This window comes from Falco cherrug, chromosome 8, assembly GCF_023634085.1.
Source record: "Falco cherrug isolate bFalChe1 chromosome 8, bFalChe1.pri, whole genome shotgun sequence".
NCBI lineage: Eukaryota > Metazoa > Chordata > Aves > Falconiformes > Falconidae > Falco > Falco cherrug.
In genome coordinates this window covers 30582047-30703942 of record NC_073704.1, presented here as the reverse complement: position 1 = coordinate 30703942, position 121896 = coordinate 30582047, and the positions used below count along the sequence as shown (strand labels likewise).

At 45.0% G+C, this 121896-nt stretch overlaps 1 protein-coding gene across 6 annotated transcripts; it reads right to left on the bottom strand.

Moving 5' to 3' along the window:
* Nucleotides 1–2323: 2323 nt before the first annotated feature.
* Nucleotides 2324–79630, bottom strand: SLC15A2 (solute carrier family 15 member 2). Of its 6 annotated transcripts, XM_027804671.2 has the most exons (24): nt 74803–75036; nt 66294–66340; nt 65162–65404; nt 62716–62803; nt 61956–62097; nt 60034–60126; nt 58841–58940; nt 53682–53772; nt 51442–51519; nt 48716–48798; nt 47385–47471; nt 46961–47050; nt 46565–46609; nt 44350–44382; nt 43194–43282; nt 41102–41183; nt 39028–39153; nt 38119–38283; nt 35441–35487; nt 33640–33750; nt 32423–32519; nt 29819–29965; nt 28712–28816; nt 2325–27863 (listed from the first exon to the last, which is right to left on the bottom strand). In XM_027804671.2, exons 3-24 carry the CDS (start codon nt 65207–65209, stop codon nt 27687–27689), a joined length of 2124 nt encoding a protein of 707 aa, XP_027660472.1. In that variant the 5' UTR covers nt 65210–65404; nt 66294–66340; nt 74803–75036; the 3' UTR covers nt 2325–27686. The 6 variants fall into 6 exon arrangements, with proteins under 6 accessions (XP_027660476.1, XP_027660472.1, XP_027660464.1 ...); XM_027804663.2 differs by lacking the exons at nt 65162–65404; nt 74803–75036 and adding an exon at nt 79576–79630; XM_027804679.2 differs by lacking the exon at nt 65162–65404.
* Nucleotides 79631–121896: the final 42266 nt, after the last annotated feature.

The following is a 121896-nucleotide window of genomic DNA, read 5'->3' as shown; positions in this document are numbered from 1 at the left end:
GGTAGTGGAAGGACACAGCCCAGCCAGCAGGCTCATCGGCTCAAAAGTAATTTTTTCTTGCACGGAGAATTTGTAGCAGACAATGCGAGCATTTTTAATGCCAGCCTCCCTCTGCCAGCAGCCAAATTCACCAAGAAAAGCAGGGGCGAGCCCAGGTATTCACAATGATCCTAATGGCACCGGGTGGGAGCTGTTCCCAGCCCTCCCAACCAAACCCCAACACTTGGCCAAACAGGGACCATGCCTCAAAGTGATCGTCAGGGCAGATATTTTGTGGGCATAACGCAGTTTCTTCCACTTAATTCAATCACTGCATAATTAGATTACCTTCTCTGGCACCTATTTATTTGTATCAAAGGCACACGCTTTCCACCTTTTATTTTTATCCTTCCAGGCAGCTGACATTAGACAATGCAATCAATGGTGACAGAAAGTTTCTGGTCCAATTAATAAGAGATTAAAGTTCTGGGGGGAAGGAGAGGCAGAAAAGCAAGGATGGAGGAGGACTTGTGAGAATTCAGGATGATTAGGGCTAATTGCCCTGTTTTACTGCCAGTTGCAGTTTCCAAGGCAGAACTATTGTGCTGTGAAGATCTAGAGATGTCCATCAGGTGCTTGCAGTGATGGTGATGTGGGCCACCTACACAGGTAGCCCAGTTGCCCATGGCACTCATTGTCGTCCCACTGCTGCACATAGAGCCCTGCCAGCATGCATGGGGCAGGGCAAGCAAAGGGACAGGGACACTGGCCGGACAAATCCAGCCATGGCAGTGGGGTGGAGGAAGAAGCTTGGTTTGCTGTAGAAGCACCATATGGAGACAGGTGCTAGCATTAGTGACCCTTGGTGCATTGCCATGGCACCACGTGGGCTGACAAACACCAAACCCAGCTGCGGTTTCTACCAGCACATTTCCCCATGGGGAAAACCAGAAAGTACCTGTCTATCTGCAGCATCCTTCCTCCTCCTCTCCCTCCGACGTGGCTGGCTCGCTCCCTGAAGCATGGCGGTTTGGATCCCTCATAAACCACAGCACTGGCTGCACCTCATCCTCTCATGGGCGTGTTGGCTCTTAATTCGAATGACATCTCATGGCAAAAGGGTCCACTTGAATATTTCCTTTAGCTGTGTCAACAACACTGTCACAGTGTAACCACCTGGCTTCCCTCTGGTGCCCGTCTGGCAGCTGTGGATGGATGTGGCCACGTTTGTGCTCCTCTACCTTTCCCACCCTCTCTGTTGGCCCCATTCCGTCACCCCACTTTGCTCAGTATCTCAATGAAGACCAAGGCAGTGAAATCTCATCTTGACAGACGTTAGTAGGAGGATTGCCCCCATGCAGTTTATGTTTTTATTAAGCAACAAGACACGTCTATTGCTCCAGCTTACATGGGTCACCATCATCCTGGAGCTGCACAGATCAGGAGCACCGGGGTCACTGGGCTGCCTCGAATGCCTGTTTTGCTAGTGGACATGTGCAACACACACACACATTAGCCTGTTTTTCAAGGCAGCTGGTTTGCGTTTGGGAGCTCCCAGTCCTCAGGAAAGCAAACTGAGAAGAGATTGGCTCCTTCCCCCCAAAAAAGCACAGTTGATGTATAAAATATTCCCGGAGTTGCTGTGAGTTTGCCTTGCTCTTGCACAGCTTAAATATTGTATGAAGCTCATGGCAGCAGGGATAAAGGCTCCCATTATTACTGGTTTTGCCTGTTTCTCATTCAGTTTTGCCATCTGCATGGCATCTGTGGCCAGGTGAGATCCTGCCAGCTGGGGGTTAACGTCCCCGGTACCCTTGGGGCTGGCTGGGAGCCCCTGCTCCTGCTCATCCCTAGGGGTTGCTGGTGCTGGGGACCGGGAAGGAGCTGTGGGGGAGCCAGCCTGGTCCACCAGCCACTCTGCATCACCTACACTGGCTGCGGCAGCACTGGGAAATAAAGCCACTGCGCCAAAGCATGTTGTGGGACAGCAAATCTGATGGGCTCCTCTGGCAGAGCCTGAATCAGCATGGAAAGCATTGCTTTGGTACAGGATATTTGTGCTTAGCAAAACCTTTCACTGGGAGAGAGCTGGCCTCCATCGTGGCCCCATCAGGAGTGATTCCAAAGGCTTTTTCACCAGCCAGTTGCCCCAGTGCTGTTTCCCCACCTCTGTCATGCCAGGGGTGCTCAGGGGGCACAAGAGGGATCTATAAGGGCATTTATGTCCATCCACAGGGGGGCTGGCCTGCATGGAGATGGGTCAGGCACAGAGGCAGGCGATGGTAAGGGGAACAGCGAGGGAACAAGCAGAGTTCCCACACCCAGGTACTTGTGTGCACTTGGATATCTGCAGAGAGATGTCCGCAATACCAAAAGTGATGGTGGTAAGGAAAGAGCCTTTTCCAACAGAAATATATGTTTATTTGTTTCTGGGACCTAAAATGTTACCCATGCCTCATGCTCTGTGGCAGCCATAGGAGTGGACCCGCCAAAGTCATCTTTGTGGAGAACAGAAGTGGAGAACAGAAGTTTGGAAATAACGGGAAGCTTTTATCCAGAGCAAAACCTTTGTCATAAAACTTCAGAAAACGAATTTCTTTTACAATGGGTCCCCTGGGGCCTAAAAAATAAGTATCTAAGGATTCATGTAGTAGTAAAAGTCGATAAAAATCTTTGAAGCAAATGGGCTATTGAGGAATTACGTGTGGAAATGAATGGATGGATTCTTCTGCAAATCTTTTCATAGAGGTACCCTGACATAATGAAGACACAGTAGGTGCATTAGTAAAAGTCCCCTTTTTAATAACTGCTATACCTTATGGTTTTCCTAAAGCAACGGTTTACCAGACGGAAAATCCACTTAAAGATTTTTATCTAGAAAGGAGGCTGCAGTCATTCAGCAGGAAAGAGCCAGCTTCATTCTCCATCCCCTCCCTGGAGTGAGGGATGCTTTACCTGCCTGCGTAAATACTCAAGAGCAGGAAAAGCCTTCTGTTCCCCTGGCAAGAGGTGGTCAAAGGACAACTTGGGGTCCATAGCCAATTTTATGGTAGCAAAGTGCAATGAAAAAGCCTGACAATGAAATACAGTGGTTCCTGGCCAGGGCAATGCCAGACACATCCCCCACGGGGAACCTGACGGCAGCCCACTCCATGGAGGTGCCTGCGGCTCCCCCGGGACCCCCAGCCCCGGAGTGATGGCTGCACACACCCCCTTCGCTTGCACCGCGTCCAAACCCGCCACGTAAATAAGGCCACAGCAAGCGGCGCTTGTTCCGCAGTTTGTAACGTTGTTTACCAGCCATCGCAGGGAGTTTTTCGTGCACCCCCTGAAGAACATGAGCCAAGTTTGTTTTACATAAGTGCCGAGCTTTGCTGCAGAAACGTTGCTCCCTGCTTTAATTATTTTCGATTTTCATTTTTCCAAGGAAATGTTGGGCCTCTAAACCCCCTGCTGCTGACTCCAGAGATCTCGAAACGATTTTGGCTGAGCAAGCATTTCTCTTGCAAATCTAAATATTTATGCTACAGCTGTGTAAACAGCCAAAACTCGAAGGGGGGTTATTTTTAGTCTTCTTGAATTGCAGCAAGGGATTAAGATGGACATGTCATGTAAACTCTGACATCTTCTTTTGCTGTTTATTGCATGTCATTGCTGATGGGCGCAGCACCCTCAGCCTCCTTTCTAAAGGTGTTTCGCTCTGATTATTTATACAGTGAATCCAGATGGATAGGAATTAGACAGTCCTTACTTTATGTTGCATCGTCTACCCAGACGCCAAATGTACATCTGCTTGAATGCAGCGGTTTAAAATCATACAACATTAAAAAGGAAAAAAAAAACCACACCAAAAAAACAACGAACCAAACAAAACCAGCCAGTTGTTAAAACATGATATTCAGGTCAGGAGGGAGAAAAGTTATTCTTTAGTGTAGCTCCAAAGAATACGTCACCAATCTTGGCATGACCCTCCACAGACTCTTCTCACAAAGAAATGATTTACCCAACACTGAACAAGCAGCAGTCGCCCCTACAAGAGCTGACATAGAGGTTATGTTATCCATACCTTGCTGCTCAAAAGCTGGGTGGAAGCATGTACATGCCTGATAAGGTACTGAAGAGATTGCAGACCTCCTCCCTGATTCTGGCCAGGGTCTGCCTGCACAGTAAATAAGGGTTTTAAATGCACACATGTGTGGCATCTCTGAGGCACTCCCACCTTTAGCCAGCAGCCTGCAGACATCACTGATGCTGGAGGAAGCATGAGGAGATGGGAATTGCAGGGGATGAGCAGCCCGAGTTAAGCACAGTTCAAAACAGATAAAGGAAACAAAAGAATTTTTTTTTCTCTGGTCGTAGTGAGAAAAACTGCAGCTTATTTTCAGGACTGTCACACCAGCTGGGACAGCCTACAGCCTCGGGCTTGCCTTCGGCGGGGGTGGAGGGGTGGTTAACTCTATTTGGGGCTTCATCTGAGCAGCGAAAATGGCTGGTCTCCTTCTCATGGGGGACAAGTGAGACATCCCCAAACCAGCCTTGGCCCTGTTGGGGAGCTGGGGCAGGGAATGTCACCAGGGGTGCAGCTAGGACCGACCCTCAGCACTACATCCCAGACGCCCCCCACCCCCGCTGCCCCGTGCCTCCTGGGGCGAGCACTCAGCACCTCAGCCCCTGCCTGGTGATAGCTGACTTGAGCAGCTCAGCGGGCAGGGGGATGATGCAAATGCCCAGCGATGGGTTTTCCCTAAATAAACACTTCACTCTTGAGTGGCAGCGCTGCTGCTGGCGCCTTGCCTGGGCAACAAATTGATTCCCCTAATTAATAGCCCCATTGGCTGGTGGCATGAGCAGGAGGGATGTGACCTAGGAGCCCCAGGCTTGCTGAGGCAGCCCCTGGGATTTACCCTGCAGGAGCTGCCCCAGGAGCGTCCCTGCCTGGCCAGGCACGCAGCACCTCAGCATGGTCCTGGCACAAGCACTGGCATCATCCCTTGGCATGCACCAGGAGCTTCGGCTGGGCAGGGAGGGGGGGAGGGGGTGCATCACAATGAAACAGGGGGACAGCTCCCCTGAAAAAATCTTCACTAGAAGAAAAGCAGCTGTTTGGGGAACATAGCATCTTAAGGGCAGGAGTCAAGAAGATGGGGCCAGGCTCTTTTCAGTGGTACCCAGCCACAGGACAAGGGGCAACAGGTACAAACTGAAACACAAGAAGTTCCATCTGAATATGAGGAAGAACTTTGCTTCAAGGGTGACAGAGCACTGGAACAGCTGCCTGGAAAAGTTGTAGAGACTCCTTCTCTGGAGACATTCAAAACCTGCCTGGACACAACTGTGCAACCTGCTCTAAGAGAACCTGCTTTAGCAGGGGTTGGACTAGATGATCTCCAGGGGCTGCTTCCAACCCCGACCGTTCTGTGATTCACCCAAGCAGAAAAACATGAAGACTGAACCCCCAGCTGGGCACCGGGCTCAGACATGAGTCCTCAAAAGTGGTTTCTGCTCAGGTTTCAGTGTTTCAGGGCCTCAGTCACCTTGAACAGGGGCAGTTCATGGGGATACTCCAGCACCAGCCCCATGGACGTGCTTAGGCCTTTAGAAAAATGTGATTAAAACCAGACACATACTCCCAGTACTGTGCAGGAATGTAGCTCAAATTTCAAGCTAGGGAGGCCTTGTACCGTCAGGGGTTTGTCTGACATGGATAATATTAGGCAAACAATTTCTAATAGGGTAATATTCCCAGAAAGACAGGATTTACATTTTCAGGTGCAGGAGAAAAGCTGGCAATCGGGGGCTCAATTTTCTCCTGGTTTTTACTGCGGAGGTTGTCGTGGTTTGCAAAGTGCTGCCGGGGGAAGAAGGACTGAAACCAGCTCCTTATGCTCTGCCACTTAATTAATTTTAAGCACTTTACAGTAGAACACGAGTTCACCCAACTTCTACAAACAAGAGGAGAGAACGGTGAAAGTGCCTCGCTCACCCAGCTGTGCTGCACACCCCAGGCGTGCTGCAGCCATAGACAGCAGCTTTTCCACCTGAATATTAAACAAGGAGTGGAAGGTAATTCAAGCCCCCTAAAATTAAGGGTCTAAATCCATTTACATTTACAAACTCTGTAATTAAATAATAAACCAAAATACTACAGCTTGCACTCTAAATGCGAATTCAAGAGTGTATATCTAAAATTATATTACAGCCCCTTATTTGTTTAGCCTGCTGCAGTCCCTGCTTGCAGGCAGGGAAAAATTGCTTGGAGAGGAAGGAATGAAATTCCTGAGTCCCAGAGCCACAGCAGGTCCCGTCTGCTTCAGTCTGGGCGGGCTCAGCCAGGCTTCTCCGCTCGCAGCTGCCGAGGTGCCTGTGGCAGCACGAGCTTCTTCCCTCCCCGTGGGCCGATGGGCCAGTACCCGACCCCATCCCACGCCTGACCTGTCCCTGCCGAATCCCCGTGCCAGAGTCCATCCCACCGCCTGGCCTGTCTCAGGGGGGCTGCTCGGAGATGCTCCCTCGGCCCCATCACACGAGCTCTCGTGTGCCACAACACGGCACAGACACGGGTGCTCGTCCCTCCTCAGCGCCTGCACCAGCCGCGGCTCCTCGATGTGGGACCGTGCCGGGGCTGAAGGCAGCTCCGCCGGTCCCAGTGGCCTCTGCCCTCCCTGCTCTGAGCACAGAGGTGGTGGCACAGGCGCCGCTCATCTGCTCTCTTATTTGCAGTCTTAGCGAAGAGATGAAGAGAAAGGGAAGAGGAATAAAAGCAGTGAGTAATGCACAGCTTCTGCGCTTTACATCTCCCATGGCGACAAAACCAAATTGTAGGCTGCGTTCAGTGCAGCCGTGTCTGGGGAGAGAGAGGGGCTGGGGGGATTGTTCTGCTGTGGGGGATTTTTTTATGGACTATTTAATTCCTCTGGGGTGTCCCCTGCCTGCTCAGCTCAAACCACAGCCCCGTGCTGGCACCACCAAGGGTCCCGCCAGTCACTCAGTCAGGGCTTGTGGCAGGGCCAGCATGCAAATGGCTGCAGGAACCTTCTCAGTTCAGAGTCTCTCTTGCCCATCATCTCAACATCAGTTCCTGCCTTAGGAATATTTAAAGGCCTCCTGTACATGCGCATGGCCTGCTGCAGCAAAGTTTCCCCCCAGCATAGCAGGGAAGAGACACCAGTTCATCCCAGTGACATCCTGGGACCAGCGGCATGGCTGCATCTGACCAGGGGTCCGGCAGCAGCTGTCACCCACCCTGTCCTCTCCTCTCCATCCCCAAGGGAAAGGCAACACACCCAAGACCCTTATCTCCCTGTGCCAGGGTCACCTCATTCTGCTGCGCTGCTGAAGCAGCACCAGCAGCCTCTGCTGTTCAGAGCTTCTCCTTCGCTTCTCTGCGTGTTTTAAGCTCCGCGAGGCAGAGTGCCGAGCGCCTTTAGAACCACGTACATCAATTATCTCTGCAGGGTTTTCATCCCGTGCAAGGGCGCAATACGCAAGGCAAATAGGACAAATAAAGTGTTTGATATTTAATGATCCCACACTGGATGGGGAAGATGCGCTTTTGAACAGGAGCCGCTTTCTCAAGCCGGTGCAATGCAGAAGGACCCCTGACTTTCATGACTAATTGAGCCTTAATGACTTTCCTTTATCATCTGAAATGAAAACAAAGGATTTAAGGGATGTTTCATTGCAGCGCTGTGTGTCTTTCTATTCATTTATTATTCCCCACATTAAAAGCCATGCTTTGACTTGTCCTTCTGAACCCGCTTCTCCCTGGTGTTGCTGCTGCTTTTGTAGTTCTGTCTCTTTGCCTTTGATGGCCCAAAAACAGCTGCCGTGGCTCACACAGCCTCTGCCAGGAGTGAGGGCGCTCAGACTGCACACACACCCCCTCCCCCAACCACACCATCTTCCAAAAACTCACAGATACGGGCACTTCAAACCGAGTGAATTCCCAGAGTGACATGGGCAGGCTCCGTGCTGGGAGAGAGGCACAGGCATGTAGCTGGCCCCAAGGCACGGGGGGCTGAGCTCACCCCCAGCTTTTGTGGGGACAATGGAAATGCCAGAAAGGACCAGGGCAGAGCAGAACTTGAAGCAATGATGCTTCATTCCCTGCAGCCAGCGGGCAATGGCTTGGGATGAGCTGCTTACTCACCTTGGCTCCCTGCAAGCAAAACCCACTGCCCCCTCCCCGGCACACTCGCACACCAGCTGCAGGGTGCATATTTAACAGGGAGATGAAAGGGAAGACTTGTTTTTGCCAGAAAAACACCCAGGATGTGCATCGCACGCACCTGTCCCTGCACTGAGCCCTGTGTTCAAGCAGAGGCAGGGATGTGAGGGAAAGGTGGGATGGGAGTGGAACTGAAGGTGATCTTGCAGCCAAATTGTTCTGCAAATGGCAATGGCTCAAATCATTGCACAGATCTTTCTGGCCATTTGCTGTAATTAGGGCTGGGCTCCCAGGTACCACCACAGTCCCAAGACACATTTCCAAATTGCTGCTCTTCTGCAGAGCTGCCTCCAGAGCTGTCCTTGAGGCATCAGCGCTGGTGTTAATTGGAATCAACAGGAAAACTGGCCTTTGGAAGGCAAAATGCAGATGCCAGGTCTGTGGGAGCCGGTGGGAGCCATGCTCTGCCAGGGCCCCGATGTCCCCTTGCGCAGCAACAGCAGGTGCTGGCACCCACAAGAGCAGGGGCCGGCCCAGCCCCGCCACCTTCATCCCAGCAGCCAGACACAGCTTGGACACCACCGTGGAAACCCCATGGGCATCAGTGCCGCTAAGCGCACGCGGCACACTGTGACTCTGGGGAAGGCTGAGGACGGATTTTGTCCTTCCAGCTGCTGCCTCTCCAACTCTGGCATTGACACAAGTGCTGGGGTGTTGGCGGGATCTCAACGGGGGTAAAAGCAGCGCTGGAGCGCAGCCACAGGGTGCCGAAACATGGAGGCTGGGTGTTGCAAGGAGCGTGGCCGCCCCCCACCTCCCTCGCCCCTGAGTGATGCCCCAGCTATAGCACAGTGTTGCATGCTCCTGTCATTTTTCTAAGTATTCCTCATCTCCTTCAATGCCATTAATCACTCTATTTCAATTAATGGACCTGAACCATTGAACAGACCTGTCCTGCACTAATATGTTATTAATTGGGTCAGGTTGGATGGCAGCAATATTGAGTGCCATGTGGCTCTGAGCTTTCGTCTTCTGGTCCAGGCTTATTTCATTTATCTAATCACCTCCCCAATGCCACAGGGGCCCCCTCCACTTTTTCCCTCTCCGCCTGCCTTCAAGGTACTCTGCTACAATTTCTGCATTGTCTGGTATCAACTACACACTGAACAGAGTCATATCTAATTTACAGTACTCTCCCAAGAAAAATTAATTATTGTTTACATTGCTATCCTACAATCCCTATTTTAAAGTAATTCATGGCAGGGACAGTGCTATTAATTTTATTAAGCCATTATTAGTGGGCAGATATTATTCTGCTCCATTGATCCTAAGTTGATGCAATTACCACTTCCGAAGCTAGCCCTGTATGTCTGAAAATTTCAATTCTGTTCGCAACCTGAAGCTGTACGTTAAAAATGTGCCAAGCCAGATGCTGGTGGTGGAAATCGTGGAAAGCTGATTCAAAACAAACATGGAACTGCCCACATTTCATGATTTAAATCCTTTTAAAGCAGAGGTACTGATATCAGCCTGGGCCCCAGCCATTGCTGAATGCCCCATGCCAAAGGGAGAGGCATCCTCAGATATGCTCTTCAAGCCTCCCGGGTCTTATAGTTCATAGAAAACTCATCATCGTGGATTACCAGTTAACTGAAACATCCTCTGATGTGAATGGGAAATTTTACAGATGAAACTAAGCTTAGCTCTTATCTGCACAGAAAATAAGCCAAAAGCCAGGACAGGCCCGTGTCCAGCTGAGTGTGCATTTCGCTCTGTTTGCAGAGGATGAACTTCACCCAGAGGCCTCAGATCTCCTTTTCCCCTTCTCTATGTAAAAAAATAATAGCAGAGCAGTGTCAGGAAATTAAGTGAGACAAAATGGTGCAAATCACATGGGTCCCAAACATCTCCAGGAAATCCAACAGCACGAAGTAACATCAGAGGTGTGATGGGTCCTGCAGGGCAGGAGACTACAGGAACCCACACTGGTGACTTCCACCCTGTTGAGAAGCCATGTGCGTGCCCAGTGTGGCTCACAAGGCACGAACCCTATTTTTAGAAGAAATTAAAACCTGCAGTTTAAATTAAAAATAAGGGCTCACCTTTAAGCAGCTTGGAAAAGCATTAGCTCAACCACATCCTTTTGATCATGGATGGGAATGCACTTTGTGTGTATTTGCGAGCCAGTAAAAACCTGCCACTCGAGGGATGGGTTAAAAGAAAGACAGTCCCCAACGCAGGATCTTGCCCTCTAAATGAAAGGTGGTGGATGGAGAGATAGATGGATGGATGGATGGATGGATGAATGGATGGAGATAGTGGAGAAGAGTGAACCAAGGAGAAGATAGGAGCCATCCCAACAGACTGCAGCGCCAGCAGCCTCAGCGATGTTCAGCTGATGATAGACAAAGGATTTGAAGGAAAACCATGACGTCTACTGAGAGCCTCAGCAATGCAAGTGGGAGGGAATTGAGCCTCTAAGAGCCTGGCTAACTGGGACCAGTAGCCCTTGGAGTACATACTACTGGAGATGGACCTCCTTTCTGCTAGTGCTTTGGCCTGGACTTATTTGGGAGTGACAGATGCATTTGTTAGAGGCATACATTTTGACCTAAGGCAAGTAAGTGCTCTGTCAAATGTACATTAAAATACCATGAAGCAATGTATGAACCCACCTTCAGCAAAAATTAGGCCAAATAAGATTTTTAAACCATTTGTATGAGAACGCTTGCGGTAGCTCATAGCAGCATAAGGTAGCTAATGTAAATCACCTGGATTTGAAAAGTGAGGCCAAGTTACACCAGCTGAGATGCTGGCCTCAGAGTCCCCACAGAACACAAAAAGGTGTCATAAAACTGCTCTTTCCTGGTGACTGGTTAGTGCTCTGGAAAGGGCAATTGATTTATAGGACCTCCTGCACTCTGCTAAAATAGTTGTTCAACATTATAAACCAGCAGCCTTGTCTCCCATGCAAAACAAATAAACGAAGAAATAAATTATGTGCTTCTCTCCACAGCTGAGAGACGTTCTACAGCCGGGAAGCTCTGCAGGGCAGCTGCACAGAGCTGCAGCAGGGTCTGTGCTGGGGGCTCAGCAAACTGCCCTACAGCTGTGATGTGGGAGCAGGATCCAGCCACTCGGCTGGGATGCTCCTCGCTGCCCACCCGCTGATCCTGGCTCCCCGCAGGCTTAGCCGATGAGATTCACTGCAGGCAGCAGTGGTGGGAGCATCCCTGAGTCCACCCAGTCCCCCCAGATGGAGTAGAGCTGGGCTCATACCTCCCCTCAGTGGGGTGCCCGGGGGACGGAGGAGCAGGCACAGCGACTTCCCAAACCCAACAGCTCTTACCCTGATCATGAACAAAGTTGTTTGCAGGGTGGTGCTGAAATAGAAGTTCAGATTCACGAGCATTTTTGCTATTAAAAGAGGTGGGCGTTAGCATTTCCCCTCCCTTGTACATTTAAAGCCATTTAAAGTGTGCCAGCATGGGGGTTTTAACCCTTCTGGAGATCGGAGGACTGGGGTTAAAGCTTCCTCTCCCTGTGGGAACTGGGCAGTGAGCAGCAGGAGCAGCATGACCTCTTTGCTGCAGAGGTTTTGAGAGCCCAGAGCACAAACCAAGCCTGCAAACAGGTCCCTCCAGGCAGACCAGAGGCACATTAGCCCAGTGCCTTTCCTGGTGCTTGACACCCTTCACTCAAGGGTATATTATAAGCCAAGCCCTCCCCTGCCTCTCCATCCAGACAGCTCAGTCCCTTGGTGTAAACCGTGATAGAATTTGGCTCATCGGCGTATCAGGATCTGGTTTATTTTATCTGCCCACACAAGCCTGCATGCAGGGACAGATCAGATTAACATGACTGATGAAAAACATCCTCCTCTTTATCCCATCTGACAGCAGCAACCCTTTATCAACAGTCTGAAGACCAAGTTTTCTCAACCATAAGTTTTCTGCCTTGGGGGTTTGGGGTTTTTTTCCAGTAGAAGTCTATTTTTTCTTCAAGAAAAATCAAAACATTTTGATGGAAGATTTTTCAGCCATCCTTATGCATTAGATGTGGTGGCAGACAGGCCTGGTATATCAACATCTGCTCCTTCTCACTGGATTAAATTTAATATCTGGTGTATAAGCACTAACTCTCCCTCGAGCTCTGCTGGAGTCAGCTCAACGAGACATACCTGGCTTGGAGAGAAGAAAATAGCTCCTTTTCTGAGGGTTTCCAAATGCTTTTCCAGAGTGACCCTCTCATCATTTTATCCCCTCTTACAAAGCTAACTTCATAATGCCCTCCAATGAGGCTTTGGGGAGGACAGTGTTATAAATTGCAGCTCAGTGAATCCGCCACTCACTGCTGCTAACATACTGCATTTATCCTCGCTGCCGCAGAGGCTGTGGCAGTGAAAGGAGGAGAGAAGGAGAAAAGTAATTACTTCCCGCTCAGCTTGTCACCAAATCCCTTCATCAGCCCTCTCACGTCTTTCTCAGCTGCACTAGCGACTCGCCATGCCAGGGCTGGATTCAGCGGTGCTGGAGTTAATGGGGCACGAGGATGGGGAAAGGGTTGGGTACCGCGGGCACTGGGAGCCCCCTCGGTGCCCAGCACACCCAGGGCTGTCCTGCTTGCCTGCACCAAGTCCCACCAGCCTGCCTGGCTGCTGCCCGAATGTCATTAGGATCCCTTCATCAAGATGTGGGTTTATTTCAGATGGGAAGTCTTAGCCCAAAATCATCCTCAGTATGGATTGAGAGAGAAGAGGTGTCTTCTCCAGCTGTTTGTGGTTTTTAAATAACCCACAGAGGTTCCAGATGTGAGAGAGCTCAGTGTTGAAGTCTCTCTCAGACAGGATTCAAACTCCACATCCTTATTCAGCAATGTGGATCAGCTGGACATTCAGTTAAAAGCAAAGATACTGAGTCATGAAATGAACCCAAAATGAGACAATTTTTCTGGTTAGTGCTGAGATTCCCAGGAGCAGCAGCATTCTTCCTAAGACCCAAAACTAGGTGGGATATCAGAAGCCCTTACCTGGGGCATGTATTAAATTGAAGACAAATATTTTGACCAGCACATGATGGGCCATTTTACTGTGTTTCTTCAAGTCCTGCAAGGTCAAATAAAAGACGAACAGCAAGGGCCATTTTCTCTGGAGAGCTGGTGGACGTGGGGACCACTGGTGATGCAACAAAGGTATCCTGCTTAACCGACCTGGCACGGCCATTACTGGGGTGTCATGCTCTGAAACCAATGTGCCATGTGATAAATTTGATGCACTTCACACTGAAATTGATGCATCACCTTTGGAATCAAATTTATCACCTCTTCTGTCACACTCCATATACTGAATCAGAGTCACCACCTACTGAATTAAAAACTTCACATGCAGTTCACATCACACCATAAATCAGGCCAAAATGGAATTAAATGCATTGTATGCTAAGAACTCATTCATCACCCCATAAATTAAACATGGGACAAGCCTCTTATGCTGGATGTGCCCAGATATAGCCCTCAGAGTCCACTGGGGAAAACATGACACCACTGAAGTCACTGAGGGCTTGGCCAGTAATTTCAGCTAATTTCCTCAATGCTAGGATCTGATGTGTACCAGGTCCAGCTCCGTCCTGGACCAACCTGCAACTTGGGTACCCAGCAACTTCTGCTGGTAGTGACCCTCCTGTTGAACCATCCCCACTGCCCACTTGCAGGCTTGGGCAGGAGCCTGGAAGAGAGGCAAATCAGACCCTGGCCCTGCTCCTCCGCGTGGCGGAACAGCAAGAGGCTGAGAGGGCTTTGCACCCCTTGCTGGCAGCTAGCACACAGTGTCACACACCCAGCACCTCTCATCTTCAAAGGACCGTGAGCCATGAAGGGCCAGGCTCAAAGTCCCAACATCCTTGTTGCTGGAGGGAAGCATCCTTCTCCGAAGCCCTCAACAGGGCTGCACAGGGCTGGGCTCGGCTGCAGGAGCTACTGGCGCCTGACACCCCTTTTTCAGTCTTTGGATTTCAAGGCAACAGGAGGGAAAAAAAACCCACAACAGAATCAGGGATTCACATGGTGCCAGAGCATTCTGCACAGTTCAGCCCTCAGCACCAGGCATTGTTACTCCTGTGTGACAGATGGGGAACAGGAGCACAGAACAATGGGTACCAGATGCTCAAGGCCAAAGCTTGGGACTGGGGCAAAGACAGACTTCAGAAATTCTTACCCAAACCCAGGATACTATTTTCTCCTTTTTGTTATCTATGTTCATTTTGGCTTTTGTGACAGCACCTCCCTACGCGCTCTTGCAGCACAAGGAGAGCCCCCTGCCCTGCCCCCGCTTTCCAGGGAAAGGTGGGATAAACTTCCAGCTCATTTGAAGCACGATGCAGTCACATACATCCTTGGATCCAATCCACAGTCTTTCCTTTTATTTTCCTATTAATCTGGTCCTCTCAAAATCTGCTCAGGAGCAATTAGAGCCTGTCAGCTAGAAGCTGATGCAACTTCTATTTAATTAGCCCAGCAGCCAATAAAGATCTCATTCATCAATATCTCATGGAAGGTGTGGTTGGTGGGGGTGAGATTTGTCATTTCTTCCCTACATCCAGATGGCTGCAGAGCATCTATCAGTGATCCAATCACACACATGGACTCATGTGCACATCTGAGGAGATCGACCAGCTGGGTGACATCTGTCTGGAAAGCACTTAGTGTGAGACTGCCCCAGATGCTCTTGTAGACAAGTCCCATCGGTAACTCAGTCTCCAGACCATGGCTAACTCGGGCAGCAAGTGACCCTGGTGGGATGAGCAGCTTTGGAGGGCTCTTCCCTCTTCTGACCCATTTTACTGCCCTTCCCATCAATAGGAAACAGCAGAGGTGTGTAAGGAAGACTAAACACCAGCAGGATGAATTGGGGGAGGTCTGAAGAAGTATGGGATTTGCCCCATACCTGCTGCCTTTGCCCTGGGAGGGGGATAAGAACCCCTCTCACTGTGCTGCCACACTGAGAATAAACACATTAAAGATGGCAAAGCAGGAGAGGGGAATTTAATTAGAACCCAGACTGATGGATCTTGGCAAAGTTTTGAGGTGTTCAACATGCCAGAGAAAAATCTTTGGGGTGACACCTTCTTGGCCTGAAAGCTTCTCCTTAAATTGACTGTCAGGGTATCAAATACCTGCATGACCTTCTCCTGCCAGACCATCTAAGCAGGACACATTTGGGTTGAGCCTTTCCTGGAGACTGGGCAGGGTGGCCAGGAGGGTGGGGGGGGGGCACGTAAATCTGTACCCACGAGGTCACTGTGCTGGCTTTGTGTCACAAAAAGGGGGTTTCAGCAGCTCAGATCTGCAGGAGTGGGTCCCTGCAAAAATCACTTGCCAGCACTGTATGCAGCCTCACCATCTCAATTCATTGAACCAAAAAAAATAAATCAGTTATCACAGGACAGTTCATGGATTGCAAACATGAGCGATGGTATCTTCATAATTAACGATTATGAGAAAGTAGTTTAATAGTTTCGTTCCTTGTGGCTGGTTTGATTTGTAATGTATGGCAGTTGGTATAAGCAAAGCAGGTAATTGGAGCCAGTTTACCCTTGGTGTGTCCAGCTGTAGCTGCACTTCACAAACTTTGATGTGTGTTTTTCTCAAAGCCTTAATCCCCAACAGCAGAAGAGGGCTGAAAATGTAACCACATCAAAAGCCATATTCCCAAGCTGGGAGACGCTTGGGGACTGAATGACAGGCAGTTTCCTGCTGCTGCCCTGCACATCTGCAAGTTGCTGTGGTCAAAAAATCCCCCCCCTGGCATTCACAGAGAAAATGCCCATGGTCAGCTCAAGGCCTTGCACCACCCGGCTCCTCAGTAGTTATTAGCAGAAACATCATAGCTGGCATATTACTGTGATGGATGCTGCACCAGTCAACTGGAAAAGTGTTAAGCAAGCCTTAAAAAGAAGTGAGATGAAGGCTTAAATACCAGGCTAAAATGTCCATATAATGGGGATTATTCCAGGATTGAAAACACATGTGCAGACATGCTGAAATACACAGCTGTGCCCCTCTCGCTGCTGGCCACTGCTAGCTCCAAGGGAAGTGATTAATGAGTGCTTACGTTGCCAATGGGGATGGACAATTAGCAGAGGGCACATATAAACTGTATTCAGCATAAGTCTGTGGTTTTACTGCTTATCAGATAAAAAGTAGTGAAGAAACATTCTGTATTAACACATTATTTCAAGCCAAGCTCTGGTACTTGCCTGCTTTTATTCTGTTCCATCAAGTCTTGTTTGATTTGGCTTATTTTTGCTGAAGACCAATGTGATACGCTATGCTTGGAGTTGCCAACTTTAGTCAGTTTTGCTGGTGTGACGTTTGGTGTTTCAGAACACCTGGGGGCTCCTCTTTTAAGGAGAGTCTCAGATACTCTTGCATTAAAACAGATTTGCGGCCAGGTCAGTTGTGGAGAAACTTACGTATGGCATTCCAGCTTCCCAGACCCAAAAGGCAAACAAAAAACCTCCTCAGAATCCAAACAAACAAACAAACCAACCTCCTCAACTGTGTTATCTATTAATCGTCTGTGATTTTCAAACGCTGTTCCTTTGGGAAACCCAGCTCAGATTTTCTGCTAACAAAAGGTGATTTTACTTGAGAACAAATTCACTTCTCTTCTCCAAAGCCTGGCTCACACACTAGTGAATTCCTGTACTGTGCACGCAAAGCCCACGGTCAGAAACCGCAGGGCAAAAATGGCCTGGTGCCCAGCACGTGCCCCGAAGGGGATGCTTCATGCTTTCTTTAAGTCTCTTTTCTGGTGCTGTGTTTTTCCTTAGGAGTTGCCCTTGATGCCCCCGGGGATGCATCAGGCTTTTCCCATGGCATGTAGCATTCTCCTTGCTTCACCTGCAGCCTTCTACACCAGACCCAGCCTTCCTGGGCAGACGCTGGCCCTTCAGCCCTCGCCGTACCCTTTACCCTGTGCTCAGACCTGCAGCAGGCAGAGAGGAAGCTGCTGCAGAGCACAGATGTGTTTTACCGGTCCCAAGACCTGGACTGAATATTTCCCAGTGCTGCCTCCAGTGCTTTACTGAGGAACAAATCCAGCGTGTCCTTCTGGATCTCTCTTTTCTATGGAGGCTCAGGGTGTTCCCCTTGCTGCCCTGCTTGTGCTCAGAGAGGACCTGTCTCTTAAAGCACTTACAGTCCGAACAGACCCAGCAAGCTCAGGGCTAGGAGGGAAAAGCATCTCCTTTTGCCAGCCCTTCATGTTAAGCTTCTATATTTAAAATGTCTACATAAAGTAAGAAATTAATAACCTAAGTACTTTACCAGGCCTAAAGTACTTTACCAGGCAAATCCGATTTCTACTTGAGAGAATTGGAGGGACTAAAGCTAAAAAAATTGCTTCAAGGATGAGATTTAATTCAAAGTCCCAGTGCTAGTTCTCCTACTACACTTGTAGGTTTCATGAATAAATCTGTTTGCTAGCAAACAATCGTCTTAAACAAGATCATCATTAATCCTGAATTCAACTGTCAAAAAGCCTAAGATTGCAAACTAAGAGGAGAACAAGGAAAATCTGGTAATTTGTTTGTTAAGTATTTGCAAACTGTCATATCAATAATGGATAATAAGAAAATTTTGGCCCTCCTGAACTGATGCATAACACAAGGGTTTGCTGTATTGCACCTAAACTATTATCAATAGCACATTTATTATTGTAATAGATGAAAAACAAGCTTCCTGGCTGAAAAACAAGATCAATTTGAGCTCGAGCTATTTGGACATATTCTAAATGTTGTAATTAAAATGCAGCATGAATGTTCCTTAAAAAAAAAAAAAAAAGAGAGAGAGAAGAATAGCTCTACTAGAATTACATATGCCATCTAGCTCTGACTCAGTAATCTGAGAGAAAAAAACCAGGCAAAATTGTATTTGAGTCCAGTCAGACATTTCTCATCTTCAGGGCTTGATGCAGAGCCTAAGCTAACAGAGCTTTTCCTACTGGGTCAGGATCCAGCCCCAGGCTTCAAGATTTGATGCAGGGAGTCAGCCTAGATTGCACTGAGCTCCCTGTGCAGGTCAGGATTTGGTCAGAGTCCAACAAAGAAACCCAGCTGAGCTCTATCTTGCTGCAAAGATAGCTGTAGTTTAGAGTGGGGAAAAAAACCCAAGCAGCTGTAAAAAGAGATAAAGAAGCCACCTGTGTGAAAGGTTTCACTCCTGGAGCAAGTACCCTGGGGACAGAAATGGTCAAGTGGCATGTCCCGTCCTGTCCCCCAGCCCTTGCAGTGTTATCACATACATCAAAACCTGCAGGAGACAAACATGACTTTTGCCTCCCCCAGCAATGAGAGGCTCAGAGAGCTTCCCAGGAGCTGCATGCCACCCTGAAGAATTCAGGTCTTCTTTTGTTCTGATAAAGAAGCGACTAGTGAGTTACAGCAATCTGCCAGGAGCTCTCTAAATAATTGCATTCCCTTATGTCTTTTAATCATAAGCCCTGTAAGGCTCATCATACCACACGCGCAATCCAATTTGGCCCATCAGCTCAGTTTATCGAAGGGACCTAATTTAATACCAATCTTTGATAGAGACAGGAGCGGTCAGTCTGCCCTAATGATTTGCTAAGTTTACTTAGTTTGCAGATCTGTGGTGTGAAGGGCACTTGGACTTCAAATAGAGCATTGATAATGGGAAGACATGATGAGGAAGACAAAACTGGCAAAAGCTTGACAGTCTGAATCAAACTACATCAGAAACCTGGAACAACGGTGGAGACTGAAAAGGCAAAAATAAACCCCGTGATGGGTGTCATCACAAGTAACATCATGAGACTAGTCAAATAAATTGCTGGAGGCAACAGCTCCCTCAGAGTGAATATCACCACTGTGAGAGACCCACCAAGGAGAGGGCCAGAGCAGATGAATCCAAGCCAGGAAACACAGACCCAGAGGAAAGCAGGAGCACGGTGCCAGGGATGCCAGAGCTGCTCTGGCCTGGCAGCACCCTTCCCCACCAGAGTAGGACACAGCAGGCATGAGAGCACACCTTTACATGGAAAAGTGACTGCTCTTCTAACAAGCTGAAAAGGGGCTCAAAACTTTCAGAGTTGAGCAGGTTCGCTCTAGGTGCATCTTTTAAAACCACTGGGATGACTTCTCTGCTCCTTTTTAGCCCAGTAGGTCAGTGGGCCCAGGAGGTGTGGTACAGCAACACCAGCTAAGAAATGCTGAGCAAATGGAAGTGAAAACCCAGAGGAAGGTGTCCAAATCCTTGGCTTCAAGGGATGCTGAACAATGAACAACATTAGGACTAAAGGCACCAAAGATAAGGTTTTTATGGAAAAGCTAAAAGCCCAGCCTTCTCTGGAAAAGCAAAGGTTGATAGGAGAAGACTGGAGCAGCATTCTACTCCATAGCTGTAAGTGATGGATATGAACACAGTAAAAAACCTACAAAAAACGAACTTTACTAGACAAACCCCAGCTGGTTCTGAAGCACTGAATGTCTTTTAATAGTTTTCAGCTCAAACAGAAGAGGGAACTCAGAGCCTGCATTACAGAAGCTTGAGGAGTGCTGCAGGCTGTGAGAAATGAAGCACAAGCCCTTTGGTTTCAGCCAGCATGTACAAAAGGATGGTGCAAAGAAGGGCCAAAGTCATCCTCCGGTAGGGATGTAAAGGACTACGCTGGCACTGTAAGCACAAAGGGATACTTCATGGCACTATCAAAGCTTCTATGGATGGACCATCTGCCTGCAAACAGGCAAGGCCATTTACTTATTTTGTACAGAGTGCAGGCACTCAGGACAACCTTGGGGCAGGGGAAGGAAAGAAAAATAGCGACATCAGTTCCAAAAGCAAAGCCTCAGCCAGCAGACAGCAAAGGGTGAAATGCAAACATTACCCAGGCTGGCTAATCCCCACAAAGGGATTGGCTGGTTAACACCTTGTCAAATCCTTGGTGTCATGAGGGATGTGCTCTTTGGAGAAGTGGGGGACATGAATTTGAGGACAGCTTCCAGGAAGGTGTTTGTGGGTGAGCAGAATAGGAGAGTCCTGACCTCCCCTTTCTCCAGGGCAGTGATGAGATGGGGGGGGCTGTGCAGCTCTCTTGGCCAGCCCCAAAATAAAAAGACAGCTAATGACACTGGCTGTGAATAAGGAGGGAGTGAAAGCAAATTAAATGCACTCTGTGGAAAAGAGGGAACTTTCTCCGCTTTGCTTTGCAGATTTTGGGCTGTATGAAGCGTCAGGAAGCAAAGCTGGCACTGACAGACCATGAACGGCAGACAGGCAGGCTGGCCAGTGCTGGGACCTGGGAGCTGCAGCCCCCAGAGATGGATCCGAGCACCTGCTGGCCTCCTCTGATCTCAGGGCACAGCAGGAGCTGGACTGCACAGCCTTCCGTGTGGGAGCCCCTGTGACTGGCAGCAGCTCGCCTTTTTGAAAGGCAGCAGCTCGCCTTTTTGAAAGGCAGCAGCTCCTAGTTCCTGCTGAATTCCTGCTGGCCTGTTTCACCTGTAACTTGGACAGGAAAAATCCATCTTGGCACAGCACCTTTGGGAGGCTTCTGTCTTTGGCGAGAACAGCATGAAGGCCTACTTGGAAAGTACTTTGATGCACAGGTTAAACAGAGAAAGAGACCTAAAAAAGGCTCCAAGCAGACTTGGGTAAAGTCAGAGCTGAAAGCAACCAAATTCACCTCCATGTGAAGAAACTTCCCTTGTGGGTGGGCGCATAATACAGCAAGGTCTGGGAGATGCCAGTTACCTGAGACCTGATCACTGGGAACAGACAAGCAAAAGGAGCAGAAAGTGCCCCGCCATGGGCAAAGCAGCACCAGCACAGGTCCTTTCGTCAGGAGGAGCAGCTCTGCCCAGGCATGCACCCTGCTGCTCCTTGCCCAGCAGATTCAGAGGCTGAAGCCCAGCAGCACCACAGTAGTAACACAGGTCTCCTTTCAAAACATCCTGGTCAAGCCTGGGAAGGCCACAGAGCCAGCCCCACTGACACCAGCAGTCCCTGCGCTGGCACTGCTGGCAGAGGAGCCAGCCCCATTTCACCGGCTGCTGCATCCACACTGATGGGAGATCTGTGGTTGCAGATACAGCCCACGGACTACACACTACTGCTGCGATGAACACAACCCGAGTGGCTTTCTCCTACTGCTCTACAAGAGAAAGACTCAGAAACTGACTGGTAGAGCAGGGCCCCAGAGCCTCCAGCCCAAGCAGGAGGCTGGAAGGAGCACCCTGACCATAAATAACCTACAAAGGCCAACTAAAGAAGGCTGGGGCCACGGGCAACACAAACAGATCCCCCATGGCCACTAACAGCAATGTTTTGATCCACAAGACCCTGCAGCCTGACGTGGCACAACACAAGGGCTGACTGTGGGCAGCTAACTGGGCACAGGAAAGATTGGAGGGACGCACAAAGCTGCTGGATTACCCCAATGCTTCTGAACTGATTTGCCTACAGAACATGCATCAGGCCATATGAGGCTGTGACAAGGAGACAGTGCCAAAGCAAGCCAGGGCAGATGCCCTGTTACTACCCAGATATTTGGCTCAGTGTGATTTCTGCCCAGACACAGTAGTGCCATGGGTGAGAAACTTTTCTGGCTGCAGGAAAGTGGGCAGCGTTACACCCAGGACAACCTCCAAGAAGACGCACTGTTGCTGGCAGCAGAAGGGCTGCATGAGAGGAGGAATAAGCAAGGTGCTGAGGGCTGGCAAAGTCATCGGGGAGAAGTCTGAGTGACTTCTGGGGAGGGAAGATCAGCATGTGGGGCTGAGGGGGCTGCCTGCTAACTTGGGAGTTTGCAACAAGAGGAAAACCACGCTGCAGCTTGGGGAGGGTATGTGTCTTCCACAAGTCATTTCAGCTTCTTTCCCTTACACACATGGGTAGATTGAAAAGGACAGGCCAAGCAGACTGAACAACATATGCAATGACAAAAAAGAATCTAAAAAGTGATGTTTGCTTGATTTTTGTCTTCAGCTTGGCTGCCAGTTGCCACGCTGCTGGATTCCAACCGCCACTCCTCATCACTCCAACTGAATTGCTACATACTGGTTTAGGTTTTCGCTTTCTGTAAGCATATTAAAATTTTAATTAAGCACTAAACCAGCATTTTAGCCTTTTTTTGAGAGTTTTGCTATTTCATTGATTACAGTTCTCTCAGGTCCTTTTGTTTTGGCCTAAATTTAGACCAATTCTGACTGAGCCCTGCAGGATAACTGCTAAAATTATTCATTAAAAATGAAGAGATCAGAGTTGATCAGCTGACAGAGGGAGCCCGCAGTGTGGCTTCTCTGCATCCTGGGAACCTTCTGATCTACAGGTACTAGAGGCAGGTCAATGTTGATCCACTAGTAAAACACAACATGAGAAGACGCTGCAGCTCCTTGATTCAAAGCTCACTAAGAAACAACTTGTTTCGTTTCTTGTCAACCACCTGACCTGGCAAGGAAGGAGGGACGTTAAACAAAGCAATTATTTTCCTTCATGCAATTTCTGTAATGCAGCATGATCCCTTCTCAAGGCAAAATGTTTAATATCCCTGATTTTTTTCTTTCTGGGAAGCACTTTGCAGGAGACAAATGAGGGCTCCTGCTTTAGAAAGCATGTGGGCAGCTCTGACAAGGAAGCAATGCCACAGCTTAGCCAGCTTCACGGGGGATTTTAGTTTTTTCCTAAATTGCTGGGGAAATCCAAAGGCCCCCCGATATCAACTTGTACATGACAGGTTTATCTCACACGTTAACATGAAAGAGTACCATAAATCCAGCTATCAACATGCAAAACCCTGGCCAGATCTGTCAACATCTGGGACCAGAAACATCTCTTAAATGCTGTTTTAAAATTATATCACAATAACGAATGTAGTGATAATGAAATGCAGAGTCTGGTACCATCCAAAATTCAGCAGCTGTGGTATTTGCCATGGAGCTGAACTCTGAAGTTTAAGCTGCTGGTACTAGAAAGTGTTTCTTGTAGCTAGGCAAAGAAACTCAACACAGAGAGAAGAGGAGATTATTCCTCTATGACCCTGGCTAAAACTGCCCGTTAACCACCCCTAACCATAGCTCCCCCTTCTGTGCTGCTCCCACCCATAACACAGCTTCAGCTGTTTTTTCTGTTGCAAGGTGAAGCAAGGTGGTGGCTGCCATGCATGGTAGGGGCATTGCCAGGAGCAAAGCCACCACCCCCTCCCCTCCAGTCACTGCAGACCCACCAATGCAGATCTGCATGCTAGTTTTTGCAATACTCTGGAGTGACAAACCAGTTTTCAAGCCATCGGTGACTAACTCCCCCAATGGCCCCCCACCCCAGTTAGGAAAGCACTTTTCTGAAAGGTCTGAAGCCATCCACTATTTAATCATCTGAACTTTCCACTTCCCCCGTCTCATTTTTTTCTCCAGTCTGGTGTGGGGAATTCCAGCTGTTCACCGAGGAGTTGCAAAGACCTTGACAAAACAGCCTTTTTTTTCCTCCCTGCCTGTTGGTCTCCACCTCCTTGCAAAATGCCTCAGGCCAGAACCTAGACCAGTGAAAAGTTTTCCTTTCACTTGCTCACATTTCACTTTCACAATAAAACTCACACCCAGATCACTGCTCAGGAGAACCACATCTTCCACCAAGGCAAGCCCTGCCCCAGGCTGCCTTGCCCAGCCCCATCTGGGTCTCCTAAGAAGAACCAGCTCCTGTGCCTGGCCAGGCTCCTGCCTCCCAGCCGGTGCTGACAGCACATACTATCTGCATCCGAGCCAGTCCCATGCAGCCTTCCCAGAGCTCATCTTCTGGAATCCTCCAAAATTCATCTTCTGAAATTGTGGGACTGTGGGGAAAGGGAGAGGGAAGAAAAGAGGGATGCAAGCCCCTTGAGCTGCACAGAGCAGCTTGCTACCTAAAGGCATTTAACTGCCTCAGAAAGAAGAGGTAATTTTAAGGAACCCACAGCCAAGAAGTTGTTTTGCTGAGTTTGAAATCTCAATTTTATGCTTATCTCATGCAAAGCTGGAAATAACACTGGTGACACAACATGTTAAGGGAGGAAAATACATTGAGTAACAGCCAGCGCAACCGACGGGAAATTTGCTGCACAAAAAAAAAATCTTTATCAGAAAGCATCCTTCAGAAAAACAGATAAATACATACTTCCACAGTGAAGCCAAATCCCTGCAATCTCCATGAAGGCTTGTGTAGCAACATACCTACAGATCCCCAGCAGCTCATTACTGTCCCTTAGCTGGAGATGATCATTTCTGCAGGTCAGCCGCCAAAACAGCTGGTGTGAGTTTTTCCTAATCTGTTCCAGGGCAAACGCCACTAACAGCTGAGACTCCCTTCAGTGACAGTCAAAGTTGGACAGGCAGCAGGCTGCTATTTCTCTGTAGAGCTTCATACCACTTTACATATACCATCACTATTTTGGGTTCTTCCTCTGATTCTAAATCAAAGAATCAGAAGGAATAAGGAATATTGTTCTAAAATTGGGTGTTAAGAGTTGTGCAAGACTCCATCTCAGAGTTGACCATATGGAAGAAAAAAACCCCAGAAACCTCAGTACTCCACGGAACCAGGTCCTAAAATCTTTGATCCAGTCTTGAGTCCATTTGAAAACCATGAAAGGGCTCAGAGGATGAAGTTGTGGCTCTAAAACTGGAAAAATGCTATACTGAGTGGGCTATTTTCCTACCTTCTCCAGCTACAGCAGGGGCAGCTCTTCAGCCTGCTCCTGGCTGGTGATCAGCATGCCCAGTGGAAATCCCTCCAAACTGCTGGTGCATTTCAAATAAATGGGGCCAATTAGCAAAGCTTTACAACTGCAGCTGAAACAGTGCGGAAGGATCATACCAGCAACCAAGCAGGCAGATCAGAGGGGGACAAAGTTTCCAATAGGTGACGATGAGCAGGTAGGAAGAAGTAATTGCATCAGCTGGAAATAAAATGTGAACAGAGCATTACACTCCCTTGGGCAAGCAATTCTCCAGAGGGGCTGCAGACACAGCCCCCAGCCTCATGTTAGCACTTTATTTATAGCATTGCCTTCCTGTTCATAACCTTCTCAACTGTGAGTTGCAATTTTTCTCCCCCCAGCATTATGGTGATAGTTTGGAACATGGAGATGTTGGGAAAGGGGCAATTTGGCATCAGAAGTCTAAAAAGCAGATACAGATGACATCCTAAATGTATCTTTTATGAGTTTGGAATGATTCCTTTAAATTAAGCTCAGAGTGTGTGACAGCTTCTGGTAGTGCCGCCAGTAAGGAAATAAAACATAAAAATCAAGAGGTTGTTGAGCATATGTAGTCTTAAAGATCTGGACACCTTGCTTTCCCTCATGCCACTTTGAGCTGCGATGTACCAAGTGCTTCCCAAGGAAAGTGCTCCAATAATTTTCAATTGTGTCTTCACCACATATGCCCTCAAAACCCAACACACTTCCAATTCAAGGCTTATAAAAAATTAAATGCTCCAGTAATTCTAAATTGTGTTTGTTCAGTGCTGCTGGAGCCTGTCCATTCCTTCAGTTGGGGGATTTTTGTTTTGTTTGCGGGGGGAGAAATGCTTTCTATTAGTGCTTCAAATTGGAAGCCGGTCAAACAGCATCATAGCAGAATGATTCAGCAGCCTCTGAGCTGATTCACACTGTATCATAAAACAGGATTAGGAAAACAACAATGCCTGCAGGAGAAAGAACCCACACAAAGAATCATGGCACGAGAACAATACCAGAAAGGAGCAGAGGGAATAATCCTCACTTGGCTTCTGAGGAGCGGGTCAGATGACCTAATAGATGGTTTTCAATGCCCTTCATTCCCCGCTGAGTTGCAGGGTTCAGCTTCCCGGATCCAACCACCATAGTTTAATAAATGGCTCTGCATCGCCTGAACTACATTAAGTGTTTCTGTGTGCACACCCACAGCCTGCTGTCATTTATCTGAGATCACAGTCCCCCTCTGGCACAAGACCCAGATGCTATTTCACAGCAGGCAGGAGCTTATGCAGAACTAGCGGTGGAAGTTCATGAACATTTAGGACAGGAAGCAAAGGAAACAATCTTAGGTTGCGAGTCTTCCAGTTATAAGCCAAAAAGTGGGGTTTTCTTAGTCTTTACTCAAGAAAACACACACAAAGGCGACAGTACATTAAAGTAGCAGTGAAACTAAGTGTATTCCCTAGCACCATCCTGAACATGAATGAAATTAAATACGTATTTCATGTTCTCCTGAATCAGAGCATCAGCGACCACCTATGGCCAATGCCAAGATGGAAGAGGAAAGCATCATTTAAAATCTGTTCTCTGTGAGTCTGAAGATCCTACTGACAACTTTGTTGTAAATTAAGTCATACCTGTTACAACTGTGGCCTTGGAGTGACAGAGGAAGGCAAGGACCCTCTCAGGAGTTTTACTAGATCAGCAAAGTTGAATTACTTCTATGCAGAACATGAAATCACAACTTCATTCAACCAAGGAAAATTAGAAAATTATATCACAATTCCGATAAAATAGCTATATCCCAAGTTTGGTACCGAGACAAAGAAACAGGGAGGAAAAAGAAAAATCTCCTATGCCTTGGCTTCCTCTTGTAGACTGAAAAAATGATAAAGTGCATCCTCGTTTAACTCACTGCAGGATGTCTGCTACAACGTGTCTCCCAGTGGGGAATATCTAAAGCATGAGATAAGAAATCAGCCATATCCTAACTTGCAGTGGCAGATGCTGTAAAAGGAAATGCCCAATAAAGGCTTAATATATAGGAAGATGGCAAATAACTGCTTGGATTTCTGAAATAAGAAAGCATAAACCAATTCTCTAATCACGTCTAATCTAAGAACACCGTCAGTTGCTGAAAACTTCTAGGAAAAAATGGGTATTGGAGAGACGGTAACATGCATATCTTCTTCAGTAGTGTTTTGGGAATATTTTAGCCTGCAGAATTTAATTCCCTGTTATTACTTCTGAGCCTGGAGGTGAAAGTCATAAATCAGGACCATTCATAACATGCAATAACAGGGTGAAATACTCATAAGGAGAGTTACATGGTGAAATCCTTTGGGATTGTGTGTAACACTTCCAGTCCTTGATGATAGCATTAAAAATTCTTCTGTCTCTAACATCTATTCTTCCCTAATTCCTATACTAGATTTTCATTCTTTTCTCCCAACACCTCCAAATTTTGCTGTCATATGACATTCCTTCTACCCTTATTACTCCCTGCTGCCTTAAATATATGTTTAAAACAAGATCATAGGAAAGCATTCCATGCTTAAAAAGATGGGCAGGTTTAAAATTACACTGTATTTACTTATAAGGGCTTTTAAAACCAGAGGAGCTTTCCCAGGGAGTTTTGCTCTGATTTCAGGACCCCCCTGGTTTTTATAGAGGGCTATTTGGTCCCATTTACAATATGGCTACATTTTAAGTAATAAAGACTGCAGTGCTATAAAATAAAATAACATTGTCCCCACCCCTTCTTTTACTCTCCCTTCTACTGAGTTAAAAAAAAAATAATAAAAATCCCATGATGTGTTAGAGCTTTGTTTTCTGAGTAACAAGACTAATCATGTTTCCTCTGCTTGAGGTCTCCCTCTTCTCTTCCTTTTCTTCTAGGTCCTCTGGATCCACACTGACATAGAAATATCCCATGATGGAGAAAATAGCGCACACAGCAAAGAGGAGAACAGTGAATAAGACAAACTCAGCCCACTAGGAAAGAAAAAAGAACAGCAGGTCAGGAGACCCCAGACTCAGTCCAGAAGCTATCTCTGCACTTCCAAGTGCTTTTTAAAGAACTGGGTGAAAATTACTTTCTAGTTTCCAAAAAGTCTGACAAGATAGAAACTTTTTCATCTTGTTTTCTGGTAAACACATGTACACATAATGTAATTATGAATATGCAATATACCTTGAAACAAACTAGTTGGATTGGGCTAGTTTCATTAAAACATTTCTTACAAGTCGGTCCTAACTAGAACATACCTGCCTGGGATTTTTGCCAACAAGATGTCTTTGGGAGAGCAAGAAACAAGCTCCAATTCACACCTTCATGGCATCATCCCAGAAGCCTGATAGTTTGAAATTAAAACAACCTCTCAATGCAAGCCTGACATCTCAGGGATACCACAGGCAGCTGGCTCTGAAGGAGTCCCAAGCTAGACACTTGGGGAGGCTGACTGCCCACTGGGCTAACTGGATGAAGGCGAGCTGCTTTTGGTAAGCAACTGCAACGTCTACAACACGTAGCTGGCACAGTGTCCAGGCTCCAGGCACAAATACAGCCTGCTTGCTTAGAGCTGAGCTCCAGCAACGTTATCACAGCGTAGGTCGCTATTATTTACTGCCTCTGGGAGGCTTAGGGGGCCATTGCTCCAGGGGGCAGCCCTGCTGAGGGCAACGCACAGCCCTGGCTGGGAGGCAGCTCGGTGCAGGCTGCCATCACTCTGCTCCAGGAGCTTGGGGCTGTGCAGAGAAGCTGTTCCTCCAAGACACGGAGAGCCAGAAGCATCAGAAACCTGTTTTAAAGCATTACCTCTATTTTAAGAGCCAATCCATACCTGTGCCATTGGTGCAGCCTGGGCAACAATGAGTACAAGGGTATTCCCAACGGCCACTGTGAGCAGCCAGCCTGCCTGCAGCACCGACTTCATGCTGGCCGGAGACTGAAAAGAGGAGAAGGACCTGATCAGTGGATATCATGCTGTGCCCTTCTGCCCTGTTCACCCTGTGATGTCCTGCCCAGTGTCCAGCCTAGAAGGAAATGGTGGAATTTCCTCTGTGCAGTGGTTAATCTCAACAGCTGCACACAACGAGCTTTCAAAACGTGCCCTCCTGGAGGACACTGAAGAAGGAGGAGATGCTGTTATTGAGCTGGATCCTGATCATCTCCAACCTGTGTCATCTGAAATCATACTATCAGGAAGTCCAGAGAACCACACAACAAGCCCTGCAGCTTGGAGTCTGGTGCCATGTGGCTATACACCTTTGGAAAAGAGACTGGATCTTGGTGTTAAACTTCCTGCTGATGACAAATTTTCCACATCCCATTACAGATCGTCCCACTGTGTTAATCGCCCTCATGAATAAACATCTGCACTTTACTCCAAGAATAAATCTGAGTCACTTCAGCTTTTGGATCTTGTAATGTCTCAGTTCATTCTTATCATAAACCTTGTCCCCAGACAACAATCAAATCATCCTTCACACACTTGTTACCCCTTGCTTCCTTGCTACAGACTCAAGTAGGCTTAGACCCCTTCAATCTCTCAGTTTAATGCGGGTTCCAATCCTTCCTGCCACCCTGTAGTCCCTGAGATATTTGCCTTTTTATCACTGGAAAATATGTACCACAAAGTATTCCACTGGGAGAAAAACCTGATATTACAGTATTCAGAGCTTTCACATTAAAACGAACTTCTATCCAGTTCTGTTCTCAGCTTTACCAGAAAAGGACTTTCCTGAGTATAATCGAGAACAGGTATCCTCAAAGCATGAATTAATTTATCTTGAGGGTACCCAGCAAGTTGTGTTATAATCCCATTTTTAGCTGAAGCACAGATAACATTGTCAGTAAGTATCATGCCAAAGGACATATTAAAGTCAGTGGCAGCTGCATGAATAAATCCTGAAGTCTAATTGTAAGCCCCTTATCTTAAGTGATGTACCTGAGAATAGGAGAAGGCCAGACCTGTAATGGAGAACATCACCTCCCCAGCAGATATTAATAAGTACTGTGGTAACTGCCAAGCCATATGGACGTTGTTGGCTTTGATATCTTCTGACTTCCATATCTTAACAGCACCTCCAGAAACCTAGCATGAAAATAAAGGCACAGTAATTAGCTGCTGAAAGATCAGATCCTTCTTAGCCTGAACAACAACAGTGAATTTACCAAAACAAAGTTTAAGCAAAGGTGGAAGCAAAGCTCTGCCCTGGAAGCAAAACTATGAGACTGACCCCAGCCGTGTCCAAGCCCATTGGGAGTGGGTGAACTCCTACTGCACAGGGCAGAGGTGGCAGGATGGAAGCGTTCCAGCTCATTCATGTTCCACAAGAGTTGCCTGAGTTACTGCCAACCAACAAGTTGCCTTCTGTAGCAGGGCTGGGAAAAGCCTGTGTGGTACTTGTGCAGAGCCTGTGACCTGCTGCTGTCCCCAAGGCCAGAAGAGGACAAGACAATAAATGTTCATTACATCCATGTGGTCACTGCTCCCATTTCATCAGCACTATACAACTCCCCTCCAATAACAGTGACACCCCAATCAAATCCAGTTCAGGAATACCAAGAGTAGCAGAGACTGCCCCTTATCAGATGTATTCAGATAGTTAGGGTAGCTGTGTTCCTAACTCTTTTTGTTTGCTTTCCCAGATGTAATTAACACTGCCTGTGGTGCACAGAGGCTCAGCAGAGACAGAGATTTGACTAGTAGCCAGGAAAACACTAGGCTGAAATTACTTCAGGCAGAACATCCCATGTTTAAGGTGAGTACTTGGAAAAATACAAGGGATGTTTACGAGATGTACTTAATCACCATGCAGGGAGGCAAATCAAAAGACCGTATTTTAGCAGGCTAAAAGGGGTGAGAGGAGAGCTGTGCATTGCTCTTTAGCCCATAAAGAAATGTCACAAGCACCATACTATAACTGCACACTGAGGAAGGCTGGGTAGAAGGCAGTATTCCCCATGATTTAAGTATCACAGTTCAGCCACATTAGCAGACTAATATATTGCATCCTTGGTTCCTCTATATAGCACTCCTGGCAGAGGAGCAGGGCTTAGTACAAATCACTGCAATAATTAAAAATTATCTTGGCCTGGAGCAAATTAACTCTCTACAGAAGGAGGAAACCCCAGACAGAGATATGGAAAAAGAGGGTCAAAAAAATTAAAGGACTAGCACAGTGTCCAGAAGGGCTGAGGCCACAGGGTCACCCCTGAGTATCCATGGCTACAGCAGGGACTTCTGTAGATGGGAACATGAACTGGAATCCTTGCCCACAGTGACATGGGACACACCTACCTCAACTGGCCCTGACTCAGTTGCATTACTAGAGGCTCTGGGGAAATATTCTTTGTGTAATATTCTTCATGCAACTTCTCTACTTGGTTTCTCATCTGGTGAAAGAGGCTTGCAGCCCTGGAGGAAGGGTCTGGCCAACATCTCTTCAAATGTGTATGTGTTTTATGTACACAAATCTCTGCGCTACACAGATGGTAGCATCTGCCTGCTCCCTCCAGGACTGTGCATCCCACACTCCAGCTACTGGAGTTTAAAAAAAATGCAGGTGCTTTGCAGCTATATTTTTTCCCCTACATATTTGGACTCTGAAGAACAGCTCCCATTAATTGCGCAACAGGGAGATGTTACTGCCAGGGAGTAGCTGACAGCACTTAGCTCTGCTCATCACAACACAGTAGTCAAAGTCTCAGAGGGCAGCTTAGCAGTGTGTCCTGTCAGACCTGGTTTGTCTGTGTGCCTGTGCAGTGGAAAGGTTAAAGTGGGAACTAAGCTGATCACATTCATCTCTGTGGCTCCTGCCAGCTGGACCAGGGTTGGAGCAGCATGCCTAAGAGGCTGGCAGGCAGGGAAAGGAATCCACCCCTTCTGCAGTGCTCACGCCCCATCAGGGCTAGGTTGCTCAGAAAACCATGCCTTGACTTTACCCTAGGTTCCAAACGAGCTATACAGACAGTGAGAGGAGGAAAAACAGATGCACAATCTCACTATCCTCCTCCTTCCACACTTTGTCCCTCTTACCCCATGCATATTCCACAAGTCTTGGAAGATTAGCCTTTAGGGCATTTAAGTTGAATGTGTGAGGATACAGCAGACTGTTTCTGCAGAGTTTTTCAGGTGTGAAGTACTGCCAGGTACAATATTTTAAAGACTACAAGCAGAGTCAGCTCTTGACAGACTGTAATAGCTCTTTGCAGTACACTGGGTCAAAATTAACCAAACAAGGATGGCATGAGACCAGCACAACCTACAGATCACATGATTTGCCATGGAGGATTTCCATCAAGGAAAATATCTTACTACTTTAACCCATGAGATCCGCCAAGATCCCAGTGTAAGGTGGAATTAGTACCCACCTACCTTGCTTACATAGGTGCCAAAACTAGCCCTTGTGTAATGGACTGCCTTCAGAAGGCTACTGGCCAGGTCTCACAGGGTGGAGAAAGCAAGTGAGAGTCACCAACATTAAGAACAAAAGCACTGCCAGAGGCTAGAACAGAAGGAGATTGTTACCATCACAGGGACACTTACATTAGTTATCACAATGGTGTACGATGCGCCGAAGTCAAGCAGCCCTAGCTCCAGGGTGAACTCTCCTGTTTCAGTTATGCATTTTCCATTATTATATCTAGATAAAAGGATGAAGTACAGTATTTCCCAGTTAGCCCCAGAGACAATGAGCACAGAGCAGAGCTATCAGACATGCCCCTACAACACAGCAAGGAGGATGTATGGTGTAAAGCTGCAGCGATATTTAGTCAGATGATCGCTACAGTTCTTGCCACCTTTTCCTTCCAGAAACACTCAGGTGCTGGCTGAAGTTCACCTAATGACCTATCCTAGATTATTGCTAACTTTTTAAAATGGTTTCTGCTTCTTTGTAGCACTGATCACCTTGCCGCTCCCACCACCCACCACCCCCCGCCACCCCAGGTTTGTTTTCCTCTCAAACTTTTCTCTATTCCTTCAGGAACTGTGGGCCAGACAGGTTAGCCAGGCTCAAGCAACCTTCAGAAAATCAGAGATATGCATCCACAAGCCACTTTGTTTCTTTTCAATAGAGCAAATTAGCCTTCATATTTATTCCTCTGATTTTGGATGTGAGAGATGGCACAGAGGCTCAAAAGCATTGCCACAATGGCTGCTGCATCCTACTAAATTGCAGCAATAAATATTTTGGATGGAGCTGATGCAGAGAAAAGCCATGAAGCTTGTTTTGAAACATTGCAAATGCCAGAAATACCCTACAAGAGCCAACTCCAATGCTGCCAAACCAAGGCCATATGGAGCCCCTGTCTAACAAGCCCAGCCTGCAAAGCCATGTAACGTTACTTGCTGTTACCAGCCCATGTACCAACACTTTGTAGCGTGGAATATGAATTGGCCTTTCCCTGAGAGCACCCTAATGCTAAGAGCTCGGGCCTGAGAGAATATCCAAATAGAGCAGGCATCAAACGGCAGAGGGGACTTCATGCCCCACCTTACTTTGCTGACAGATGCACAGGAATGGCCAGTCTCTTCCCTCCAGGCCCCCACATAATGTGAAGAAAAGCTTCTGCTCACACGCAAGTGGCCCGGAGCACCTGCTCTGTGCACAGCTATTAATTCTGCTTTTTTACAAACATCTGCCCACACAAGCAAATGCCAAAGCAATAGCAATGAAGGTTTTGCTATTTGCCTGAGAAAAGCCCCACTATATCCAAGGAAAGGCCTCAGCAAGGACCTTCAGCACAGCAAGGGAAACTTACCTGTCCCTCTCTAGCAGCGAGTACTCGGAAGCACTGTAGTTTTTCTGAACAGCAATAAACCATTTGCTGTCAATGGTGAGGTTGACATCTTGGCTCAAACCATTAATGAATCTGCAAAGAAAGCATATTTCATTGAGTTGTCAGACAGGGCAGGAAAAGCATAGTAACAGACACTTCAGAAGTGCACGCTCTCCCAAAGCATTCTGTAACTCCATGAGGTTATGACAGCCTCTCCAGTAAGTTAAAATATTAATCTGATTTGCTGCCCAGTTTTTCAACATAAGATTAGCTTTCCCTGCTGTGTAATTTTACCCTCTTAATCTCTCTCCTGTCAAAAGTGACCCTCACTTGTTGTGGGTTAGGACTTCCAGGCAAGCTCTTCTCGGAGACCTTCAAAGATTAAAGTGAGTCCATAGGAGGGCCATGAAGGTGATCAGAGGGCTGGAGCACACCTCTCTACGTAGAGAGAAAGGACAGAGCCCCAGCCCACTCCACAGAACTATGAAGTTGTGTTCCCTGAATAGCATGGGCACCATACTGGCATACTTTCCACAGACCTTCTACCAGTGGGAAAGAGTTTTCTAGCAAAATAAGATATTTTCATAAACCCCAAATCTTTCATGTGGATGTTCAAGTTTGGGGTTTTTTCTCCTCAGTGTTTATGCACTTTTTTATACACAAAAGACAGTTTCCCTTTGACAACACAAAAATTATTAGCAAAACCAAATACTTTTCATTTGATCTGACTTTCTTTTAAAATATGTTCTTAATAGGGGAGTTAAAACCCTGAAGACAGTCAAGTGCTTAACAGAAGTAACTTTTTAATGGGAAAAGTTTCTTCCTAGTGAAACCTCTTCACAAGTCATTGAAGGGAAAGTTTTGGGATTTTGTCAAAAACATTCATAGGAAAATATAAAACATTCCTGACTGAAGGTATTAAGTCTCCAAGGTGGTATTTAGTCAGTAGAAGTCTTCATAAGCACGCGGATACGAAGAGCTACTGCTCTCCTGCTCTGTCAACACAGGCTTTCAGATAAGGGAGTTGGACATTGTTTTATACTATCCAAAGTTTTTGAGGGTTTTTTGGTTGGTTGGTCAGAGGTGTTTGTTGTTGGTTTTCTTAATTGCAGCTTGTTCAAGACATGCTGGCATCCTCTTTTTTTTTTTTTTTTTTCAAATCTGCTTCTTCTGCATCTCAGCAGCCTTGCATAGGCCTGCTGAAGTGGTAACCGCAGAGGTAACTGTGACCTCAGTGAGGTGGCATCTCAGCACAGACCACAGGATTGTTCATGTACTAACTCAAATTAGGAAAGTAGACTAGCTGCTTAAGCAGAGCCCAATGCTCAATTGAATTGTTTTCAAGGATGTAAAATTGTTGCTGTATCCAATTTAGCAGGCATTCGTGCATAAGGCCAACTGAGATAGAAGAATGTCATGGGTTGGCCAGTTTGCAGAGAACAAATGGCAACAGTTCCTTTCCAGATTGCTTCTTCCCTTACTTTCCCAAAGAGGTGGGACACAGATGAATTTACCATTCTTCAAGGGAGGAGATCTTTTATGTTGCCTTCTCAGCCCAGACTATCCTAGGCAGTAAGCAGCAATAATGCTCGGCTCGGCATGGCAAGTGTGGGAGGTGACATGCTGTCAAGCCTCCGCAGCTGACACCCAAGTCTTGCATGAAAAGTGTGGACTAGATTCCAACCTGAGAACATCTGGGTTTTGTTACGCACAGTTTGCATTAGACAAAAGCAGCTTCCCTCACCCCACCACCTCCAAATCCCGAAAAAAAAGCCATTCCTACCTAACAGCTGCCAAGCCATTTTCTGGCTTTGCTTCCAAGTCTGTAATCTGAAAACAAGAAGAAGAAAAAAAAAAAGTCAAACATATTTGTTGATGCTGCCTTTTAACAAAGTGTAGCAGAAAATGCTAGTGTCTGTGAAGTTGCACATGTTGCAAAGCCCATGGGAATCAACTGGACTCTCACACAAGCTTTACATCAGGCCACAGAGGTGAAGTCCTGGTACAATGAAGCCAATGACAAAATTTCATCTCCATCAAGGGCTTAAGATGAGATCATATCTTTTTTCCCCCCTCATCTCCCACATAACAAAGACTACAGAGTTTCAGCCAGTCACCCTTCTACTGAGGCACACAACACCCTCCAAAAAAGTATTTCTCTTGATCTGAAGATAGCAAGACAGTATTATGCGTGTTAGCCTCTTTCAGTCATTTACAATTAAACAGAGTGCCTTATTCCTACAAAACCTGCAACTGCCTAACTTCCAGACCTTGATTCTTGGCATATTCATAGACTTCACAGAAGCATAAAGCCAAGAGGAACAACTAGGTTACTCTTCTGATAATCATGCATCACTCATTTCCCCTGACCCTCAACGCTTCAGAGATTAAACTGTTGCATGGTGCAGGCAGAGAGCACAAGAGACTAAGATGACCAAGATGAACTGAGCTTGCTTGTGCCCACAGTCTCTGCAGACACATTCCTGAAACAGCCACCTGGTTGGGCACACTGGAGAGTGAGAGTACCTCTCCTGGAAAGCACAACTAGAGCATCAGCTCAATAGTTAACATGATCTGCATTCATTCAAGGATAATCTATTTGGTGCACAATGCTGAAAAAAAGGACAGTAAAGGCAGCCCTGCTCTGAAGACTGTATGTCACACAAAAAGAATACAGAGCAAAGTTCTTGGCTGGTAGAAATCTACAGTTGTGCCATGTCCACTCAAGCTGGCAGGACAATTTCATTTTGCACTGCCTGCAGAGGGAACCTAGGCAAGCCAAAAGAGACTGAATCTACCTTCAGAAACTGGCTTTCTCATAAAATTTTCTAGCCCTTTCTCCACATTTTCTTCCTGATGTTAAGCCCTGAGCTTCTGATATCAAGGATCCAGAATTTCAGTATATCTATTAAATGTCTATTGTACTTCAGTGTGATATGCTGACCCACAGATAAGGTATGCACTAAATAATGAATAGCCACCGTGAGTAATAAATGTCAGAGCAATAAATAATAATCATCATTTTTTTCCATGGGAAACACATGGGGATTAATACTAGTTTGTTGCAGACAGGCCAGCCAAATTATTACTTGTTTTCATCAATGATCCCCAGAGCTCTCAAATTAATTTCCTGCCTACTCAACAGCCCATAAAGGAGAAGAAACCAATTCCAGATTGGATCCTTCCAGGAAAGCGCTCCCACCTGAGTGAGGGGGCCAAACCCAGCAGTGAGGGAGGCTGGCGTGGGCAAGCCCTACAACACAGTAGTGAGCTGGCATTACATTCTTTGTGTTGCAATGCTGAAAAAGTGACTATCATTTACCACGCTATCTTCAGCATCTCCCTTCTCTACAGCTAAGAATGACAGGTCAATAGCATCACACAACAGCATGGCTGTTCCCCAGCACATGGGAGCCTGTGCCAGGATGAATGTTCATTTAAGCACAGGCTAGATAGCTAGGGCAACACAGAGATGTATTGAAGCTCAGAGATTGCTCTGCTCCGGCCCGTCACAAGCTTTCATTTCTTAAGGACTGCATGAAAATCACTCTAAGAGTATTCATTTCTTAAGGTAACAGCACACAGCTATCAGGGTCATAGGGAAACTTAACAATATTGTGTGATACTAAGACCCAGACTCTAAACCACAAAGCAGCAAAAAACCCCAATTTTAGGAAAAAAATTCTTCACAACAGGTATGTGATTTCTACTATACAGTACTGAACGCTTTGTGTGGCAATCCTGCAAGGTAGGATGCTGAGGAACTGCAAAGAAAATGGATATTTTAGCATAAGGACAGATTCTGATGGCATTTACTCACCTGTCTCAATATGCAATAACATCATTTATTCCAAGAGAGCTTCTCAGGATACAGCTACATGTAAAAGATATCGGAATCTGGCCCTATACATCCCATACGCATCTCTCTGATTGTTGCAGCAATACACAGAAGACCAAAGGCAGCCAGCTCTGCTGCAGAGCCTGAAATGAGTGTATTTATTCTATTCAGCAAAACAAATGGGCCTTCTGTGCATCTTCACTAAACACTTGCAATAACTAAACCCAGATCCATTCCTCTGATGCTTTTATTCCATGCCCAGCCCTAGAGCCTCTTTAACATCTTTGCTTTATAGAACCATCTTTGGGGGGAAATCTCTGGCTCTCTGTTTCCTCAGCTTTCTCAAGCTCTGCTGCCTAGCAGGCATGACTTTGCTGTCCCACTGCAGCATTCGCTGGATTAAAGTGTGCCCAGAAACTCTCAGATGCCATAACGCCTCTATTAATCAACCAGCAGAAATGTGTACAGATCCAGTGCCGCCAGCTAAGAAGTCAGGTTTAGAGCATCTGAGAGCAATCAGACAGACATTGCAACTGAGCAAATGAATTAATGAGCCTATTACCCCATTGTATCATCACAGTCATTGAATTAATACTGTATTTACAATTCACTCCCACACTCACCAAGCGGCTTGATAGGCTTCCTTCTGCCTCAAAAACAATTAAGCTGTATACTGATTTTTCCTTCACAGTGTAGTTAAAAGCAAGAGACAATCCTTGATGTTGCAGGGTGAAGCGAAGACTCTGTTGCTCTCCATTCAATATTAATTTTGAGTACTCAGCTGGTTTCTATGGAAAAAACAAACTTTGTTACGCTTTCTTCAGATGAGAAAGTATCTGGCTTTTCCCAGAAAGTGCAACCCTATCTTCTCTTCAAGGGAGCCTGTAAAAAGAGGTCAGAGCTTTCTTCTACAGCTGAAGCCAGAGCGTGGAGTACCTTCCCTTGCTGGATGCAACCCAAAGGTCCGGGAACACCCTCTGCCCACACAGATACCTTTCCCCATAGCCCTGCTCTGCCCCGAAGGGACCACATCTAAAACACAGCAGGCTGCTGGTGGCCAATGGGCTGATGGGCCGAGTCCCAGATTAGCCTGACCTGTAAAATAATCTGGAAGCTGAAACAGGAAACAGCCCAGTGCCCATACCCACTTAACTGCTTTCCCATTTCTTTCTTTCTTTGCAGAATCTGCCATCCAGATCTCAGCAGCAATGCCTGGTCTGAGAATTCAGAGAGGCAAGTTGAATGTCTCTACATGCTTATCTCAGTATAGTTATCCTTTATTCCTAATTATAAGTTTATTTTAGTTAGCCATTTCCTCCTCTCCCATGGAAACGTGTCTCCAAACTTTCCATTTCTGTCCCATCAATGGAGATAATATGCTCCATTTTTAAAGCTATTCCCGTGCATTTCTAAGGCAGTGGGGGTGAACAAGCTTTAGCATCTGTGGGCCTTATTAGAAAATGCCTGAAAAAAGCCCACCCTTTCTTCAACAGGGCGCAAGTCAGGCTTTCTAGCCCTACATATATGCTTACCTGAAAAGCCTCCACAGGCTGCTGAAATAGGTCCCGGTCTTGGATTATCACTTGAACAGGGTTCTTTGCCAAATTCAAGACCCGAATTAAACTTTCTTCTGGGACAAGCCGAGGCATATCGGTTTCCTAATTAAAGCAAAAGGCTTTAAGTGCCATCTATATGCTTTATTAGCACTTTAATATGTCTTCATTTTTAGCCATAATAGTCCTCCTCTCTGTAATGACACTTTTTCATCAAAAGTTGCACTGAGAGAAAACTGAACATAAATCTTACTTAGGGAGGTTTCCTCACAGTAGCTTGATAGCCAACCTATCATTCCTCCCAAAAACTGTTCTTCACACTGCTAAGCGTACAGGCTACACAACTGCTGGGTAGGTAGGAAAATGTCACTGGTTTCGTTATACAGCTCCCTAGTGCCTGGATTTAACAAACTGCCATATCAGAATGGAAAATATTGTGCTTAGTTTTCAAAAGCAGTGACCAGAATAATTATTTCCCACTGCAGCCAGTGACTGGGAGAGAATTAGGCCAGAAGCTAAGCAGTTTTGAAAATCCCAGCCCAGCTCCATGTCTGTAATCAGTGCTTGTGCATCACTTGACACCATGCTATCTAACAGCCAACTGTATAGATCTTATTCCCTGTTTTTCTGAGAAAGGGAAGATGATGCCTCTGGCACAGAGGTATCTCTTTCTGTCAGGAAAGATTTCCTAAAAAGAATACATCAATCAGCGTCAGCCTTGTACTACCTGCAGATCTAAAATGAAGTTTTTTTAATTCTTTTTTTTTATCACTCTATTTTCAAGTAGCTGCCAGAAATACTTCAAAGCTATTAATTTTTTTCTATCTCATCCTATAATGTGGGTATTGCAGGCAGTTTGAACCTAACTCAGTGGGGAGGCACACTGTCAGAGAAGATAGGGCAACACTGATTTCCCTGTACCCATACGCTGCTCTGGACCAACAGGCCTGTTAATGTTATCCAGCAAATTCCATTACTGTGGCTTTTGGTCTGCATGACCCACAGGGGGCCATCCCATCCACCTCTTTCCTAGAGATTTTAGTGGCCTTCAGGGAAAAATTTCACTGCACAGGTAGGGGAGGAACCTCTATCTAACTCACCTTGCCTCTGCCCAGAGGAGTCACCACAGCCAGAGCAGACCTTCAGCGCTCAGCCAGAGCTGCTGGTGATGGCAATGACAGCGTTTCTTTGCTCACGTACAGAGATCATAAAGAAGACCTGAACCCACAAAGTCTCATTTCAGTGAGAGACTTGTCAGTGGATTCACCTGAGGAACTAGCAGATGTTAATTCAGGGCTGTGCGCCAGCCACTCTAACAGAACGTTTTAAGCATACATAGAAGCTTTAAAAATTAATCCTGCAGTAACTTTTGTGAGACAAAGGTCAGCCAAAGTCTGCACAAGGCTGGTCACAGGCCAGAAACATGGTACAAGTCTACAGGGGCTAACATGGAGTTTACAAGAGATTTGCTGCCACCCTGTCTGGGAATGCTTTGCAGTCTCTGATGCCTGTGACTATGGAAGTGACTGCATTCACCTGCCTCACTGGATAAAAAATTTGGCTTGTAAAAAAACACATCCTCACCCTAAAATAGGAAAGTAATTAATTTTTTTAAAGAAAACACCCAAACACACCAAACCCAAAACAAAGCAAACAGCAGATACACGTTCGAAAAATAACCCTCAAACAGTAAAATATAAGCAAGCTACAGCAAGAAACAGGAGAGAGAACAGACTACCTTTTGGGAATTAATCACTAGTGTTAACTAGATGTCTGTCAAGCACTTTGATGATGGAAATCTAGAATATAGACCAATACAGATGACCGGCACAGCAAAACTGCAAAGACTAGAGAGAAAGAGACAGAGAGAAAGAGGGGGGAGAGTGGACAAAGTAAGAATTACCATTAGCAACTGGATCAGTATGCTTAATTTTAAAGAACATATTACAAACTATGATCAAGGAACGAGGTTAAAAGGATTATCTAACAGGCATCAATAAAAACTCCTGAGAGAAAGAAAGTATTTCTGAGGAATCCCTTGTGCTATACTCACATTTATTTTGATTTCTACAACAGCTGCAAGTCCAAACGCCATCCCTGCAAGGATCATACCTGTTGCCATTTTCCTAATAGGTCTATAGGGCAAATGAAAGAGGTGCCATTAAGAAAAAAAAAAAAAAAAAAAAGTAGTTTAAAATACAGAATACCACCCCTGAGAGCCAAGGATGTGCCAAAACCATGTAATAAACTGTCCAACAGGTGGCACTGGGGATGATATGCTGTTTAAATTGCCAATCATTTAACTTAAAACTATTCTATTATTCTGTACAAGGCCAGCACTGAGGCCAATTAAAACTGATATGGCATGAAAAAGCACTCTTTGCTTGCAAGTTTCATGTTATCTTGCTCCTAGCTCTTCTAATGGGAATAGCTCATGGCATTATGTTAACCTGTGATGTTGGAAGGAGCACTAGAAATTATATATCTTCAAGCCTCTTTTGGGAAAGGCAAAAGAAAAGTAGCATGCTTTTTAGCAGCAGGAATAAGGAGCAGAAAAATGTGTCATTTGTGTCATCAGTGTTTCTGACCATCTGTGGCATCATTCTGGGTTATTTCTCATGCCAATACATTTACATTTGTAGAGAATAAAGAGCTTGCTTCTGAGCTAGGAGCAAAACTAGTGCAACTCTACCAGAGTTACATGAATGAGATAATCTAATATAAAGCAGAATAAAATAGATCCAGAACAGCAGGTCCAAACTGAGTACTAAGCTGTTGAGATTTGACCTGGTTCTAGATTCAGTGGTTTTCACTTTGTAATGGTCTGGATTCACTTTCCAGATTGACTGGGCTGTGGGAAATCCAGGTTAGGAACCCAAAGCCGAGTCTCGGTTGCATGCCCTGGGATAAAAAAAAAAAAATATTTACTGCTTGTATCTCGTAATAAAAAATGGGTTTGATCTTTAATGTTAAATTGACATTTCGCAGCACAAACTTTTGCAGCCACACAGGCTAACACCCTGCAAGCTACAGTGTTTCCAGAGCCACTTCTACAGCTAAACTGGCCTGCTAGCATCCCACTTCCAGGGGACAGAAACAGCACGGCACTCAGTCCTGATGGGTGCAAGTGTTTGAGCTGAGAGGTAAAATAGTCTGCGAATGGATCATAAGGCAGGAAGTTTTCTGTCGAGTCCAGGCTCAGTCCAGGGCAAGGGCTCAAAATGAGGCAGCATGGAAAAATACAGCTTCTGATGTGTGTCCTCCAAAGGGTACCATCGCAGGGCTGGACAATGTCTTTGCTATGTCTTTAGGTGCAAGTAATTCAGCATGATGGGAAAGGATCGGCAGGTTGAAGGGATAGGCTTCTGAGGCTTCTTCCACCTTCCATCCCTATTTTACATGGTTTTGTCTATACAGCACTTCAGTTTGGATTAGGAACATGCTTTTTAAGCCAATCTCCCACTCATCGCCCCTTCCCATGCTGTTGTGCTGTTGTTCATGCGAGAAGCGGTGCTGGAGCATGGAAACTTCTTTCTTTTCAGCTGAAGCTACACTGGCAGAGGCACTGCATGAATGCACATAACACACTCCCACTGCTAAAGGGCATCAGTCCATAGAGGCAGACTACAGATACTCTGAAGTAAAATCTCCCAAAATGCATGAAGTGAGTCTCAGAACCAACCTGGAGGTCTACTCACATTACACTGTACTTCTTACTAACATAGTCTAGGGATAATATGCTTGGCCCTTACGGGAATTCCCTTATGTACTCACTGGTCCAGATCCTGGTGTGGAATCTTGCTTTCACAACACCACATGGGACTGTGAATTTGGGCCCATAGGGACCTTTCAGGGAGGGAATTATTTAGGGATGATATAGGAGATAAGGTGAAAAACACGTTGATCAAATTTGTAGAAGGACTGTTAATATCTGGGGAATAATTTCAGGGAAAATCTGTACAGAGCAGAATCACTGAATTTTTCCCCTTGGAATTTCCAGGGCCTATGGAAGAGGGTGATGCTGCCTCTTGGGGCTGAAGTAGAGGGTGAATGGAAAATTGCGTTTCTCCTCTTTAAAAGCTCTTCTGCATACTTGCTGCAAAACAAAAAGCACTGAGCTATCTGCATCGTCCCCAAGTACTTACGTGAAATTAAATTTGCACATGTTTATCAGGGGGTAGAGCCCAAGGTCAAAAATTGGGATGAAGACAAGAATAAGAAGTGGATTTAAGAACTGCAATACAAAAGAATGGGAGTTTAGTGACTAGAAAGCAACTTTCAGTAATTAAACTCATAAAGCACTGTCCTCCAGAAATAATTCCATTACAGAAAGGACATGAACAAACACTTAAAAACCTCCTTTTTAAAATATAATCATAGTTTGCACTTTGACAGTTTCTGCTATTTAGTTTTCACAGGCACGAATGCATTTTGTTCATATCCTCCCCTCCAAGAGGTAAGCAAGCATCACTGGCCCAGTTTCCTGAAGAGAGAACCGAAACATGTTTTTAAAGAGTACAAAACCCACTGACAATAGAGGCAGGTGACCTTCAGTGCTGTGGTGGGACCTTACACCAAGTCAGCAATAGCGGAAACATCTCGGGACTTCAGCAAAATCCCAGAGGAACCAGCAATATTCTATGAGACTGGCAATTTCTCACACTTCCACACATCTTTGTAATCCCCCAGGACCTAAATTTCTCCTGGGAGGGGCAGAGCTTGTCTGCCAGCTAGCAGTGGCAGAGCAAGAAAACAGAGAGTGACAGAGAACAAGCAGAGAGAAATGCTGTTTCAGTTTTGAATGAAGATTGCAGGCAACAGAACAGCTTTGATTTTCTCCAGAGCTGTTCAGCGTAAGAATTGTAATCAACTGTGACAACACGGCACCATCTTGGAGCTCTCACATTTTCATCTGCCCTGCAGAAATGAAGGAAGGAAATATATTTCAGGTACAATGCTCATCCCAGCGCAGGGGCATGTCAAAAGGAGACACAGCTTGTATCCTCCACACGCCAGGACCAGTTTAAGAACTGCTATGGTGACATGTCTCCCCACACCTCTGCACTACTCTGCGAGATTCAAACTCCATATTAGGACACCCTCGGGGTCTTCTGAACCCCAACACTAAGCTTGCAAAACAGCTAGTGAGCAATAAGGCAGAGCCCACCCCACAGCAGTCAGCAGGAGAACTGCTATTACTTTCAAAAGGAGGAGACAAAGGCCACTGGTTCCATGAGAAAAATAAAAGTGAGAGAAAAATACATTTCTAAGGGTTATTTCCTACCCTAGAGTATCTTTTACCTGCATTTGGTCAGGCTGAAGGACATATATCCCCTGAAACAAAAAGATATTCCAAGTGATTCATAGACACCATAATATAACAGTGCATACAGCAAATAAGCAGCTGGTCCAGTAGAGGCTTTAGCAGCAAAGGTGTTTTCCTTTGCTTTACGTTGGCTTTAGCAGCTGATATTGTGCTCTTGACACTTGGTATCTAAGGACACAGCATTTGATGAGAATCGTTTTGCAGAAGGAAGCTATGGGCAGTCCTTGATACACAACATTTGGGACACAGCCTATGACAGGTACTGAGACCCATCTCTCAGACTGGCTGAGCCATGAACTGGGTGACTGGGGAGGCATGGGAATGTTAGTGCCCAGGTTGGGATCTGAGCTTAGAGCTTCCTCCCTCCCTGCTTCTGTAATAGGAAAAGCCCAAATCCTACAAGCGAGTGCTTTCAAGATTCAGGACCCTCTGAGCTCTTTCAGCATTTCTCCCCAGCACCCCAAAGGATAACAAAAGACCGTCCATGAGCCAGTGGGCTGCACAAACCTCTTTCCTCCCTCCATCTGCCAAGAGTACCCAATGGGCTTTGGTCAACTCCGACTTCTTCGTTTGAGCCGAGAGTCCTCAAGGCTATAGGAAGTGCCTCACCCCTGCATCACTGTACCCAGCCCCCACAATCAGGGAAGGTCAACAGGGACAGACAGAGGCATCCCAGACCCCAAAAGGGACTGATGAGCTGTCTCCAGGGAGGGGCTAGTGTTTGTCTGAACTCCATGCAATGTTTATCATTTGAAATTTAGATGAAGAGGGGAAAAATTAGGAAATAATGTCTTTCCAAGAAAGAACTGTGGGGGTTTGTCTCCTGCCTGCCAGGCTTGTCCTGAGCTGAATCTACAATAGCTGCCTGTCTCTGTCAGCAGCTGCCTCCCAGAAGAGTAGAAACCTCGGGTCACAGCAAAGGAGTCCTACAATTAAAAATATCAGGCAAATAAGCTTCCTGCTACTTTGTGCATACTATACAAATGTGCCATTAGGAAACAAGCCTGCAAACATTTCATCTCACACTAAATCATTCCCTGTTTAACTCTGTACTTCCTAGCTGAGCCTTTTGTCTGCAGAAGGGAAAAGCATGGACTATTACAAACACGAACTCCAACAAGCCTAATGGTGGGATCACTCCAATGTTGCAGTTAATTCTCACCTTAGTGAACTGGGACAACTCACCAGTGGAGAGCAGATGAGACTGAAACTCAAGCCAAAAATCTATACAAGTTGGTGTGACAAAAAACCCCCTGAATATATCCTTCTCCACCATGGAGAGTTTAACAAGTGACACCTGGTGATTCTTAGATCTGCTAATGGATCACTAAGTGCACATGAGCAAAACAGCACAAAGCAAAGGTTTTAGATACACATCACAAAGACTGCATGAGCTTTCATTGTTTTGTCTTAGGTGGGTAAATATTAATTAAGGTGTAGTCTTCTTCATGCCTCATTTGAATTAATTAAGCATAATGAGTATCACAAGCAGAGAGCCCAATTTTTAACAGAAGTGACACAGAAGGGCTCAGTAAGTAAACTTTAAACTGAAAAACAGGCACTTAGAATTCTAAATTCTGATGCGAGCATCCACAGGTAAGATTTAGATAGCCTGTTAAAACATACACATCTGGAAACCAGCCCTGTATGGTTGCATCTTTGGACAGATAGCTGATCCCCATTTACCTGTCACTGCACCATTTGTCACTCAAATCTTTGAAAAACTTTATGGCTACTGCCAAATTAATCCTCATCATATCTCTACCCTACACACCAGGTTGCTGCTGGTTTTCAGAGGCTTCATTAATGTACCACCAAGTAAGCCAGAGCAGAAATATAGATCTACAATAGCTCTAATTACACCTTAAAAGGGCTGTGCAAACTCCCTGATTTTTCCGTCTTCTGTGGGATAGCAGGCAGGAAACCCTACCTGCTCAAGGTCACAGAGCAACCAGTTGCCAGTAGGTCAGCGCTCCTGACCTTGCAGGCTGCTGATGGCTTCTCAGCACTCACTCCCTGCCAAGATGTGCTGTGATGAATTGAACATGGCTGTGCAGAGCCTCTCGCTTTTAATCGCCGAAAGTACAACTAATCAAGCATATGCTCTTAGTACTACAAGACTCCAGCTAAATAGCAAGAGCAGTGATGTTACTACTAGTCTTACCAACCCTGGTGACATTAAGTACTTACAAAATCAGCATTCATTTTTGTGGCTTGCAAAGTCCACCTGGATCCCTAAGGAGAAAACAGACAGCTGTGAAGCCTTCAAGATGCCCTAGGGGATTAGAAAACATGGAGACAGAGAAGACTATGGTGTTGGAGGTCTTACTTCCGATCTATTCCTTCCCTTCCCTGTAACACCTGCCAGTAGGCAGGGCACATGCTACCTTCTCACCCTCCTGTGGCAGACACCCATCCGGACTGTGAAGGGACGGTCAGCAGTGATGGTGGGTACTGCTTTAGCACGCCCCCGACACCTGGTAGGAGCAGGGCGCTCTGTGTCCCCAGGATGTTTTGGTGATACCTTGGAAGGACAAGGGTGCAAACCCAGGCTGGCAGGCAGACCTGCAATGCACTGTACTGTACCTGCTGATCAAACAGGGCCCAGAACATTGGCAGTGGTATGAAGAGGAAAAGAACACGTGTCACCATTTTAACCTCCCCAATCAGCTGTTTCTATAAAGGGAACAGACAAAAAACGTAAGATGAGGGTGAAAACCCAACAGGTGATTCAAGCCACAAAGCATGAGAGCTCCTATTTCTTTCTGCACGGCAGTTATTCTTCACACTTATTCGTGATAGTGGACATATTTGCATTTCTGCATTTCAGTGCAGCACCTAAACTGTCCATTAAGGGTCAGGAGAGTACAGATGTGGGAAGGGACAGGACAAATGAGAGCCCAGTGCATGTGAGGAGTAGTGTGGCCAGGCCAGTCTTAACTGCCTCCCCTGTCTGTCTGCCCATGTTTCCCCTTCCCCCTCCAAACCCGCCAGGTAGAAAATTGCTTACTGAGTATTTTTCTGACGCCCAGTCCAGCCAGTGATCTCTCTTTGGAATCTGACGGGAGCGGTTTTTCAGCCGGTTTTTAATAGCAAACTAGGGGGAAAAACAGGTAACTCCCTTGTGGCACACCTAGCCTTGTCACGTTCCCAGCTGAAGGCTGCCCTCCCCACCCCCAAATGTAAGCAATGCCAGAAAATTGCAGGGGTTTTGCTGGACACTTCCAAGATCTCAGATTAGATGCTTTATGACCAATTCTCTGCAGGGAAGTTTCTGTGACATTGGTTGATTAAAGGTATGATGTGGGAATGAACAACCTCATGGACTTACCTTTCAGAGACAAATCTAACGCTAGCCCCCCAAAGACAGTTTCACGCTTCATTTAAAACCTGCTACATGATAAAGCTTTAAAGAATTTCTTCATTTCTCTTCCAAAAAGTGCCTGTCAGATTGACCACTGTGCGGGGGAGGAAAAGCTTCATTATCCAAAACAATGTCAAAACCAGAACTCTCACTCCCTTCTTGTTCTGTAGATCTTTCTTTGCATATTCCTGGCATAACCCATGCCTCATTCACTCCTAGACCAACTTTCAAGTTGGTTTCTCACTGGAGGATAAATCAGCAACACTGAATTTATAACTTGTTTGTTTATACTGTGTGCTCCAGCCACTGAACACAGCCACCCAGCAAAAAGAGTGGCAGACCTCACTTAGAAAGCCTATCTTTAAGATCTGGCCTGTTTCCCCAAGGTAAATCTGTCACTAGGATTGACCTAGGTAAAAAGAAAACATCTGCTGTTAGCAACAGCTTCCTGAAAAAGAAACATAATTATCTGCCTAATAGTAAGAGAGTATTTTTTCCACATACTATATTCAGCTCACACACTGTGAAAAATAATTGACAAGGCTATAATGCAACTTCAGCAGGTGTCTCTTGCATTAACATGAACATGCTGAATGTGCATAATATGAATGTGTATTATTACTGTCTGTTAAACTGATAAACCTCAGTGAGATTATTCAGCTGAAAAAAATTGAGTCATATATCTGATACTCTGTGAGTTTCTGAATTTTCCTTTCAGTTCAACCTCCACCAGCATTTGCCACTAGTGGTTCTGTTGGCATCAGCTGAACAGTTCATGGAGCTAAGGAAAAGCAATTGAAATGTTGAAAGAATAAACTAGGGTGTAAACGTGTTTCTTATTCCTTACAGCTCATTAGCAAGATATCCAGAGGCAGCACACAGAAGAACTCCATAGGTCACCTCCCCTTTCCCTTTGTACTTTTCTGACCTGCAGACTCAGAGTCAAGAACGAAAAAGAGAGCATGGCACACACTTACGCAGATGCATTTGCACACTTCCAGTAAGACATTCCCTTGTGGTGGCGTTTTTCTGTACAGTCCACTTCCAGCAATGAACACAACTGAAAAATATTATAATCCAAATGGGAATTTATGTGACTGAGCCTCAGTCCTGCACTAGCTTCTGGGAAGGACCCCCACCCCTCTATTCAACAGAAATCCTCTGCCCTTGGGGCTTACAGGATTGCACTTTTAACAAAATAAATATACAGGACTCCTTTAATGCCTTCAGATGGAAGAAAATGCAACATCCTACAAGGGGCAGTGTGATGAAGTCACCATCATCTTCTCATGATCTGCTCTGGGACAACAGGCACCTCCATATCTGATTCATGCTGGGAATTAAAGCTTTGACATTTCCCTCCATCTAGGCTTTTTGCAGAATAAACTTAAAATACAATCCACATTGAATTGATGCACCTATTGTTGGAAATCAGCCCTGACTTATTGCAACCATGTGAGGATTAATCCAGGTCCAATGTGGTTCTGTGTACTTGCACCTCACACACATTTCAATGGAAACTACCATGAAGGTCACTGCATCACATGCTGCTGTTAACAGATATTACCTCCATTTATGGTTTCCACAAAGGATATACAATTTAAGATATTGTTTTTTCTTGGTTTTCACCCTCAAAGCACAAAGAATATTGAACTGAGGCTTCAAAATCCTGTGAGGGATAGGGCTATCCAATTACATATCATTTATCCTGCTCTTCGAGAGCCTCTGAGCATGTTGCAATTCCAAAGATGTTAGCAGGGAGAAGCACAATAAAAGCTGAGCATGAAATCCACATAACAAACCAACCTCAACTTTTTAAACTAACCCAATTGTCTGGGACAGTCCACAGCCAGTGGAGAAAAGCAGGCACCTCTGTCCTAACACAGGAGGCCTGGCACACAGCAGGGAACTCACCATTTCTCTTTTCTATGAAAACTCTTTGCATCCAGTTTCGACTTGCAGAACTGTCAGAGATCTCTGAAGTCGGTTTAGGTGAGCTGCACTGAAAGACACTTGTCCAAACTCATCCAGAGGGGGTAGTTGCACTACTTAATTTTTAGCATCTCCCTGTGGACCTGCTGGTGCTTCTGAAAGGTGATTCATCAGGTTTGCTGAAATACCTTCTGGCGATGCCATTGACTTCTTTGGGAACTGATGTTTCTGTATTAGGCTTGGCATTTGGAATTAAATAATATCAGTCTTTCCGCCATCTTTCAGAAGCTGAAGCAGCCCAGAAAATCTTGTTCTATATGATTTCCGTTCTGCCTCTAAATCTATCCTTGCATTCCACCATCATGGGGAGAGGGCCAGTCAGGGCTGAAAGGGTATTTTCTCCAGTTCTGCATGCTGCTCACATAGGCAAATATATCACTTCCAAGAGCATTTTAGCATGTTACAAAAGAACACAGAGCTGCTTTGCTAGGCAGGCCATGGAATCTGGCAGCAGGACACTAGCTAAAACACATTTTGATTGATGCCCTCACCGAAACTGCAATATTTACACGTCCATTTTCCCCTGGGCAACTACTACTCTGCTAGAAACATTCATCACACAATGGTGCACAGAGGAGCCTGTGCTGCCTTAAACTGATAGGAAGAGGCCACAGGGGAAAAGAGAAGCTTCTCAGGCCCGTGCCCATGCACTTTCTTGAAAATAATTGCTGTAATGTTAGCTGTGGCCTAATAACATTTCTCCACCATCCTGATTCTTCCCTCTGACGGAAGTTTGAGGGGAGAGAGCAACATTCACATTCTCTGGGGGACAAACTGTTCAAATCACAGATGCTGTGGTGAAATCACACAATTGCCTGTCTCTCAATTAAACTAACAAACTGAATGAGAAGTCACCCCGTGCTGCGTCAAAGCCTCTCAAATGTAGCGTAATAAGGGGACTGCTCCCCTCAGCAGTTTGCAACTGTGAAACTAAAGCTAATGGTGCATCCTCTGTATCGCTACCAAGGAGTAACAGTAAGAATGTGGAAATCGCCGAGTATTTTATAAGGGTTGAAGAAGAAACCTTGACAAGGACATTAATGGGGCTAAGATGCAAGCTTTATGAAGCAGGGTGATTGCAGCTGTCTCCTGACACTTGGACAATAAGGGCTTTTTATTGCAACACAGTAAGTTGTCACTGTAATTGTGGGAATTACTTCAGCCAAGCAAAGTGAGACAGCTCAGAATAAAGTAACATCTCATTCAGCTCCTTCTGTATTTCTGTGGAACATAGATTCTGAAGGAAAAGTCTGAGCCGTTAAAGATGGTCCCAAGCTGCAAAGAGCCTGTGGAAAGTTTAGAGGCAGCATGGTAAGCTTCTCATCTATAAGCTGGGGAACTCTGAGGACTGCTCATATTGCAGTTCAAAGGCCAAGCCTGCTCATAGGCAAAGCTGCAAGCCATCAGGAGAGTCCTTTTGGTGCCTCCCTTCGCTTTATAGAGTAAAGCAATTGTATTGCGAAACATCCACCAGATCACCCTCTTGTCAGTATCGTGATAAAGGACTACAGTAAAACCATGGTCTGCCCACCACTAGCTGAACTCGTGATCTTTCTTGCTGCTCTGAACTGTGGAATTGTTGGAAGACCTGAACCCTCGAGTTTCCCATCGCAGAATCCATCCAGAGCTAGTGAATTCATGCATTTGCTCATCTATCCATGGACTCAAAAAAGGTAACTCCTATTACAAGCAGTACTGTACAAGCACTTACCAAGTGCCAACACCATCAGTGCTGCTGGGACACCAAAAGCCAGTGCATAACAATCTTCTCCAAAACATTTCACATCCCCTGAAAGAGTCATCAGAAATAAAAACACCTCATTACAGTCAGACTTATGTTACCAGGCCTTTGATTTGCTACCCCTAAATCAGTCATTTCCCTGGCTTTAAATCTTCTTTGCTGGTGTCTGACACTGTGAATTGAATCTCCTTGAAACAGTTGTCCTCCCTTGATGAAGACAATTTGGAAGCAGGGTTAGTGTCTGCCAGCAAAAGCAGCTGATAATGGGATATTGATGAGAGCAGTAGAAGGGACAGGGCAGACAAATAGGTAGAAATAAGTAGTAGGAACTGTAATTGGGAGAAACCCCACCACATTTATAATAACCTGAAGCCACTCCGTATTTGCCTAGATCTAAATAACCAGTACTGTGTTTCCACATTATTTGTGCCAGCTGCATGAGTCACTGAGCTAAAAACCTGAATCTGATTTCATAGCGACCTGCAGTGGACAAAGTAGAAGCCAGTAGCCCTACTATCTAAGTGGGAACACAGGATTAGTCTTAAAACTCCATTTCCCTTTCTCACCACCTTCCCAATCTCACTAGAGGCAGCCTGCTCCAAATGTCAGGTCTTGCAATAACCCATCAGGAAGCCAGGCTTGTTACAGCATGGCTTTGATTGATCTGAGCTACAGTTCACTGAAACCCTGCACCTCTTGGACCAGGTCAGTTCTTGCACCACATGAATTTAGAGGTCCAGTTGCAAACAGCTAGCCAGCAGTGGGGTCCGTGTTTGTACACCAGTGGCTACAAATTACTGCAATCTTACATGGAGTAATAACAAAATGGCTAAAATAAGACAACATAGTTATCAGCAAACCAACTCATGAATCCTTCAGTGGTTCCTGTTTGTTTTCCCTGGGCAGTCACTGTCATCTGCATAGCTCTATGCATGCATAGCATTTATTCACTTATTTTCAGCAAATCAGCTGAAATCCAACAAAGCTGACAGCAAGACATTATGGGCACGCTGAACTTTTGACTTGTAAAATGAGTTGCACTTCTCTACCTAAAAGTATATATTCTACATTTTGCCAAATGTCTATGAACTGCATTTCTTGCTCTTCCAAAAAGAGCTTTCATAGTCAGCAAAAATTTTACTCTTTCCCCATTCTCTCCACCACATTTCCATGTTGCAACTAGTTTATTGCTAGGCAATATTGGCACAGGTTTTGATGTTCAAAGGGGACTGGATTTTCATCTGCCCACTGACTACATTGAGCAAAAGCCCCTTCCCAAAAGAATGCTGACCTACAGGTATCAGTGAGGGAAAGAGCAAGAGATACAGCATTTGTCTTTGGCCCTACGCAAGGTGTAAATATGAGACAAGCACAATTGCCTACAGCCTTGTGAAATGAATCGCCTGTTAAAACAACCACTCTGAACAAAGAAAGCTTCCTGGAAGCCACAGGATGAAATGAAAAAAAAAAAAAAAGCTATTATATATGAAGGCTATCTTGTCCCTGTCCCTATCCCTATTGCCTATAGCCTGCTGCTCTGTGTCTGTATTTACAGCGTGTCAATCCTCTTGGCTTCTAGGTGCTGCAATACAATGAAATAAGTGCAGCAAGATTCAGGGACTAAAAAGGGTTGTGAAGCTGGCTAGAATATAAAGTAGGTCTTAAATGGGGCATAGGCCTGTGCTTTGTCTTCAAAGCTAGTTGCTCAGGGCTGCAATTTTGCAAGCAGGCCAACACAGACATGCCTGGGTGCCAGGACAGAGTCTCCTGAAGTCAGCAGCACCCTCTGGGAGAGAGACTCTAGGAGTAGAAAACTGGCCCTGCTAAGTTTTTCAGCCCTGACACCTGCACAGGACAGCAGAGATCAGTTGCCATTCACAGGTCACCTGCAGACAAGACAGGGGACTAATCCTTCACTGGCAATGGGGAAGATTAGACGACCATACAGGTCCTTCAACCTTTCATATTTTAATTCTACAGTTCAGGCTGGCTTTGAAATACAACCTGGAATATAGTTTCTGTGACTTGTCTGCTAGTACTATAAATCTGTTATGCTGCTACAGCAGGATTAACAAGGCGTAAATGCAATACACTGACCACTGTACAGATAATATCATTTCTGCCATTCAGTTGTCACAAGAGCCTAACTATGCACAGCGAAGTAGCCAGAGGGCAGCTAATTTATTGTCTTATTCTAAATCAACACTGACCTCTTAATACAGGAGTTACAAACGTGGAGATCAAACTTCCAGCATTAATGGATAAATAGAAGATGGAAAAAAACTTGCTTCTCTCCGAGGTCTAAAACAAGAGAAGACAATATCAATGTCATGGCTAACGCTCAGCATTGGGCTTGCAAATTGAACACTATCAATTCTCTTGTTAGGAAGGCTGGGTAAATATTGACACTCAGTGCATAAAAAGCTAAGCAAACAAGCTTGCATTCAGGTGATGGTAAATGCTCACACAAACCAGCTCATGTTACTTGAGAAGCGCTTTGGGACTTTTTGGCATTTCAGAGGAAAAGCCACTGTTTTGAGAGTGTTGCAAGACTGGAAGAAAGGGAGAGCATTTACTTATTCAGAATAAGTAGCATGATTCAGATCCTCTGTCACCTAATTCAATCCAATTTGGCAGTTTGACAAACTCATAATTTCTTCCCATACCCGAGCTCCTTCCCCTCTCCCCCATCCTCTCCTGTGTAGAAACAGAAAAAGAAACCTATGTATTTTGAGGAGCTGATAATGACAGCATAGATGAGAGAGTGCCAGCAAATGAGAGGTATCCATCAGACAGGAGATCACCAAGCTAAGGCCGGTCAACCTCAAACTAATAAGGTAAATTAAATATACAGGAACAAATTCAAGAGCCTGATGGAAGGATGGACTCTAAGAGAAAAAGTTCAGAATTTAACTGATGTTTTAACATAATATAGTTCATACATTCGAAGGATTCCTGTTGATCTTCTTCTTGCATAATTCATAATTTGAAACGAATCAAGAACTTGATGCTGAGTTTGGTCTTTTTTGCAGGAGTAATGTGTGAGGGCATTCAACCAAGAGCAGTCTTACCTTGCTTGTGGGGGAGACATACATGCACAGTTGCATGCACATACACTGTGCCAAACCTCCTTCTGTGCCCGGGTGGGCCAGCGGAGTGGAGAAAGAAAAGCAGGCTACCTGACCTACCCAATGCTTATCTGTATCACCAGCTGTAGGACACTTGAGAGTCACCAAGCCCTGTAAAGGTAGTGGGCAAACTGCTTGGGACACGGCTTGGTGCCTAGCAGAGCACCTTGAGCCACATCCCTATGACCTGAGCATCATTTGAATGTGAAGCTTTAAATTAGCTGAGTAGGAGGAAGCTCCACAGGGGCCTGGTTCTGCCCTCTCTCCTTCTAAAATGTCCTGCTCCCTTCTGCTCCCTGAGACAATATTCACAAGCCTAGAAAACAGGAGAAATTGTGAAGAATTGCAGGCAGCTAAAAGGGAACAGCTCTTAAGGAATGAAGCCTGGGATTCAAAAATGTCACAAAACTTCCCATAACTGATGGTGCAGCCAACAGGAAATACTGACACTTCACATGTCAAGAAGCCTCTTATCACAGGGGACTGCTGCAGGGCAGGTGAGCAGGTGGGAGGGCATGGGAGGACTTCTTCATGTCACCTTGTGAAGCAGGTACTGGGAAGGTGAGGGTGAGAGCTTCATCCCTCCCACTGGCACCCACCAAGGAATCCAGGGGTCCCCTCACTTGGATTAAGGGCTTCTTGCCTTGCCCCAGCACAGTTATGAAGACCCCATCAATTTGAACTTTTGGTTCTTCCACAGTTTTATTGCCTAACGTGTCCCAGGCAATCTTAGGCATACATTACTCGCAAATTATTTCTCCAGAGTAAAAAGATTTGCAAGCCTTACAATAATCATCTCTATGGCGTGTTCCTATGGTTAATAGCAAACAGCACTGGGTCTTACTTTCCCTTATACTCCATTTCTGTCCTTACCAGTGTTTTTGATTACTTGGAACATTCTACTGCCAAGCTAGTAAAAGTGTATTTTCTTCTTCATTCTACCCTTGTGATTACTTATTCATTATCACAAGGAAATCTAGAGAAATGAGCAGCCTCAGCAATCTCTCCTGCTCCCAGAGTAGCCCTGTCATAGCTTGTTACGAGTGGTGCTGTAGAGTCCTCACAGTCCTGCCCTCTTCTAGTCAAATTCTCATGCCATGTCTCTAGCCCTTCATATCTGAGCAACTTGGAATTTCTGAGAGCTGAGAAAAACTCAGGAATGCAGCTCTCTTTATGATAAAATCTAGAGCAACAATTACCAAAAAGCTTGTGCTGGTAAGAGAAGAGGATAGTGATGCCTAAAGAATTTGTAGCATCTTATTTCATACATTTTCAGATTTCAGTGATGGGAAAAAATGGTCAGAGAAAAGCAGAAGTACAAAAATAATGACCCAGAAGCTTGCAAATTACACTGATTGGAAAAAAAGAATTCCCTCCCTATTTTCTTAATCTTTGGAGCAGACGTACATTAACAACATGATTTGGATTAGCTAATTTGAGAAAAGGTACCGTACACAATAATCCTGATCTCCTTGGCAACCAGAAAGTAAAGAAACAAAGAGAAAACTATTTAGTACCTTAAGCGCCATATCACGCTGTTTGAAAGCAGCTTTGGTGCTTAATTAATATGCACAGCAGCCTTCATACTCATATAACAGAAATATAATTTTGTTCAGGCGTTTTTAGCTTGGACTCCTAATCTCATAGACAAAGATGCTTGGAAGTCTCCTGCAGATAAATCTACTTTCCCTTTCTGACCTCCTGCTGAATCAGTCTCCACTACTGTTTGTAGTAGCACTGTTCTCAAAGTGGCAGATCAAGACTATTACACTCGTAAAGAACTTCAAAGAAAACCAAACCAGTGGTGTGCATTTACCTCCAAATATAAATTTGTCTTTATGTGGGAATAGCATAGGCAATTTGTTTATTCGTTTTCTATACAGAACTACCCCATGCCTAGTTTCCAGATGGAACAACTAAGCCTGTGCACTTAAGGACTCATCTGAAGTTTATTGGAATCCTGAAAACTAAGGGAGAATCAAATGCTTCATTTCATTGGGAATTTTCAAAACTTATTTCATCCTACCTGGAGTGGAAGACAAAAAATATAAGTCCTCTCAAACACCAGTCTGGAGGGGAGAAATATTCTGGCTAGGCCCAAAACTTTAATTCCTTACAAAATGAAAACTTCTCATTCTGATTTTGAAGACTAAATGCCCTACCACATAGCATAAAATACTTTTTTTTCCTTCTGAAAGGCCAAGTCATTTCACAATGGTAAAATACAAAACTTTCTATTCTGAAAGGAATGACTAGAGCAAAATGTATTGTCCTTATCAAAGGGTTTTTACAGTTTTCTTTCCCTAACTTAGCTTTTCCTGAAGACGACACACAGGCGAATGTTTGAGCCTTAGTGTTTGATAAATTTGTTGGAGAGGCGTAGTCTGAGCACTGAAGAATGGGTACAGGCCCACACAACCACAGGCAATTCAGGTTTGTCTCTGTAACTCAGTTGTGGTGTTTGGTGTCAGGTAAGTTTGGGATAATAGTATGTATGTATGTGCCTGACCGGGGTGCTGAGATTCATTAGCTGAAGTCTATAAAACACTCCGAAGATAAGTGGTACGTATTATCATACTGTAATTAGTTGGTAATTGAAAGATGCTGGATAAACATTATTAATCATTAATATTCACAGAAGCAGCACTTCTGAAAACGCTGCTGCAACACCTGTTAGAATCCTTCTGGGACAACTATCGGGGCTGCAGGCTGGGATGCCCACATGCTACCATGCACGCAGCATATTCCCAGAGCACACATGCTGTACTGCCAGCCTGCTTTCAGTCAGAGTTGTACCAACTGGAGGGGCTGGTGACCACCAGATGATTGCTGCTCCCTCTTCTGCAGCATCCTCTAAAGCACCGAGTCCAACTGACAGCACAGGATGGACATGCCTGCAAAAGGATCTGTTTTGAACAAACGACCATGAAACATCCTGTGTTTTTAAGCTTCATCTCTTCAGCATCACACAGTTCATGTGCAGAAAGCACAAGTTTTCCCAAATTTTTAAAATATAAATTTTAGTCTATATTATTCATTCATTGAATGCGGACTACGTGCTGTGGCATTGCAAAAGACATACAGCGAACTGCCCTGCAGAGCTCCTATCCCTTGTCCACGGCCAAAGGGACCTGTCCAACTCTACCAGTGCCTTTCCTGACAGACCATTAGTCTCATGTCCTTCTTCAATGTCTCCATTGATGGGAATTTCCATCTCCCAAAGGTCCTAATCTTTCCCAGTGCTTTTCTAGATCTACTTTTGAAAATTTTTGCCTACCATTAGTCCTAAATAAGCCCCCTTGAATTTAAGCCTACTCATCACAGAACCTAACACTTATTTTCTTTCTTGTAGCTGTGGCCTTCTACATATTTGAGGACTTACGCCATGCACAGAGGTTGCTGATTTGAATACTGTCATTGAGAAAACCAAAATTTTCATTTGCATGTTAAGTCAACATAAATCTAAGTGCTTTATTTCAGGTCAACTTGAAAATTTAGCATTTTGCCTGAGGATTAGTACCTCCTGACCTGCTTCACTTCTTTAAGCACTACCTTATCCCCAATTGTGCTGCATAATGGGAGTTTGAGATTAGTGCAGGTGAGGGGCTAAGCACTCATGATAGAGAATGAGGTCATGAAGCAACTGGACTACAATTCACAGGAGTCAGAGCACAAACAGCTGGAAAGAAACATTTTCCCAACTGTTCAGAACTTTCCATTCTGGAATATCTAGAAAACATTCTGGGTAGATTTGGTACCAGCACTACTTTCAAAAGACTGGAATTTCCTACAGTTCTTTCTGAACGATATCTAAATCACAAACGATGACTGATCTGAGGGACAATTCCCAAGGAAGCATAGACTGGTGATACAATTTTCTCTTTCATTTATTGTATTTCATTGCAGTGCATTATAATCACCCTTGTTAAGCTGGTTCAGAAATGGCTACAGTTCCATGATACGTGATACAGTTTTCCAACTACTCTGACATCCAATTAACATTTAGATGATTTGATGCAATTATGACCTATCCTTCCCAATATCAGTCCTGTTCTGCTGCCATTTTCCTTTCCTGAAGCATCCAGTTTGTCTCAAGTCTTATGCAAATCATCCTACCTCCATCTTACTACACCTTTTCCTAGCAAACTAGCCCTTATTCTAGTATAACAGGGTTTGATCACATAAACATCCTCATAAAGTAAGAAGACACTGCAGATTTTAGGAAAAAAAACAAATCTTACATGTTCCTCTTCAAACTGGTCCCCACCAAATGCAGAGACACAGGGCTTGATACCTCCCGTTCCAAGGGCGATCAAAAACAGACCAACCATAGACAGGATCCTTCATGCAAGAACAAAAATATCACCATTGCAGAACCTTACCAGTGCTTATGAGAGCATTTTAGTGTCACCCAACCATGATTCTTCTGATATCATTGTCTTTTGCCTTGGGTAGTGATGATAAGCCAGCTAAGTGCAAACAACAAATCAATTAGCCTCATTTCTGCATTCAGTAGCAGTCAATTAACTAAACTGGTTTTGTCAGTTTCTTGCTGTTCTGAGGCCCAACGGACACACTTGAGATCAAAGATCCATGGGATTATTTTTGACTCATATGAGAACAAAAGATTGCAGAGATCAATTGAGAAAAAGAAAAAAGAAAAACAAAACAAAAGAAGTCTTTTCCTGTAGCCTTCCAGCCTGGGTAAGCACAGACAAACTGAATTAGACTCATTCTTGGGTGCTTTCTACTTCCCTGTGCAGCTCAAAATACCATTGTTGGCCCAACAGATTATGTCTGTAGGGAACAGGAGTGTCAGGACTCGCCAGGTCTGCAACAAAAGGAAACTGTTCCAAAAATTAGATGTGCTCCTGCCTGCACGTGCATATTTTTAGATCTGCGACCATATAGGCAAAACAGCTTGGTGATTTCAGAGACGCCAGCTGAGGAACTACTCCGAGAAGCCTATCTGTTCCAAATCTAGAGGGCAAAAAGGGTTGTACTTTACAGAGAGACAGACCCTTCCTCTCTTGCATCAGAAAATATATCTTTGGTTTTGTGTTGCCATGCACACAGGGGAACCTTGCTGAGCTGGGCAGCAATGCTGATGAGGAAATGAGGGAGGAATGAGCCTGGTGCAGGCAGCTGGATGGAGGAGAACAAACTCCAATAGCACAGTACAGTAGAGAGATGCCTACATCAAAGAGTTTAAAGTCTCTGTGGTGGTTTCCAACTCTAGAAATGCAACTAGAGTGCGTTCACTCTCTAGATCTGCCCTTCTGCTCTTACTCAGACATCTCAAACTCTTCCCTGGTAAAAGCAACCTATGCACAGCCCCAAACTGCTGGCCTGATGGAGGTAAAAAAGTACAGTCCTGGGTAAACCAGCTACCATCACAACCTACTACAGCGCTGGAGCTTCAACAGCTACTTACACATGAACCGTCTGGTTGCCTAGGGATGGAATTGCACCCACTGACTTTATCAGATGGCCAACGACATACACAATGGAGAGGTAGATGATCGTCCTGTGAGGAAAGCAAACAGCAATGACTGAAGGTGCTGGGTGATGTACAGTCAAAAAGTAGAAATTGCTTTTACTTCCTGATACGTCAGGTCTACTTGGCAGACACACAAGGAATTGGTTTGTTCATACTACTGGTATAGCAGGCAGCTATAACTTTTGTCAACACTGAGTGCACTAGAAGAAACAAATATGTGAATCAGTTCAAATTAAGGAATGTTAGCCCCTGCTTTCTTTGCAGAGGTTGCTGAGCAAAATAAACTAGAAGTGTTCCAGTCTTGTCAGGCATGGAAAGCTGCAAATAGAGCTCAACCTCCAGATTACTAATAACTGGTATTTTGTAGCATACATCTAAGTTAATCCCTTGACTGGAAGTCATCTATAGGGACTGTTGCCCATGTTCAACCCACCTAACACATCTGCATTAGGAGCGTGGTTTCCCCATTGCAAGTCTGTTTTAGATCCCAAGCGCCTCTGAAGGATTGAGCTCACCTATCTTCCTCCCATGTCTTGGTGAGGGAGAAGAAATCTGACTAGGAGGATCAGGCTCTTGAGTGTATTCTATTCCTTCATCACTTTCAGGATTAAGAGATGTCTACCTATTTATATGCAGACAACACACACAGAGGAAATGGAAGGACTTGTTAGGACAGAGGCACTAGAAGAAGCCTTATAAGCTTTGAGCATGGAAGTGGTCCTCAACACATCCAAACCCTGGTTGCAACAGCTAATTTAGAGCCACATCAGATCATTCCTAAAAGCCCCTCTAATCTGTCATCCTGTCCTTGGTATTAGCCAAGGTCCAGCTACTACAGCAAAAGCCACCTCCCATTAAGTCATAGGGATTACTCCAGGAAAAGTCTCTTGCCTAATGCAAAAAAGTCTGCATAAGGATTTACCTTCTCACAACATCATGCTGTAGGATCGATATCCTCAAACACCAATGACCATTGCTAGGTGATCTTAAATAATGAACTTAATAAATCCACACTGTTATTTTTTTCATTCAAATGACAAGAGAATGACTAAAATTGAGCACAAAGGAAAAAGAGCATTGATATCTCCTTAAGAACCTTCTGCTGGAAAGGCATATGGCAGCTGGTTTTTTCCTGTTAAGCCTCTTCTGCCAGGCATGCTTAGACCCAGAGAGAAGAGTTCAGCTGCACTTCACCACTCTGACAGCCAAGACTCCTCAGACAATGAACAAACAGTGCCGAGCAAATAAAGTCCTATACCTAACTGCTCACCACCACTCTGGGGAAGATGATGGCCCACAACTTATCAGTAGAAAGGAAAACTGCTTAACTTACTCAGGAAGAGTTTACCTGGTTATGTGCTGAAGGAGATTATTTGAGTGAGCCCAGGTTTCTCTGGAATAAAAATGGGTATGCTTACACATTCCCTATGCTGTGAAAGCATAAGTCAGTATAGCATAGTTAGCGACATTTCATCTGAAATGGCAAGATCTAGAGGATGACACCGCTTCCTCACCATCTTTGAATCCTTCTCAGAAGCAGATCTTGGCAAGCTGAGGGTTAACCATCCTACACCTCAGCTTCCTCAAGGTGGGTAGGGATGGACAGTGGAGGAAAAGTGTGCTAATGACATTTAATTTGTTCCAACTTTGTTACCTATTGGCACTCAGGTGAAAAAGGAGCACAGAACGGCATGAGCAAACAGATCAGCTGTTCATCCATTAACAGAGAGGAGCTGACCTTCACAAGTGTGCCTGCTGCACTCTGAACTAGCTCAAAACTGGGAGCACAGACAGCACTGCCTTTGCTCAGGCTGCATGATATAGATATGCTGTCTGATTCCGATATCTTCACTTACTTGTATTTTCCCAGCCATGAGTCTGCCATGATGGCTCCAATGACAGGCGTGAAATAACATAGCGCGGAAAAGGCATGGTACACAGCAGTGGAGAGATTCTCATCCCAGTGGAAGAAGCTTAAGAAATACAGGGTCAGGACAGCTAAAAGGAAACAAGCAAATCACATCAGATAATTAAGTTGTATCTCTGCAGGTAAGCAGGATCAAGGTGGCAAGAAAACCACTGATTTGTCTAGCAGCTATGAGCACTGTTGTGGAAAGATCTGTGCTTTCAGACCTGTTCCTCAATCTCTGACACAGGAAAAGCTAAAATGAGATATACCAGTAGCAGGCATTCTTTGCTCATAAACTTTTATGTTTAGCTAGAAAATATATTTTCTAGCTTATCTTACCATAACATGTAGTTCTGTTTATGCACATTTTCTATTTGCAAATTAGGTGCCTGTATGATTCAATTCCCAAACATGCTGATTGCACACAACTATGAAAAACATCACACAGCGGAAAACCAAGTCTGATACAGAGAATCATATAAAAATTTAGACTGGAATGTAAATTTGGAGCTCTCTAGTCCCAGCTTCTGCTCAGAGCAGGTGTAGCATCAATGTTAGGGTACACTGTTCATACCTGCATCCCAAAATGCCAATTTACTTTAAAAGACAGCTGAAACCACATACAGCACAGAACCCTAGAACCCCTAGACTAGCATACATAGAAACACAAGGATGGGAAAGTCGCTTCCCAGATACAGGTCACATACCTCTCATGCCATAGTAGGAGAAGCGCTCACAGAACTCATTCACCACAATGAAGGCAATGCTTAGGGGGTAGTTGGAGCCACAGAGTTTCTGCAGGACACAAATGAGAACTCTGTGAAAACCGTCACCCCAGCAACACATCCCCACAGTGCATGGGCAGTGGAGAGGAGTCTAGTTCAAAAACTAGGCTCAAAGGACTCAAAGGAGGGAGGGGATTCCACAGCTATTTTGCTTTGGTTAAGGCTCCCAGTGAATTAGCCTGGCTGACATGGGCCCACTAAGGACAGCCATGGAGATCTGTGAGCTGCCAGCATCCCACCATGCTCATAGCTCTAGGAACTCCAGTAAGGGTCGTACTGCTTCTCCGCTGCAATGCAAAAACCCACCGAGATGCAAAAACACCTTCAGATATCTTTTCTCCTAAGCTTCACATAAAGCTACTACCCTGCCCCAAAACTTCTCCCTAGAACCAGACCTTGCCTCGCAACTGGTAGACCCCAGGGAGCTGCTGTCTGCTTCTGTATGAATCTGCTCCCTCCTGTGTGACAACTGCTCTCAGTCTCTGCACCTCACTTGCACTGAACTGTGCCACCGCATTCACTGAAGCAAAGCGTCAGCCCTGTGTCCAGCACACTCTCAGGCATAGCATCCATTTCATATTGCAAGAACAATGACATAGCTATGGATAATTCAATTTGATTAATCAAAACTAAACAAAACAGCAATGGGACTGTCAAACCTCTCTGCATGTAGCCACTCTTTCAATGAATCTGACTTTACTTCAGCTAAAATCAGCTGTTTCCATGTGAAATACAAGGCATTTAAACAAATGAGTCTTGGCATGACCTTGCATGGGCCTCCTTCCTTCTTGCTACCCCGCTGATGCCCAAGCTAAGCAGCTTCCAGCTGCCTTGCAACAGGGAAAGCAGGTTTTCACAGCACTGTCCAGCCTCTGCCAGTTAGTGGGAAAGAGAGGCTGGCCATGCACTGGTGAGGGGTGGAGGGGGAGAGTAATATTACACAGCTGCATTTATATTTATGGTCTTAAACAGCCATGGTATGGGCCAGTGAAGTGAGATGAACTCTTCACAGGCATTTCTGTGCCTCGTGTCAGAAACAATGAATCCCTCTATTTCTTCCCAAAGTCCCAAATGCAAATACAGATACCAAAATAGATGTGTTTAGTCAGGTTTATTTTACCACCAAGTGACCTGAGCTTATTTGGATTTCTGAAGCAATGGCATCAAGTTTAGAGGAGTCTAGCTTAATGATGCTGTCTTGCTCAACATTGTACAAGAGCAACAAAAGAAGTTGGTTTTCCACAGAAAAAAAACCCCAAACCAACGAAACAAAAAAACACCAAACCCCACCAAAAAATGCTTTCCATTATCTAACCCAGCATATGTAAGCACAAATATTTTTGTCTTTTGTATTTTTTTTTCTCTCGCTATTTATGGGCTGCCTTTTTATTAAGAAACCCTTGGCCTCTTTCATTTACTAGAGTAAATCTGTAATTATCCATTTAATTTTGTATTTAGTCTGAAACCATCGTGCTCAGCATATGGCTTGTAAGACAGAGTGGGCTCCCCTGGAAACCACACTGGGGCTTCGTGGTTTCAGACTAGCCTAAAAATGGTGGCATACATAAGCAGTAAATTCACAAACACACAGACATATGCACATACAGCAGGGGTCCTCAAAGTACGGCCCCCCAGGGTCCTCAATCCAGCCACCAGTATTTACAGAACCCCCCCGCCAGGGGTTGGGGGGGGAAACCAAGCAGTCGCAGATTAATTCCTGCCACTTAATCCGCGCGCCGGCCCCCTGGTTAAAAAGTTTGAGGACCCCTGACATACAGAATACTTTTCCCCAACAAGTTTTTCATAATAAAGAAGAGCCGTAAGAGGCAAATTATGTTTCCTGTGGGTGCTTGGAGGCATGTTCTGAACTGGAAGTAAAATTGTATAAAAGGAATAGTTTTATTCCTCTCTTTCACGAATCTCACCATCAGTACTCGTGAGATTTAATAACATTTGATGGAGATGCAGGGGTGACTGTTCAAACCCAGATGGCCAGGTGTCAGGAACCCTGCTGCCTCAACTCACCCCGCCGTACCCGATGCACAAGCCCTGCTGGATTTAGCTGCAGCAGTTTAAGGTATCACATGCCACGCTGGCATCTGCAGTGACAGGAAACCTGGCAGTGTCTCATTTTAACCACTCCTGCTCTGGGATGGGCACTTCCTACAGATGAGCAGGGGAAGGAGAGCAGGAGGCAGTGACTTCCCAGCTAAACCTCCCATAGTGCCTGAGCCAGGACACAGAGTAAGTGCTTACAAACACAGAGCAACTACTTACAAGCAGGGGTACTTCCATCTGGCTTGTATGTCATGAGATGGCATTAGCATACACAGAAACCCTCATGTATTCTCCCTGCTGTATCACTGACCTGCCTGTGGCCTGCCTGGACATCCAAAAGTGGGAAGCTTTCATCCATGCAGAGCACCAGATGCAGTTTGCTCGCTTTCGCCGAGGAGGACCTTGCTCAGCAGAGAGCCCCAGCAAAAGCAAAGAGGCTAAGCTTGGATTCGTGAACACTCAGATAGTCTGCTGTGCTTAGCTACTGCTGTAAGCCTGGGGTTTGCAGGATTATGGAGCTCTTAAAGATACTGTGGAAGTTGATAGTCTGCATCTTTGGAAAAAAGAAAGGTCATTTAAAATGCCAGCTACAGGGGACATTTGTTTTCACCTCTCCTTCTTGCTGTCTAGCAGCAGAATGGGAAAAAGATTAGTATGTCCCAGGAGTTCTGGATATCCAATAGTTAATGTCTGCACAGCACTTAAAATGGCAAGTTAAATAGTTGGCTTACTAATGACATAACTGTGAGCCTTAAGAAGAAGTATTACAATAACTGTCCTGCAAGTCAAAGCAGGTACAATACATGCCCAGCTCCCCCTGAAGTCAGTACAATGGGCAGTGTTTAGGCATCAAGTGCTCAATCAGCATTAACCTGAAAATCTGCACGAACATCAAAGCTGCAAGGCAACAAAAAATTCACCCGAATCTGGCTTTAAATCAGAGGCAAAGGTGTAAACCTGAGGCTCTGGCACTACAGCTAGGGTCTGTAACACCCATCAGCGGCCCATCTTCAATCCCTATCCTTCCTTCTGCTTTGCAGCATCTGGGGACCATTTATTCCCTGGTGGGTTTCATCAAACTAAGCAAATGGACAGGTCAGCTCCCTCCCTCCCACAGACAACATCCTCCTTCACTTCAGAGAAGTAAGTCTTCTTGCACAAGGAAAGTGATGTTCAGGAAAAATGCAGCAATCAAAACCCTTACCCATTTTCCCAAACATTCAGACAGTTCATTTTTTCCCCCTTTAAGCTGCACTTTCTTAACTTAATCAGGTTAGTGGAGGGATTTTTGCCTTGAGTTGTTAATGCTTATTTCAACCCTCTGCAAGAAAGGGTGTTTGTCTCCAGCCAGAGCACAACAGAGGAAAGAACAGAGAGATCTTGCAGTGTTTAGAGCAAGCTGAGCAGAAAGCAAAGAAAAGGAAACCAGCTGTAACACTCACCGGGGATTTTTTCTGAACAGCGAAATCTCCTTTGGGGGGATCATCTCCTGCAGAAACAAAAGTGAACAAAGTTTCCTTGGATTCATTTCTCTGAAAAGCATTCATCTCCCCTCTCGCCTTGTCTCCCACCATGCTATGTGGCTGTGGTGAGTTGACTGGGAAGATTTCCAACCTCAGGCATGAAGTTTGATTCAGTTTGAGTTAACCCTAATTGAGCACATTTGTGCAGCCAGGGCAGAAAACGGAGGGAGATGCTACCAGGGGAGACAACTCCAGAGTTCAAGAAGAGTCAGGGAACACAGCCTAAATCATTCACAGGTTGGGGCTGTCAGCACTTCATGGCACAGACCGCCCTTTTGTTTGGCATGCCCCCAGCTATCATACGTGCACCAGCCCAGCACAGCCCTCTATGCTGAACAGATGTGAGCCGAATAAAAACCCCAGGTCCCAGATACACCTACATCCTGTGGATTTAGAAGCAGAGTGTGCATCTCCCTCCCAATACAGTAATGACAGGTTTATTCTGCAGGGATCTCATTCCACTGAAAAGCCACACATTTATCCCAAGTCATAACTACTAAAATGCTCATCATGCCAAACCCTCAGACAGTGGATGTCACGGATGCCTGCACTTTGTTAAATCATTTCTTTTCTATCCCAGGAGTGAAGCGACCCAGGGTTCGTTCCTGCACCAATTCCCTGGAGTGACCTATGGGACAGTAATCCAGAGGGCACAGCCAGCACCCCATCTCTACTTCCTATTATCCAAAAGGCCACCTTAGGGCTCCTTGTGGCAAACGCATCCTATGCTGTGCTGGGAGCCCCTGGATGCCCCCTGCAGCTGCATGGGCTCAGGTTCTTGCAGGTACCCTGTTGTCCCTCCTTCCATGCTCTTCTCAGGAATAGAGGAGCTCTTCATCAGTATTCTTCCAGTGCCAGCTGCAATTATAGAGCAAAATTCACAACCTTCCCATAAACCATTCTCAGTGGCTGTGGCTCTGCAGCATTCTAAGTGCAGCACAGGGGTTTTTTCTTCCCCTTTCATTTGGCTTCTTTAAAAGGCAAATGTTCAAGGAATTTTGCCAAACATTTCTCCCATATCAGCAAAAGTACAGACCACACCCAGAATCTACAGTTGGTACAAGGAGTCTCCATAAACTCATTGCTAGGTCCATTACTGAGTTGCTGCTACTGCTTGGGTACCACAGGAACCAGGTTGCAGCTGACAAACCAGGAAAGAGGCTTTTGCTCACACCACAGATCCCTAATCTGGCTTCAGCATTGCTAACAAGACCTGGAAAACACTTAGATGAGGGACTCAGACGTGACAGAGTGCCCTAAGGAAGCATAATTACTCTCCACATCCCCTCACATGCTCTGGCATTACTTCCTCTGAAAACCCCCAGGCATCCTGTTTCACTCCTGCTAAATGTGAAGCCCAAACTGCAGATGAGGCCAGGAAGGTCTACCTCTTTCTTATTCCCCTTTTCTTCTACAGCTGTGGCAAAGCAACACTTTGTTACCCCCACACACACTCCGTACTGCCACAGACCAGCTGCTCATCTTCAGCCCTCCCAGTGATTTGCACACTGGCACGACTTTGCTTTTTCCCCTGGGTCACTTCTCAGGTGCCATGAACAGCCTCCAGAGAGCTAGGGTTTGTTAAGCCCATTTCAGGGGCAAGACTTGACTCAAAAGCATACCCAGCAACGGGGTCAGTGCAAAGAACAGGACTTGTGCCCATTGGTCCCGTCTCCTGCACACTGGGTTAGCAGGTACTTTTGTGTCCTACAAGTCTGACCCTGCACTAGAGGTAGCAGGAGTAATTCTGAGCCCTCTGGCCGTATCACTTACTGCCCCAAGTATCTCTACATGACCCCTGGTAGAAATCTGCTGTGTTCTGCCATGCACAGGTGAGCAGAGCAAACACAGCAGCAAAGTTATTAAAGGAGTAATACAAAAAAAAGACCGAAAAGGTTTTGCCATCCCTTGTGCAGGGCTCCCACGCTGCTACAACATGATGCCTTAATATTTTCAGCATCCTGCAGCTAATATTTCCTCTGTGTGTATACAGTCCTGTGTATCACATAAACTAAATGATTTTTTTTAAATACTAACATGAAAAATCGTATCAGTCAGTGGGATTAACATACACTACTTGTCAAATACACTGCAGAGCTGTTTAGGCCATTAGCTGCCAGAAGGTCTTCTCAGAGAGAAAGGGAAAAAAATAATTCAAATGTCTGGTAATAAATGGTAACTCATGGCAAACAGCAAGAAACAAGGTAAGAAGAATAAATTTGCAACCACCTCAGATACAAATTAATTCAGAATAAGACTCGATAGAAGGAGACCTGTGCGGCTGGGCTGAAAATCAGGAAGAAATTGTACCACAAATGGAAATAAGGTGGCATTTCAGAAGACAAGTACAAACAAACAGATCAAGCATGGAGCAACAGAGGCTGCAAAGTTAAGACACAAAATGAATTACAGCTAGCAGGGGGACAGAAAAGGCAATAAGAAAAGGTGTTAGAAATGCTGACAATATTGAAGAAAAAGAAAGGAAAATGAAAGCCTGCTATTTAAACTAGAAAATGAGCAAACAAAAGCTCATCCAAAGAAGCCAGAAAAGTTGTGTCCTTTTTGTTTGTCTTCACTCAAAAACCTAAATTGCCTAAATTGCAACAAGATGCATAACACCATTAAAATGAACCTGTAGGAATATTGGTGAAATGAGACAAAAACTGCTTAAAGAATATTTGGATACCTCACATGTACTCAAATCATTAGAGCCTGATGAAGTTCACCTTCAAATGCTGAATGTGGTATTAAACCACTTCCCTTGTGAAGGGCAGAAGCAGGACAAGCATCAGCACTGCCTTTAAAAAGGCAGGGTAGGATAACCCAGGCATGTTCCTCCATAGCCAGAGAGATACTTGATCGGATAATCCCTTCTAAGCACCAAAAGGAGAATAAAGATTACAAAACAGCCGTTTTGGATTGGAAAAACTGTTCTCAAACCAAACGGGTTTATTCTTTGGTGACAGGGTAAGTGGCATAACAGCTAGAGCAACTGTGGATGTGGTATATTCTAGTGTCTCTAATATCTCTCAAGGAGCAGAGGGTCCAGATGAAATACCCATATAATGGGCAACTGGAAAATCCCTCTCAATGCAGCTATCAATGATTTTCCATCAGATTAGGAGGGCAAAAAACACACATCTTCAGCTTTTCTATGAGCAAAGACAACATAAGCGCAGCCAGCACAGTGCTCATGTTTGTGTCTGAAACCAGGATGAAGAAGCCTGGGGGAGTACAGGGATGGATTCAAAACTGCTAAATGGGACCACTTTGCAGCTCTGGAATGAAAAAGATGAAACTCAGGAAAGCCTACTACCAGATGCTGCCTCTACCCATTGACAGGAAAAGCAGCCAGAGACCAACTACTTTTCATTTTTGTCAAGGATAGGATGAGAAAATATTTTTAGTAAAGAAGATTTGGGGCTGCTTTTGTCCAAATTCCCTTTCTGCAAGGACAGGTGAGCACTGGAACAGAGACAGCATGGCTGGGGCTGCAGGGTTCAGGCAATCCCTAATGTCTGTTATGCAAGAAAGCATTAGGGACCGGCTAAATATCAGGTCCTGTCCCAGATCAGGCAGATGGATGAATTTACGTGAAAATCATGTGCTAAACAACTGGTAAATATGAAAGCAAGGACTGCTTTCTGTAACATTTCCTCTTTTCTGAGTTTTCATTTAGGCAAGTGGACAATCTGCAGGACAATTCATGTTCAAATGTAATATTAGAGCTACCAGATGCCTTGCATAGCCAGAAGTTCCCACAAATACATTTTTCTATGACTTTCAGTTCATAATTTATTTTTTTCTGGTTCCTAAATCCACAGGAAGACAATCTGCATTTTCTCTTTGCATTTACAATCTCAGATTCTCACTGTTTGCTGCTGCAGTCCCGTGCACATTAATCTGTTTATACTCAACTGATCTCTTCATTTTTATCTGTATTCATCCTGTGGTACAATCCCTTCTTGATTTTCAGCTCAGCTACACTGGTCTCCTAATAATGAGTCTTATTTTGTATTCATATACACTGGCCATGCTTTTATAACCCTTTTACCATATCTGTATTTTTCTCTTTCTCTCTAGGACAAGGTTATAAGAAGCTATATGAATGTATGCCAGCAACACTTCGGGCTTAATGACCTGGCCCTAGATGGACAAGATAACCTCTCCAGGTTTCTTCTGGCTTGTTTTCGCCAATTCTTTGATTACAGGAAAAAGCATGGCTTAACTGATTCAGACAGATCAGGACTGGTTAACATCACCTGCAGACTTCTCTCAAACTTCAAATTTAAGAGGATGATGTATCAAATCACTTGAACAACCAGGAAAATAGACCAAAAATCTTCAGACCTGCATCTCTGTTCTATTCACGAGTCTTACAGACTCAAAATTGTAAAGGTATTTAGCTTAATACCATTAACAATAACAAGTACCTAATCTGTATTTAAGAGCCTGTCATCTGGTCACTAGACAGCCTGTAACAGAGAAATTTCTGATCCCTCCTGGTGCCTTTTTGTCTTCAGTTTCTTCTATGGTTAGCAAGAGGAAATCTTTAAAAAATTCTCTCACCAGCTTGGGCTTCCTCTGCAGCCTGCAGCATGCCGTCCCCCTCTGCCATGCCTGCTGCTTCCAGCGCAGTAGATGCCCCCAGCTCTGTTGTGCCTGAAGATGAACCTCGCTGAGCAATCCTGGCTCACTCCCACCCTGTTGTTAATGTTTCACTTCACAATAACAGTCCTTTGGTCACCAATAAAATAGTTAAACTTTCATTTATTTTTGATGTTCAGTAATCTCTGCTCAGCTCCCAAATGTCACAGGGAATCTGCCTTTCTCCTTGAATGCGGACTCTAAGGCTGCATGGCATCTGTCATGGATGTTCATGGTCAATCACTTCATGCTGCAGCTGTGCTATCTTTCAATAGAATTCCTACTTCTGGATGAGAACAGGGACTGGACCTGTGACTAGACAATCTACAGCTGGCCATAAATCCAAACTTTTGTCACTGTACACCAGCTACAGAACTGGCCTTAACTATGCACGCCTTTTAGCAGTTAAGGTTGTGAGAAGGCACAGGTTTCCATCCCCTTTTGGCAGACTGGCTTAGGTTCCTGGTTCTTCACATGTCACGCAGGAATGCAGAGATAACATCGGCATGCTGTTCTCCCAGACCCTTTTTCACCTTAAAGCCACGACCTGCCTGAAGGAGGATCAACATTTTTTTCTACCACACTTCTGCTGTTTATTCCTTTCTGCTTTCCCCCATAACCTCCCCTAAACTGCTGCGACTTCCTTCCAGAGAGGCTTTAAGGCATCTCCTCTGCAGGGGAAAACCCCAGATATTTTCTGTAGACACAGAAATGGCTCACAGTGAAATTCTGTGTGTTCAGCAGTAAGTAGAACAAAATGGGGTCTCCATCATCACATGCCATGGCCCTGAAGCCACCTGCATCCTTCCCCTTTTCATTGCACTGAAATCCCAGTCCCACCTGCTTCATAGCCCCATATCTTTCATCACCTCAACATACAAAATGCAGTTAAGGCTACAAGCAGGTATGCAGTTCAGGCTACAAACAGGTATGCAGTTCCTAATGAACTTTGCTATCAGCTGAACGGGGGAACTGGGCAGGACGACTGGAACAAACACACTGGGGAAACACTGAGAGACATCCAAACTTTACAGTGAAGAGAAACATGCAGCAATAGCTATGTATATGTGCAACAGCAAGCAGCCTAAGCCAATCACAGATCAAATTCCAAAACTAAATGAGGAATAAATTCTTACAGGTGTTGAGTCATTTGATAAAGATGCTGAGTTATTTGACAGAGCAACAAGGAACGCACAGCCTGAAGTGAAAGGAAGAACCGCACAAACAACTCATAAAAAGAAGATGGCAAACTGCAAGTGGCTTGGGAAAGAAGGACTGAAGCATAACTTTAATTATGGCTACAAAAGGGCAGGCTACTCACATAAGATATACCAAAGTGTAGGTAGACAGTAAGGAGGACTTAAATCTAGAATGTATGGCCAGGATCCAGGGAGTGTTGGTCGTATTATAAGAAGTTGTACCATAGATAAGTGCAAAGCTAGCAGTATGAGACTGGGCAAGCACTGTGAAAAACAAGAGAAAAGAAGTATGACCACTACAGGTGAGACAATGCAATACAGAAGAAATGCTGGAGGGAGAACAGTTGTTGGGAAGAATATAAAGCTTTACTTGGTAACGTTTGTGACTTCTGTTTGAAGATTAGGGGGACAAAACACATCAGGAAGGGCTTTTATTTCCAAACAACTTTTTAAGAGGCTGTCATAACATGGGAAAACTATGATCTTTCTTTTCATTGGAGGGAATGTTCAAGCAAAATACAGGGAAAGGTACAGCTGATCAGCTGAGGCAGGAAATGAAGAAAACCCAGCACAAACAAAATACAACCACAGATTTAAATTACTTTCTAGGCTCTCAAGATGGGAGTACCACAAAACCACTGCAAAAAATTGAAAGTTGACTCCAGAATAAGACTTGTGGTCTTTCAGAACAGACCACTGATAAACAGTAAGTGGATACCAAGAAAGGCTATATATTGCATTAAAAAAAAAAAAAAAAAAAAAAAAAGAGTCAGGAATAACTCAACTGTTCACGCTGTCAGTAAGGAGGTGGGCTAAATGAGCTCTTGAATTCCTTTCCCTCTATTTTCTCCTCCAGTTCTAAGCGGTACTTGGTGCTATGAGATAAGGTACTATGCACTGACTCAAAACTGACTGGTAGCACTGGTTTCAGTAAACTCAGGAAATAGAGAAAATGGACACCCAGGTGCCCCAAGTAATCTGGACCCAAGGGTACATGCCAGTCCTTGGGATGTTTCTGTGTTCTTCCCCTCCTGTTTGGCTTTTGTTTCCCTTTTATAGTGATTTAAAGGATTTTAGGAATGCTGCCCACTTCTTAGAGACAGTCCCTAGTTAAAACAATAGCTAGTTTTATGGTTCACATAGGTATGTAAAGTCAGCAACAGAGTACTCTGAGAAAACAAATCAAGAAAAGGAGAGCTAAGATAGGTGTACAAGGAAATATAAACTCAGTTTCCAACACACTAGTCAGTGCTGTTTGACTCACAAGGGTATAAGTAATCAATTCTGAATGTCTTTTTTATGCCCCTAACAAACAAGATGTGCTAGTCCCTCAGACACCCAATGCCAGAGCTGTCTGGTTCAGGTATAACTCAGGCTCTCTGTTCAAAACCTCTGAATAACAGAGAGAGTCTGGTAACAGAAAAATCTGAACATTCACCCAGTCCACTTGCCTGGGGCTGAGGGTGGGTCCCCCTCATCGAGTGAGAAGGTAGGAGGTCACTGCAGCTGGAGGAAAGGTTATAAGGTGTGGCAGAACTTTGGAAAAGTACTTGAGGACCGTTTGGTGTCCAAAGAACTTTTTCTCCCTGGTCACATTGTTAAGCCAAATCTGGGTTCTTCACCCAGTGTGCAAAACCTGGTCAACACACAGAGCCAATATATTTGTTTATTGCATGTCTGCACAGAGTTGGGTGCTAGGTGGTAAATCCACAAAGATAGCGCAGCTCTTAACACACAACACTTTATACACTTTAAAAAATTGTTAGCCATTATGTTTAGTCACACTTAATTCTCATGGGTTCTTATGGGCCTCCTCTCCATTTTAAGGTGCAGTATTCTTTCTTTTCACCACCCTGTTCTGTGGGTAGAGAGCTTTCTTTGCTCAAGGGTGAACCTTTTAGGTATGCAAATTAGGATAGTTCACACACAGTTCCAGTAATTTTCTGTTTGGTCTCATTAACCATTTGGTTCTCCTTGAGCTTATCTTGCTATTTCTTAGCTTGGGCTACTTATGGCATCTATTCCTTCTTCGAAGGCCTTATTAACTACTTGTCAGGCTTAATTAACATCCTCTGGTTTTCAAATTCTTGTTTTCTTTAAAGGAAGTAAATGTATCAATATCAGAAGCAGGATCTTACACAGCACTTTTCAGAAGCAAGTCTCACGGCATTTCACTGAGCATATCAGTATCTCCATTTCAGAGATGAGAAAAGGAAAGAAAAAACATCCTGACAAAGGCAGACTCTGCTGAAACCTCTTGCACACCAGCCCAGTAGTCTATCCATTAAGCTGCCCTGCCCGTAGTATTATCAATGCAAAGAAAAAACAGATACTGATCTTATCCTGCCACAGGCTCCAAGAGCTAGCTCAGCTACTGAAGGTATCACAGCCTGCAGCAGCCTTGGCTCTGGAGGAATGCAGAAAGGCAGAAAGACCGTTGCATCTCAGTTATCCCTCCGGGATACTGCCTTGGGGATTTCCCTTTTTGCACCAACCCCTCAGCTGGCCAGTAGCTCCTTTCCAGTGGCACGTTCCACACCCTCTCCCACCCAGCTCCAGAGTAAAAAGCTGTTTTTACTCACAGATAGCCTTTCCTTCAGCAGAAGGCAGCTAGTAATGAGAAAGCAGGAATCCTGTAACTACTCTATTCCTCACAGCCAGCTCACAGGGATGTCCAGCACGAGGAGGGTCTACTGGGCAGTGAAGGAAGGGACACAGCTACGGGATGCGGCAGCAGGACCTGGGGGTTCAGTTCTGACCATGTTACTTGTCAGACACCTCAAGCATGTATTTCAAGTTTCCTAACCTTAACTCCACTGACCACAAAATGAGAGTCAAGCAGCACTAATCTCCTGTACATCTGGGGCAAATGGTTTCATTCAGTAATCCGGCTACAGGATAGGAGAATCTCAGAGAAGCAATTAATTCCAACATTTCCAGTTTTTTTCATACACCCATAGTACACAGCCAGATTGTTTCATTCTTTGCAAGCTTCTCTGTCAGGACACATAATGCACTGCACAATTTCAAATCTTTGCCATCACAGGGAGGGTATTCTCACCATATCCTAGCACACATCTGATTTTTTGACTACCGTTTAAGTCAGATTGCAATTGTGTAATCAGTATTTCATCAGGGCAAGCTGCCAGAGACAGGGAACATGTAAATCCCCAAATACCTCTGTTCTGATTAAAAAACCTGCAGATCTAATCCAGAGAGAGATCAGCTCTCTGACAGTGACCCCTCCCAGATGCAAGCACAGACAGATATGATACAACCTTCTGCATTCTGGTGACTGTCATTTCCACTGAGATGTTAATCAGATCCTCCTCAACCAGCTCCCTCCACTGCCACACCAAGGGCCAGGCAGATCAGGGGCTCATCCAAGATTCATTAACTCTGGTTCCATGCATTTTAATAACAAGCTCGCAGTGCCATCCATTCTTTTCAGCCTTCCCCCACAGCAATCATGGGGATCAATTTGCTAACAGAGTGAGTGCAAGTAGCTCTGCGCTTCTCACTGGAGCTGGTGAGTCTTGTGGGTTTTCCCTGCATCAGGTCACAGAGGGACTGGCACAAAATTAGAGATCTTTTTGCTTTTTTTTTTTTTTTTAACGTCAATTTCAACATACAGCTTTGGGGTCTCCAGGGGCCCTGACACTTCATAGCACAGTTCATTTAGTCCTGGCCGTTCTATGCCCAGAGCAGTCTGCTCTTTACTGGCACTTGTGGCAAACCCCCTTTGAGTTTGGCTGGGAGAAAGGCTATACTCTGTAGGAGGAAGAATTCATCTGTGCCTCTTCTCCTTATGCTAACTCCCCCCAAAAGGTCTGCTTTTCCTAGGAGCTAAGTGGCATCTGATCCACCTGACATCAGTGGGACCAGGGGTGCCCAGCCCTTCCCAGGTGCCACCCCCCAGCACATAACTTCCTTCTGCCGAACATGCCTTTCTCTCCAAAATAACCTCTCCTGTCTCAGCAGCTTAACTGAAGCACACCTGGCTATGACTGAATACTCAATCAGGCACTTTCTCCAATTATTCTCTTCTGTCCTCAGCCTGTCTCCTTCCTCCAGAGATCTTGCATGGGGATGTGCCCATCACACCACAGCAGTCCTGCATGTCATACCTGCAAACGTTCTGCATGCTTCACTTGTGCAACGAGCAACCCTGAATACAGAAATGTTTTTCCCACGGGCACACAAAAACTACCTCTTGTGCTTTCCAGCTTGTGGCCACCCAGAAGCTACCAAGCAGTGCTGAACGTGCAGAGCAGCAGCATGGCACATGCCCAAGCAGCAGGCAACAGTGTACATTGCTCTTGCTGCACCTGCAGGCCACCACAGCCTTGCTGGCTTCACCAGGAACAGAGCCAGCCCCAAGTGTTTTGAGTGATTGCAGACACAGGCTCAGAGCATGAGCCCTACACAACAGCAGGAGGTTTAATGAAGTCAAATTAAGTCACATTCACTCTTCAGGCTACTACACTCACCTCCAGCCTTTCTGCTTTCCTAATCTATTTCTAAACAGTACCTCATACACTATAAGGACACAAACACACTGCAGATTTCCAGTATCTTCCTGTGGTGAGATATCAGCTATTGATCTGCTCCTCCTTTACACTTATTACTCACCAGCAGCCAGTCTCACCTGTATCTGAGCAAAGCAAAATGCCCAGACCTAGCAGAGGTTTCACTAGTTCCCTGTTTAAGAGAAAATAAGTCTCTTAAACCTATCTTCCTGGAGAGGACATCTGCCTGGCAAACAGGGAAAAGCTCATCAGCTACAATAGCAAGATGGGAGTGGTACATATGGGTTGTGAGGTAGCATAGGCATGTACCAGACACAGCAAGAATTTATAGATAATGAAGATGTGCCCGTTCAGGTCAGTTACTACATTTACTGCAGACTAATCTGTGATGTGTGACAAAGGGAGATGGCATTTCCACCCTGATGAACAGGGTGCTGAGGATATGCTGGTATAGGCTTCCCACCACCTCTTCCATCTCCTGTGCCCACAGCTAGCACATCTTTGCTGTTTGACATCAAGCCTTTAGATGTATCCAAGTGGTCCTGTATAGCCCTTATTAAACAGAAGAGAGCACACTGGTACTCACTGACAGAGAAATACATTAATGCCAACATTTATTAGATATAATAAACCCATGCCAAAAAAATGCAATCACTTTTTGCATGATCTCCAGCTATGCCTAGGCTACATAAGATCTAGCATGCCAGCCGTTTAAGATGCAGAGGGCTACTTGAGAGGTACATATTCAATTGACTTAACCTTTGAGTGCTCAGCAACTTGCAAGATTTGTTTATAGAAATAATCACTTTCAGAAGCAAAGTGTAAACTGCACTTTTTGTCCATCTCCCATTCAGTTTTACCTCTAACAATAAGTCACTAAAGAGACTCAACATGGAATGCCTTAGCATTGTACTCATGTAGAAATATTTCTTTGCTGTATACACTCAGATTAACATTCATTCTCTAAGATAAAGACAGCTAGAAATATTTTGAGGGAATAAAAGTAGTTTTCAGCATTCCTGACACTTCCTATTGTTAACAAACAGACGATCTTATAATGGTAAAGTCAGAGGAATAATTCCTCTCTTATACTAGATCTGATTGACTAGACATGACAGATGGTGGTTTTATTACTTTCCGTCTTTATGCCATTCTGAAAGAGACCTCATTGAATGCAGCCCAGGCTGCGTTTTGAGTCTTAACCTCTCAGATAAGCAAACCCCGTTTCATCAGGTTAATGGATCCTTACTTGATTCAGGAAGGCAATTTTCCTTAAAGTTATTCTAATCAAGTACTCTGAGCCCAAATTGTCCGGGCTGATTGACTGCCAGCAACTGGGAGATCTTTCTACTAAGAACCATATTTATTTTCAAAGAGGGAAAACAAGTTATTATTATTATAAAACCAATTCTATCTTGCATTCAGTGACTTCTCAAATACTAGCTTTTACTGCAGTCACAGAATTAAAGATAAAAGTAAAGTTAATGCAGTCTTCCTCTCAGTAGTTTTATTAAATAACAGGCAGGAAAGGAAAATTAGAGAGAAAGAGATGGCCTGCTGTCTGTCGGCCCCTATGGTATAGCATCTGACCTTAATCAGCACGGACCCCTTCAAACACAGGCTCGCTCCAACCTGTCTTTCTGTATCAGCCTCCAAATTGAGGGCTGCCAGCCCAAGTAACTTTGCCACCAGGCTGGGAAGACGTGACAAAGGAATATCCATCTTCTAAAAGAAAAGCTCTGAAGGAAAACCAGTACCTCAAGGATGATCCCTATAAATCTTGTCTCCTGCATGGCATCCGGCTCCAGTTTGGTGCTACAGCTGCTTGGGAGTGCAGTGACAGCCCATGTGGAGATAGGGATCACAGTGTCCTGCTGCCTTGGCTCTTGGTTGACTCAAGTCACTCCAGCAGAAGTCCTGCCAGCTGTGGGGCTGCCCAGGCTGCTTGAAGAAGTATATGGGAGGTCAGACCTCTACTACTGCCTCCCACCTACTGCAAGACTGGTCCAGCAACTGAGCAGACATAAGAAGGAGGAAAAGGTTGTGCAGAAAACCAGCCACAGACACAAGAACTGGGCCCACAACCCCTGAAGGATCATTCTGTCGGTGCTTTTACTTCTCAATGCACATACTACCTTTTCACACAGTTCACAAGCAGGTGTGTCTGATGCCCCGTCAGACATTCAATACTGGATTTCCACCTCCAGAAAGCCTGACCCCAGGAGCCTCAGCTGGAACTTGCAGGGAAAGCAGAGCAAGCTACTTAACACAAAAAAAAATTCATTTTCTGTCCTAACAGCTCTGCTGAAATTATTGATGCCTCAAATGAAACGATCATTCTCAATGATTTTTATCTAGCAGTCACCAGATTTTTAGGGTTGAGTCAGGCAGAGCATTACACTGTAATATCAAGGCAGGCATCTTTAAAATGGTGGTTATTCTGCAGGAACCATAAAGTTGCTAGAGAATACATTAACTCTTTCATTCCTCAGAAGGACTATAAGGCAAGGAAAGATTGTCAAGCTGTGATGCAAGGGGAACCCAGAAACCTATATTCTCTCCCTCTTTATGATACAAACTGGTCCTTCAATCGTGCTCTGGTTATGCTCATAAACAAAAAAACCCCACTAAGGACCTCAGAATTCCCTGTCTACTGAGAACTCACAGAATTTACATTCAAGAACAGCATAGCAAATACAACCAGGAGGGTAACAGAGCAAAAAGCAGCTAGAAAACAAGTAGCTTTTATGCATGCTACAATCATGCTACAATCATGCTACAACAGCACTGCTGTGCTACACACAAACCTAAGAAACAACTACTAACCTCTATACCACAAGAACAGTATTTCACCCTTGAAGAGCATTCAGCAAATCCAGCCCCCACAGTAACACTACCCAGACTAGTGAGACGCGCTGCCACCCAAGTACAGCTCAGCTGGGTCCACAGATGTACCTCATTAAATTAATTATCCCATATTTACTTGGTGAAGACCCAAACTTCATTAACTCCCACTCTTCCTCATCTCAGATTGAGTTCTTCTTATGCTTGATTCTCTAAATATTTTATCTTCTATTTTTGAAACACCTTTAAGATACAGAGGAGCATGAAAGGTTTTATCCCTGTTTTGGAGCAGTGCTACAACTTTCTGCTTGGTTTACACTGAGGCTGGGATTTGGGTACCCAGGAGGAACCCAGGCACAGGGGAGGGTGTTTCAAAACAAGGTAGGGGAAGCCTCACAAGATTTCCATCATTATATCTCACAAGAACAGTCATTCTTAACACGTTGGAGAACGCATTTTTTGGTAAAAGCTTATGACAGAATTTTATTTTTTAAGACTTCTGACCTCCTCTGGATTAGAGAGGGAGCATGGCCTGTTCCAGGCTTGGATACCAGGTGGGAAAGGTGGGTTTGAATCGGAGGCTCCCAAGCTAACGTAAGAAAGTATGGCTAGGCTCAGGCTCAAGGATTAAAAGTTCCCAGGCTTTCCTCAAATGTCTCTGTTTCAGGTTCTCTCATGTAGCCTGTCACATTTAAAACACGGCACGCTGCAGGAGAGGCAGCCTTTTAAAATAGCGTTCTCCTTGAATATCGTTACAGGGTTGATTGAGGACACCTTTGGGATCAGAGCAAGCACCACTGGAAATTGTTCAGAAAGGGGATCAATAGAGGGGCATAACTTAAAAACCATGTTACTTGCGGCGACAGCCTCCAAGGACAACCCTGAAAATTTCCTCACAGTTAAACAATCCCAGAAGAAGTAGGCATCTGTCCCTGTTAATTACTGCTGGGGAAACAAGGTATCAGAGCAGCAAGAGGAAAAGTTAAGTTTGATTCTTACTAGGTCTCATCTGCTACACCAGGTTGTTGTTTTTTTTTAAATGAGCAGTGTACAGGGAGAGAACTTGTCCCTGGGCCAAATGCAACCCCCCCATAAATTGGGTGAATGGACCATAAGCAAAACTCACCCCCATCCAGTTCCCAGTGTCTGGGAATAGCTGAGTCCAGCTCCTTTGGAGAGAACCACAAAGAGGCTCCACAGCTATCGGATAAGCTGTCCCAGCAGGTTTCTCATTGCCTTTATTGAGTGTTGGGTCAGACCCCATGCACAGAAGTGTCTGTGATCAATGAACCCGTGATTTGCTAGTTCTGCCCAAGGGCTTATTCACAGTTAATCCAAACCAACTTGATTCATGAAACTGGCTGGAAATCTCATCAGAACAGGCTTTGTAGAGAGATTTCTGGCACTTTTGCTTCCAGCACTGGCTGAAAATAGAGCAAAAAGAGACTCCAGCCTCCTCTAAGTCATTTTGTCAGAGCTGAAGATGGGTGATTAATTCACAAATAATAATAGCAGCTTGCTCATTTTCTGCCTTTTGCTTACACACATACCATGAATAGAGATGTTTTTTTCTCAGGTTGCTTTGTTTTTCAGAACTATTTGTCAAGTGGTTTATGCAAACAGTTTCAGGTACTTCAACAGTATTAGTCATCTGCAATGTAAGCAGGCACAATGGGACACATAGGTTACATCATACACCTCAGAGTTTTTCACCTGGATGAGCACACCTCTTAGAAACAGGTTTGCAGTGCAGATTTGTACAACTCTCATTCTGAAGCTCTTTCATTAATATTTTGGGTGATTGCCTCAAAACAGTCCACTCCCACAAACATTCCTCACACAACATCTGTCTGCTCAAACACTCCCAGCCGGGGAACATGGAAAGAACAGGAACACAATCAAAGCACATTACTTACAGAAATATCTGCAACAAGTCTCAAAGAAATGTGTCAGTGGAGTGTCCCCATATGGAGGGATTTCCATGGCAGGAACAGTGAAGTGGTCCAATACAAAAAAACAGCACTATGAACTGTTTAAACTTTAGGATGTGTCTGAGATGAACATAAGGAATACAAGGTTAATTCTTCTTGTACCCACAGCTGCACTTGTACACCACAGTGACATACAGAGAACAAATGGTGAAACAAGCTTTTGGCCTCGCTGTAACGTTGTTCTGTTTGTTGTCCCTGAAGGTTTTCAGTTAATCTTCATCTGTGGGTTTGGCTGGACAAATGCAGTGGTAAACCTCCCCTCTCTGATTTCTGTATGCAAATGTAAAGCTTCTTGAGGATTCATTAACTCTTTAATTCATCGTTCATGTATTTCAAGGGAGTCTTTCATATTTTCTGTACCACTCAGTGCCTTTGTAAGTACAGAGTTATTGGTGGGGTCTCTTTCTGACTTGGCATGTGCTCCAGAGGAGGGCTTTTGTAGAAACAGCTGGTCCTACAGGGAAGATAGACAGCTAAAACAGGAATTGTGTTGGAGCTAGCTTAGCCAAATGTGGTCCCTCTCAGCCCTAGAGCTTCCTCCTCTTTTCACACTCCCTGTTGGGGAATGGAAGGCACCTCAAAGGATTTGGCTATATCAAGCCCAATTACCAAAAGTGATTAGCAATCAGAATTGATGTCATGTGCTTTCAAGAGTTCATATTCAGCTTAATGCCTAAAATTAGATTTAGGCTTTGGTCAATGGCAAGCAGGAGGGAAACTTGCTGTACTGACTACTCAGTTTCTCCAGAAAGCCAGTCCTCCTGTGAGTGCTGAACACTTCTCAGGTACCCCCACTTTCCACACAAGCAAGAATCACTTTGCCATTTAAATACAGCTTCCAGTCAGGTAGGAGCAAGCCAGGCAGGTTGTGCTGTATTCCTAAGGCAAAATAACCTGGGGTTTTTAATTGCTCAAGAGAGAAAAAAGGTGTTTTTCTTCAGCCTTGCCTTCATAATCCACTGTAAGACTAAAATTTGCTGCTCCTGAGAGTTGGTATGCTGCAGAAGAACAGAATCTGATACAGGTGGCCAGCTGGCCATCCACTCAGGCACCCTGTGCCCCGATCCCTACATCCCAAGCATCTCAAAAGCACCAGCAGCTCCCTCTCAGTTCAGGCATGAGGCTCCAGAGAATGTAATTATTTCAGCCCAAATGCTCAGGTTGCTGAACAACCTGTGGCATGTTAGTTGTTAAATAAGGCTGATCGGAGAGCACTGTACTGATCATTTTAGAGGAGATAAACCAGACATTCAAGATGCTTGTGACAGAATAATTCAGAGGACATGATAAGATGCAGTTGGATCCCTTGAGATTAAGGTTCTGATTCTCCTCTCATCTGTTCTGGTGAGAAGCAGGAGGAGCTGCCTTGTCAGTGGAGCTAGACCTGTAGCAAAATGGTTTGATAGGAAGAATCTCCTCCCTGGGTGTTGGCAGGACTACACTGAATTGAGGACATCTAGGTCTCCAGATCTCAGTACCATCTGGCTGCTCAGGGAACCCAGCTCATTTCCACAGTGGGTGTAACACACTGCAGAATGCATGGACCCCCTTGGGGTCCGGGGACTTCCAGGCTCCCTAGCGCAGAGGCAGGAGTCTGAAAGCCCCACAAGAAGTTTGCAGTTCCCGTTGCTGCTCTTGGCAGGGAATCCAATACTTCTGGGGTCTTCTACACACATAGACCTGAATCTGCTTGAGCCATGTGAAGTGCCCTTCAGATCCCAGTAACTAGCTTCAAAGGTACATATGCTGGGTCATGGATATGAAGCCCTCCTCAGAGACAGCAGAGAGAAAAGATGAGGTACATAGAGGCAGGAATTCAGGCACTGATGACTGTGAGACCACTAAGAAGGGGGGAGCTCAATTTGCCATAAAAATCATAGACAGGCATATAAAAAGCTTTATAGAATATTCATTCTGCCTTAGAATTCATGCACAGGAAGAAATCTGTCAAGGCAAACATGCCCCAAGCAAGCACCACCTAGGAAATGCTGAGGCAGTTCTCCTGCCCGCTCCCCTCAGCACATTGCCATGTCAGGTCAGTAAAAACAGGGCTGGACAATACTTCAGTTTATAAAAAGGTCAAGGCTATTTTCAGCCAGCTGCACTTGGTATGTGGAGCAGCCCCAGCTCATCACATCTGTCTGCCCCTAATGCTCCATCCCTATGGTATTTCAGAACAGCTACTTTGACCACACTTAGTAAAACCAAATAAATCTGTATTTTTAAAAAGGGCTGTGTGGGAAACTCACAGTGTGTAAGTCTAGAATAAACGGAAGATTGTAGAAAAATTATGTCTGGTCATTGCCACACAGAAATCGACCTTGGAATGAATCATATGGGGCAACCAAGAAAAAAAGAAAGTATCGTAAATGAGACTAAAGAGAGCAGACCTTGCTGAGACACTGCATTGTGAATGAGGGCGAGAGGGATCTAGCTGCAAGTGTGTACAGTGTGAGGCCAAGGACACTGCCTCTTGACTTGGTTGAAAGCAGCATCGCTGCCAGATGCTCTCACATCTTTCTGTTGTACTCCAGTGCTACCCACAGCCAGGGAGACAAGCAGGAACCAGCTCACCCAGTCTGTCCCCATGCCAGTGAAGAAACAGCAATTCAGTGCAGAAAGTTGACACCTAGGCACAAACACCTTCCTCAAGCCCCTCACGTCACCAGGGTGGAAGATGGATCATTACTAATAAAAACAGAATGATTTGGTTTCAAAATGATCTCAGGGAGTCAACGGCTGCTGGAGCAAACAGCCTATTTCACGAGAATTTAGCAAGGGAATAATTTAATGGAGCTCAGATAAAAGGCAATCACCTGGAACTCAGATTTAGAAGGAATTGCTTTTTTTCTGAATTACTGGTTTGGAGGTTAAATAAGGAGTACTCATTTGACTGCACTTCTCTTGCATGCTTTCCCTGATCAGTGCACTAATGAACTCAACCATATGGGGAAATGCTTTCAGTCCCTCCCCCACCTCCCAAGTAGCAAGCTCTTTATTAAAAACTAATGATTCTCATTTTTAAAATTAGCACTCTGCAAATTTTGGGGCAACTTCAACCCCGGAAAAAATAGGAGCAATCCCCTTTGCACTGATTAGGAGTTCCTCGTTCTCAAAAAATCCCAAGGATCTCTTAAATTGACTGTCTTGATTAAAGATGGGCTTAGCTTTAATTGAGTAATTGGTGTGGTTTGTTACCGTTGGTTATGGCAGACATTTCCTCTGCTGTACCTTGGCCAGACAGAGTTGCTTCCTTTGCACCTCAGTTCAACCCTCCTCAGGCTGAACTGTTCAAACAATTACAGGTATCATATCATCAAAATACATATGAGTATGTATACATCTTGGCATTTTAATATGCCAGCATTAGAGGAGGCATTGTCCTGCCCAGTGGCAGGTAACACACCAGGCTGAAGTTGTGCATGGCATAGGTGGCCGTAGAAGACCAAGAGGAGCCTGTAGGACCAGATCTGCAGATATAAGAGTGTAATTCCACTGATTTCAGTGGGTTGTCACCAACAGTTCTGTGTGCCAGGGACACAGAGCTGGAGCAAAGTCTATTTAAAAACTAATACACGCTGCAAGGAGTGAATAGATTTACTGTGGTGATAAGCTGTTGGTAGCTCATACCCTTGTGCCTCACGTTATGAGTCAAGTAGCTACAAGACCTAGTGTAAGGGGAAACTTAGCTGAAGGTAAAACAAAAGAACATACATTTTCTTAAAGCCCTTTATAGGGATTTGGAATCAACTGCCAGTGAATGAGTAGTTAATGTCTTTGCTTGCAGTTAGGACTGTAAAACATGTGGATGTGCATCTCTGGTGTCTCACTATCAAATAATTTCTAGGTGCTTTATGAGGCTTATTACTGTAATTTTCTGATTCAAACCAAAGACAGAATTACCAGCATTTAAAAATGAGCTTGAATCCAGGAGAAACTAGTTCTGGAGTTAATTTTATGTCCAGTAGTGACCTCTTTGCCACCATTTAGCATTCAAGAGATAAACTGCCCGACTTTGCAGATCCACAAAAGCTCTAATTAAATCAAGCAGATTTACATTATACCAACTGATTATTTTTGTTTAAAGCAGGAAGTAGGGATTCACCTAGACCCATGAATAATGTGGGCTTGCAAGGGAAAGGAGTTGAGAAGATTGTCTTTATATCAGAAATGAGGGAGAGAATAAAGTTTCAAAATTATTCAAATATGTCATTTCAAATATTTAGTTGTTACAGTTTAAAAATCTGTAAACACATAGTAAATACAACTGAAATAGAAAATGTCAAAAACATTTTGACTGACTCAAGCCATGTTTTTCATGTTTTCATTCATTTCAAAATGCAGGCAGTTTGTTCAGCTTTGGGATAGGAAGATTTTCTAAATCTCAGACATTCTGGTGCTGTGGAAATGTGCACCTCTGAGCCTCTAAGACCATTACATTCCCAGATCTTCTAGATCCAGAGACAACTGCATTGCCAGTGCACTCTCCTGCCACTTTTCCACCTTGCTAATGGTACACTAGCATGGACAAAGCACATGCAATGAGGCAGGTTATTGACAACGAGTGACAATGCAGGTCTTCTCTGCCTCAGCTGCCTCTTCAGTAAACATGATTCACTTATCAGTCAGCCAAAGAGGACAAGCTCTGGGGTTGTGTTTGCTGTTAGGAAACACATAGCATAGCTACCTGCCACCTGCATGGGTCAGATCTGCCCCACCTACCCACTCCTTCTAGCCTTCCCTTGCTGGGGCAGACTCTCAGATACCTTAACTATGTGCTGGCTGCCAAAGCAAACTTCTCCATGGAGAGAGCACTCACCACTGAAACTGAAGCTTTTTGGGCATCCAAAAAATTGGCAATATGACAGGTAGCACAACTCTGCTAGACATTGTGGATCCAGGTGGTTTTAAATGGGGAAGGAGCCTGACTCATTCTAGCTCAAAGGCAACCACATCAGGGCAGAGCTATTGCTTACAGTGACTAAATTCTGCTCTGTAGTCATGGCGTTGGAGTACTCAGTCCCTCACTCTTTACAACAGATCCCAGTGGTGCAGAGATTTGTCAGATGCTGGTCAGTGCCATTCATGCAGAACAGATGACTCTGGTCATGCCAATGAAAGCTGTGGCTGCTTTGTAAAGCTGTGGCAGATGCACTGGGTGGTTGCCTGAGACAGTTGGTATTGATGTGCAAGCCAGGGAAGGGTAGTAGGTCTGCCCAAATGGCAGGATGTCCAAACACAGCTTAGACAGCACAGTGAGCAGCTTCTCTTCTCCATTAGACACTGGGCAGATGGCCTGGAGAGGGACAAGTCTGCATCACTTAACACCTTGCTGTAGGACAAGTCACAAAGTGCTTTCTTGGGCAAAAGAGTCATCGAAGGCAACAGGCTTCCTGCCTGCTCACAGGCTAAGGAAAGAGCTTTGGGACCACAGGCTTGGACCGCACAGCTGTATCTGGCCAGTGAAAGCAGGCTATGCATGTAGTACCTTCTGCTCTACTGTATTTTTGGCCTATACCCCACCCTGGCAGGCAGCAAAAATGAAATTAATTTGACATGTGATGAATCAAGGTGAGCCAGAAATGGGAAAGCAAAGGAAAGCCAAAACCAAGACAAAGGATTAGCTTACACAGAGCACCAGAGCCAAGCACCTGCCCCAGAGGATATGATATGAAAGGTCACTGCTAGCACTGGGTTGTTCCTGAAATAAGCATTCTTTGGCTTCAGGGCACACAACAGAAGCTCGCTTCATTGAACCTTCTGCTTCCAGCAAGCAGCTGGAGAGTGGGTGTCCTCCAAGTCACTCCAGAACCATGGTGATGGGCTATCACTATCAGCTGACAGAGGGATTTGCCTCTCTGTTCTTCAATATGTGGAGGGCCATTGAGCCACAGACTCTCCATCCCTGGTCTTTTCTCTTTCTATCAACTGTGGAAGCCCCCACACTCATTCTAGCCCTGATGGGTAAGGTAATCAGCCCTGGATTTCCCCACTGGTATCAAAATACAATTGCACTGCCATTCAGCAGCTCTCCAGCAGCCCAGCTAAAATGAACTACTGATTCCAGTTGGGTTCAAAGGAAAAACCAAACAGATATCAAAGCCAGCCCCATCTGTCTGACTGCAGAAAAGATGACTTAAGAGTCCCTTGAGAAACAGCTTTCCAGGACAAAGCAAGTCAGGCTGCTATACCCATCCTACCATTGCTAAGTTAACTAAATTGACTAAGCAACTCAAGAAGGTGCAGCTTACTCCTTCCAGTGGAAGTAGGTTATTCTTTAAACTTGATCAGGCCTGAGAAACCAGGCCATAGCTCAGCTCATCCCTGTTGGTTGCAAAGGAGGCTTTTTTTACCATTTGCACTGTTAAGAACTTCTTTAATGAGGAATCTTCCAGAATGGCAAACATACAAGGCTTAACATTCAAATTGTCTGGGAGGCCATCACATAGCCATCTCTTGATACACTGCCACAGCCCTTCAGGCAACGAGCAGTCAACCTAAGCTGAATTATTGTCATCTTGCTACTCATAAAAAAAGGAAAGGATCAGAGATAAAAAGGCCAAATATAATGCAATGCATGTCACTGCCTCCAGTTACACTGCACTGAATCTGCCACCACCATTTCTTTCCTTTTGCTTGAAAATTGCAATGATAGCACTTTGCAACCAACTTTCATGAGAGTTTACAAAACAGGAGTCAGAAGGGAGGGTGGTTTGAAAGATTACAGAAAGGAAAACACAGGGCACTGACTCCTGTTTGAAACGGGTCAGCTTCAGGACCTCAGCATTTTCCACAGTGCAGCCATGAACATAAAACATCTGTCCCTAGTCAGGTGAGAGCAACACATTGAGTGTAACATTCAAATTGATTCAGAGCGGTTCTTGTTTTGGAAGAAGATGGCAAGGGACTATCCAGACATTAAAGGGGCAGAAAGGATAATAATTAACACATCTGCCTAGATGTTCAGCTGAACAGATTCTCCTCAGAGCCAACAGGAATTGCCTTCCTGATATAAGTAAAGTGGTGATCCTCAAATCAACCACAAGCATAAACCCATCTAGAGTTTCCAGACAGAGGCATGATGGGTATCCTTTGACTGACCCAGGCTCCTTTGACTGGACCTAGAAAATAAGAAAATCAAAAGCTCCACAGCTCCACCCTTGGAAGTGATTCAAGTGTGAGCTGCCGCCACTTTGCTCATCTGAGAGAGTGCAGCTTGGGAATATAGTCATGTGGAACAAGCTTCCCCATGCCATGAGCACTCATGAAAGTTCAGCCCAGCAATATCTCAGTGATTTCTTTCAACTTTTTAAAGCAACATTGTCAAGAGAATTGGAAAATTGGCTGCCCTATGTTTTTGGATGTCATCAAACCCAGAGCTTTTCAAAGTTGCTCTTCTCTCTGCACAGTGCTTGTCACTGTATCACGGAAAAGTACAAAGCCACTTCTTTGGTCTCCCTCACTACTTGGTTACAGCTGAGGGCAGGCTGGGGTTGAGGGATGAGGACAAGGCACAGCCGAGGAAGCCCAGTTCTGTCACAGGACCAAGTCCTCCAACTTCACGCAAGATGATTCCTCTTTCAGACACCATTCACCCATTGGCTGTGCCTCATACCACAGAAATTTTTCCCCACCATTCTCCCTCTCCCCTCCCAACCTCCCTAACACACATCCATACAGAAAACACCTTGCCACACTTTGAACAGCCCCCCAGTCAAGCTTTTCTTTTTCATCTGCCTGACTGCCAGCCCCAGCGTAGCAGGGCTGCCCATTTGCAGAACTCCACGCTCTAATCCATTGACCTTTTACACATTGTACAGGATTGTCTATTTCTTACCACCATAGCCTATTCGAAGTAATTTTCTAGAAGTTCAGTTCATTCTTCTGCTTGCCTAAGGAAATATAAAAATTTACACCTATTGTAACAGCATGAATAAAAGCTGATTGCAGAAAGTAAAGACAATAATGTGCCCATAATACTAACTAGCTCACTTGCACTGCATTTCTCTTTAAGGGAAGATTTTTCTGATCATCAACAGGGTGCTGATTTAGATTGCTGCTAAAATTACCACTGTAAAAGTAAATCCACTTTTATTGCATTAGTACAGAGAACAGTTATGTACAGTTTAAACTTTATGCCTGTTGCCAGTGGTGATCAATCTCTTAATAATTAAGCCGAATGGATTCTGTGGCAGGAGATAACATATTTAGTGTGCTTGGGATATTTTTTGAAGAGGTTAAAATTTACAAAATAAAAAACAACAAAACCTTTTTAAAATAGAAATCAGCAAAGTTGTAACAGAATCAGGTAGAGAATTTGTGCCATTCTCAGATAAGGCTGTTTGAGAAAGCAAAATGAGGGCAATGCTCTAGGATTTAAAAGATTCACATTAACTTTCCAGTTCTGCACAGACTTCCAGTGTGACTGAAGCTAGTCTTTTGGGTTTGGGGAATGCTTTTTTGCACTGATATTGTGCAATTTGGCCTAATATAGAGAGAAAGAACTACATTCCCCACTAAGAGGCAGTCACATTCAGTGGCAGCCATATGCATTTTGATGACTTTTTACACAGTTCTCTGGTAATTTGATACTTGAAATGCAGGACACAAGTTTTGTTTGGCAGCAACTTCACCCTCCTCACACTCATGCGTTTCTAATCTCAGTTCTGTAATGGGTAACCACTAAAAGCAAAGAAGTAGCTTATGTGTGAATGCACAGAAGGAAGAAGTTTGTGTGCATTCTGCATGTAGTTTGCTGTGTAAACACAAATAAAACAGGAAGGAAACATTTCATGTGAACAAATAAGAGAGTTGCTTGGATCTCCCAGTGTCCAGGTGCCATCACTTTCTGATAAGTGGAGAACATTAGAACTGGAAATATATCTAGAGGCATTCCTCCATTGGTTTCAGCACAGCACCAATCCACCCTTTACGCAGTGTTCACACTGTTTAGCAAGGAGAGCAAGATCCATCTTGGCCTTCGTGAACACTGCGACTTTGGGACTGTTTCCCTTTCATGTAGCTAAGATGCGAGTGGCTGAGCTACAGGCTTTTCAGCCCCACACAACTCACCTCCTCTCCAGGACTATACCATGTGGTCAGCAAGGGGCATGTATTGGCAGCAGGACAACCTGAAAAATACCAGTTGGAATCACTTTTATGAATCATTTACAGAAAACACATTCACAGATGAAAAGCACATTTAGCTGAAGAGCATTTCATCAGCCAGAAGTCACTCGGATGCACTGATAGGGAGAGCTTTGGAGAACACTTAGTACTCAGTTCTTTTCCATACAGCTTTGTTATGAGATTTGCATAGACTGCTTTCCAGTGGGTGATGTAGCTGTTTAGGAGCATCATTTTGACTGACAGATAACCCTGTTAGTGCAGGCTAAGTGGGAAGGCTGCATGCTTGGAATGGGCATTGCAGGGACTGCCCTTAAGGGCCAATTAGATCAGCTCTGAGAGAAACTCATTGGCTAGAACATTTCGAAAAAAGTGAGATCATGTGGCTTTAATGACTAATGAGAGATTTCTAAGATAACTCCCCCACCAAAGTAACAGAACCACCAGCCGACAGACTATATGGAAGAGAAAAAATCCTGTATTTCAGCCTACTTCAGTGCATGAGAGATGGCACACAAGTGGAAAATCAGGTTGTTAAGGTACCAAAGTAGCACCTTGGTTTCCATTCTCAGCTGTGTCTCATCTTTCTGTCATGATCTTGGGCAAATTACTTGACCTCCCATAGCTTCACTGCCTCAGCTTTGACATGGGAAAAATTCTGCTGCCTTGATTACTTGGCTTTTAAACAACTTCAGTGAGCACCTCTTTGTGGGGGGTTGTACAAGTACCTAACATATCCTCTGTGTGGTTGTTTTGAGGGGGAAGCTGCACCCTTTATAAACCTTTGTAAATATCACTAATTAATAATCACTGAAAATTTTCCCCTGTATCTATATAATTCAAGAGGGGTGTTCTCATTCTCAGGCCACAGAAATAAGCAGGACAGACTGAATTCCTCATACCTTCATCAGAGGACTTCAGATGAGATACTGGCTGTCTGGGGGTTAAAGGTTTTCAGCAGCCCTTCGATGGCATTGCCTGTGGAGTCTTCAGCCCAAATAAAAAAGCAAAGACTCTCCAGGTCTTTTGGGACTAAGAGCAAAAGAAATCTTCCTTTGCATTGAGGAAATCTTTAAAAAAGGGACTTCAGACCTCCAGTGATAAAGGAAGTAAAAAGCATCTGCACTGACAGCTCCAGTTAGGAGCAAAGAGGCACAAAGGGCTTTGAAAAACAACCAGCCTTTCATCTTCAATAGCAAGCTCAACAGCTCTGCACCAGCTGCTCTGTAAACAGTATAGCAAGGGAAAGCAAATCATTGGCACCAAATGCATTAAACATGGCAGTGTCTTCAGATGACATATTTTGTAAACTTCCTCCTTACAAGTTATGCCATTTCTTAAATCTAAAGGATTACCTGCTCTATAGCAGCAGAGTCATTCCTCCAGGCAGCTGGGCAGCTTCATTACCCATGTTTCTTGCTGAGTTTCCCATAATGCAGACAGGCAGTTTGGTTAAGAAAGCATCCAACGGGATATCAGGTGACTTGGGTTCATCTCCTCTCTCAGCTTTACATTTTCTGAGGGACCTTCAGCAAACCTTTTCATCTTTGGGACAAGTTTTCACCTGGAAAAGGAAATGAACTATTCTTTTGTCTTAAAGCATTCAGCCCTTTATAAAAATAATTTGCAACCTTTTATTGACTAAGGATAAGAACTTTTTCGGGAGACAAGTAGACACTGCTTTGCAAACTAAAGCCTCCTGAAACTGAGCAACTTTTCTCAGCTCTGGACCACACAGCAATAGCCCAGGAGCACCCAAAAACACGCATAGCACAGGATGAACTTATTCCAAAGTGTAGGTTCATAAACAGCAAATAAGGGAAATTTAGCCTAAACCTGGTGTGGTTAATTTGTCATCTCATGTGAGATACAAAACAGTATAAGCAAATTTTAAAAGAAAGCACTAAGAACTGCCCTATAGTATTTTGGGTGCTGAAACAGTTAAACACGCCCAGCATCTATGTACATGTATGGAGAGGGATTACAGCATCTGAATGTCTTGATTCTTGTGGTCTATTAACACCAAAGTGACATTTTCTCTAATTTCCAATTCTGTTTCTATCATGAAAACTAAGTTAGAAATAAAGAACAAGCACAGTTAAGAACATCCAGTTATCACTTCTAATGCTTGTGGTAAGGCATGACAACACCCCCACCTTTCCATTTTCTCCTCACGCAGAAATCTGTTGGAATTCTAGTCACTTAAAGTTCCTAAACCTCATTTTACTAATAGAAGAATCAGAATGCCAGACATTTCTGGAGTGCACCAAGGCTTAACAGTAACACGATATACATAATATGTCTGTACTGTTTAAAAACCACTATAGGCTCTTTTAAGTAGCTGCCTGCCCTTGCAGGGAAGCAGCTGAAGAGTGTTCCTGTAACCTCATTCCCCAGGTTCACTCTGCCAGTGGTAACTCAGAGTTACAACAAAGAGTGAACAAATCCCACTAAACACCTGATAACCACTGCTGCTGAGCCTTAAAAAGCCCCGTTGCATAGGTCACAGCCCCTTCTCACCTGGCACATGACAGTCCCATGAAAGGCACCTGACACTGCTTAGTGGGGAGTGTTTGGGACTGGCATCTGCCCCTCAGTCTTTGCCAAGCTGTCACCCAAAGACTTCCTCAACAGCAAGCATTCGCCAGCCCCTCCACTTCGGGCTAACTGGCTGTTGTTGCTGGGCCAGATGCTTTCCCTTCCACCAAGCACAGATAGGCGGCTTCTCAGGAACTGCCTTGAGAAGAGCACAGCTGTCTCACTGTGCTAAAATAGGCACTTTAACTTGTTCTTCTCACTTTGACCAGTGAAATAGCATATGGGCTTCTGCTCTCTTCTTTAATTTGCTGCAAAGCAGCCTCAGGGTTTCAAGAGACAGCATTTGGTGATTATACTTGTAATAACCCTGAACATGCGTCCAGCTGGTATCTGCACACTGGCTAATCATTCAAGTATGGGGAACAGCAACACTACATCCCACATGTCCTCAGGTCTGCATCTCACATCTTCAGAGCAGGTCACACCAGTGGCTCCACCCTAGGCACTACACTGCAGAGAAATTTTGCTAGCAAAGTCCTTTAGTTGCTATTAAATACCTGGGACACAGGGGCAGGCTTTGCTCGCACTCAGTACAGCCTTAAAAATCTTATCTTCTTCTTTTAAAGTTGATTCATGAAGCAAATATAGCCTGTGGAAAGCCAGCGTTTTATATACCCTGCAGTGGTGGGTCCTTACGACTCGCCTTGAAGAGACTAGCCAGAGGCATGACACTTTCAAATGGTGACCACAGACTGGCTGGTACACAGCTAAGCTTAAAAAGCCTCTGGTGCTGCTTGGACCTGGTGGGATCTGCCTTCCTGTTTTAAGGAAACAGCATGAAGAGGTGTCACCACGTGGCCAGAGCCAGCCACTATTTTAATGGCAAAGGCAAGTACCCTTCTGCCTTAGTCCCAAAATCAACCTCCTTTCACTCTCTGGGAGCAGCAGCCCCTCAGGCACGGACAGCCATAATGACACAGACATCCTTCCTCATCTCCTCCCTCCCCTTGGTAGACCAGCATTATTATCCTATTATAAAACAGGGGAAACTGAGGCACGGAGCAAGGTGGCAACTTGTCCATGCCTGCTCAGGGCATTGCAGTCAGGAGGCTACATGAACTGCCACTCTATGGGCAGCAACTGTTTGCCTACAGCAGCCTCAGAAAGCCAAGCTCAGTGGCTGGGAGGATGCTTTTTTGGGTGTCTACATGAGACCTGAAGACCAGGGTGACAGACCCTGATCCGCAGCAGGGTTAAGGACCCCTGACAGAGCCTGGCTTTCCTAGGGACAGTCGGCAGGAAGAGGTCACCCCTGTTGCCCTGGAGGCCCCTTCCCCCTGCCAGGCAGAAAAGGGGGAGATCTCTTCCCTGCTCCCCCAGCCCGGCCTGCTTCTCTCCACGGCACAACTGACCCCAATTCAAGCTGCTGAACACTTTTGCTCAGGGTGTTTCAGAGCTTCGTTATTTGTGAATGCCTTTTTGTGTAGCACCATTGGCACCAGCACAGCCTGTTCCCAGCCTGTTCCAGCAGCTCCCCAATGACTGAGGTGACAGACTCGAAACAAGGCATGGGCTCTGAGCAGGTCCGCAATGGGGTCAGGAAGAGACAGCAAGCATTCTGATGGATCTTCCTTTCTTTTCCAGTTTCCCATCCCTGTATACCTCCATACACAGCCTTCATTTGCTGCTCTCCAAGAGCTCAGTGCAGAGAACTGCTTACTTAAAAATGCATATATAAATACATTTTTAAATCCCCAGCAGCAGACTGGGTATCAACAAACTGCACAACGTTGGGAGAAAGGCAGCAGAAATGGCTGGGAGGCTTCTGGGATTGATTCGTGAGGAACAGATTAAAACACACTAAACATCTATATCCTGACTAAGTAGTGGCCAGCCCTAGGGCAGGGAGCCAGCTGCACACATCAGGGAGATAAGTGCTGCGAGGGACAACCCAGCATATCTGCAGTCACCTTAAGAATCCTCTATTTAAGAAAGGGAGGCTTCTCCTGCAGGGCTGCTGCATTAACTGACAGCCAGGGACCACTACCTGAATTGCTCATTGTCCTCTCCACATCCAGCTTGTAGATGATGCCAGGCTCAAGTTAGGAAAGCGGCCAAGGTGCATCCTCAATCAACTTCTCAGCACAGAGATCGGGTGGCAAAGCAGTGTGAGAGAAAAACAAGAATAACAATAAGAGAACAGCATTGGCAGGATAAATATGTTTCCACCTTAGTCAGAAGCCTGCCTCCAACTGTGCAAAAGATGCTCAGGGAAAAGTACAGTAACAGGGCAAGTGGCACATTCCCAAATGCTCCTCTAGCATCTGAGTGTGCAGCTCAGGAGCTTCTGTTCCAGAGGAAATTAATGACAAAGAGAACCCCAGGTGGGAGAGCAGAGCAGTCTCCTAAGAGCTGAAATCCTGCAAAAGCATGCCAGATGAGTAGAGATCCTTTGAAAGAACATTGCTTTCTGTATAGAAACGATATCATCTGTTCAAAGGAAAACAGCTATGACCTGTATAACAAGCCTTAGTAGGCATCTTAGTACCTACAACGTGGACAATGTAAGATATTTTTCTTAAAGATACTTCATGTTTGAAATTATGTCAAATGAAGCTGTTAGGCATGTTTTTCCAGTCCCACATAATTTGGAGAATTCCCCCTTAGCATGGCTGGGGTAGTGAGCCATTTTGCACAATATCTGCTTTCTGCAGGGTCTCATCCAGGGCAGTGGCTCTAGCAAGCAGTCTGCATTTTGACAGGGCTGTTCTGGTCCTGCACACCCACACACACGTAGTCCAGCTCTACCGCATTCCTGTCAGACCCTCACTGTATCTGCAGCCACAGCACCGCTCCCAGACTTCTATTTACAAATCACACCTTCTTCACTGCCAGAAGGGGAATTACTTTTTCCAAACAACAATAAACACGGTTTATTGAACACTGAACACAGCTATCAATGTTAGCTAGCCCTGGCCACTCAGGAATAAAGACAAGGAGCTTTGACACACCCAAGTAGGAGGTCCAGTCCTGACTATGCTGTTGAGAGGGGACAAAGCTAAAAAGCATCCTCAAACATCCACAATCAGCTGAGCTTGTTCTTGCTGTCAAAGGCTAAATTTCCCTATTTATGATGCTCAACATGAATGCCTTATTTTTCTATAGAGTGCAACATTTGAATTTCTCAATTACAATTTTACAAGTAGTCTCCCATGTCAGTCAATGGAAAACTATTAAAAACCAAGTGCTTCAAATGCAGGCTAAAATAATGTAGGCCAAAGCCCAAGAAAATAGCCTGTATCATTGCTACAATAAAAATCAGACTCCTAGTACAAAATACCCCATGCTTTTTCTTTTCCCCTGACAATGTTAACAAATTTATGCAGTTATCCTACTGATAAATATCTGGAGGGAAATGTAGCTAAGCAGGTACTTACCAAATCTGCTGTCATGGGATGTGGGTGATAGGACACCAAAGTACCTGAAAGCAGCCCACAGCTTAACCTTCTAAAGCAGCATAAATCCAAACAAATGCTGCTTTCATTATCCTCAAACAATTGAAGGAGAAGAGCATTCAAACAGCACTGCAGAGCCTGCAAAATTTAGCCTTGAATATCAGCAACAAAGCCTATCTCATCCCCTTCTGACACAGGCAGCCCCTCTAACAGATGTGCACCCCAACAAGCACCAAAGTGAAGGACTTCGATGTAGAGACACATCAGGTCAGACACCAACCTGGGGGACAACTGGGGTCCCAGAACTGTCCCCCCTCACTTTTGCCACCACAGATTCCTGCACAGAGAAACCAGGTCACCAATACAATGGTGAAAAGCAACCTAATGGGCATCACCTCAGACAAAATACAGGAATGAGGGACGCTTCTTCCTGATCCCAGATGGGTGCTGAGTGACCTTCAAAATCAAACCAGATCAGGGTAAAGGAACTGAGCCCCATGACCAGTGGAGGATGGACAGGTGGATTCCTGCTGCCGGGGCTGATGCCGCATCTCATGCAGTTCATGCAATGTCCTTTTTACACTCGAGAAACCCCTTGTTTTCTTTCCTTTCCCAACTTTCCCTTGTTTTCTTTTGCTCTCCTCTCCCTATGGCTATTACAGAGAATCTAACTACTTCCCAGTTTAATTGCTTTCAAGCCATTTCTTTTCCCACTCTAATATCCCCAGCTGCACAACCAGGAGTGGGAAAGGGAAAACCACAAGGAACTGTGCTGGTTAGTCATGGCTACACCATCGCTGTGTTATCAATCTCCGTGGGATGACTTTCCAGTGCATTAAGAGGCATTTCTGAACTAAAGCCAGAGTTTTAAGACCATAAAGGACCTACACACTCCATTTAATTGATGGAAAAATGACAGCCCATAATGCCAAGGGAATGAAATCTGGTCTTTTTTCTCCAGGCTGATATTTCCTTGTTAATTCTGTGGCTTATTGTTGTTTTTCACTTTCTTTATCACTGACCTTGTCCACACTGCACCTGCACTAGACTGAGAAAACCCATCCTGCAGTCAATCACAGTGAGTCACTCAACTCAAAAGGTAAAGGGTTAGGCCCACATTAGAGGTCAGATATGAGTAAATACTGCTCTGAAGGGTTTTGCATTTTGGCACAGGTAAGTGTTTGTCTTACTGGAAAGCTGCTTTAATTCATTTTTTTTTCAGTTAAATAAACCCAAGGGCACAAGCAAGCCACTGACACACTGAAGTGCAGGAAATCTCTGGCACATAACAGAGTGGCCAGAACACAAAAGCATGGTAACTCATTCAAGTGCTTAGACATTGTCAGCTGAAAATTACATTTTATTATTTACAGGTCTGGAGTGCTCTGTCTGGGAAGACAACCCATTTAATCTGATCACTTCTCATGGGTAAAGCCAATGCCCAGGTTCTGGACCAAGATCACAGCCTTCATGATAAGGCAAGAGCAGCGTTTTATACCTTTCTCCATAAAACACCATGTAGGGCACAGACACAAGTACCTTTCCCTGCCACATGAGTTACAGGCTACAGGATTGATTGACCCATGAAATGAAATAAGCAAATCACCCCCAGCCAAATCAGATCTCCTCAATCCAGAGGGCAGCTAGCAGAGCCAAATCAAGAGGGAGCTAAAGACACCAGAGATTACCTTGCACTGGAAGCTCCTTCCTGCCTCTTCTTCATCTCAGCCCCTCCAGGCTCAGCACCAGGTATGGTATTAGCATCTTGCACCAGTCACCTCTGCCAAGGGATGGTGAGAAATCAGCCATATTACATCCACTCCGCAGGGTGTGCAGAGGGTACTGAACACAAGCAGCCCTCTGAGGGGGCAGTTGGCATTGTCTCGTGTCTGACAACACAGCACTGATCAGCAGGAGGTGTAATAGATTAGAGTTAGCAGTAAAACTCTCAAGGCAGAATGACCGGCAATGCAATGATATCAGACAGCTAGTAAGCACCAAGGATAATTCCAGACAGTGAGCCCTTTTGGAAGAAGTTCTGACAAAGGTTTGCTCTGACAATCAGGCCCTTGGGAGCATGATTTCTGGCCCTCACATGGATCTAATACAAAGTCACAGAGCTTTATAAGCAGAGGACTTGGAGCTCATTACAGCAGCAGGCCCAAATCTTCAGTGGGATTACAGTTCCAGCAGCTGTAAACAGACACGCACCCTGCATTCAAAGCACCAGACATTAGAAGGAAAGCAGGCTTCTATGATCTCAAGTGGAGGTTCATTAAAAAAAAATTAAGAAGTATTTCTGACTGTGTTTTTCGCAGACATAAATAAATTGATGTAGTCTCTGTCCAGGAAGAGCAGGAAAATGCTACCTTGTCTGGATTGCAATAACAGATTTACCAGCTTTGTCCCTGCAACCAAAGGGCATGTCTGAGATCATCCAGCCTCATCCAGACATGAGCTGAATGAGAGGCTGCCACTCTCCCATGACACCAGTTCAATCAGGCTCTTCCTGGGTGACAGTCCGGGTTAATGGCAGGGGTCAACACCTGAGCTCAGGGCACCAAACACTGCACAGGGCAGCTTTCACTAACACTCGCCTGAGGCAGAGGAAATCTATTTCCTTTACCTGAATGGAGGAGATGAAGTCCCACTAAGGTCAGCAGATTTCATAGCTCTTAATGCATGTGATGGGCTGGACTGAGGAGTAGGGAACAACCAGCCACGGGTGTTTGACTCCTGGATCTTTTCCTAGCAAGGCCAGACACTAGCTGCTACACCTTAAAGCTCTGGGACTTTGCCCTTTCCTTGGTGGAGCAATGGGACTGGGTAAGCAGTAAGCTCCAGGTGTTGGAGGACTCTGCTGAGACTCAACAGTTGTTTTTACACACGGACCCATCATATGCCTCTGCACCTCAAATCTCTCGTCAGACACACCAAACTGCTTGGGGGTAGGAACAGAGTGCTAATAGACTACCTAGAAAAATGGAACCTCAGGCTCCACTTATGCCTCTGTGCACCATGCAAGAGAAATGCCAACAGAATACTTCCAGGACCAGGCTATGTTCAGAAACTGGGAAAAGCCAATGGCACACAGAAAGGAGCCAAGGAGGAATTGGTGTGGAGCAGATCTGAAACAGTGGCCTAAGTCAGCATAGTTTCCATGTACACCTCCAAACCAGCTGGCTGGGCACTGACTTTCCTGACATTGCTGGAAGCCTTGGGCCCAGGGGACAGGTAGTTTGCAGACAGTTCACAAGGAATAAAATCCTCTCTCATAGCTGCCAGATTGCCAGACTGGCCTACATGCTCAGGAACACATTGCTCAGCTCATCAAGATCAAGAAAAGAGACCTTCTTCATTTACAAGAGACATCTGAATGCAGTGAGTGAATGCATACTCAGACACATGGGCCAAACCTTGTGGCCTTAAAATATGAAGGCCAGCACCAAGGAACCCCAAGTGATGCACAAAGAGCAATTCAACCAACATTAGAGCAGAAGGAAAGACAAAGGAGACCAGAAGACCAGATTTCACTGGTTTTCCCAGCCAACACCTGAGACAACAGAAACAAAGTCACAGACCAGGGCTATGCCCGTGTGTTGGGCTGCATGTTAGGGAGTGGTGGTGATGCTTGGCTCTACATGGGCACCAGCTGCTCCAAACACAGCGTCTCACAGGAAGGCAAACGTGCTTCCTGGTTGTGGCTCAGACCAGGGTCTCACCATCCCTTGGGACCACCAGATGCCACTGGTCTCTTCCTGGCTGCATGGGCCAAGCATACAGGATGTGTCCCTTCCACAAGGCAGGGGCTGATGAAGAAGCAAGCACTGCAGGTCTGCCACTGAGAGAGAAAGCTGGACTAACCCTGGCTACCCTCCAAATGCAACACCCACCAGCAGGTGAAGGTCTTCATCCAGGAATACACTAATTATAAGGAGATTTGCACTTCAAGGCGTATCAGAGCCCTTAATCATCTCCCCAGCCACACTCACCCAATTCTTACCTCTCAGCAGCCCTGAAGGTAGGCGATCCAACCACCCTGATGACCAGCCAGGGAGGAGAAGTAGCCAGGCCAAGAACTACTGTCCAGCTTTGCCTCCCACCACAGGTGCCTGCACACCTGCAGGAACAAAGGACAGGCACATTTAACCTCCCCAGAACTAGGTAGCAAAATTGTGATCTTTCCAATGTGGATAAGTCACTTCCAACTGAGCTATTAAGTTATTACATTGTATTATTATATTAACGTCATTGCCATTTCCAGGAGAAGATAAACCTAATTTTAATCTGTTCTTAATTGAAAGCTTATCAAGAGACTAGCTCCATCCCTATGCAGTGAGATGGCTTTTTTCCCTTCTCCTTCCCTTCCCCCGCTCCATACTCTGCACTCTTTATGCTGATGAAAAGAAACATCTCTATTCATTAGAGAAAAAGCAGCTTGGAGTCAATCAGGCCTGTTAACCTACAGCCTGGGCCGTTATCGAAGATCAGACCTTTCCAAACAACAAAAAGCTGCTGGGGTCTGTGCTTTTGCAGCCTGTTGCAGTGAGTTTGCTAGTTGTTTGTTTTTATGTTGGGGTACTTGACAGTTTCCATTAGAGGAAGTGAGAATATTAGAGATATTTGAGCAGCTCTGGGAGAAAGTTAAGTATATAATGCAAGAAGACTGTGCAGATTTTAATTACAGATTCCCCCAAAAATCCATAGAAACTCTGATTAAACTCCTAATTACTTTTAAAGAAGTGAATAAGCAGTCAATAAGATGAACACCAGTCTCTCATTCTTTCTTCTTCTTGTGAGCAAGCTGCACACTGATAGCATGCTGCAGATGTATTAACACAGGCAAGTTAACATGAGACCAAGGGACAAACATTTCTCTAAAGACTCCTTCAAAAGAACTTTTTGCGACATCTTCAATACTTTCTGGTTCAGGCTGGTCCTGAAATCGATCAGGTCACAGTGATTTACACCAGCAAAGGATGTGTCCATTGCCTCCAGCTGTGACTTCACTTTGCAGGATTACATTGGCTTTTCCAACAGAGCTCTACTTCCCCACACAAGCAGTGCTGGCCTTCAGGGAGCTGTGATGGGGTTTCCTGCCTTGTCTAGCGCAGGGAGGTGATGCTTACAGAGACACGGGTTTTGTCCCAGGGGGCTGGATCCAGTCCTCCTGGCTGTGTTTTACTAATAGCCTTCCCAAACATGTCATGTAACCACACTGAGTAACTTCACTTATCCCCTCTCTGTCAGACCGTACAGCTGGCAGCAAGTCTCCCCTGAGAGCTGCTTGTCCAATGTCATTGCTCAGCCACAACTAATATCTCCATAGCTGAAGATGGGCACCTCTGTGCTAAGCAAAACACCAGCCCCTGGCATAGAGAAATACTCTTATTCCAATTCCAAGGGGAGCTCTTACTGGGTGGAGAGAAAGTTTTCAGTCCCAGACCTGTAGGCCATGTTGCAGCCCCTCCACCCAGGTCCAGCCACGCAACGTGGATGCACCTGATTACCCACACATCATGAAAAACGAAAATGGTTTCCTGTAGAGGAATGCAGGCAGCAGGCTGATTATCATTGATAACACACAGCTGTGGTCTTGCCTCAGAGGCAGTGGGTTGATTAACACAGACAATGTACAGGTGTAGCTTGTTGCCACTAAGTGGTTAAATAGCCCTGAGGATTAGGGAGAAGGGGTCAGATAGAGGAGCAGTGTGGTCTGACCTCTGGAGGAAGGAGGTACAGCACGGACAGTAGAATTGGACCAACAGTAAAGCCTTGTTGCAGTCTATTAGTTCAGTTGTTGTAGTCTGAGTCCAACTCAGTCAGCCTCACACGGGGCACCAACTGCTGCAGCACTCTCCAAGCTATCAAGCTGCAACAAGGTCTCTTACCATCTCATACCAGCATACTCTTCATACTAGTTCCTCTGCTGCCTTCTCCTCACCTCATCCAGGGCCTGTGTTCTCTTTTCTCTTGCTTCTTCCTCGGCTACTCTCTCTTCATTGGCTCTCAGCCACTTAATTTAACCAGCCACACCTGTACCTTATCTACATCAGCTAACCCACAGTTGTATATTATCAATGCTACTTAACCCAGCTTCATTCCTCTACGGTTTCCCAGTGAGGCTTTTAAGTTGCCTCCCCAGAACTTGCTCAAACATGATGGATTTGTGAAGAAATTTCTTTCTTCTGAGCTTAGCTGAGACCCACAGTAAGCTACAACCCGTACTCCTAATCCCTGTGAGCATTGCCCCTCTCTTCCATGAAGTCTCTGGCCCTCACTTAGCCAGAGCTTTGCTACAGCTGTGCCAGAGCAGGACAAGACCTGCTCACTCTCTCCAGGCACAGCAGTGCTAAGAACAGTGAAAAAGAGATACCTCCCCTAAAGTAATTAAAAGTCTGAAGGTGGGACCCACTCTGAGCTGGCGTACAGCAGCAAGACATGCTGAGCAAGCAGTGACTGTTTCCAGGGCACAGCCATGCTTCATCTTCCTGTCGACTCTTCAAGCCATTACTGTTTATTTTGCTGTCTCCAACGCCCATAACTTTAACCCTGGAAATAGCTTTCATTTCCACATCTCAGGAAGCAGAATGGGAATGCTTCTAGGGGGTCAGCTGTACTTGTGTTCAAGGGCTCTCATTCTCCATCTGCAAATATCGCTGCACTCTGCCTCTCACCTGATTCTTTTTTACATTTATCCCACAGAGAAGACTCACAGATACCAAAACCCTCCCTCCTATACCACTGCCAGCAATTTTCTAGCTAAAGCACAAGACTGTAAAGCAGCACCCAGCTGTTGTGGGGCAGTAACCACCCATCTCTCCTATGCCTGCGCAGCTGCAGTGCCAATGCAGTTTTGTGCTGGTTTTGGCTGGGGTAGAATTAATATTATTCACAGTAACTAGTATGGATCTGGGTTTTGGATTTGTGCTGAAAAAACTGCTGATAACACAGAGATGGTTTTGCTGTTGCTGAGCAGTGCTTACACAGGGTCAAGACCTTTTCTGCCCCTCACCCCCACCCCACCAGTGAGGAGGCTGGGGGTGCACAACAAGCTGTGAAGGGACACAGCCGGGACAGCTGACCCCAATGGACCAAAGGGATAGTCCATACTATGTGACATCATGCTCAGTCTATAAAGCTGAGGGAAGAAGAAGGAAGTGGGGGACATTCAGAGTGATGCCATTTGTCTTCCCAAATAACCGTTCCATATGATGGATCCCTGCTTTCCTGGAGACAGCCGGACACCTGCCTGCCCATGGGAAGTGGTGAACTAATTCCTTGTTTTGCTTTGCTTGTGTGCATGGCTTTCGCTTTACCTATGAAAGAGTCTTCATCTCAACCAATGAGTTTTCTCACTTTTACCCTTCCAACTCTCTTCCCCATGCCACCAGGGGGGAAGTGAGAGAGCAGCTGTGTAGTGCTTAGCTGCCAGCTGGGGTTAAACAACAACAGTTCTTTTTGGCACCCAGTGTGGGACTCAAAGAGTTTGAGATAATGACAGATTTGATTGGAATATGCTAGATATGGAATATCTATAGCTGTCGTTGATATTAATTGACAGGCTTCTGTGCTTGCCATGGGGCTTGCTTGCCTCACTGTATATTAGAGTCTAATGCTTGTTAGTGGCTGCTTTTTGCTTTCACTGCTTGGTGCACTGCTTATCATCTTATGCTGCTGTGCCTGGGAACATTTTGATAACAGCAATGGCAAGGTCTGGGCTGGCAGATGACCACCAGGGCATTGCTGCTGTACTGGGCAGGCTGGAACTCCAGTGTGCACTCGAGTCAAAGGACAGTGACCTGTGGATCAGTCCATGTGGGAGCAGGACACCCCAAAGCATCTGTGGCCATGAATAAGTCTGCACCACAGCAGGTACATCTCAAAGTGTCTATGGCCATGGTTATCTCTGTGCTGCAGCAGGGGTACCTCTGAAGGGATTGTGGCCCAAGGATAAGCCCACACTGGAGAAAGCACACCTTGAAGCGGCTGTGGCTGTGGATAAGTCCATGCTGCAGCAGATACACCTTGAAGCATCAGTGGCTGTGCATGAGGTCATTCTGGAGCACCTCAAAGTGTGTGGCCTTGGATAAGCCCATGACAGAGTAAGTACACCCCTCCAGGGACTGCAGCCATGGGTGAGGCCATGTTGGAGTAGGTTTACTTCTGAAGGGACTGTGGCTGTGAGTAGGGCCACAGTGGAGCAGGTCTGTCTCTGAAGGCATTGTGGCCCATGGATAAGACCACGCTGGAACAGGTACACCTCAAAGTGACTGGCTGTGGATAAGCCTATGCCACAGCAGGTATACCCCTGTGGTTCATAGTTAAGGCTCCACTTGGAGCAGGTGCACCCCTAAGGGACTGCCTCATGATGTGACCAGAACTGTCCTTACTTTATCTGACTGCCCAGGTCCCACATATCTTTCGCAAACCTTTCAGACTAGTCCCCAGACATGAAGAGACCTTAACCAGAGGATGCAGATGACCTCTTGTAAAACTGCTGGTGCAAAATGGCTAAAGCTATCTTGTGCACTGGGTACACCACCTGACAGAATGAGGCTCAGTGCTGTCTGGGAGGTCTCAAGGCTTTTGCCATAGAAATAATTTTGACAGAGAAAACACAGCTAAAATAGTAAGGTTATAGGGCATGGACGTTTGAAGCCTGATTTGTTTTTTTGGAAGAAGGCTACAGTGAGGTCTTCAAGGGGAGAAAAGAATTCCAGGAAGGCACTTTTGTATCACTTGTCTTCAAGGGGAGAAAAAAATTTCAAGAGGACACTTTTCTATCAGGAAGGGAAGGAGTTTTTGTGGTGCACTGGAGAGGTCAGTTAATTCCTAAGCCTTAAGACAAGGGGATGGGAGGGTAGAGAAGAGGCTTGGAAAGGGAAGGAGGGAAGGATTTTGCTCTGCAACCAAAGCTGGGTAATAAGGCATATGTGGCTTCCAGTGACAGTGTGAGAATTTACAGTATAATAAAGATATATATGGCCATTTGGAACAAGCTATTTCTAACGTAAAACGACTCTGTATATTGATTGCCTGAGGAATTTGTACAGAACCTTATTTCCAGACATATAACTGAGCATATTATTTACTCACTATAAAAGCTGGATAAACGGCCAGGCTCCAGAAGGGTGTGAAGCAACAGTAGTCGTTCATTGGCAGATGAATGGAAGGAGGTTTGAGCCTGACACAGAATGCCAGGGTACTGGGATCTATCCCACCCAGGCAGCAGTTTCCACAAGTCACTGCTTGTGTGTACCTGCTTACTCTTCAAAAGAGCCCTCTTGAGAAGGCAGGAGCCCAACATATAGGAAAAACATGTTTTCTGCTCTGGAGCAGCACTAAGAAATGAGGAGTCTGAGGTCAGCAAGTCCAGAAATAAGAGATTTGTCATGGTTTAACCCCTACCAGCAACTAACTCACTCATTCACTCCCCCCCACTCCCCATCCCCTAACCCTGGTGGGATGGAGAGGAGACTCAGAAAAAAGGTAAAACCTGTGGGTTGAGATAAGGACAATGTAATAACTGAAATAAAGAAAAAAAAAAATAGTAACAATAATTATAATGAAGAAGAGGGGGAGAGACAGGAATAAAATCCAAGGGGAAAAAAACAAATGATGCACAATGCAATTGCTCAGCACCCCATGACTGATGCCCAGCCAGCCCCCAAGCAGCAACCAACAGCCACCACAACTTCCCCCAGTTTACATGGTCAACTGTCCTGGCTCTGCTCCCTCCCAGCTTCTTGTGCACCTCCTCACTGGCAGAGCACAGGAAATGGAAAAGTCCTTGGCTTACAGTAAGCACGACTTAAAAGCTAAAACATCAGTGTGTTATCAACATTATGCTCATACTAAATCCAAAACAATGCACTGTACCAGCCACCAAGAAGAAAATTAATTCTATCCCAGCCAGAACCAGGACAGGTCTGAAGCAGAGCAGGCTTTTATACAGCAGCATATGAGCAACTGCTTGAGGCCCCCAACCATGGACACCCAGTTAGATCCCACATCAGTCACTTCATGGTGAGAGAGAGATGCCAGCCAGTTAGCCTCTGCCTTGCTTCCCATGAACCCAAGGCCATCCTGGTCTGAAGCAGGTCCCCCTCAGCAGTACTGAGAGCTACTGGCTCATTTCCAGCTGCAGGGAAGTGCCTGAATGGCATCCTATGGAATTCAGACAGCCAACACTTCCATATCCCTGTTCCTTTTCTTGAGAGACCCCTAGACATACTGGTGTCCAAAGGGAAAGGGCTTTGCAGCCTTCCTTGTCTCAAGAGCAGACCATAAACTTCAAAGCATTTCCCAGGGAACGTGATGGACACATCAGCTGGGAATTTCCTTCCAAAGTAAACAAGACCTGAAGGAAGAAAGAGTCTGAAAATTAGGGGAGGAATAGAGAAATACCTTTCCACCTCCCAGCAGATAAGCAAGCAGTAGGGCCATCCCAGAGATAGGGAATTCTGCAAAGTTTAGCAGCAACACTGCAATTGTATTTAGACTATTGATAGTTTTCTCTCGACTCATAAAACCAGCAAACAAACAAGACAGTAATCTTGAGCATCCTTGTTCCCCATCTTCAATACTGAGTCCAGACTGAGATTCCCTAGGCAGGGATGGCATCATTTCCATACTGTTAAATGTCCAGATTGTCATATCAGTTACAGAGACCCAAAGGACTGCCCAGACAGGTGAGTCTTGACTCATGACTTCAACTCATCAGCAAGTTGCTCTAATAATGAAAATAAAAACACATGTGTGTTAGGCTGCGAAAGAGTTGTAAAACTAGGTTTATGTACAGCAGGGAGCCGCATCACCACAGCAGCCCAGAATATAGAAGAGGGTAAATATTCTTGTACTCCTGCTGCCACCTAAAGGAAATTTCTCAAAAATGTTCTGAAATATCCTGAAATAAACATGTTTATGTTTCCAGGCTAGGGTGGACTTTTAGTCAAAGAAGGATCCTTTTGGAAAAAGAAGTATTACAAGCAGGATATTTCTGCCTCCAGGAATCAGCTCTAGTGTCCCGGCAGATTTCCAGTACAACCATAACTGCAAATGGATGGGGCCAGGGGACTTCTGCTGTCAGCACTTTGAAGACTCCAGCTGTGACCATCTTGGTGGCCATGGTCTAAGGCTAGAGATGAGAGAATATTTGTAGACAGGAGCAGTATCTTTCATTACATGAGTCAACCTAAATAGAAAGCCAAAACAACTGTAGGGTCATAAAAATATCTTCTTCAAATAATTTAGGGCTCAACACAAATATCACCAGTTCTTGTTCAAGAGCTCGCTCTGAAATAGTTTTCCTCAAAGCACCCGATTCCTGTGATTGAATTCTCCTCATTATCCAAGGTCACATGTGGTCCTTTGGTGCTTTTGAAGAGATGGTGACCAGGTCAGGCCAACTTTAGAAATCTGGCATCACATCCTGATGGTGGCTGCCTATGCAGCTCACTTGGACTAATCCATTCCTTTTGGCTTTTTTTGGCAGAATTGTGTGTACTCCAATGGCTCTGGTGGTAGCTGGGCAAAGGGGAGATTTCTGAAAGGAAATGTTCCCATATTGTGCATAAAACAGCAATAACTTTGTTCAAGCTTCTATGCTGAATAAATGCCCAACACCAGAAGTTCTGTACAGTCAGCACTAGTGAGCCCAGGGAAATATTAAATTGCCTCGTAAACTGGAAGCCAAGTGGAAGTATTACTTAAATGCTCAAAAAGTATAATTTGCTGCTGCAGATCAACGAATTGCCTTATTAAATAGAGGGAACATTACTACATGAGTTATGAAATTGGCTTTACAACTTTAACTATGGAGTTCACATTTTAATAACCTTCTGCTCAAGGGGTAAGAGAACAGAGCCTATTAAGTTTTCCACCATGTATGCTCATGAGGGCATGCATGAAAAAATGTGCATATGACATTCACAGTGCTCAGGTACAGAAATTTCATTGACATGTATCAGAGGGTAGGAGCACTTCTCACAGATAGGATGATACCTCCCACTCAGAACACTGGTAAAACTCTCCAATCCAGGATGATTAAGTAGATGCTTCTAGATATTCCAATATGAAATTGCACGTTTGTCAAGAACAGGCAACAGTGCTCAAGCTTCAGTGCACAGTACACTCTGATGTATCTTTCCATGACATGAATATCTAGTGAACTTACCTTCCCTCCATATTTACTTTCCGGGATGAACACTGTATTGTTCTTATTTCACAGCGATTTAAGCTGAAATGCATATGCATTAAGCAATTTGCCCCAAAGTATCATATTGTGATGTGTCATTTCATGATAGCTGCGATTTCCTGGTGTTACTCAGGAAGCCATTTGACTTCCAGCCCGTGACTAATGTCTTGCCTGAGCAGTCTTGTCAAGAAATGTGGTTTGTACATATGCCTGCCTTCTCCCTGTGTTCCGCAGAAACTGTATCTACCCAGTTTGGTCTGGTACTTATCCTTACTTACCCTTACTAGGGAATTTTAGTTTCTCTTGAAAGTGGAAGCAGAAACTATCTAGGGCACCAGGCACAGATGAATATGACCTTTTAATTAAGTGTTATGAAACCGCTAAGGAATTGGGACTAGAAGACAATATGGTTGATTTTGAAAAAGAAAATGACATAAAGAAAATCATCCTTTCAAAAAGAATCATCTCCTTGTGATGCCTGTCCTGCTTTCCCTCACAGACCTCATCACAGGTCCAGCTAATATTCCTATAAACCCTCAAAACCAAGGTGACACAGGAACACTGATGTGCTCTGTTCCAAGGCACTGTGCAACATTAACTCCACAGCCAGCAGTTCTCATGACAGATATCAGAACATACTTGATATCAGAAGATGAAAACCAACAGGGAAATCAGAATGATGGGATTTTATTTTACAATTTTATTCCCCAAATTGGAAAGTATTTTTTTTCTCCAGTACTTGGGAGCATGTACTTTCAGCTACTTGCAATGCATAGCATTCACATCTATCCCCAGCTGCCCTTTAGGTGTTGCCTACAGAATACAAGAACACCCAAAGCCTTTAAGTATAGAAGTAGTCAGGTAATTCCCAATAAATATCTCTGCAAGTGTGACCACAGATATGGGACACCTCTCACCTACCTTCAGCTATCCAGCAGTGATATCTGTAGTCTAACCTACTCATTGAGATGGTCTCTCTAGTCACTGGAGGGAGACCAACTCCTCTGGCGAGTAATTCGTCTGCCCATCTCCAACCTTTCCCTTAGCAGGAGATGAAGTCTTCTCAGCTTACATTTAGATGGCCTGCAGGCAGCAGACAGGACCCCTGCCTCAGAAGATTCAGAAGGCTGTGTGCCACAGTCCTGCTGAAACAAAGGCTTGAGGAACTACTCGGAACACACTCCACCTCTTTTTTTGTCTCTTCCAGCAACACAAAGTAAATATACACATTAATAATCAAGCACAGAAAATCACAGGCACAGACCCCTCTGAGACAGGAGTATCAAGTTCATATTGTAGCCATACAAAATGTGTCCCTGAAGCCTTGGAGCAGTGTTTACCTCCCAGCCAACTGAAATTAGTTTTGCTTGTAACATGAAACAGTGTTCCTAATACTTTATTTTACACACTATGTTCTTACCTACATCTATTATTTTTTTGTAATGGTACCCAGGAAAGAGGGCAAGCAGATTTGCTTGGCACACTTTGGTTCTGAAAACAAAAGAATCCGGGAGCTATCAGCACGATTCTCCTCTCCAAAGCAAAAGTCCTCACTGCCTCTTGTTGTTATGCCAGAATCATAACTACCCCACGACAATGCCTTTATGTCTTACTTGGTCTCAGTGCCCTCCACTTTAACGCAAGGTTTGATGTTTCAAAATTCCAGCAATAAAGCAGAGCAATACGAAGCACAAGACATGCTATGCGTGTGCCAATGCTTGTAAGGCCTTAAAAGCATGTCTCTAGCTTCTGCACACCAGGAAGATGGAGTCATACTGGCATAGCTTTTTTGTCATTAAAAAAAAAGACGTAATTGTTCCTCAAGATCTTTCCTTCTCTGAATAACCTGTCTTTCAGCTCTCTGGCCTTTTTTGGGTTTTCAGTGGAAAGTCATCCTGCTGGATCACTTATCATCATTATTGCCACAAAGGCAAGATGGGAACTCAGGTGACAAGTCATGGAAATGGAGAGCACTTCATTTTATCTCAGCATTGTGAAGGAGAAAGGATTTTTATTTTCACTCTGTTAACATGTTGCCTGTAGAGATGTTTCCTTCATGTTAGCAGTTCCATCTGAAGCATTTCTGCATTGCATGTGGAGATAAACCAACGTATTGATCAGAGTAAAAGTTCTCTGGGATTAGGAAAAAGTTCATCTGTGGTCTTTATTCTCTTTTTAGCACAGATTGCTGTGAAGAGCCTGAAGACAGCAGTGGGAGTGATACTAACCCAGATGAGGGCCTCATTGCCATTCACCCACTGTTAGTGTTGCCAGGCCACAACACACAAAGCAGACCCCCAGCCTGCGTGCTAGTGAAGCAGGACTGTGGTTCACAGGGATTGACTGAATCAGTTCTGACATGGGTACAGATGGAAGACTGGGATGAAACCTTGCTTGGATTTGTTCCTGATACTGGAGCAAAAGAAATTGAGCACATGTTACCTTGCTTCACATGCTTACCCAGCTGGGGACTAGTTACAGCTATCTAACACCAGTCTTGCACATACAATCAATGTCATCAAATATAAAAAAGATCCGTGAAGCTGAACAGACTATCATGAGGATTCATGCCTTCTTTGAGGGAGCCTGATCTACAGAAAACCCTAGTATCTTCTACCATCCATTTCCATCAGTCATGAATCTCCTGAGTTCTTCCCAGCTTTAGTGCAACACTAAGATATCCTCAGATTTTTTTCTAACTTACACATTTAAGGTTTGAAAAGTGCCCATGTAGAGAGACCAGTGTTCACTTCCACATGCCTTAGAGCACACAGTCAAATACACCCCTCTGCTTTCACTGAGAAGGCATTGGATTCTCTGCAGATAGAAGCCAAAAAATGAGAGAGAATGGCCCTATTAGTACCACCAGGGTGACATCTTTCTTATCTGCACGTGGGAGACACCTGCACGCCCAGCTCCACTGTGGTAAATGCCAAACAGGCCTAATAACAGACGAAGTTAGTACCTGAAATAACAACAGGACACAGAAAAGAAAAGTAACAGTACTAAAAGGGACCTCTGCAGCATCAGTGCAGACACGGTTTGGGGAGCAGAGAAACCCAGGCTCTGCCCCTGGGTACTCTCACACACAGGTCCATGGGCAACTGTAAGATTACCGTTTGACCTGCTGTGAGCTCAGGGCTAATTACAGGAGTCTAGACTAGGAGCAAAACCCAAGGCATTAGAAGCCAATGTGTTAAGGCCAGAAAGTAAAGAGGAGTACAAGCAATAAAGAGAATTGGATTAAAGATATGAACTACCTAGCAAGGGGAGTAGAAGACCTATAAAAACAAGGCTAAGTGAGTTAGGAGGATTATTAAGGAACCAGAAAAAGATATTGAGTATCAGACTTACAGAGAGGTTCCCAGGAAGCGTAATGCACTGTACACAAGTCTGTACCAGACAGAAAGTAAACAAGGCGATTACTCCAGTTAAAATGATAGGGGTGAACTGGAGTCAGCAGCTGATGAAATGGGGGAATTTATGAAGTGATTTTTTTTTCCTTCTGCCTCTTTGCAGGGAAGGGAAGACCCAATGCTATGACAGGGACTATATCTCTAGGAGGAAAAGGAATAGATAATGTATAGATAGCAACAAAAGTGGTTCTGGAAAATATAGGGTATTCACCATCACCAGATACATGAAACACCCAGTTAATAGGGAAAATACACCTAACAGCTGTGCGGGAAATGAAAATAACAGCCAGAGAGCATCAGATCTAAGGAAGCTATTTTAAAACATTAGGTAGTGCTAGCAAAGGAATACGATGAAAGACATATTTTGATTAGTATTGGAATATTGCTACTGTATTAGCACACCACTGAGATACCCGAGCAGGATCAGGCGAACAGGCAGTAAAGCAGACACCCTGACAGCCCCAGGACTATGAGACTGGTGCAGTTACCCCATGAAGCCCCATTTCAACAGGCACTGCAGAGCTCCTAGGTACAGTTAATCCACGCACATACAGGAAGAAAGGCAGATCCAGAGCACAGAAGAATTTGGCAATCTGCTTTTAACAGTACCTCAAGGTAGCCCTGGACAAATAGGTGAAGTCTTTTCCCCCTGCTTTACGATAATATCCAAGCAGGAAAAAATGATGTGCTTTAGATATGTGTGGCAGCAGGACAGCAATAAGGCTCATGCCATAGCTTCTGGTCAGGACTCTGAGGATCTGCCATTAGCTCTGCCCATGAGCCAGAGCAGACACTGGGGATTCACTGTATTTGGTGCCTTCCAGTCACAGCAATAAACAAGACTGTAAATTTGGGAGAGAAGAAACTGAGGCACAAAGTATTACAGAAGCTTGGCCTCTTCCTTCACATAAGAAGTCCATGGCACAACTGGCAATTCCTTCTTGTAGATCAGTAACCACTCCAGTCAAGCCAGTGCAATTGCTAAAATGAAAAGAGAATCCAATCTATTTAACCAGATCTATTGACTTCCACATTAGCCCTCAAAAATCCATATTTCAGACTGAAAGCAGATTTGCAGGGAAAACAAAGTACAGAAAACAGCTGTATTTAACCTCTTCCTTAAACTCAACATGCTGGGTGGTAAGCAAAAGCATGATGATACTAAAACACCAGACTATTTGCGAAGGAAAAGCACAGTCCCTTGCCACACCTGCTCCTACAAGTGCTTCTGCATCGGGTGAGTCCTATTGAACAACACTGCCCTCATGTAGGTGTTCAGAAAGGAAGAAGAGCAAATATTCAAAGGCCTGATCCTGCCCCCTCCTTTGTACATTATCTCACATAATTGCTGTATTCCCACAGACACACACACAAGATTTTTCCTTAGAAACAAGGCAGAACTGTTTTCCAGATCAAATGTCACTAGGCCTATGCTCACTGAAAACAGGGAGGGTGCTTTCAGGTCTATATGATCAGTTAGGAAATAAATGCCTAATGCTGTTATGCCTGTTTGGTAGCTGGTTCACTTCTCATGACCCACAGTCAGCCCTTAATTAGTCCTTAACTAGTCAGTAGGGGCAGTGATTAATAAGGTGAATTGCCACTCAGGAGACCTAATTTCCCTCCTGCTTCTTCTATTGTGTCTATATGGACAGTAAATTCTTTATAGTAAGGACTGTGTGGAGTGTGTCCACCTATTTTCAGGTTTTGTACCTATTCCCATGGCAATGCTGTTCAGGCTCAGTTTTCCATGACAAATGAATGTTTTAAATTACATCTCCCATAAGCATTAGCTCAAGGGACTATATATGGAAAATTTACAACTCTTTCAATTTGTCTACAGGAAGATGAGGAACATGACTCCTTGTAAATAACAGGTTTGAGGATATAAATCATCCCTCTGCTTCCATCCGTCTGTCCCAGAGACTACGAAGCTAAAAATGCACAGTTCATTACCCCATAGTTGTTACTCAGCCAAGTCTCAAATAGCATTAATATGCATCTTCATGTATTGGTGACAGACGAGGGTCAATCAGTTCAGGCCTGTGCTGTGCATGGCAGAAGCAGTAATGTTGGCTGGTAGAACACCTTCACAGGTGCTGCATGTGCTCAGGACAGTCTCCTCTGCAACACTGTTCCCTCAGCTCAAGAGATCGGCATGAGGGAAGAGGCAGTTTAAACCAAACCCAGTACAGGACTCAGAATTAAGTTATTGTCCTGCCTTTTCTTTCGAGCTTTCCAGAGACAGGACCTTGTCTGAGGAGTAAGACACAGTCCTTGGACAGAGGTCACTGGCGCCACCGATCTGGGGAATCCAAAACAAGGAGACTTGTGTCGAGCTGTACCACAGGTTTCCACCTGATCACAGACATGCACTTCCACTCCACTCCCCCTTTTGTGGTGACGGCTGTGCAAACTTTACCTCCTTCCCAAATGCACTGAGGCTTAATATATTGATTTGTGTTGGGAAGAGGGCAAAGCAGCGTCTAGCCGGCATGGGTAACCAGCTGAGTGATGGGTGCTACAGGAACACTCACAAGTAAATAATAAATCTGCCTTGTCTGGGATGCATGTTGCACAGCAACTAACTCCTTCCCCTCCATATAGATGCTGCTGAAGTATGGTGTCTGGCTGCGTGCTCAGCAATGGCCCGCCCCTGAACACAGCATAGCAATGCAGGGCCCTACCGCACTGTCTTGACTTTGAAGAATATTATAGTAGCTTTAAAGCTCTCAGACATTAAGAGACCATTACTCACTGTCTCCTCGGAGCTGATGGAGTCCTTGCCCTACGTGTTCTCCATTTAACAAATGTCACTGTTTTACAACACATTCCAGGGAGGAACAGAGGAATCTTTCAATTCAAACAGAACTGCGATATATTTAAACAGCCAGGAGTGCTTCATACTTGCTTGGGAGCGAAGCATTTCTGCAAGCTAAGGTCAAGGTAACAGGTCCTAAGAAAAACTTCCCTGAACAGAAGGACTTTCTGCTGGCAAACCCCACCCATCCCTTGCAACCAGTTACAGGTGGCTGTACCGCAGATCCAGCAATAAGGCTGAGATCAATCATGCAGTAAATCTGCAGTAAATGTGCAGGATTAGGGCTCACAACACTCCAGCTCCTGCCCAGCTGAGCAGCGCCATATGTGATGAGCTCTGGATATTGCAGTCAGGGTTCCAAGGTACCTGATGCGGGATGAAAGACCTGCACAGAGTTAGGAAGGAGCTTCCCATGCCAGCAGCCCTGGCTCAGCCATGCTGTTGTTTCAGCTTCCATACAGTGGGAGAATGAGCTGACATAAATCATCATCATTTCAAGCAAACATGAACATTTCCCCTATGCTAACCCAGGAAATAATGTGAAAGTCTACAAATTTAGTCAATGGTAATCATGAACCTACATCACAGTAATGCTGCAAAGGACAAATAATAGTTATATTTCTCTTAATACAGAGAAAATGCTGCATCATAGCTGAGCATTTTTTTTTTATAATGTGAACTCAACAAAGGTAAAATGGCACAGAAAAACTACAGCATCATAAAAACTTCCATTCCCAGTGTACAATGGATTTAATATCGTTATCTAGAGATAGTATGTGTTCCTGTTCTTCTGAAATCATCCATTCCTCATCCATGGTTAATTACTTTGTATGAGAGATGCTTGAAAATCATTTCCCCCATGTGGAAAACTTGGATGAAAATGAGAACATTCTGGTTTGGAATCAAAATTCTCAGTAGAAAACTGTTGGCTATTTTTTTTCCTTTTCCTCAACTGCACAAAGCAATGTATTAAAAGTTTTGAGTTTTGGTTTTCTATGAAAAAGTATCAGCTCCCAGGTTTTTTTTCAAAGAAAGCAAATGTCCTCCATAAGCTGCTTTTTGCTATATCAAAACTGAAATTTTCTAGGCATTACGTCTAACCACACACCAGTCTCACTGCTACCACAGCTGGCTAATATCCAAAAAGGACTCATTATCGCTGACAGACACTTTTTTTTCCCGGTGCTCTGACACTGTGCCTTGCACCAATACCCTGGATTGTGCTCACCAGAACAAGCTCCATGGAGAGGAGATGAATTTGCAGATTCAGACCCAGGGACAAGGGTACAAAATATTTTGGAACACAGCTCCTTTTTCCTTCAGGATACTGCCAGAGGCAGTTTGGCAGTTCTCAGCACTGGTTTCAGGAGACAGAGTGATTCTGTGCAACCACAGCTGGAACAGACTTTTTCACCTTTTAGCCTAGGACCAAACAACCTTCCCCCGGGCCTTGTCAGACCCATCCATTTGTGAAATGGCTGTGCAAAAGGGGCACAAAAGGCAGAAGGAACATGGATGCTATTTCAGCCCTAATGTAATAACAGAGGTGCTGCTCAGGAGTGATGTACTCTGTGTCCCTCAGTGCCTCCAAGATCCCAATTAATATGATTCCATTAACTTCAAAAGGTGTGCTAAGTAGTAATGCTCTGGGCCATTAATTCCAACAACGTCAGCATGCTCTTGCTATGACATTTGCCTCAATTAGTACTATAACCCACTACCTGACTGCAAGCTTTGCTGGTAATAATTCATATGCAAGTCCTCCATAAACAGAACTTTGGGTGCTCTCTGCTAGAAACTACACAAACTGGTACTTGCTAAAAAAAATGGCACTGAGTCACAGCATTTAAAAAGTTGTAAGAGAAAAGAAAGGTGTTTAAAAAGATGTCAGCAGAGTTACTGTAACTCTTAGAGTCTCAGTTACCCCCTAGGGGTCTGTTAAGCTTCAAAACTGATGGTTTATGATGTTCTTCAGAGATCCACCAAAAAGCAATAGACTGGAGAAAGTGTCTCTGGATGGCATTAGCCTGTAACAAACTCTAGGTAGCTTCTAAAATCTTTACATGGATTAGATTGAGCTGAAAATTATTTGGTCCCTTGAAAATGAGAAGCAAGGTCCTCATCCACCCTGAAAACAACCCCTGAAATACTCAAAATGCTGCCAGAAATCAGTATGACATATGTGTCTTTATTTCTCTCAGTGGTAACAAGATTGTCCTTAGGGAGACAACCCTTGGGGGGGTATCTGCAATTTAGAATGGGGCAAGTACATATACCCTGGGAGGCCATACACTGGAAAGAGGGAAAATAGAAACAGCCCCAACTTTCCCATAACTTCTCTGTTTTTGCTGTAATGTATATCAAAGTCTTATGGAAGAAAAGTGGGGATAAATGGGACCCAAGATCACTGTAATAAGAAATAGGTGAGAAGCACTCATACACAGGGAAACAAGCAGTGCAGGTCTGTCCAGCCACCAGGCACCCACATACAGTGTCTTCCCACTCATCTCCTGCAGCAGCAGCTGCCAGAACTCTCATCTTACTACCAAAACAAAAACAACTTCCACAGGCCAAAGGATCAGGATACCTAACTTCACGTTAGGATCCCTTACAGATCTGAGCTTAGTTCACTTTCCCCTACACCTAAAAACAGTCAGCAAAGCAAATGCCCATCTAGGCAGTGTTTTCTGAATAAGCCAGCTGCAAATAACTTAAGACAGAAAAAGCTGATGATGCCCTGTAACATCCAAGTTCTTGAGATAGGTACATTTTGGCCAGAAGTCTTCCAAGGTCAAGTCTCCCAAGAACATGCAGATGCATTCTTGCTAAAGAGTGAGATCTCCAGCAAGGCATGCTGGAAAGGAATCAGTACAAGAGGGCAATGATGCTAGTGGTTATGTGCCAAACAGTCATGCAGAAAGATGTAGGCTGATGGAAGGACAATGAATATTGAGTAAAGACAGGGAATGTAACCAAAGATGTCATCTCCTTCAAAGATGGTCTGTTTGGGATTGGCTCTAGAAAGCAACAGAGATTCAGATGCATAGAATGTCTTCTAAATGTTATCTTTCTCCACCTAGACATGAGAAACAGGTGTTCCTGGTAACAATCCCTCCTGTAGCTGAAGTAAATAACATGGATGGCAGAGAGATGCCAAAAATGTTGTTTCCAAACCACTCATTCCTTGTTTTTCCAGCTGAGACTGCCAAGAGAGGCACTGACTGCCAGTTAGAGTTTCTGAAGGCAACACTACTCCAGAAAGAATCCAGATGAGACCAAACCATTCATTTCCCCTAGGATTTAATTTTCATCAGCAGGAAAGAAAATGTAATACAATCCTACAGGCCTTTTGACACTGAAGCCTGAGGATCTCGGTCTGATCTCTATTATCCTCATGTAAATCAAGGTCTTTTTGTGCCACAGAGTCAGTGACATTTCACTGCTGCAGTATTAATAAGGTCCCAGATATCATCTTCCCTGACATGCATTCTGAAAGGAGATGGAAGATGCCTTGATTATAACTCACTGCCCTTTCCCTTACATGTGTGACTTGGCCGATTGCTAAAAGAAAGGAAGAAAGAGTCCTGAGGTCAAAGGTTAGGCCTGTGCCAGTGCAGTAGCTGGAGCAGGTCTTCCCCATACTAGACCAGTGCAAATTCACTGGATGAAGAGGTTAACTGACACAAGAAAGGACATCAGTCCCTATCTCCCAGCTCTTTGCCACAGCACTTGGATTTCACACGTTACCAGTGCAGTCTCCTGCCTTCCCTCCAGCTTCACGACATATGAATGGCATGAAAGGAACCTAGCAATGCCTGGAGCCAGCGTCAGCAATCCTGCACTTACCCACCCACAGCACACAACCCCAACACACGAGTTTATTGCCTGTGGGGTGTTCAGACTGGGACACCATCCACCCCACCAGACTGACGCCCTCCCCACACCAGCATTCTTCCTCTTTCCCACCAAGACTCTGAGAGCCTCAGTGATTCTGGTCATTCTCCAGATTTCTGCTAGAAGCAGACCGAGGAACAGCCCAGAAAAAAATACCTGTTTGAACCAAGCTGAGTGTGATATTTTGATGGAGTATGATGAGTTTTGCAGCCACCAAGGGATCAGTCATAAACATCCATTCCCACTAATGCAGTCACGAGCAGTTGCTCTCAGTAGATCTGAAAAGCAATACAAGACAGCAGCCATCAGCAGGTTAAATGAAAAATAAGCAAAAGACATGGGCATAATCCACATCATTGCTCCAGTCTCTGTGTGTTCAGTGCTAGAAATAGCTCAGACTGAGGTTCAAGCCACAGGATTTCCAAACAGCTCCCTGACCCCTCACACTTCAGGAAGGCTGAGACTGGTTTTTGTGGCTTGACTTTTACTGCCAAAGACTTTTTCTCAGGGGCCGGTCCAAGTCTGTAGATTGTGCAGCCTGCAAGACCTTAAATGCGCTACAAATAGCCCTACCTCTCCTTCCAAGTGCGAGGCCATTTCCCAGTGAGGCAGGCTATTTAATGCCACTCATGCTTAAAGTGAAAAGGTTGTGCAGTTTTTTTAAGTTCTCCTTCTACTGTCTTCTGCTGGGGCTAGGAGAAAAGTGGAAGCATGTGAGGAGCCATTGGCTCTCCTCATTTAATGTGACAGACAGGCACCTCAGCACCATCAATGGAACAGATCTCTAATGGCTGGTTAGAAGCTGCCAAGTCTCCATCCAAGCTCAAAAACAGCACCCGATCAAAACCACCCATAAGCATCAAGAAATTCAGCCTGGATTCTGATGAGGGGGGCAACGGCCAAACTATACAATTTTCCACATCACTCTGGAAACACCCTATCTGCTGAGGAGAGAGTCACTAAACAGAAGTGCCACTTGTTTCAGACACACATAGCTGGCTTTGGAAGGTGTCAGCTCTCATATAAATTAGACACTATAAAACGGAAAGCCCAACACTCGGGGAAAAAAAAAAGGAGGGAATAATATGAGAGGCTTTTCTTGGTTCATGACTGGAACAGCTACTGTCATTTAAATTTTATTAGGAAAGATTAAAATGAGCCTTGGAGTGAAGCTCCTGTGATGAAGTGGTCCCAGGGTCTCTATAACTGTGATTGGCACCATACTGATGTGTCAGCCTGACAAAGTTATGATAGTTACTACACTGGCCCTAAAACAGACCCTTCAGCCTCAGGCAAAATGATAAAAAATGGGGAAGAAATCTCCAGAACTCGGGAAAACTCAATCTGATTGGGCACAGAGATAGACATTTTCCTCAAGGTTTTGTTTTTGGTTGTTTTGGGGTTTTGAAGTGATGTGGAATAGGCAGTCAACACTGCCAAATCCGTACACGGATGACTTTTCACAGATGTCTTTGTAGTATGGCCTGTAGGTGAGGTTTGTTGCATGCCCGGTCCAATGCCTCCCCTCCCCTATGAAGTGCAGCCCCCAGGGCACAGGAAGAAGCAGGCTGAGAAGCCTCTCAGCAGTTCAGGACAGTGCCTGCCTTACTTACTGGCTGTTTCTGTCTCCCCAAAACATCACTACAACAGGCCCTGTGAGTCAGGCTTAGCACTCACTAAGCAGTACCTCTGGTTTTATATCCATCTTCACCCTCAGCCACAGGTAAGGAAGCAACAAAGGGTTCTTAGGCTCTTGCCACCACTCTGAACGGCTCTGGAGAGAGCTGTCACCTAGAAGTCACAAATGCCCATCCGCATGTCACCAGCCTTACAGCGCAGCTGTAAGAATCTCAATTTCTGCAGGCTGCTGCCTTTGAAAACTCTGCCTGCCCTCAAGATACCTTTTGACGCATGCAACCTACTCACTGGCCGCAATACACCACACATCGAACATTATCTCAGGCCCCAAGAGACACTGCCTGCATAAGCACAGCTAACAAACAGAAGCATAATGAGCCCTTCTCACCACCCCAAAGTTGAAGGTGAAATCCCTTTTTAATAATAGGGTATTTGGAAGGATTTATAGGCTCTGGTTGTCTCAATACACAAATGACAGCATCAATCAAAGCCAGACAGCAGAGGAGGAAAGCAATATACCTGCTAGGTGAGGAGAATGCTGATGTAAGGCACAGGCAGCAGGGGCTGTGACTGGCAGGAGCTGAGGTTTGTAACTGTACCTGGTAGGAGGTGTGGTAGCTAGCAGTAAATATGAAAGAAAAACTGCATTCTGCATCCCAAGCATGTTTGGCTTGTATTTAGGACAGACTAAGCCGCCAAAGAGGCAGCTTCTTCCAGGTCTGTTTGCACCCCACAGCCCCTCACTGCTGCTGAGGTGGTAAATGTAGAGTGCAGATCATTGCTAACTGAAAGCCCTATGATTCCTCCACCAATTTAAAGGCCAAACACACCAGGCAAAATCGAGGCTATATTCTTGTTCAGAGGTTGAAAAAACAGGAGTTGAGCTGCAATATCTGCATGCTTTGAAGACACCTTAAGGAAAGAACAGTACTTTGAGGTAACCAAAGATAGGCAAGGAGATGATAATCCTGTGTTGCTGTAAGCACACCCTGAACAATATTGCATATGAACTCAGACAGTCTGGGGCACTAGGTTATCTGCCAGTGGAGTCAACCGGCAATCCACAGTACATCTGTGCTGGCCCACCACCCTTTCTGTCCCTACATATGGGAGGGAAATAGCTGTAATAGCAGCACAGGTGATATTGTACAAGAACAAGGCAGGTGATACTCTGAAAAGGGGCACAAGGTTGGAGAGATTGTTTTTACGGTGTTAGATCTGCAGA

What these genes read in the sequence shown, in the direction of transcription:
- SLC15A2 (XM_005432469.3), bottom strand. Translation starts at nt 66,425, where the DNA reads ATGGTGGGAGACAAGGCGAGAGGGGAGATGAATGCTTTTCAGAGAAAT. An exon ending in CTCCTACTATGGCATGAGAG is followed by an intron (nt 62,098 to 62,715) that starts GTATGTGACCTG and finishes GTTTCCTTTTAG; the next exon opens with CTGTCCTGACCCTGTATTTC. An exon ending in CAAAAATGAATGCTGATTTT is followed by an intron (nt 44,383 to 46,564) that starts GTAAGTACTTAA and finishes TTTTTGTTTCAG; the next exon opens with GGGATATATGTCCTTCAGCC.